The 122,658-nt window shown below is 46.3% G+C and overlaps 2 protein-coding genes across 2 annotated transcripts; one reads left to right on the top strand and one right to left on the bottom strand.

The window, feature by feature from the left end:
- Window positions 1–14,834: 14,834 nt before the first annotated feature.
- LOC141205560 (uncharacterized) lies at window positions 14,835–38,094 on the top strand. The gene is made up of 6 exons (XM_073664130.1): window positions 14,835–14,927; window positions 15,057–15,236; window positions 15,320–15,443; window positions 15,527–15,624; window positions 15,823–15,913; window positions 36,446–38,094. Exons 1-6 carry the CDS (start codon window positions 14,850–14,852, stop codon window positions 37,786–37,788), a joined length of 1,914 nt encoding a protein of 637 aa, XP_073520231.1. The 5' UTR covers window positions 14,835–14,849; the 3' UTR covers window positions 37,789–38,094.
- A 6,522-nt stretch (window positions 38,095–44,616) lies between these two features.
- On the bottom strand, window positions 44,617–106,630 carry LOC141205534 (uncharacterized). Its single transcript, XM_073664102.1, has 13 exons — window positions 106,570–106,630; window positions 96,045–96,194; window positions 95,736–95,915; window positions 95,529–95,652; window positions 95,348–95,445; window positions 95,060–95,150; window positions 88,554–90,044; window positions 72,456–72,484; window positions 71,583–71,946; window positions 71,043–71,146; window positions 46,721–46,804; window positions 46,426–46,504; window positions 44,617–44,741 (listed from the first exon to the last, which is right to left on the bottom strand). The coding sequence occupies exons 2-13, from the start codon at window positions 96,135–96,137 to the stop codon at window positions 44,617–44,619; spliced, it is 2,862 nt and encodes a 953-aa protein (XP_073520203.1). The 5' UTR covers window positions 96,138–96,194; window positions 106,570–106,630.
- Between the last annotated feature and the right edge of the window lie 16,028 nt (window positions 106,631–122,658).

Consider the following 122,658-nt stretch of genomic DNA (forward strand, 5'->3'; position numbering starts at 1 on the left):
ATGCAGGCACGACAGACCATGTCCCTGGCTGGAGTGGGGAGGGGGGAGGAAAACCCGGTGATGTAGGAGCAGAAGGGGATGGTTTCTGAGCATAGGTAGGAGCTCATTGGGTGCTGGTCACCTGAGCTCACACTCAGAGGGGAGGTATAAAAGGTGGGCACCATCTTAGGACAGCAGTCAGGCGGTCAGTTCAGAGTGAGAGGAGAAGACAGGGAGTGGAGGCTCTGTAGGAGCTTTGCTCAAAGGCAGGCCTAGGGTGAAGGCCAGAGCCTGGGAGGAGAAGGAGAAGTAGGCCTGGAGAAGAGGCCGAGGAAAGGAGGAGAAGAAGGAACAGGAAAGGAGAAGAAGTGACAAAGAAACAGAAGGGCTCACAAACAAGAAGGCAGAGGGGACCCTAAGGACCAACGTGAAATCGGTTGACGGGTCAGGCAAGAAAAGGGTACCGGATCCCAAATTGGTGGAGGTAAATTATCCCTCAGCTAAGAACAGGAGGTCGTGATCATCACTTGGTGCGACCCCATGCTAAACCTTGCTAGGAAGGCACCATATAGGATAGCGGGAAACGGGGCCCATGTTTACCCGCATAGATCCGCGGCAGCTGGACAAAAGCTTGGGTCACTGGTGGGGCTCGAGCCAGAGGAAGGATAGAAGGGAGTCCTGTGCCATACTCCTGAATTGCCAGGGGGTTGACCGAGCCCCTCACCTGGTGGACGCAGCACGGCTTGGGCAGTCACTACCTGTACAGAAGTGACTTGGAGTATACGAACTGTGAGTAAAAGACCCTGGACTTCAACAAGTTGTCTTTGTGCTTCTTACTTCGCCAGCACTAACGGTACTGGGACTCCCTGCACCATCACCCCCACCATCTACACCTCGCTACACTGGGGAGTCGTACTATTCCCTGCTGCATGCACAACACCAGCCTCAGCGGTCTGCACTGCAGCGGCGGTTAGCCCTGACCGCAATCCACGGGTGGCGTAGTCGGACATTACAAAGCATATAGTAGGCTACCACTGGTCTGACCACCCTGAGCCACGGGACCGGGTCGCCACTACTGCTCCCAGCATTGCCCTGAAGGCCGGTCCCGAGTGCCCCACGGCCCAGGGGGCGAGTCATACACGCGCAGCTCCGCACGCCTCGTACACGCGCGGCTCCGCACGCCTCGTACACGCGCGGCTCCGCACGCCTCGCACACGCGCGGCTCTGCTCCGTACGCCTCGTACACGGGCGGCTCTGCTCCGTACGCCTCGTACACGGGCGGCTCTGCTCCGTACGCCTCGTACACGCGCGGCTCTGCTCCGTACGCCTCGTACGCGCGCGGCTCCGCTCGGTAGTCCTCGTACGCGCGCGGCTCCGCTCCGTACGCCTCGTACGCGCGCGGCTCCGCTCCGTACGCCTCGTACACGCGCGGCTCCGCTCCGTACGCCTCGTACACGCGCGGCTCCGCTCCGTACGCCTCGTACACGCGCGGCTCCGCTCCGTACGCCTCGTACACACGCGGCTCCACTCCGTACTCCTCATACACACGCAGCTCCGCACACCTCGTACACGCGCGGCTCCGCTCCGTACACCTCGTACACACGCGGCTCCGCTCCGTACGCCTCGTACACACGCGGCTCCGCTCCGTACGCCTCGTACACACGCGGCTCCGCTCCGTACGCCTCGTACACACGCGGCTCCGCTCCGTACGCCTCGTACACACGCGGCTCCGCTCCATACGCCTCGTACACACGCGGCTCCGCTCCGTACGCCTCGTACACACGCGGCTCCGCTCCGTACGCCTCGTACACACGCGGCTCCGCTCCGTACGCCTCGTACACACGCGGCTCCGCTCCGTACGCCTCGTACACACGCGGCTCCGCTCCGTACGCCTCGTACACACGCGGCTCCGCTCCGTACGCCTCGTACACACGCGGCTCCGCTCCGTACGCCTCGTACACACGCGGCTCCTCTCCGTACACCTCGTACACACGCGGCTCCGCTCCGTACCCCTCGTACACACGCGGCTCTGCTACATCCACACTGTAAACCCCTCCTGACCCCACACATAAACTTCAGCTCATCCAGCACCATGACAACCAGCACAGCAGAGTCCTGCATCCACTGAGGCCCCTGATCATGTGACCCCTGACTCCTCCCCTCCTGTGACCTCATCACAGCTCCTGTGCGCACAGAGCAGCCATATATGTGGTGGCGGCTCTGCAGGTGGAGGTATGTGGAGACCCCATTACTGGGCGCAGGGGGCATTAACCCCTTCAGCACGGAGACTCTTTGGGGGTCTTGTGTTGCCCCTTTATAAGAATCATAAGGTTTTTGTTCTGTTTCCTGTAATAGATACATACGACCCAACTATGGAGACAGGAAGGGAGGAAACGTATTGTTCTCATAGTACAGGACTTATACAGTATGTATGATGCCCCCCACAGTGTAATGCCCCCATTATGCCCCTTATGCAGGATGTATGATGCCCCCACACAGTGTAATGCCCCCATTATGCCCCTTATGCAGGATGTATGATGCCCCCCACAGTGTAATGCCCCCATTATGCCCCTTATGCAGGATGTATGATGCCCCACACAGTGTAATGCCCCCATTATGCCCCTTATGCAGTATGTATGATGCCCCCCACACAGTGTAATGCCCCCATTATGCCCCTTATGCAGGATGTATGATGCCCCCACACAGTGTAATGCCCCCATTATGCCCCTTATCCCGGATGTATGATGCCCCCACACAGTGTAATGCCCCCATTATGCCCCTTATGTAGGATGTATGATGCCCCCACAGTGTAATGCCCCCCTTATGCAGTATGTATGATGCCCCCATTATGCCCCTTATGCAGGATGTATGATGCCCCCACACAGTGTAATGCCCCCATTATGCCCCTTATGCAGGATGTATGATGCCCCCACACAGTGTAATGCCCCCATTATGCCCCTTATGCAGGATGTATGATGCCCCCACACAGTGTAATGCCCCCATTATGCCCCTTATGCAGTATGTATGATGCCCCCACACAGTGTAATGCCCCCATTATGCCCCTTATGCAGGATGTATGATGCCCCCCACACAGTGTAATGCCCCCATTATTCCCCTAATGCAGGATGTGTGATGCCCCCCACACAGTGTAATGCCCCCATTATTCCCCTAATGCAGGATGTGTGATGCCCCCCACACAGTGTAATGCCCCCATTATGCCCCTTATGCAGTATGTATGATGCCCCCCACACAGTGTAATGCCCCCATTATGCCCCTTATGCACTATGTATGAAGCCCCCACACAGTATAATGTTCCCCCAGTAGCGCCTGAAGTCCTGTAGTTGCAATAATCCCTCTGGAGTTGGTTTTTCCTTTGCCTGCTCCCCTACATGTAGACCCTCGAGCATGTATACAGGCATGTAGGGGAGCAGGCCTTACTAGATATTGAGGTTTTGTACAGTAATATACCGCATGAGGATGATATCAGAGGAGTAAGACATTTCTTGAAATCGAGATCAATAGAGTGTAGCAGACATAATGACTTCATGGAGGATCTTCTAAAATTCACTCTTACTCATAACTTCTTTCTTTTTGACAGGAAGTACTTCCACCAGTTCAGGGGTACTGCGATGGGGAGCCTCTGTGCCCCTTTGTATGCTAACCTATTCTTGGGCTCATAGGAGGAAACCACAAAATTCAGGGATAATCATAAGCGGTAGCATCCATATATTGGAGTATGGTATAGATATATTGACAACATTTTTATCATCTGGTCAGGGACGACCAGGTGTTATCCGGGCACGCTCAGGTGCTAAGAGTATCTTCTGCGTGCTTGAAAAATATGTTTGCATCGTCACAGTTGCATAAATTGCGGCTGCTAGGCATCTGCAACACATGCAGGGATTGTCTGTTATACTAGAGAGGAAGCTATAGTGTCACCAAACTGGGACACAAGTTCTCCTACACAGAGCTGAATATGCAGTGCCACAACCAGTAGTGTGTGGCCCTCATCGAATGGACTTTGAGAGTTGTACCGACAGCCTTGGACTGGCCAGGCGGGGTGCCGGGAAATTTCCCGTTGGGCCCCCTGCAGAGAAGACAGAGGAGAAATTTTTTTTTTGAAAAAAAAAAAGTGGTCGCGGGCCCTTTAAGGGCGCACGCACGCACTCTCACCGCCGCGATTCCAAGGACAGTAGCGGGAGGAGCCTGGGAGCAGGAGAGCCGAAGAGCAGAGCCGAAGAGCAGAGCAGGGGCTGCACTGCTGCGTCACACTCGGCAGACAGGGCCGCATGTCTGCTAAAAGTGACGTCACAGCGCACCCTGCCCTGCAGTCTCCCGCCTTAGGAGCGCGTCTGTACTGTACAGGTAGTGTAATATTTGTGTGTTTGAATTTTTATGTATATGCCTGTGTGTGTGTGTGTGTGTATATGCCTGCCTACATGTGTGTACAGTGTGTGTGTGTGTGTGTGTGTATATGCCTGTGTATATGCCTGCCTGTGTGTGTGTGTAAATGCCTGCCTGCATGTGTGTACAGTGTGTGTGTATATTCCTGTGTGTGTGTGTGTGTGTGTAAATGCCTTCATGCCTGTGTGTGTACAGTGTGTGTGTGTATATGCCTGCCTGCGTGTGTGTGTGTATATGCCTGCATATGTGTGTGTATATGCCTGCATATGTGGGTGTATATGCCTGCATATGTGTGTGTGTGTGTGTGTGTATAGTGTGTGTGTATATATACCTGCTTATGTGTGTGTGTGTATATATATATTTATATTTATATATATATATATATATATATATATATATAATATTCCTGTGTGTGTGTGTGTGTATATGCCTGCATGTGTTTGTGTGTATGTATTTGAGTGCCAGCATGTCTACTTGTGTATATGTGTTTTCACACGTGTGCGTTCTTCCCTGCGTGTCTGCATTTTTGTGTGTGATTGTCTGAGTGTGTCTGTGCATGACTGCGTGTGCTTGATGTGTGTGTACGTGTCCCCATTTCTGTGAGTGTGTATCTGCGTGTGGATATTGGGGCTCTTTCACATGTCCTGATATTTACGGGACTGGAGATATCATTGTCCACCTGTGTGTCATCCGTGTGACACGTAGCAGCGCTTGGGAATCAGTGTACAGTTGGCCCTGTTCCCAAGAGCCGGGTGCTGAGCGCTGCCCTCATCATAGATCCCTGCTGGTGCTGCGATCAGCAGAAGCCGGGTCAATGATGAGAGTAGTAGTCTACTCATGCCGTGTCCAACTGTAAAAATAGGAATAAAATAAAAAAAATCCTTATACTCACCTCTTCTAAGTGTCACTCGCTGTAATCCGTGCGAGTGCTCACGCCGAGGGGAATGACTCCTGCAGCGAGCGGGCCCTGGAGCTGCGCTCAGTGATTGACAGGGCACCGCTTGTTGAGCACAGCTCCGGGGCCCACTCGCTGCAGGAGTCATTCCCCTCGGCGTGAGCGCTTGCACGGATTACACTGGGTGGCACTTAGGAGAGGTGAGTATAAGGATTTTTTTATTTTATTCCTATTTTTACAGTTGGACACAGCGGGAGTAGACTAAAATTCATCATTGACCCTGCTGCTGCTGATCGCAGGACCGGCAGGGATTTATAATGAGGGCAGCGTTCAGCACCCGGTGCTTGGGAAGAGCGCTAACTGTCATCAGTGTGCTTGACGTTTTGCTGAAGGTGCAGCAGGTAAAAAACAGACATGTCAGCGTGTTTTGCCCACGGACACCACATGGTCTGTGGAAAGTGGAAACACACTGACCTGTGCACATTCATTTGAATGGGTCTACATGTACCAATGTCTCTGGTATGTGTGGAAACTGCCACCGCATGTACTGACGTGTGAAAGAGCCCTTAGTATGTGTCTGTGTGCGCTTGTTTTCGTGTGTGTAAGCCTGCTTCTGCATGTCTGTGTGCTCTTCCGAAGATTTATTATATTTAGGGAGAGATGGGAGAGAAATTTTAGGAGACCGAATGGGGAGATGTGTGAAGAAACGGTATGGTGAACTAGGGGAGGGGTGGGAATGAGTGCAGGAACAGAATACGGAAGGGGGATGTGTGAGGAAACAGTTTGGAGAGTGGGGGAATAGTGTGAGGAGACAGTATGGAGGGAGAAAAGTGTGAGGTGACACAGCACAGAGACTAGGTAGTGTGGGGGACGGTACAGAGATGCGGCAGTATGGGGGGAACAGTGTGAGGGCACAGCAAGGAGGGAACAGTATGCTGAGGATGGGGAGTGTGATGAAGGGGCACAGTATAGAGACTGGGCAGTATAGGAGGGACACAGTGTGAGAGAACAGTGTGAAGAGGGGGCCCAGTATGGTAAGGAGAGGACAGTGTGGAGAGCAGGTACCATAAGAGGGGTAGAGTGTATGTCATGTTTTGTGCAGGGAGCATTGTAAGAGTTAGGTTTATTCAGGGGCTCAGTGTAGATATTTTTATCCAGGAGCATTATAATGACTCTGCTATCTTTAAGGGCATCGTGTGGGGATGATCTGCAGAAGACCGGAGAAGATGGAAGTCTGCAGAGACGAGCTGTGGATGAGAAAAGTCATCATGGAGTCTGGACAAGAGGAAGAAAAGAAAGAGAACGACTCTAATCAGAGAAGACGTCTCGGGTAAGATACCTGGATGTAAATATTCATTTGTGATCCTGCCTGCGTCTCATCAGTACTGTGGTTCCTGTATGGTCCGCAGTCTGATGATGACTGATAACTCCCAGTATCTCTATTGTTAATTACATACTGGGAGTTGTAGGTTTATGCGATACAAAGATATATGGGGCTGACCTGACATTACAAATGATGGTGGTTCAGATGATGTATTCATGTACTGATGTGTTTGTGCGCGTCTGCGTATCTGGAATAATATGTATTTTTGTAAGATGCGTGTATGTAACTGTGCATTGTGGTGTGTAATAACATTCATACGCTTGGGGCACCTTTACTAAATCTTTTAGGTCTCTTTCACATGTGTTAGGGAATTCCATTTGTCTTTCCACATTTAGGAACAGACAAGTGAAATTTGCTAACCTTGTCATAACTGTCACCATTGGGATGTGCTTGTATGGAGCGGGTTCAGGAGCTGAGCCTGCTCCATACCGGGCAGATGTCGGCTGTGTTACATAGCCGGCGTCTGCCTGTAACTACAAAGTGAGGGTGCTGCAATAACGTCCGGCACCTTGATTGTGACACTTCCATGGAGCCCAACCTCAGGCTGAGCTTCATTGAATGACTAACATAGCAGCAGCATCTGGCAACTAGTGCTGAGTGAGTATGGTCGGATAAGGTCCCCAGGGTAGCATGTTTTGCAGTGGTAGACAGACGCAACACATGCAGGAATTGCCTGTTTGTAGGTAATCCCTGCATGTGTTGCTTCTGTCTACCGCCGCAAAACATGCTACCCCGGGGACTCGAGCATATTAACAGAGCACTACAAGATACTCAGATAACACCCAAGCACGCTGGGATCACACCTTATCTGACCATTCTCGCTCAGCACTAGTTACCAGGTGCTGCTGCCATGTTAGTCATTCAATGAAGCTCAGCCTGAGGTTGGGCTCCATGGAAGTGTCACAATCAAGGTGCCGGACGTTATTGCAGCACCCTCACTTTGTAGTTTGTGGTGACTGTAATGTCTCCCTCCTTGCACCGACCCAATAACAGGAAGCGAGTGGCGACAGGGAGAATAAAATGTAATTTTCTCCCTGTAGCCAATGCTTGTCCATTAAGCCGTCTAACCAGGCTTTAAACCCTATTTACCTGCAGATTACCCCTATATCTGTAGATAAATATCATTTTTCAAGGTGACAAGTTACCATTAAAGGGACTCTGGCAGTGCGGAATGACTGTTCGAACAAAGTCCTGCCGCTTGGTGCTCCACATACAGCCAATCATGTAATTATAGTAGATTATAGAAAAGCATAACAAGTAATAAAACAGTTTATGGTGGGCTGTAGTGTGGGCCCCTAGAGTCAGTTCCCCTGGTGGGCCCTAGGCACCCCAGTCCGACCCTGCGTACCGATGCACCTCAGCCAATGAGGTCCTCACAAATGAACTGGGAGCTGAGAGTAGCTGTGAGGGACTGTAGCGACACATCTCAACCCATATGGTCCCCACAGGAGATTATAGGCCTTACCATAATGGTTTGTTGGACTGTTGTAGCTTGTAACAATAGTTATGTACTTCTACATATAACCAGAAAGTACTTGACTCTGCATAATGCAGAAGTACAGTGTCCATTTTTGACAAGTGATTCTGACAAGTGACTTTTACTACTGTAATAATAATAAAAAAATATTCACTGTTCACTTATGGGACTTGAACCCAAAACTCTACGTCTAGAAGAGTACCCCTGTAGTTTGTGTGCTAAATAGGCATAATTACAAAAAAACACAAAACATTCCTATTGGGATTTGAAGCGAGCCATTGTAGTTTCAGAGGCTGATGCCTTCCCATTGAGCTATCCAGCCATGACATACTGCCTGGGAGCTTTTCTTGTCTTATGAGATCAACCATGAAAATACTCAGGATGACTAAAAGTTATTGTGATTCTGATGTTTGAAGAAAGTCACACATCAAAATCAAACATCATTTGAATTTGGCTTGGAGCAGGTATTTCTGAAAGCCCCAATCAGTTTCAGATACTGTAGGTTTGCACTGAAAATCATATAACCAAACCGAACGCTTAGCTTTCATCAGCTGAGTTTATAGCTCAGTGGTTAGTGTACTGACTTCTGGACAGAATTTTGGGTTCAAGTCCCATCAGCGAACAGTGACTTTATTTTATTATTATTACAGTTGTAAAAGTTACTTGCCAGGATCAATTGTCAAAATCACTTGTCAGACCGGGTATTTAGCCTCAGGCTGACATCATTCTGATGTTTGATTTTGATATCTGATTATGTCCTAAAATGGACACTGTACGGAAGAAGCATTCATAAAGTATTGTGCCTGCTATCTGATATATGTACTTATCGTCAAGTTCTTGTTAGGTAAGAAAAGTTATTTTTGGACTCAGTGCGATCATAACACATACAGGCCTCTGATTGCTCCGGTGATGCACTGTACTACTGTAGTGCCATGTATTATCACTGCCTGTCAGTGTAATACTAAGGGCCCCATACACATGAGATAAATGTTGACTGATTGGTCATTAGGCAGATGACTATCTCTCCCGACTCTCCCATACACACAAATATTCCAGATTTCCTGTGGTGTGTATGAGAGTGACACCTCCAGACTTCTCTAGCAGAGGATTATCTACAGGAAGAACAAACTTATTAGCCTCTGAAATTCTCTGCCCTGAGATCATCTGACAGGAGATCCCACAAATACATTATATAGTCAACCAAACCCCCAAAATCAGTGCTTTCATGCAACTTTAGTCTAATATTTATGGAGGCGTTAAAAAGGTAACTTATTGGACGCTGCCTTTGGCCTGTCCTAATAGACTTTCGTTCATTGCAGGCCCAGACACCATTATTAGGCATTTAAGTATCATAGTAACTAGTCAGCCCCATACTATTGAGCACTTGGGGGAGGAGGGGCACTGAGCCGGACTCTGTCAAACCTTCTTAGATGCCATGTTTCCTTTGGACAACAAGTGGTTAAACTGCCAGGGTTTTTGTTGTAGCCGCTCCTGTGCCATCCCTGCGGTGAACATCTATGTTCTGGTGCTCAAAAGTGTGAATTTTTTTTAAAACAAATGTTTAACGTGTTAAAAAATAACAAAACGTGTCTTATGCTTTTTTTTTTTTCAAATATCTTTTTATTCAAGATTTTCAAACATTACAATACAGAAAAGATACAACTGAGTAAAACGTTTGACATTCCATGTCAGCATTACATGGTATACATTATAACTTGTATAAGGAAAGGAAAAGAAGAGAAAAAAAGGAGGGGAGAGAGGAGGTAAATGTATTTAGTGGGGAAGTGGTGGAAAGGGTAGAAAAGAGAATATCTCCCACTGCAAACATTTGTACACACTGTTAATATGCTTAAACCTTCAACTGGAATATGGGACCTGAAGAATCCCCAGCGTAGCCCCCAGATCCTCCAAACAATACCACTCAGTACAGGGCCACCAACAGGGCATTACTGCCCTTACTGGCGTATGGGGCCCGGTGCTCACCGGTCCCCTGGGAACTGAACTTGTGTCCTCACTTGGACACAGGTTCACTTTAAAGCTATTGCCGTGCGGGAGTCTTCCCGCATGTCAATAGTTAAGGGCCACCAGCCAATCATAGGCCGCAGGCTGACGTCACGCGCACGTCGCTGGTGTATGACGTCAGTTCCGGCCTGTGACATGGCAATACTCGTTTTACAATATTACAGCAAGTCCCCCCCCCCCCCCCCCCATGGAGACCTTTCTTTCTTTTTTTTTTATTTTATCCCCCCCTTCTTTCCTTTCCTTTCCTTTTCTTTCCTTCCCCTACTCCCTTTCCTTCTCTTCCCCTTTTCTTCTTTCCTTCTTCCCTCTCCACTCCACCATGCAGTTTTTTTACTCTACAGTAGTATATATAGGTGTTACTCTAATTGATCCTATCCAACCGTGGCTGCCATAATTTATGGAAGTATTCCTGCTTATTCTTCTTGGTGTAAATACTTTTTTCAGGTTGAATTATATAGTTCGTTTGGGCAATGAATTCGCGTCTGGACGGGGGCTCCTCTCTAATCCGATATTTTGCAATCAATTTTCTGGCAATAAACAATAATCTCGCAATTGCTATTTTGGTCATGTTGTCTGTTTTTATTTCTAAACAAAACGCTTTGGTAGATTAGGGACAAACTTTTAATACCCTTTCTTCATTTTAATGGAATAATTAAATAAAAGTGAAATTTTATAGCCTTATAGTGAGGGATATTATATGGGGTTTTCCCCATTTGGTTAATAATCGAGTGTACATCACTCCAAGCTATTGATAGTCCTATTTTGATTTTGGTAATTTTATTAATAGTTATTTTTATTTCTCAGTATAGTAGTGATAGGGAGGACCTAGGGTCAGCCCGCCAGAATGTTACAAGAGGGAAGTAGAGAGGGGGAAGACATCACTAGATGGGGGAAACCCCAAACCCTTAACAATTAACCACTTAACTATTTATGCCCTGCAGTAAGTTGCCCTGCTAATAGTAGTTGCACCACTGACCACGCTATGGACTTCTCTTTTTTTTCTGGTGAGTTGGACCTCAGAATATTAAGCTAAATTAAAAACTAAGAAAGGGAAAAGAAGAGACTCTTCCCGCACCTGGGTCAACCCGTTCACCAACAGGGTGCATGTAACTTCATAGCCTTAATCATTTATGTAGCATTAATAACTCTAAGAACTTTATATACTGTGTCTATAAATGCTACTGTGAATTATTTAGCAGCAATGTTCCTATGATAGAAGAGACAAAGAAAAAATATATAGCATCAACATTGAGACGGTTTTTCAAAGAGAACAATAAGCAATATTGGTCCCTCTCATTAAAGTCAGAAAAAATAATGTAAATCTCTACATGGAGAATTAAGATGATGTAAACAAGCAATTCACTTCCTGACATGTAAACCAGTCGGAGACATAACTTTTTCAACATTTACGAATCTTTTGAATAGGCAGAAAAGAATGGCTGACTTGTGGAAAGTGATTACCATTCAAGTAGGTGATCTGCTCCGGTGTCTATGCTGTCCTTGGCCCTTTGGTGTTGAGTAGGGTCCGACTTCTTCTCATTCACTTCTTTCCTAACCTCCATGTCTCGATGATTTGGAGAGTGAAGTGTCCATGTCCCTTTCCGCCTCTCGAGGCGACTTAAAAGTAATAACTTTTCCTGGAAAATTCTTAGTACAGCAGGGTACTGGAGTGTGAACCTCCACTTTTACTGGAATAAAGTTGAACAGATTTTTTTAAAGGACCTCTTGTGCTTGGTGACATCTGCCGAATATAAAAGGGCTGGATGATTTCCTCACTACGCATAACATTGTGGGTTATAGTTAAATTAGTGACAAAATGTACAATTGAGGGAAGAAGGTTGAACTTGATGGACCTAGGTCTTTATTCAACCTATGTAACTATGTCATCTTCAAATAGTAAGAGCCTCATTACTTTCATTATCAAAGGGCGATAGTCATGTAAGGTGTAAGAAAGACTTAGTGCAACACAAAGGGAAGGGGAAAAGGGAGCACCCAGACTCTATAGAAAGGGGGAAGTGGAGACCTCCTAGGCTGATCTAGTATCACCCTGTCTCCACTAACGTCCCTACATTTGCTCTTCACCAATCGCCGCACGCAAACCTCACCCTGTCTTTCCCTGGCGTTTGGCCCTGGCTAGGGAAGGGAGCTGGATGAGCGCTAGTCAATCCCCACTGACTACTAATGATAACAAGGGGTAACAAACAAGGGAAGATAGCTTAGCTTAGCTTTTAGTCAACTTCAGAGAGATGAACAACCGTCCTCGTAGCTTCAGAGAGGATGAAGTAATGCACTTTGCTCCGAGCCTTCACAAAGGGTAATGTGAGTGTTGCCGGCACCTCCCTCTAGCAGACAGCAGGTATTTATACACCCAGGCCAAGGTGTTCATTAGCCAGAGGAAGATAGCCGCTGGGTCCTAGAGAGACAGTCTGTCACTTCTGACACACCCGTGACAGTGATACCTTTTTCTGTAAGCTCTCATAATGTCTGCTTTGTCGTTGTAATCTAAGAATTTCATTGTTGGTGAGAATGTATATCCAGTCCCACTCTCTGTGCTCTTTCAACTCTGCAGCTATGGCTGAGACCCAGTGATTGAGGCAGATCTCTCTCACAGAGTCGCTGTAATTCTGAGGCAGGAACCGACTCCATTAGCCTTATTAGTCTCAAGTTACTACATCTGTATCTATTCTCTAGATCTTCCACCTTTTGGACTCGCTGTCACTTGTGATTAATTCGGACTAATGCAATCCAGTAAAACATTGGATTGCATTAGGTCCAGTGTTAATTTTTGAGTGTGTGCTCATATGCGTTTTTTTTTTCCCAGCACCGATCGAATTGCGATTGGACTAAAAAAAAAAATGCATGATGGTGCGATTGCATGCTGAATTCGGATCTCACGCACCCATACAAGTCTATGGCTGCATGTGAAACATCGCACTGCACTCTGATATCACCCTAATGCATTGCGATTCCCGCCGACACCAGCAAAAGAGGAGATGGAGAAATTAATTTCTCCATCTTCTCCGCAACTGTGCTGCAATCCTCTCATGTGAGAGGATCAGAGCACTGACACTCGGCTCTCGCTCTCAGCAGAGCAGGAGCCGAGTGTCATTCGCATATCGCATCGGATGCCACACGCTAATGGGACTCCGGCCTTTCACTGAGGCGGCTGGATTCTGCAGACATTTCTTTAACGCAACATAGTACATCGTAACATAGGTTGAATAAAGACCTAGGTCCATCAAGTTCAACCTTCTTTCCCCAATTGTACCCCCTACACTAACACTACACTAACTTACTAACTAACTGGGACTAGGCCTCACAAATGTATTATTACCATTTTTATTATTGCTTCTCTTTTACAATTAAAAATAAACCCGTTTATAATTTTTTTATTAGTTTTATATTTTATGTTACTCTAGTGATTTAATAAAAGTATTAATAAAATCCCTATGTAAGTTTTCATTTAACTATTTGCATCTTTCAAATGCAGGACCCGTTGTTCAAGCTCTGCGATTCTATCTTTGTGGCCACGTAGTTCTCACTGTAAGTGGTTGAGGGAGGTTTGGATGGTTGCTCCAGAATCTTTTGAATATCAGAAGCAATTCTGCTTTCAACAGCCAGTTATTTATAATCCAGCAAATCGGAGGGTACCTTTTGTTAATGATGCATCCTCAGTATATTCACTGTTAGACGGAGGTAAAGCTGTTTGCGTTGCTGAGACGCATTCTGTGGTCAGCGCCATATTGTCCCGCCATCCGTTCGGCAAGCAGATACTGGTTCATGCAAGAGTAGGGCAGGTTTGTCAAGAGTCTAGGCCATTTATTGGTGCTTATCTCTGGTTTTATTTAAGTCGGGTGCAGGAGCTTTTCACTTGCATCCTACTTGACTAGCGCCGTAACCTGAAATCCAACTTATGCTTTTTGCATGTTTTTTTTCTATTTACAAAAATTGTTGGTGCCAATTTTCTTTTGAAACATTTTAATATCTGCTTTTTTTCTGGTGTTTTTCTTGTAATATGGGAAAGCCTAAGGCCAGAAACAAACCCCATAAAACTCTGTACATGGAGATTTTGGTATCTAATAATTTCTGTGCACTGTGTTTGTACAAACAAAAAAGCTTTTAGAAAAGCCTCAAACTACTGTGTGTGAATCAGACATGAGATCTAATTAGATAGAAGATAAGAGTCTGGGGAAGACGGGAAACATTTATATAGACGGCCGGTGATGATATAGTCAGTGAAAGACTGTGGCCAAATATGTTTCTAGAGCCTTAGTAGAAGATGAAGATGTCGTCCTCATCATGAAGTAGTTATTTCTCATGTCACGTGTAATGAATATCTCCTGAAGTATTGCTAATGCCGATTCCAGTGTCGGTAAATGAGACGAGAATTAGAGTTATGGAAGATGAGTCTATGAGAAACGTATTCAGCTGCAGACTCCAAAGAAACTGCTTGTTGTCTGTGGCCTAAAATATATAGGTTTTATTAGTAGATGTAAAGAAGAAAACTACTGTAAAATAATAAATCTCCTCATATGTTTCCACTTATTGTCTCCAGTACTTGTATTATTACACAGGATTTTTATGATGTTACATCTGCTCATCTTCTTCCCATTCAGGTCTCTACAATATCGGAACCTCTCAGTGAAGATCTTCTATAGAAGAGAATTTTCCTCATTTACCGATCAAAGATGGATATGGACAGAGACAAGATGGCAGAGAAAATATTACACCTCACCCTAGAGATCCTCTTCCGTGTTAGTGGAGAGGTGAGAGATTCGGATGATGTCACATTACATCATTCTTATCTATGGGAATAACAGATGGACAGAACTGGAGAGGTGAGGACTCTGGAAATGTCTGTAGTGAGATTTATTATTGTGTCTCTCCATAACCAGGATTATACAGTAGTGAAGAAGACCTCTAGTGAGTGCTGTCAGGACCCTGTGTCTGAGGGATGGGGAAGACCCCTGAGCCCAATCACAAGGCCTCCGTCTCACCCCCTAATACATGAGGACATCAGTGACCAGAAGATTCTAGAACTCACCTACAAGATGATTGAGCTGTTGACTGGAGAGGTGACACTTCTGGGAATGCTGGGACATTATACAATTATGCTATGAAGGGATCAGGGGGATGACTGTATCATTGTATGTGTCAGGTTCCTATAAGGTGTCAGGATCTCGCTGTCTATTTCTCCATGGAGGAGTGGGAGTATTTAAAAGAACACAAAGATCTGTACAAAGACGTCATGATGGAGGTTCCCCAGCCCCTCACATCACCAGGTAATAGACAGGACTAAATACACACGGCCTATAATTATCTGTATGTAAAGAATGAATTTAGTCCCTGTATGTGTTTTCTCCAGATCTATCCAGTAAGAGGACAACACCAGAGAGATGTCCCCGTCCTCTTCTTCCACAGGACTGTAAACAAGAAGGTCCCAATGTTCCTCAGGATCATCAGGTAGATGGATAGAAGGTGTCATGAGATCTCCCCTATGATGTGTAGACGGCTGTGAAGGTCTTGTGCTCAGTCTTGTTTTATCCACCAGTATTATATGTTATATACTTGTGTAATAAGAACAGTGGAGATGGCAGGATTAGAGCTGATCATAGATGTGACTTCTCCATCTGTCTGTAACTTTTACAATATTTGTTTCAGGGTGAAGATCTGACCCATATTAATACTACAGAGACGTATGTGAGGGGTGATGAGCGGTGTAAAGAGGAGATTCCTACATATGACTACCCAGGTGAGTACTGAACACTAAATGTAGAGAAGTCACAGATTCTTCTCAATCACCAACTATGGCTGTTTTATCGGTGGTGTAGTCCAGCCGTATCACAATCGTGTGATCACCATTTTGCTTCTAGATCACAACATTCTCCTACTGACCGTTACCTGTCCAGATCTGTAAACTATAAAGCCAAATGACAGTGTACATAGAATGTGCTGACAAGTTAGAAAATCACTTGAAGAAAAATATTATGATGGGCCTGTAAGAGAAACGGAGGGTAATGATGCAGTTGGCTTCCTAGATCCCTGATATCTTATTGGATGAATCTTCCTTCTCTCCCTTCTGTGCTGCTGAATGTGCTCATATGGTCCCTACTAGTGTTGAGCAAGCACAAAAATGCTCGGGTGCTCGAAGCTCGGGCCGAGCTCACCGTGATACTCGGGTGCTCGACTCGATCAGCGAGCCCAATGTTAGTCTATGGGAGACCCGAGCATTTTTGCGGCTTCACCCCCGGGAGTCTGTAGAAAGCCTAAAAAGTGCCCAAAACGATAGTGACAGTGCTCAAAAGACATGGGGACAGCATGGGCATCGCACCAGGAAGCATTTCTGACCCCCAGGTCACTGCCTAAAAGTGTGCCCATCAGAAGTGATCCTTGCCGCATCAGAAGATGCAGACTTGCAACTATCCCTGTGCAAGTCCTTGTCCCAGGGCAGTGTTCAATTGTACCTCCCCATTCCTTGCAATGCAAGCGCAAGTATGCAGCCTGCCACCCACCCACCCCCAAGCTGCAATACCATACTGCTAGCTTGCTTGCACTTGAAATTGGGCCTTTTAGGCATGTGGAGGCAGACGCCGGCCACCATGTCATGGCTGCGTCGGTGGCCTGGTATCCATACTCAGTCCCCAGCCGCCCGGTGGCCGGTGTCCACGCTCGGTCCCCAGCCGCCAGGGGGCGGCCGGGTGTCCATACTCGGTCCCCAGCCGTCCCGCGGCCGGGTGCCCACACACGGTCCCCAGCTGCCCCTATTTCTCCTGGGAACTTCCCCCACACTTTTCTTAGCCTGGCCTGCTTTAGGGCAGCATTGGACGAGCCCACCAGAGAACCAGACTTCTCCGGTGGGCCCTGGCTTCTCCATCAGGGGAGTTGAGAGTGCCAAGGTGAGGAGCATGATGATGATGATAGAAGTTAGCATCTGCTTTGTTTTCTTGGAATGCAAGCGTAAGTGTGCAACCTGCCTCCCACCCACCCCCAGGCTGCAATACCATACTGCTAGCTTGCTTGCACTTGAAATTGATCCTTTTAGGCATGTGGAGGCAGACGCCGGCCACCATGTCATGGCTGGGTCGGTGGCCGGGTGTCCACGCTCAGTCCCCAGCCGTCCGGCGGCCGGGTGTCCACGCTCAGTCCCCAGCCGCCAGGGGGCGGCCTGGTGTCCATACTCGGTCCCCAGCGGCCCGGTGTCCACGCTCGGTCTCCAGCCGCAATGGGGCGGCCGGGTGTCCATACTCGGTCCCCAGCTGCCCTTATTTGAAGGACAGCCTAACCACAAACACGTGGACAAGTGAATGTGGCCAGGGATGGTCCATCTGACTGACGCCTTCACACTGGGTTAATATTGTGGAAGCCGGGACACAGTTGGACACTGGGATGCAACACGTCCTCCAGACATAGAGGATTGCGGGTCCTGGGTCAATCAGGCTTCAACACAAAGTTCAGAAGGTAGACAGCAGCAGTGGTCGGCCTCCTACACAACGAGTAAATTATTCATGATCATGAGGCCATCCATCTCCTTAGCTTTCTGTTACTTGGAATGCAAGCGCATGTATGTAGTAGCGGCTAGGCCTGAGGTGGTCAGCGTTTTGGCGCATATCCTACATCCTCCGAGGATTGCTGGATGTTTTCCTGCTACTATCCCAGTTCTATGACTCCCGTTAAAACAAAGCTTCAGGTGATGAATGATGGATGAGGTGGTGGCAAAGGAAAAAGAGCAGGAGGAACAGGGACCATTCACATCAATCTCAGGCCAGTCAACCACACATGTCTTGTAGGATATGTTTCTGTACCAAAAGGAGCGTTTCGGCTACACAGTTATAGGGCATACAGTGAGTGCAATGCCTACCAAAAATTTCGAGGCACTCCAATGCCCCTTGGAAGTGACATGGAGGTCAGAGGGCCTTAACTAAACCGTTTTTTCCATTTATAGCAACTGGGTCTCCTGTACACTGTTGGCCTAAGCAGTGAATGGAAGGCTTTCCAAAAATTATGAGGAACTGCAATGCTCCTTGAAACAGACGTGGATTACAGCATACTAAAAACCTTCTACCCATTATTGGGGAGGGGGTCTCCCTTACTGTTCGCCTATGCATTGAAAAACAAAAGCTGACTAAAATTAGTAGGAAATGCAATGCCCGTTGGAAGAGTCGTGGAGGTCACAGTAGCTTAGCAAGACGGTTTTAATGCCCCTTGAAAGAATGGTGAAGGTCGCAGTGGAATAAAAAGACAATATCAATGCCCCTTGGAAGAGTGGTGGAGGTCACAGTAGCTTAACAAGACGGTTTTAATGCCCCTTGGAAGAGCCTTGCAGTACAGCATATTAAAAACATTATTCCCATTATTGGGGAGTGGGTCTCCTATAGTCTTTGCCTATACCTTCCAAGCAAAAGCTGCCAAAAATTAGGACGGAGGAACTTGCAATGCTGGCAACACGGACCACGGTCACCATGGTGGTACAGTGGTGGTGGAGGCTGAGGATAAGGAGAAGAGCAAAAAACAGCCGAAATGAGGAAGCGTATACCCATGTGTGGGTGTGAAGCGGTGCATGGGAATACACCTCCCGAAATAACACAGTGGATTTGACTTTGATACTCTGCTGTCATTTGATGGTGATGAGAAGTCTGGCCCAATCCAGCCCTTGTTCATTTTGATAAGGGTCAGCTTGTCAGCATTGTCAGTTGATAGGCGAGTGCGCTTATCAGTTATAATTCCCCCAGTGGCACTAAAAACACACTCCGATAACACGCTAGCGGCAGGGCAGGCCAGGACCTCCAAGGTGTACAGAGCGAGTTCATTCCAAGTGTCCAGCTTGGATACCCAATAATTAAAAGGCACAGAGGAATCATGGGGGACGCTGGTACGGTCGGCAAGGTACTCCCTCACCATCTTTTGAAACTTTCCACTCCTTGCGAGAGTACCCCGCGCCTCAGGGCCTGTAAGCTGGGTGGGTCTCAGAAAACTGTCCCAGAACGTTGACAGTGTTCCCCTACCTCTGCTGCATTGGAGTTGCGTCTCTCTCACCTGTACGCCTTGGTTGGTCAACGAACTGTGACCTCTGCCGCTAGCGTGTTCAGATGGGAATTTTTTTAACAGTTCTGCAGCAAGGGCCTTCTGGTATTTCCACATTTTTGTAGACCTCTCCACCTCAGGAATAAGAGAGTGAAAGTTCTCCTTGTAGCGGGGGTCTAAAAGTGTCACCAACCAGTAATCGCTGTTACCCAACATTTTCACAACACGAGGGTCACGGTTAAGGCAGCGTAACATAAAGTCAGCCATGCGTGCCAGACTGGTAACGGGCAAGACTTCCGTGTCCTCACCAAGATGACGACTGACCATGCTCTCCTCTTCCTCCTCCCCCCTGTCCTCGGGCCACCCACGCTGAACCGACTGTATGACAGTTGTACAGGTACTACCGTCTACAGCGCATGATACCAGCTCCTGTTCCTCCTCCTCCTATCCCTCATTGTTCCCCAATGCACGTTGGGATGAGATGAGGCTGGGCTGTGTGTAATCGCCCGCTACGGCTTCTTGATCCATCTCATCATACTCTGGCTGCAATGCCTCCTCTTTAATTCTCTGCAGAGAGCGTTGCAAAAGACAGACAAGTGGGATGCTGACGCTAATGATGGCGTCATCGCCACTCACCATCTTGGTGGCCTCCTCAAAGCTTGTCAGGATGGTACATATGTCAGACATCCAGGTCCACTCCTGAGGTCTTATGTGTGGAGTCTGACCTGAATATCGACGGCCTTGTTGCAGCTGGTACTCCACAACTGCTCTCTTCTGCTCACAAATCCTTTGCAACATGTGGAGGGTAGAGTTCCAACGTGTGGGGACATCACACACCAATCGGTGTGCCGGAAGCTGCAAACGCTGCTGCAACACAGCAAGGGCGGACGAAGCTGTAGCCGACTTCCAAAAATGAGCTGACAGGCGGCGTACTTTGACGAGCAGATCTGGCAACTCGGGGTACGTTTTAAGAAACCGCTGAACCACGAGGTTAAGCACATGAGCCAGGCATGGTACGTGTGTGATCTCGCCTCGCCTCAGAGCCGCCACTAGGTTACGGCCATTGTCACACACGACCATGCCTGGATGTAGGTTCAGCGGTCTCAGCCACAGATCTGCCTGCTCTTTCACAGCTGTCCACAACTCACAAGCAGTGTGAGGTTTATCACCTAAGCTTATGAGTTTCAGCACAGCCTGTTGCCGCTTGGCTGAGGCAGTACTGCAGTGCTTCCAGCTTGTAACTGATGTGGTGATATCTGAGATGGAGGCTGAACATGAGGAGGAGGATGATACGCAGGAGCTGTACACTGGGGGGCAACTCTGACTGACATAGGGCCCGCAATCCTTGGTGTGGGGAGGATGGGTTCCGTCCCAAGGTCCGACTGGGTCCCAGCTTCCACTATGTTTACCCAGTGTACCGTCAGGGAGATGTACCGTCCCTGGCCACAAGCACTTGTCCACGTGTCCGTTGTCAGGTGGACTCTCCCAGTAACTGCGTTGTTGAGGGCACGGCAGATGTTTTGGGACACGTCCTTGTGTAGTGCGGGGATGGCACACCGGGCAAAATAGTGCCGGCTAGGGACCGAGTACCGAGGGACAGCCACCGCCATAAGGTTGTGGAAGGATTCCATCTCCACCAGCCTAAAAGGCAGCATTTCCAACGCAAGCAGTCGTGAAATGTGCGTATTTAGGACTGTGGCCTGTGGGGCGTTGGCTGCAAATTTGCACTTTCGTTCAAAGCTCTGGGATATGGACAATTGAACGCTGCGGTGGGACGTGGACGTTGATGCTGTTTCTTGAGAAACTGCCATAACAAGTGAAGACTGAGAGGAGGGGGCATCTTTACATGCAGTATGGACAGGGGATTGCCTTGCACGCACAACAGGGGGTTCTATTACGCGCACAACAACGGAAGAAGCAGTGGTGACACCTGCTAACGCTGGTTGTGGACCCTAGGGTTCGCCCCACAAAGTCGGGTGCTTTGCTGCCATGTGGCTGATCATGCTGGTGGTGGTCAAGCTGATAGTTTTGTCACCCCTGCTGATGCTGGCATGGCAGGTGGTACAAATGGCCTTTTTGGGGTTATCAGCAGAGTCTTTAAAAAAATTCCAGACTCTGGAAGACCTACCGCTTGTACTGGCAACGTCCCTCGTGTTGGTGTTACGGAGAACTGTTGTTCGCCTTCTTTGTGCGGCCACCACACTGCTTCTTCCTGCCTGTTGGGGTACTCTGCCTCCCCCCCCCCCCCCCCCCGTGTGCTGCTGGCCTCGCTCTGCGTGTCCTCCTGCCACGTTGGGTCAGTTACTAGATCATCCACCACCTCCTCCTCTTCCACTTGCGCACCACGACCCTCCTCCTCACTTCATGGCAATTATGTCTCGTCATCGTCCACCTCTTGTGACAAATTGCCAGCGTCGACTTTCTCTGGCCGTGCCTGTTTAAATATTTGGGCATTGCTACATGGGATCTCCTCTTCCACCACTTCTTCAAGCGGAGCAGGCAAGGGGCACAAATATGGAAATGGACCAGTGAACAGCTCTTCAGAGTGTCCAAGTGTGGGATCAGTTGCTGTCTGACGACACTCTGCATGGTGGGAGGAAGGAGCATCAGGGTGAGGAGGAGTATGTGGTCGAGACTACTAAAACTTGACCGTGTGGAAGACAGACCGGAGGTGGTGGTACCCAGGTAACTGGAAGTATTATCTGCTATCCAATTAATAACCTGTTCACACTGATCAGTTCGCAACACTGGTGTTGTAGTCTGCTTCCCTAGTAATTCGGTCAAGAAGTGGGAGCGAGAAGATGTGGCTGTTGGTTGTGGCACATTTTCACCTTGGCCACAGCCCCGTCCTCTACACGCACCATCACCAGAACGTCCAGTTCCACGTCCCTTTCCACGCGCCTTGCCCATTGTAAAGAAAGTAAAATAGCTTACACTCGCACTATCAATGGAAAAAGGGTAACAAAAAGGAGATTAGAACCGTGGAAAAGGAAAACCACAGTCCTATTTCTCTTGCCTACACTAGAATCTTTTAAACAGATATATTTGTGTCTGAACACAGAGCGAGACACTCAATTTTTTTATTTTTTTATGTAAAAAAGGCAAAAAGGTGGATAATACAGAAATTTGAACCGTGGAACTGCGAAACCACAGTTCTAGTTATCTGTCCTACACCAGACTCTTTTAAACAGATACAGTTCTCTGAAAAAGTTTGGGCACCCCTATTAATCTTAAGCTTAATGTTTTATAAAAAATTGGTGTTTTTGTAACAGCTATTTCAGTTTGATATATGTAATAACTGTTGGACACAGTAATGTTTCTGCCTTGAAATGAGGTTTATTGTACTAACAGAAAATGTGCAATCTGCATTCAAACAAAATTTGACAGGTGCATAAGTATGGGCACCTCACCAGAAAAGTGACATTAATATTTAGTAGATCCTCCTTTTGCAAAAATAACAGCCTCTAGTCGCTTCCTGTAGCTTTTTATGAGTTCCTGGATCCTGGATTAAGGTATTTTTGACCATTCCTCTTTACAAAACAATTCCAGTTCAGTTAAGTTTGATGGTCGCCGAGCATGGACAGCCCTCTTCAAATGATCCCACAGATGTTCAATGATATTCAGGTCTGGGGACTGGGATGGCCATTCCAGAACATTGTAATTGTTCCTCTGCATGAATGCCTGAGTAGATTTGGAGCGGTATTTTGGATCATTGTCTTGCTGAAAGATCCATCCCCTGCGTAACTTCAACTTTGTCACTGATTCTTGAACATTATTGTCAAGAATCTGCTGATACTGAGTGGAATCCATGCGTCCCTCAACTTTAACAAGATTCCCGGTGCCGGCATTGGCCACACAGCCCCAAAGTATGATGGAACCTCCACCAAATTTTACTGTGGGTAGCAAGTGTTTTTCTTGGAATGCTGTGTTTTTTTGCCGCCATGCATAACGCCTTTTTGTATGACCAAACAACACAATCTTGGTTTCATCAGTCCACAGGACCTTCTTCCAAAAAGAAATTGGCTTCTCCAAATGTGCTTTTGCATACCTCAGCCGACTCTGTTTGTGGCGTGCTTGCAGCATCGGCTTCTTTCGCATCACTCTCCCATACAGCTTCTCCTTGTGCAAAGTGCGTTGTATAGTTGACCGATGCACAGTGACACCATCTGCAGCAAGTTGATGCTGCAGCTCTCTGGAAGTGGTCTGAGGATTGTCCTTGACTGATCTCACCATTCTTCTTCTCTGCCTTTCTGATGTTTTTCTTGGCCTGCCACTTCTGGCCTTAACAAGAACTGTCCCTGTGTTCTTCCATTTCCTTACTATGTTCCTCACAGTGGAAACTGACAGGTTAAATCTCTGAGACAGCTTTTTGTATCCTTCCCCTGAACAACTATGTTGAATAATCTTTGTTTTCAGATCATTTGACAGTTGTTTTGAGGAGCCCATGATGCCACTCTTCAGAGGAGATTCAAACAGGAGAACAACTTGCAAGTGGCCACTTTAAGTAGCTTTTCTCATGATTGCATACACCTGGCTATGAAGTTCAAAGCTCAATGAGGTTACAAAACCAAAAATAGTGCTTTAATACGTCAGTAAAAAGTAGGTAGTAGTATTTAAAACAAGAAAATGATAAGGGTGCACATACTTATGCACCTGTCAAAGTTTGTTTGAATGCAGATTGCACATTTTCTGTTAGTACAATAAACCTCATTTCAAGGCAGAAACATTACTGTGTCCAACATTTATTACATATATCAAACTGAAATAGCTGTTGCAAAAACACCAATTTTTATAAAGCATTAAGATTAATAGGGGTGCCCAAACTTTTTCATATAACTGTATATTGGTGTCTGAACACTCACAGACACACTCAATTTTTTTTTTTTGGGTGGGGGGGGGGGAGGGAATACCAAAAGGTTAATTTGTACAGTCTGACTGAGGGAAAAAAAAAATACAGGATTTAGATGAAAAAAGAAAAAAGGATTTTTCCTGGCCCCTGAGACCGGGGGATAAGTCTCGCAATTTGACCACAGGAGCACACAGGACTGTAATGCAGCGTTTGCTGGTATAACCACTGCGTCTCCTATACAGCCTGCCTGCCTGATATCTGGGATGGATATTAGTCCTGAGAAGGACCGTTTGTTTGATTTGGCAGGCTTTAGAGACACTACATTAACTATTTCGCAGTATAAATCTCTCCCTAGCTCAGCAGCACTCTCCCTACACTGTCTGATCCGGAGCGACTGTGTCCAAGATGGCAGCGCCCAGTTTTAAATACTCGAGGTGATGCTGTGTGGCCAGCCAATCACTGTAATGCCCACAAAGAACATGGCGGCGGCATTACAGTGACTGGCTGGCAATCCCTGCATGTTCATTGGCTCTGTGAAGAGTTCCAAACGTGCAGGGCGGAGACCCGAGCTCCCGCCCGAGTAACCCGGAAATACTCGGTGCTCGCCGAACATCCCGAGTAGTGAGATGCTCGGGCGAGTACCGAGCAGTGTCGAGCATGCTCGCTCAACGCTAGTCCCTACAAGACCAGGTCCAGTCTTTCTGGCCAAACTTCACTTTTATGATCGACATTAAATGTGCAGTAAGGGCCAAGTGTGAATTTCTCTACAATAACAACAGAGTCTCCCTTTATCCTGACTTTTCAATTTCTTTTAAAATGAACTAACTTCAAACAAGATTGCGATAAACTACATAAAAAAATTACACCTGTGCCATGATATATCTCTAAGCTGTGCGTGGCTGATGGCTGTAATATACATTTATTCACGCCTGCAGGAGATGTGTTGGCTCGAGCCCTGGTTTCATGGATTCACTCCATGTCATAAATTCCATTATGTTTTCAATCCTAAGGAATTCAGATTACTGCACAATCTCTCCTGAAATGGGGGCGCTAATACTTTCTCTACTCTCCTGGTCAGGACTCATAGTAGCTCCAATGGTCCACCATAAATGAGTGCAACTCCATTTAGAAGTGGAAAATGAACTTCGGGACTCCAATAAATGAAATTTTCAAATGCTTTATTGAATAAGAAATATACCCCTCTTGTAAACAGAGCATAAGCCCAGAGCATGGGCCAACGTTTCCACCTTTTTACCGGTCTTTTTCAAGGCAAATCCATCACTAAACAAAACACACCAAAATTAATACAGGTATAACAGATATGGCAGGTTCTGCCTATTATAGGCTACAGAATATTATAGTGACAATTCCTAGAACCCCACCAAAAAGATAAATATAGAGGTAGAGGAGTGGTATCGGAAGGATAAGCCAGGTGGACAATAGATCCTAGATAAGGTCCAACAGGGCCGCGTGATATAGACAGAAACTATTAGTTATATATTGAGTTAATATTACCTATTATGGCCACAAGAAATCCTGAATAAAGCAGGGTTGAAATCAGTGTTCGTGAAGGGAGCTCTGTTGCGTCCTAATTTAGCAAGCATGTATAAATAAGTACAGTGAGAGACTCAAAGCAACATCATCATAATATAATAAAATTCTATAATCGCCAATGGCAAAACTGGAACAATAAACCCCATGTATAATGGAGATCTCATACCTGTGCAGGGTGATAGTGGAAAGACCATTCTGGTAAGTGGTATAAGGGGGTTGGAGGAGTCCCCTCCTTAAATACCGCGCTGTGCGCTACCTCATTGGTGATTTTAGTGTGGGCGCGCTCCCCAGCATGAGAGTGTAGCCGATTACTGTGGGAAGGACCTGCGGGTCACATGTGCGGGAACTTCCTGTCACATGGTACGGAGCTTCCGATTCGGTGGAACGCATTGTGGTTCACAGCTCTCCAGAAAGGAAGTGTTGTATTAGTATCAAGCTATGAGATGGAGAATGTGTGTTCAGTCACCATTAGGTCCAACAAGGATTATAGGAGAGCGTACTATATTCCCCCAGATGGTAGATATTTCAAATGGAGATAAATAACTATATCATAATCCAATTGTGATAGGGTAGTGATGTTCCATAGGTGAACTACGTTCCTAGAGCACGGTAAAAGAGGATGGTGCTAATGGGTGACCTAAAATAAAAAGGAGAAATAATAAGTGGCACTTCAGAACATGAGAATCAACAAGTAATCTGGACAATGTACCAATAAATAGCTTAATAGACATGGAATATCATATGATCATATGGAATACCTTTGTGGAAGGCTTATAGAAAACAAAACACCAAGGGAGAATTGCTCTAAAACTGTATTTCATACTCCCTGTTAATAAGACCTTTGGGATGTAGGGTCTGAAGCGTGTGTATCCAGAAGGATTCACATTCCTTCAACCTTTTAATGCGATTACCCCCTCTACTGTTTAACGGTACATGGTCTGTGACCTCATACCTCAATTCTGCGACTGTATGGGACATGGCACTGAAATGGGCTTGTATGGGCAACATGGTACTTCCACACCTAATGGTCAATTTATGTTGTGAAATGCGGTCTCTGATATGTTGGGTAGTCTCACCAACATATCAGAGACCGCAAGGACACTTAATCAGGTACACTACATATGTAGAATCGCAAGTGAAATATTCCCGAATGGGGTATCTCTTCCCTGATAGGGGATGTGTAAATGAGTCGCCCTTCATTACATTAGAGCGCTGAAGACATCCTTGACATGGGAAGGTACCCCGACGTGGTGTCATCAAAGTGTGTTGTACCAGTCCTCTTTTAGTAGAGCCCACATCGGCTCTAACAAGATGGTCACGAATATTATGTGGGCGTTTGTTGCACAGTAAGGGTTTGTTGGCAAATTCCGGTATAGAGGGATACGATTGCATTAATAGTGACCAGTGTCGTTGAATACATTGGTAGATCGCCCCTCCAAAGGGGTGATGGGTGTTTACGAATGCTATTCTTTTAGTCTGTTCGTGAGATGGGGAACGTGGGGTATTAGATTTCAGAATATGATCAGGATAACCACGCTGAAGAAACTTCTGGTCCATTTCCCTATGTCTGATACTCCTAATCTCGCTATTTGAAACGATACGTTCGACCCTACAGTGTTGTGATTTGGGGAGAGCTCTTTTTATATGACGTGGGTGACAACTGGAATACAACAGCAAGCTGTTTTTGTCAGTGGGCTTGACATAGAGGTCACTCTCGAGTGAGCCAGTCTCTGTCAGGGTGATCAGGGTATTTAGGAAATGGATTGAACATGGATTATGAAGTATTGTGAATGTTAGATTGGGGACACAAGTGTTGAGGTATCCTAAAAAAGTGAAAAGCTCACTGTCAGTGTCTGTCCAAATGAAGAAAATATCGTAGATAAAACGTTTCCAATATTTCTGAAAAAAATCATGTGTGTAGACATAGACATCCTCAAAGTCTGCCATGAAGATGTTAGCATAAAGGGGGCGCTGCGTTTGAGCCCATTGCTGTCCCCCTCTTTTGAAAATAAAATTGATCCTCAAAGAGGAAATCATTTTTTGCCAGGATCAGCATAAGAATGTCAACTTAGAAGTGAATTTCTGCCAATGTTAGTTGAGTACGAGTATTAAGAAAATTGGAAGTGGCTGTGATGCCGTCGTGATGGTCAATACTCTTATACAAACCATTTACATCCATGGTTACTAGAAAAATATTTCTGGGGATGTGGTCCAATTCCCTAGAGATGTAAGAAAATTACTTGTATCTTTAATATACGAAGGAATTTTTGGGATGTGTGGTGTCAGAATTTTCTTGAGCGTAATGACAAGTGGTGATAAAATAGTCAGTAGAGGCAACGATAGGCCTACCAGGTGGTGTGAGTAAATTCTTATGTATCTTAGGCAACGTATAAAAAAACTGGTGTAGTTGGATGATTGTTGACCAAAAATTCAGAGTTTAGGGGCAATAGTGCCTTTCTTTGCATGGTAGGAAAACAGTCTAGTAATTAGATCTGCTATCTGTGATGTGGGATTGAAAGGAATTGCAGAGTAGGTCTCATTGTCCGTCAACTGGGATTTGATCTCCGAAATATAATAGGCTCGGTCCATAACGACCACTGCGCCCCCTTTGTTGCCCATACCAGCCCATTTCAGTGCCATGTCCCATACAGTCGCACAATTGAGATATCCAATCATAGACCATGTACCGTTAAACCGTAGAGGGGGTAATCGCATTAAAAGGTTGAAGGAGTGTGAATCTCCGATTTAGTTTGTAGTTCTCCCCTCATACATACATTGTTGTTGGGGATGTAGCATAGAATAAAAAAATAAGTTGTTTTTTTTTATAGGTTCATTCTGTATGATGGTTTCATTGTGGTGGGATCGGCCTGTAACTGGCTGGTAGTGTTTTTTTTTAAAAAAAAAAAAGGTCTCCATTGACTCTCCCAGAAGCCTGGGATATAAATTTAAGATACCTCAGCTCTGCAGTATTATAAATAGTTCTCTTTAAAAATTTATTTTTTCTTGAAACTCCATGTGATAGAAAATATTGGCCCTTACGACAATTTAGATGGCCAAGAGCCACCGAGCCGCATATTCTAATTACTCCAGAGAGGTTTCACCACTAGTTACTCATTTTTTTACTGATGAAGACCGTTGACTTTCATTATTTCTGTAGATGTGTTATTGTCTTTAGTCACAGTTTTGCTCATCACCATTTATCCCTTCTACATGGATCTGGACTTACACAGAGACCCCTAGGCTTGGGCCACGGTGTTACCTGGTGTTCTGTGGAGTGAGATGAGAAGAAGAATAGTCAGGTATCCGGGTCAGAACCAAGAGGATAGAGAAAATACAAAATCAGAAGACACAAGAGTAGTCAGTAAACGGGCCGGGATCACAACAGAAACAAATACACAAGCCGGGAGCTGAGCACAGAGGACTGAACCAGAGGAGAACAAGGCTGTATATGGCAGCTTCCAGCAATATGCTTCCAGCTTTAGTAGGGTGCAGATTACTCCAGCTGGACAGCACACACCCATACTGCTAGACTGGATAGTACTACTGGTCCCAGCAACCCTAATCTTAGTGGCTGGACAGAGCCTGCGCCACCCAGAGCTTCTGGTTCCGACGTCTTCTCCATCACCAGCGCCGCTTGCAGAATGAATAATTAACAGATAAAGTAGCACTCTGTAACGCCAAGCATGCAAACATGAAATATATGAAATATGAATAGCATTACTGCTGTAGAAAATAAAAATAAATGAGAAATCTTAGGGCATAAATAGGCCAATTCATGTGTACCTGGTAGCTGCAATAAGGCGTTTCTCAAAAATAAGTGGTGGTGCCGTCCGGACCGGAAGATTCCAAATAATCAAATAAGAGATAATCAGCCGCACTCATGGAGATATCCCTGCAAATAGATTTATTGTGACAGTCATTCATCACAGTGTTGGGAAATATAATACTTGATGATGAAAAAAGGGATAGGGTTGGTAACGTAACCCAGCATATCAGGGTCTTTCTCAAACATCGCTAGAAGAAGAGAGAGATACAAAATTAGCCGTGCTGTACAAATATACCTGTGGTCCTAAAAATTGGCTATACAGGAATAATATGTACAGAAATCATGGGGAACAAAAACAAAAACCATATTGCCCAAACATATATTCTATGCAACTACATGACACGAAGACAACAAAACAACCAAAAAGAAAACAAAAAAATGAAGTAATAATAGATTCATATAGGGGTAAGAACAATAGGAAGACTAAAAGCAAGAATTTGAGGGCTAAGGACTAGAGCCAAACATATGTGCACATATATATGTACCCAGGGAGGGTTTAGTTAATAGGTGAGACGGATATGTTCTGGAAGGGGGAGGGGGAAAGAAGACATTGAAATGGTACAAACCTAGGTATGGTAATGTCCGAAGTATAAGGAAGTTGTATGCTTGTTAGCAAAAATGTACTGTCCAACCGTGGTACGGTGGAGGCTGTTGGAAAAGACATAAAAGTAGCTGAGATGTAATCAGTAGTATAAAGGAAAAGTGGACACCGGGAGTAATACTGACCATATGGAGCATTGTCCAGGGGAGTTGGTGTGGAGCGCTGTGTGCACTTGCGGTGGTGCTCTGGCGCCATTGGTGTCAGTGGGAACGTGTATATACGCGCTTAGCTCGGTACTTCCGGTGTCAAAGCACCGGAAGTGACCCAGGACTGAGAGCCAGAGCGAGGCTTCAGACGCAGTGTGTACCGAGCTAAGCGCATATATACACTCCCCCACTGACACCAATGGCACCACAGCAAACGCACACAGCGCTCCACACTAACTCCCCTGGACAACGCTCCATATGGTCAGTATTATTATACAATATGGTTTTTGTTTTGTTTTTGTTCCCCATGATTTCCGTATATATCATTCATGTATAGTCAGTTTTTAGGACCTCGTGTATATTTGTACAGCACAGCTAATTTTGTATATATCTCTTATTCTAGCGATGTTTCAGAAAGACCCTGATAGGGCTGAAACGTAACCCAGCATATGGCTTTCTTCTGTCACAATAAATCTATTACCAAGGCTATCTCCATGAGTGCGCCTGATTATCTCTTATTTGGTGACTGAAGCAGACATCGCAGGTGCAGATCCCAGAGGAGATGGGACACAATATTTGTAGAAGCCCTAATATAATAAAACTAGATGGTGGCCCGATTCTAACGCATCGGGTATTCTAGAATATGTATGCGGCCGACCGGGCGCAATTAGCAGAGCGTTGTTTAAATTTGGCGCCAAAATCGCTGATTGGTCGCGTTCGGCAACCGCGACCAATCAGCAAAGCGGTGTTTAAATTTGGCGGCAATATCAGTGATTGGTCGCGGGCAGGGGCCACGACCAATCAGCGAACCGTGTTAGTGAGGAGTGGAGAGCGTGTTTAAATTTGGCAACAAAATCGCTGATTAGTCGCGACCAATCAGCAGAACGGTGTTTAAATTGCGATTTAAACACCGTTTAAATTGCGATTTAAACGGTGTTTAAATCGCTCTGCTGATTGGTCGCGGCCGCGACCAATCAGCAGAGCGATGCAGAGCGGGGTTTAAATTTGGCGCAAAATTTAAACAACGCTCTGCTGATTGGTCGCGGCCGTCAGCCGCGACTAATCAGCGATTTTGGGGCCAAATTTAAACATCGCTCTGCTGATTGGTCGCGGCCTCGACCAATCAGCAGAGCGGTGTTTAAATTTGGCGCCAATCTCGGTGATTGGTCGCGGGCGGCGGCCGCGACCAATCAGCAAACCGTGTTAGTGAGGACTGGAGAGCGTGTTTAAATTTGGCACCAAAATCGTTGATTAGTCTCGACCGCGACCAATCAGCAAAGAGGTGTTTAAATTTGGCGACAATACTGCTGATTGGTCGCGGCCGGCGACCGCGACCAATCAGCAGAGCGATGCAGAGCGATGCAGAGCGGGGTTTAAATTTGGTGCCAAAATCGCTGATTGGTCGCGGCCGGCGGCCTCAACCAATCAGCAGAGCGGTGTTTAAATTTGTCGCCAATCTCGCTGATTGTTCGCAGCTGGCGGCTGCGACCAATCAGCAGAGCGGGGTTTAAATTTGGCGCCAATAATGCTGATGGGTCGCGACCGCGACCAATCAGCAGAGCGGGGTTTAAATTTGGCGCCAATAATGCTGATGGGTCGAGGCCGCGACCAATCAGCAAAGCGGTGTTTGAATTTTGCGCCAAAATCGCTGATTGGTCGCGGGCGGCGGCCGCGACCAATCAGCAAACCGTGTTAGTGAGGAATGGAGAGCGTGTTTAAATTTGGCACAAAAAATGCAGATTGGTTGCGGCCGGTGGTTGCGACCAATCAGCAGAGTGAGGTTTAAATTTTGCGCCAATACTGCTGATTGATCTCGGCCTGCGACCGCGATCAATCAGCAGAGCGGTGTTTAAATTTGGCGCCAAAATCGCTGATTGGTCGCAGCTGGAGTCCGCGACCAATCAGCAGAGCGTTGTTTAAATTTGGCGCCAATCTCGCTGATTGGACGCATCTGGCGTCCGCAACCAATTAGCGGAGCGTTGTTTAAATTTGGCGCCAAGCTCGCTGATTGGTCGCGGCTGGCATCCGCGACCAATTAGCACAGCAGTGTTTAAATGTGGCGGTAAGATCGGTGATTGGTATTGGCCGCTATTTAAATGTGGCGCCCAAATCGGTGTTTAACTTTAGCACCAAGATCACTGATTGGTCGAGTGCGGAGAGCGCGACCAATCAGCGAATCGTATTGGTGAGGAGCGGGGAGCGGAATCGTATTAGTGAGGACCGGGGTGCGCCGCTGCCTGTGCAGGTACTTCCGCTGCGAGAACCCGGGACATGAGCGGGCGCTCGCAGCAGAAGTATCCCCTCCCGCAGCGCCGCTCCCCGGTCCTCCCTTCACACCCTAGACACTGATGTCCCCACAGTATCCGCATGGTGTTACAAAGGTCCGGACATTTGTGTTAAAAATCGCTGATTGTTCGCTGACGCTGCCAGCGACCAATCACCGATTTGGGCGCCAAATTTAAATATCGGCCACGACCAATCACCGATCTTGGCTCCACATTTAAACACCGCTGTGCTGATTGGTCGCCGACGCTATGCGCGACCAATCACCGATTTTGGCGGCACATTTAAATAGCGTCCGCGACCAATCAGTACAAGCCCCGGAGCATTTTTCGTTTTTGCATTTTCGTTTTTGCTCCCCTTGTTCCCAGAGCCATAGCGTTTTTATTTTTTGGTCAATATGGCCATGTGAGGGCTTATTTTTTGCGGGACGAGTTGTACTTTTCAACGCCATTACTAGTTTTATCATATCCTGTACGGGAAAACAGGAAAAAAATTCCAAGTGCGGTAAAATTGTAAAAAAAAGTGCAATACCACAGTTGTTTTTTATTTATTTTTTTTACCATGTTCACTGAATGCTAAAACTGACCTGCCCTTCTTATTCTACAGGTCATTACGAGTTCATAGACACCAAACATGTATAGGTTCTTTTATATTTAAGTGGTGAAAAAAAATTCCAAAATTTGGTAAAAAAAAAAAATAAAAAAATAGCGCCATTTTCTAAGACGCGTAGCGTCTCCATTTTTCGTGATCTGGGGCTGATTGATGGCTTATTTTTTGCGTGCCAGGCTGACGTTTTTATTGATAACATTTGGGGTAGATCCGATGTTTTGATCGCCCGTTATTGCATTTTATTGCAATTTTGCGGCGACCAAAAAACGTAATTCTGGCGTTTAGAATTTTTTTCTCGCTACGCCGTTTACCGATCGGAATAATTCTTTTTTCGTATTGATAGATCGGGCGATTCTGAACGCGGCAATACCAAATATGTGTATGTGGGTTTTTTTTTTATATATTTTATTTTGAATGGGGCGAAAGGGGGGTGATTTAAACTTTTATATTTTTTTATTTTTTTTTATATTTTTAAAAACTTTTTTTTTTTACTTTTTGCATGCTTCTATAGTCTCCATAGGAGACTAGAAGCAGCAACTATCCGATCGCCTCTGCTACATACAGGGGACGAGCAGGTTCCCTGCATGCAGCAGAAATGGTCCTGTGCTATGAGCGCCGACCACTAGGTGGCGCTCATAGCGACAAGATCATGACAACCACAGGCGTCTGCTGCAGACCCTGGGTTGTCATGCACGCCCATCGGCGACCCGCGATCACGTGACGAGGTCGCCGGTGGGCGGGGCTTATGACGCGCTACCCGGAAGCGCGCGTTAAATGCTGCTGTCGGAGATTGACAGCAGCATTTAACTGGTTAACAGCCGCGGGTGGATCGCGATTCCACCCGCGGCTGTTGCGGGCACATGTCAGCTGTAAGAATCAGCTGACATGTGCTCGGTTCAGTGAGGGCTCAGCGCCGGAGCCCTCACTGAACTGGCGGTACGCAAATATGCGTACTAATACGTCCCCAGTAAGTAAGGGGTTAAATGTGGAGCCAAGATCGGTGATTGGTCGCGGCCGATATTTAAATTTGGCGCCCAAATCGGTGATTGGTCGCGGGCAGCGCCTGCGACCAATCAGCGATTTTTAACACAAATGTCCGGACCTTTGTAACACCATGCGGATACTGTGGGGACATCAGCGTCTAGGGTATGAAGGGAGGACCGGGGAGCGGCGCTGCGGGTCGGGATACTTCTGCTGCGAGCGCCCGCTCATGTCCCGGGTTCTCAGAGCGGAAGTATCCGCACAGGCAGTTCCGCTGACATCCATGTGGCTAGGATGTGAAGGGAGGACCGGGGAGCGGCGCTGACATCCAATTGGTCACGGCAGCTATTTAAATCTGCCGCACAAATCGGTGATTGGTCGCGGTCTTGGCCCGCGACCAATCACTGATCTTGCGGCCAAAGTTAAACACTACTGTGCTGATTGGTCACGGGCGCTGCCTGCGACCAGTCACCGATTTGGGCGCCAAATTTAAATATCGGCCGCGACCAATCACCAATCTTGGCTCCACATTTAAACACCGCTGTGCTAATTGGTCGCGGACGATATTTAAATTTGGCACCCAAATCGGTGATTGGTCGCGGGCAGCGCCAGCGACCAATCAGCGATTTTTAACACAAATGTCCGGACCTTTGTAACACCAGGCGGATACTGTGGGGACATCAGCGGCTAGGGAGTCAAGGGAGGACCGGGGAGCGGCGCTGCGGGTCGGGATACTTCTGCTGCGAGCGCCCGCTCATGTCCCTGGTTCTCGCAGTAGAAGTATCCGCACAGGCAGCGCCGCTGACATCCATGAGGCTAGGGTGTAAAGGGGGGACCGGGGAGCGGCGCTGACATCCATGTGGCTAGGATGTGAAGGGAGGACCGGGGAGCGGCGCTGACATCCAATTGGTCACGGCAGCTATTTAAATCTGCCGCACAAATCGGTGATTGGTCGCTGTCTTGGCCCGCGACCAATCACTGATCTTGTCGCCAAAGTTAAACACTACTGTGCTGATTGCTCGCGGTCAGCGTCCGCGACCAATCACCGATTTGGGCGCCAAATTTAAATATTGGCCGCGACCAATCACCGATCTTGGCTCCACATTTAAACACCGCTGTGCTGATTGGTCGCGGCCGATATTTAAATGTGGCGCCCAAATCGGTGATTGGTCACGGGCAGCGTCCGCGACCAATCAGCACAGCGGTGTTTAACTTTTGCGGTAAGATGAGTGATTGGTCGGGTCCGAAGACCGCAACCAATCATCGAATCGTCTTGGTGAGGACCGAGGAGCGGCGCTGCCTGTGCGGGTACTTCCGCTGCGAGAACCCGGGACATGAGCGGGCGCTCGCAGCAGAAATATCCCCACCCGCAGCGCCGCTCCCCGGTCCTCCCTTCCGCATGGAGGTCAGCGGCGCCGGCGGTCCTTCCGCTGCTACCGGCCGGGAGATGAGCACCTCGCGCCGCTCATCTTCCGGCTGCATCTCCGTCCCGCAGATGGGTCCGGCGGCCGAGGTCCTTCTGCTGCTAGCGGCCGGGAGATGAGCGCCTCGCGCCGGTCATCTCCCGGCTGCATCGCCGCTGAGCTCCGTCCCGCAGATGAGCCGCTAACGGCCGCCATCTTTTTTCAGAAATCCTGCGGCTCTGATTGGCCGCTGCCGGACCAATGAGCGACGCGGGATTTCCTGGACAGACAGACAGACAGATAGACAGACAGACAGACGGGATAAGTCAATTATATATATAGATGTCAGAAAATCAGCAGTAGAAATCCCCATATAATGACTACATTTTGGAAATGATAACCCTCATTGAATCAATCTTTAGAAGTTGTTACTATTTTGACTCCACAGGCGCTTTCCAGAAATTAACACTCAGTGGATGTTGGAGAGTGAAAATTGCAAATATACCATTTTATTACCCAACACATAGTGCCCAGATTGTACTCCAGGAGACACACACCGTAAATTAAGTGGGTTCTTCTCACTATAGTAATGCCAAATACATGGATGGTACATGTGGTTTGGACACACACAAGGCTCAGAAGCAAGGGGGAGATTTGACTTTGGGAGAGTGGATATTGCTGGATTAGTTTATGGAAGCCATGTTGCTTTTCAAGAGCCTTTGAGCCACTAGTGATGTGGAAACCCCTGTTTTTTTCCATTAACAGATGATGGATTTGAGTGGTATTATTTTCGCCTACATAACATTGGTGGCTTTTTATTGCATATTTGGGAAGCAGACTGAACAAAAAGTTGCACACCGTGCTCTACTGGGTCATCCTATGAGGTTTTCTTGGTGAATAATTCAATATGTTTTCATAACTTACCATTTTAAAGTTTAAGTAGAAATGTTAAAAAATATAAAATTCAAAGATATTTTATTCTAAAATAATAATTGGTTTTATTCTTAGCAGATAACTGTACGAGGAGATCAGAGGGACAGCTGTCATCTTCAATTTTTAAATCTGATAATCGTGTTATCCCACAACAGACAACTGAAGTGAATGCCATTACTCCAGATATACCATCATCCCGTCACAGCAAAGATCTGTCATCTGATCCTTTGAAACAGGTCCTGTCTTCTGATTCATTACCGACCACTAAGGAAAATCAAAGTCGCAAAATAAGCATTAAAAAACGAACTGCTCCTAATTCAAAGAAGCCATTTTCACGTTCAGAATATGGAAATGGTTTTCTCCTCGAAAAGTCTTCTCTTAAACATCAAAAAATTCATGCAGAGAACAGATTTTCTTGTCACAAGTATGGGAAATGTTTTAACCAGAAATCAGATCTTGTTAGACACCAGAGAACTCACACAGGGGAGAAGCCTTTTTCATGTTCAGAATGTGGGAAATGTTTTACACAGAAATCAGATTTGGTTAAGCACCAGAGAATTCACACAGGGGAGAAACCTTTTTCATGTTCAGAATGTGGGAAAAGTTTTAACCGGAAAGCTCATCTTGAAAGACACCAGAGAACCCACACAGGAGAGAAGCCTTTTTCCTGTTCAGAATGTGGGAAATGTTTTACACTGAAAGGGAATCTTGTTATACACCAAAGAACTCACACAGGAGAGAAGCCTTTTTCATGTTCAGAATGTGGGAAATGTTTTAACCTGAAATCAGATTTGGTTAGGCACCAAAAAATTCACACAGGGGAGAAGCCTTTTTCCTGTTCAGAATGTGGGAAATGTTTTAACCGGAAAGCGCATCTTGAAATACACCAGAGAATCCACACAGGAGAGAAGCCTTTTTCATGTTCAGAATGTGAGAAATGTTGTAACCTGAAATCACATTTGGTTAAGCACCAGAGAATTCACACAGGGGAGAAACCTTTTTCCTGTTCAGAATGTGGGAAATGTTTTAACCGTAAATGCAGTCTTTTTATACACCAGGGAACTCACACAGGAGAGAAGCCCTTTTCATGTTCAGAATGTGGGAAAAGTTTTAACCGGAAAGCGCATCTTGAAATACACCAGAGAACGCACACAGGAGAGAAGCCTTTTTCATGTTCAGAATGTGGGAAATGTTGTAACCTGAAATCAGATTTGGTTAAGCACCAGAGAATTCACACAGGGGAGAAACCTTTTTCCTGTTCAGAATGTGGGAAATGTTTTAACCGTAAATGCAGTCTTTTTATACACCAGGGAACTCACACAGGAGAGAAGCCTTTTTCATGTTCAGAATGTGGGAAATGTTTTAGCCATCAATCAGCTTTTGTTAAGCACCAGAGAACCCACACAGGGGTTGTCCACTAGTAAGGCAACCCCTTCTCATTCCTCATGTTTGGTCCTGTTAAAATAAAAACACTTAAACAAACCTCCCATGACGGCACCATTCCAGCGGTGTCAGGATTCGCATTCCCGAGGCTCATGTGAGGTTGTTACATCACATGGGCCCTGTGCCCAATCAGCCCTGGCTTCACTGTCCCCGCCTTCAGACGTATTGAACATCAACAGGAAGCCAGGGCTGCAGCTTCTCTCTGACTTCGGCTCATTGTTCGCCTAAACATTGGAGCTCCCCCACTTCTGACCCCATTTTGGAAACTAGACCCTCAAAGGCACCTATCTAGATGCATAGTGAGCACTTGGAACCCCCAGATGCTTCACAAATTGATTCGTAAAAATGAAAAAGTGGAAAAGGAAATACTTTTTCATTTTTACGGATTAGTTTGTGAAGCACCTGGGGGTTCAAAATGCTCACCACCCATCTAGATAAGTTCCCAGGGGGGTCTAGTTTCCAAAATGGGGTCACTTGTGTGGGGTTTCCACTGTTTAGGCACATCAGGAGCTCTCCAAACGCAACATTTCGTCCGCTAATTATTCAAGCAAATTTTACAATCGAAAATTCAAATGGCGCTCCTTCCCTTCCGAGTCCTGCCGTGCGCCCAAACAGTGGTTTTTCCCCACATATGGGGTATCTGCGTGCCCAGGGTGAAATTGCACAACAAATTTTGGGGTCCATTTCTTCCTGTTACCCCTGCGAAAATAAAAAAAATTGGGTCTAAAGTAACATTTTTGTGAAAAAAAGTTAAATGTTCATTTTTTTTCTTCCACATTCCAAAAATTCCTGTGAAGCACCTGAAGGGTTAATTAAGTTCTTGAATGTGGGTTTGAGCACCTTGAGGGCTGCAGTTTTTAGAATGGTGTCACTTTTGGGTATTTTCTGTCATAAAGACCTCTCAAAGTGACTTCAAATGGGATGTGGTCCCTAGAAAAATGGTTTTGTAAATTTTGTTGGAAAAATGAGAAATCACTGGTCAACTTTTAACCCTTATAGCTCCATAAAACAAAAAAATTTTGGTTCCAAAATTGTGCTGATGTAAAGTAGACATGTGGGAAATGTTATTTATTAACTCTTTTGTGTGACATATCTCTCTGATTTAAGGGCATAAAAATGAAAATTTTGAAAATTGCAAAATTTTCAAAATTTTTGCCAAATTTCCGTTTTTTTCACAAATAAACGCAAGTGATATAGAAGAAATTGTACCACAAACATGAAGTACAATATGTCATGGAAAAACAGTCTCAGAATCAGGGGGATCCGTTGAAGCGTTCCAGAGTAATTACCTCATAAAGTGACAGTGGTCAGAATTGTAAAAATTGGCCTGGTCATTAACGTGCAAACCACCTTGGGTTGTAAAGGGGTTAAAGTACACTCTGCCCCCCATCTTGACTGAAAAAAACAGAAATGTAGAAATTTTTGAAAATTTATTAAAAAAGAAAAACTGAAATATCACATGGTCATACAGTACAGACCAAAAGTTTGGACACACTTTCTCATTTAAAGATTTTTCTGTATTTTCATGACTATGAAAATTGTACATTCACACTGAAGGCATCAAAACTATGAATTAACATATGTGGAATTATATACTTAACAAAAAAGTGTGAAACAACTGAAAATATGTCTTATATTCTAGGTTCTTCAAAGTAGCCACCTTTAGCTTTGATGACTGCTTTGCACACTCTTGGCATTCTCTTGATGAGCTTCAAGAGGTAGTCACCGGAAATGGTTTTCACTTCACAGGTGTGCCCTGTCAGGTTTAATAAGTGGGATATCTTGCCTTATAAATGGGGTTGGGACCATCAGTTGTGTTGTGCAGAAGTCAGGTGGATACACAGCTGATAGTCCTACTAAATAGACTGTTAGAATTTGTATTATGGCAAGAAAAAAGCAGCTAAGTAAAGAAAAACGAGTGGCCGTCATTACCTTAAGAAAAAATTGGGCAAACTTTGAATGTTTCCCCAAGTGCAGTTGCAAAAACCATCAAGCGCTACAAAGAAACTGGCCCTTTGCTCAGTATTGAGTAGAAGCCCCCTTTTGAGCTAGTACAGCCATGAGTTTTCTTGGGAATGATGCAACAAGTTTTTCACACCTGGATTTGGGGATCCTCTGCCATTCTCCCTTGCAGAACCTCTCCAGTTCCGTCAGGTTGGATGGTGAACGTTGGTGGACAGCCATTTTCAGGTCTCTCCAGAGATGCTCAATTGGGTCTAGGTCAGGGCTCTGGCTGGGCCAGTCAAAAATGGTCGCAGATTTGTTCTGAAGCCACTCCTTTGTTATTTTAACTGTGTGCTTAGGGTCATTGTCTTGTTGGAAGGTGAACCTTCGGCCAAGTCTGAGGTCCAGAGCACTCTGGAAGAAGTTTTCATCCAGGATATCTCTGTACTTGGCCGCATTCGTGTTTCCTTCAATTGCAACCAGTCGTCCTGTCCCTGCAGTTGAAAAACAACCCCATAGCATGATGCTGTCACCACCATGTTTCCCTGTTGGGATTGTATTGGGCAGGTGATGAGCAGTGCCTGGTTTTATCCACACATACCGCTTAGGATGATCATAAAAAAGTTCTATCTTCTATCTTCTATCTTATTTCTCTTAGTCTGGGAGTCCTTCATGTGTTTTTGAGCAAACTCTATGTGGGCTTTCATATGTCTTGCACTGAGGAGAAGCTTCCGTCGGGCCACTCTGCCATAAAGGCCCGACTGGTGGAGGGCTGCAGTGATAGTTGACTTTGTGGAACTTTCTCCCATCTCCCTACTGCATCTCTGGAGCTCAGCCACAGTGATCCTGTGGTTCTTCTTTACCTCTCTCAATAAGGCTCTTTTCCCACAATTGCACAGTTTGGCTGGATGGCCAGGTCTAGGAAAGCTTCTGGTGGTCCCAAACTTTTTCCATTTAAGGATTATGGAGGCCACTGTGCTCTTAGGAACCTTGAGTAATGCAGAAATTCTTTTGTAACCTTGGTCAGGTCTGTGCCTTGCCACAATTCTGTCTCTGAGCTCCTTGGGCAGTTCCTTTGAGCTCATGATTCTCATCTGGTCTGACATGCACTGTGAGCTGTGAGGTCTTATATAGACAGGTGTGTGCCTTTCCAAATCAAGTCCTATCAGTTTAATTAAACACAGCTGGACCCAATGAAGGAGTAGAACCATCTCAAGGAGGATCACAAGGAAATGGACAGCATGTGACTTAAATATGAGTGTCTGAGCAAAGGGTCTGAATACTTATGACCATGTGATATTTCAGTTTTCCTTTTTAATACATTTTCAAAAATGTCTACATTTCTGTTTTTTTTTTCAGTCAAGATGGGGGTGCAGATTGTACTTTAACCCCTTAACAACATCTGACGTACTAATACGCGTCTGTGCCCTGGGACTTAAGACCCAGACCCGTATTAGTACGTCATCGCGATCGCGCCCGCACACAGGCTGTGCGGGCGCGATCGCCGCCGGGTGTCAGCTGATTGTCACAGCTGACACCCGGTACTATGTGGAGGGAGCGGTCCTGCACTGCTCCCAGCACATTAACCCCCGCTATGCTGCGATCGAAGTCGATCGAAATCGATCGCGGCATTGCGGGGGCAAGGGGAGGTGATCGGCGATACTCACCTCCTCTTCCGGCTTCCAGCGCAGTCTGCAGCGGCTTCCCGGGTGTTGCCATGACGACCCGATGTCGTCATGACAACATCCGGGTCACCAGAGAGCAGGAAGATTGCTTGGACATGCGCAGTGCATCTCCAAGCAATCTTCACACTGTGCACTTCTGACAGCCTTCATGGCATAGGGATGGTGCTCCATTCCTGTGCCATGCAGGCGATCAGAAAAAAAAAAGTGAAAGTCCCAGAGTGGGACAAAGTAATAAAGTGTACAAACTGTCTGAAAGTGGAAAGAAAAAAAAAAATGTGCAAAAATATTATAAAAAAATTAAAAAAATAATACACCAAAAATAAAAATATAATGTACCCATCAATAAATATTATTATAAAAAAAATTAAAAAAAAACAATAAAAGTACACATATTTGGTATCGCCGCATCCGGAACAACCTGACCTATAAAACTGTCCCACTAGTTAACCCCTTCAGTGAACACGGTAAAAAAAAAAAAAAAAAAACGAAGCAAAAATCAATGCTTTATCACCATACCGCCAAACAAAAAGTGGAATAACACGCGATCAAAAAGACGCATATAAATAAAAATGATACCACTGAAAACGTCATCTCGTCCCACAAAAAACAAGCCGCCATACAGCTCCATCAGCTGAAAAATAAAAAAGTTATAGCTCTCAGAATAAAGCAATGGTAAAAAATATTTTTTTCTATAAAATAGCTTTTATTGTGTATAAGCGCCAAAACATAGAAAAATTATACAAATGTGGTACCGCTGTAAACGTACTGACCCGAAGAATAAAGCTACCTCATCAATTTTACCACACGCGGAACAGAATAATAATAAAAAAAAAAACAATTCCTGAATTGTTGGTTTTTGTTTATTCTGCCTCCCAAAAATCGGAATAGAAAGCGATCAAAAAATGTCACGTGCCTGAAAATGGCACCAATAACAACGTCAAGTCATCCCGCAAAAAACGAGCCATCACATGACTGTCTGCCAAAATCTGGAAAAATTATAGCTCTCAAAATATGGCGATGCAAAAACTAGATTTTACAAAAAATGCGTCTTTTAGTGTGTGACAGCTGTCAGTCATAAAAACCCCATATGATTCTGGCATTGCTGTAATCACACCGACCCGAAGAATAAAGTCGTCTAATCACTTATACCGCACAAGGAACGGCGTCAAAAATAAACTCTTGGGTTAGGATTGGGCTAGGGTTAGGGCTGGGTTTGGGGCTAGGGTTGTGCTGGGGCTAGGGTTGTGCTGGGGCTAGGGTTGTGCTGGGGCTAGGGTTGTGCTGGGGCTAGGGTTGTGCTAGGGCTAGGGTTGTGCTAGGGTTAGGGCTGGGGTTGGGATTTTTTTCAAAAGTAAGAAAAAAAGATGACGATATGGCGACTAGTGTTGAGAGCAAGTGCTCGCTACTTGAGTTTGCATCGGGTGCTCTGGTATGCATTGAGTATCGTGGGTATTTGAGTGACATGCTCGAGTCTCTGCCCCATATGCTTCGCGGCCAAAAAACTTTACGGGGATTGCCTGCCATGCACGAGCGATCCCCGCATGTTTTTTTTTGGGTGTCTAATAACCGTGAAACATGCGGAGCAGGGACTCGAGCATGTCACTCGAGCACATGCTGTACATGGTGCATACCTGAGTACCCGATGCAAACTCAAGTAGCGAGCACTTGCGCTCAAGAATAATGACAACTTATTCAATATGATGACCTAATGTAAACAAATAATGTGCCGTACCTCTGGGTTCAAAATGTTCACTATACACCTTAATAAAATCCTTGAGGGGTATAGTTTCCAAAATGGGGACACTTGTGGGGGAGCTCCACTGTTTAGGCACATCACGGGCTCTCCAAACGCGACATGGTGTCCGCTAACAAATTGAATGGAAAATCGGCTCAAATTGTTAGCGGACGCCATGTTGCGTTTGGAGAGCCCCTGTGTGCCCAAACATTGGAGCTCCCCCACAAGTGACCCCATTTTGGAAACTAGACCCCCCAAGGCACCTATCTAGATGCATAGTGAGCACTTGGAACCCCCAGGTGCTTCACAAATTGATTCGTAAAAATGAAAAAGTGAAAAAAAAAACACTTTTTCATTTTTATGAATCAATTTGTGAAGCACCTGGGGTTCCAAGTGCTCACTATGAATCTAGATAGGTGCCTTGGGGGGTCTATTTTCAAAAATGGGGTCACTTGTGGGGGAGCTCCAAAGTTTGGGCACAGAGGGGCTCTCCAAACGCAATGTGGTGTCCGCTAACAATTTGAGCCGATTTTCCATTCAATTTGTTAGCGGATACCATGTTGCATTTAGAGAGTCCCTGTGTGCCCAAACATTGGAGCTCCCCCACAAGTGACCCCATTTTGGAAACGAGACCCCCCAAGGCACCTATCTAGATGCATAGTGAGCACTTGGAACCCCTAGGTGCTTCACAAATTGATTCGTAAAAATGAAAAAGTGGTTTTTTTTTCACTTTTTTTTCTTCCACATTCAAAAAATTCCTGTGAAGCACCTGAAGGGTTAATAAAGTTCTTGAATGTGGTTTTGAGCACCTTGAGGGGTGCAGTTTTTAGAATGGTGTCACTTTTGGGTATTTTCTGTCATAAAGACCTCTCCAAGTGACTTCAAATGTGATGTGGTCCCTAAAAAAAATGGTTTTATAAATTTTGTTGGAAAAATGAGAAATCGCTGGTCAACTTTTAACCCTTATAGCTCCCTAACAAAAAAAAATTTTGGTTCCAAAATTGTGCTGATGTAAAGTAGACATGTGGGAAATGTTATTTATTAACTCTTTTGTGTGACATATCTCTCTGATTTCAGGGCTTAAAAATTCAAATTTTGAAAATTGCAAAATTTTCAAAATTTTCGCCAAATTTCCGTTTTTTTCACAAATAAACGCAAGTGCTATCGAAGAAATTTTTCCACAATCATGAAGTACAATATGCCACGAAAAAACAATCTCAGAATCAGGGGGATCCGTTGAAGCGTTTCAGAGTAATTACCTCATAAAGTGACAGTGGTCAGAATTGTAAAAATTGGCCCAGTTATTAACGTGCAAACCACCCGCGGGGCTTAAGGGGTTAATGAGAAAAAAAATGAACTTTTTAGAATTTGCCAAATGGCTGCAATGAAACAGAGTGAAAAATGTAAAGGGGTCTGAATACTTTCCGTACCCACTGTATATATCAAATTCTTCTCTCAGACTTTTGACAAAGTCTAACAAAGACTGAAGTAAAACTACAGCAGTATTTCCATGCCTCTTGAAGGGACAGATTGGTTTTATGAAACCGATCCAAAATCTCATGCCACACTAGAAGAATGAAGGGAGAATCAGGTTCAGTGAATTTCTCACCCAAAGCCTCAGACTTTACATGAACTGAAGTCCGGGTCTGTAGCCATGCTGTCTATAAGATTACATATTGTCTGTATCCTTTGTACAAAGCTAAACCTGCTTCATATCTTGCTGACCACCTTGTGGTAGAAAGCGATTTCACAACTGGTAACCAGAGGGGGTTTCGTTTTTCTACCAGCAGATGTTGAAAAAACTACGGATTTTTTAACACTTTGGAACAACTTTATGTCTCTTGAATAGTTTCATCACTATTTTTTCCTGCCAGGTTAAGGGAATGGACCGCACAGGGAATGAATTCCTAACATGTGCTTGGACCCCATTGTACTTCCCACTCATATTGGCAGCATTATCATAAGACTGACCCCTACAATCTTTAATATTAATACCATTTTTACAAGGCATACCACCAATCACCTCGGCTGTTGGTTTGCCAGCGTGACCAATAACAGGAATGAATTGTAGAAATCTTTCAAGGAGTCCAGTGGGCAAAACATATCGGACAATAAATGTTAGCTGGTCACAGCTGGAAACATCTGATGTAGAGGGATCTTTTTAAGACTTCTCGCCAATATAATTTTTCACTTTCCATTTGCACAGCCCAATATCTGATGGAAACTCTGAAGCAGCTTCCACCCCTTCCCGAGCACCCGCCATTTCGTCAGTGACATTTTCTGGCTCTGCGTCAGATGTTTGGGGCACTACAATGAAATAATCCGCGTGCTCAGAGCAGTGAGATGGAGATGGACATTTTCTGGCTCTGCGTCAGATGTTTGGGGCACTACAATGAAATAATCCGCGTGCTCAGAGCAGTGAGATGGAGATGGACATTTTCTGGCTCTGCGTCAGATGTTTGGGGGACTACAATGAAATAATCCGCATGCTCAGAGCAGTGAGATGGAGATGGACATTTTCTGGCTCTGCGTCAGATGTTTGGGGGACTACAATGAAATAATCCGCGTGCTCAGAGCAGTGAGATGGAGATGGACATTTTCTGGCTCTGCGTCAGATGTTTGGGGGACTACAATGAAATAATCCGCGTGCTCAGAGCAGTGAGATGGAGATGGACATTTTCTGGCTCTGCGTCAGATGTTTGGGGCACTACAATGAAATAATCCGCGTGCTCAGAGCAGTGAGATGGAGATGGACATTTTCTGGCTCTGCGTCAGATGTTTGGGGCACTACAATGAAATAATCCGCGTGCTCAGAGCAGTGAGATGGAGATGGACATTTTCTGGCTCTGCGTCAGATGTTTGGGGGACTACAATGAAATAATCCGCGTGCTCAGAGCAGTGAGATGGAGATGGACATTTTCTGGCTCTGCGTCAGATGTTTGGGGCACTACAATGAAATAATCCGCGTGCTCAGAGCAGTGAGATGGAGATGGACATTTTCTGGCTCTGCGTCAGATGTTTGGGGCACTACAATGAAATAATCCGCGTGCTCAGAGCAGTGAGATGGAGATGGACATTTTCTGGCTCTGCGTCAGATGTTTGGGGCTCTACAATGAAATAATCCGCATGCTCAGAGCAGTGAGATGGAGATGGACATTTTCACCGCTGTTGTTATTGACATCACATTCAGTCGGCCGATCAGATTCTGTAGATTTTCTTTTAAAGAAAGTCTGTAACTTGAGGAATTTTACAAATCTCTTCATTTATTTGTGGAGCTTTCTGTCGCTGCTCTTTTCTTTTCTGAGCACCCGATTTTAGTGAAGAATGCATCTACGAGCATAGGACGATAAAGTATAAGAATAGTTATAACAACTAAAAATGGCTGCCGTCAGTCCGTGTGTTTTGTGAGTAACTTCCAGTTTGTCTGGTACTTTGAGGATGAAGAGGATAAAAGAAATGATGCAAAAACTAAGTTTTCTATAACAACATCTGCTTAAACCTGGTGAATCTGATGGTGTGTCGTGTGTGTACTTGTGAAACACTTACTAGAAAGTCACTGGGTCTCTGTTCCTCTCTAGTTTTGTCTTTCTCCTGACACCTGTTCCATTGGTCAAAGCATGAGAGAAGTTCCTGTAGACAAACCCCGAAAAAGGTAATGTGAATCAGTTCACCAGATTGTCATCTACTTCTCTCAGTAAAGAGAATCGAATGAGAATCTATTAGGCAGGTAATCACAACTATGGAAATCAAACACTTGCAGTTACGTGGCCACCATCAGAACCAGCAAGCACAGCCAAATTCTCACATATACTATTACACATTTAGTTATATGGTAAGATGCATTGCTTGCCGAAAGTTTTCTCTGAGATGGAAAAGGGATTGTACCACAAACAAAAGCACATTTTAATCAAATTGTCTCTTCAGAGAGGAAGAGGACTAGAACTCTAGTGCCACCTACAGGAAGTAGCAATCCTAAAAGTCAATATTGACCCTTTAACGAGCCTTATCGCGTGACTGAGGATAGAAGCCGGAACCAGAAACTCTATATGCAGACACTGTGTTTCGAGCTACTGCCCCTCGTCAGTGCAAAGTGTGAGTTCTGGTTTGGCTGGGTGAGAGGCGTCAGACCGGTATCTAAGGGGTAACATTTCTCCTTGTGGAGAGTGACTTGTTAAGCACATCACGGTGAGGAGGCTTTTAAAGCCACAATGCTCCTCTGGGAAATATGCAAATTGTCTCTTCAGCGAGGAAGAGGACTAGAAGTCTAGTGCCACCTACAGGAAGTAGCAATTCTAAAAGTCAACAGTGACCCTTTAACGAGCCTTATCACATGACTTAGGATATAGGCCAGAACCAGAAACTCAATTTACGGACACTGTGTTTCGGGGTACGGCCCCTCGTCAGTTTCATCAACAGATCCTGGAATAATATCTTCCACAATTGGATGTGTTAAAAATATGTTCCTGTGCTGAGATAATCTTATAAATGTGCCCCTGCTGTGTACTGTGTAATGGCTGTGTCTTACCGTGTACAAAACATGGTCTGATCATACCACATCTCCTGGGTGGGGGGCAGAAAAAAGTATACAGACGTTATAACAGGGGATCACAAATGATTCTTTGAGGAAAATATTGTTTAAAAAGAGGCAGGGAAATGTTTTACCTCACAAGAAAGAATAATTTGCATTCTGTCCTCTCTGTATACTCTTTTGCGTCCTCCACTGCCCAGGAGCTGTGGTATGATCAGACCATGTTCCTGCACGGTCAGACACAGCCATTACACAGTACACAGCAGGGGCACATTTATAAGATTATCTCAGCACAGGAATATTTTTTTTTAACACATCCAATTGTGGAACTTATTTTTATTCCAAGATCTGTTGATTAAAATGTACTTTTGTTTGAGGCACAACCCCTTTAACCCCTTAACAACATTTGATGTACTAATACGCGTCTGTGCCCTGGGACTTAAGAGCCAGACCCGTATTAGTACGTCATGGCGATCGCGCGCACACACAGGCTGTGCGGGCGCGATCGCCGCCGGGTGTCAGCTGATTGTCACAGCTGACACCCGATACTATGTGCAGGGAGCGGTCCTGCACTGCTCCCAGCACATTAACCCCCGCGATGCTGCGATCTCAGTCGATCGCAGCATTGCGGGGGCAAGGGGAGGTGATCGCAGATACTCACCTCCTCTTCCAGCTTCCAGCGCTGTCTGCAAAGGCTTCCCGGGTGTTGCCATGACGACCCAATGTCGTCATGACAACATCCGGGTCACCAGACAGCAGGAAGATTGTTTGGACATGCGCAGTGCATCTCCAAACAGTCTTCTCCCTGTCCAGCGCTGACAGCCTGCATAGCACAGGGATGGTGCTGCATTCCTGTGCCATGCAGGCGATCAGAGAAAAAAAAGTGAAAGTCCCAGAGTGGGACAAAGTAATAAAGTGTATAAACTATCAGAAAGTGAAAAAAGAAAATTAAAAAAAAATAATCCACCAAAAATAAAAATATAATGTACCCATCAATAAATATTATTATAAAAAAATAAATAAATAAAAGTACACATATTTGGTATCGCCGCGTCCGGAACAACCTGACCTATAAAATTGTCCCACTAGTTAACCCCTTCAGTGAACACGGTCAAAAAAAAAAAAAAACGAAGCAAAAACAATGCTTGATCACCATACCGCCAAACAAAAAATGGAATAAGACGCGATCAAAAAGACAAATATAAATTAAAATGGTACCGCTGAAAACGTCATCTCATCCCGCAAAAAACAAGCTGCCATACAGCTCCATCAGCCGAAAAATAAAAAAGTTATAGCTCTCGGAATAAAGCTATGCTAAAAAATAATTTTTTCTATAAAATTGCTTTTATTATGTAAAAGTGCAAAACATAGAAAAATAATATAAATGTGGTGCCGCTGTAAACGTACTGACCCGAAGAATAAAGCTACCTTATCAATTTTACCACACGCGGAACAGAATAAAAAAAAACAAAAAAAAAACAATTCCTGAATTGTTGGTTTTTGTTTATTCTGCCTCCCAAAAATCGGAATAGAAAGCGATCAAAAATGTCACGTGCCTGAAAATGGCACCAATAACAACGTCAACTCATCCCGCAAAAAACGAGCCGTCACATGACTGTCTGCCAAAATCTGGAAAAATTATAGCTCTCAAAATATGGCGATGCAAAAACTAGATTTTACAAAAAATGTGTCTTTTAGTGTGTGACAGCTGTCAGTCATAAAAACCCCATATGATTCTGGTATTGCTGTAATCACACCGACCCGAAGAATAAAGTCGTCTAATCACTTATGCCGCACGAGGAACGGCGTCAAAAATAAACTCTTGGGTTAGGATTGGGCTAGGGTTAGGGCTGGGTTTGGGGTTAGGGTTGTGCTAGGGTTAGGGTTGTGCTACGGTTAGGGTTGTGCTACGGTTAGGGTTGTGCTAGGGTTAGGGCTGGGGTTAGGGTTAGGGTTGGGGTTAGGGTTGTGATGGGGTTGGGATTTTTTTTCAATAGTAAGAAAAAAAGATGACGATATGGCGACTAGTGTTGAGCGCAAGTGCTCGCTACTTGAGTTTGCATCGGGTGCTCTGGTATGCATTGAGTATCGTGGGTATTTGAGTGACATGCTCGAGTCTCTGCCCCATATGCTTCACGGCCAAAAAAACTTTACGGGGATTGCCTGCCATGCACGAGCGATCCCCGCATGTTTTTTTTGGGTGTCTAATTACCGTGAAACATGCGGAGCAGGGACTCGAGCATGTCACTCGAGCACACGCTGTACATGGTGCATACCTGAGTACCCGATGCAAACTCAAGTAGCGAGCACTTGCGCTCAAGACTAATGACAACTTATTCAATATGATGACCTAATGTAAACAAATTCTGTGTCGTACCTCTGGGTTCAAAATGTTCACTATACACCTTAATAAAATCCTTGAGGGGTATAGTTTCCAAAATGGGGTCACTTGTGGGGGAGCTCCACTGTTTAGGCACATCACGGGCTCTCCAAACGCGACATGGTGTCCGCTAACAAATTGAATGGAAAATCGGCTCAAATTGTTAGCGGACGCCATGTTGCGTTTGGAGAGCCCCTGCGTGCCCAAACATTGGAGCTCCCCCACAAGTGACCCCATTTTGGAAACTAGACCCCCCAAGGCACCTATCTAGATGCATAGTGAGCACTTGGAACCCCCAGGTGCTTCACAAATTGATTCATAAAAATGAAAAAGTGTTTTTTTTTTCACTTTTTCATTTTTACGAATCAATTTGTGAAGCACCTGGGGGTTCCAAGTGCTCACTATGCATCTAGATAGGTGCCTTGGGGGGTCTAGTTTCCAAAATGGGGTCACTTGTGGGGGAGCTCCAATGTTTGGGCACACAGGGGCTCTCCAAACGCAACATGGCGTCCGCTAATTATTCAAGCAAATTTTACAATCAAAAAGTCAAATGGCGCTCCTTCCCTTCCGAGCCCTGCCGTGCGCCCAAACAGTGTTTTTTCCCCACATATTGGGTATCTGCGTGCCCAGGGGAAATTGCACAACAAATTTTGGGGTCCATTTTTTCTTGTTACCCCTGTGAAAATAAAAAAAAATTGGGTCTAAAGTAACATTTTTGTGAAAAAAGTTAAATGTTCATTTTTTTTCTTCCACATTCCAAAAATTCCTGTGAAGCACCTGAAGGGTTAATAAAGTTCTTGAATGTGGTTTTGAGCACCTTGAGGGGTGCAGTTTTTAGAATGGTGTCACTTTTGGGTATTTTCTGTCATAAAGACCTCTCAAAGTGACTTCAAATGTGGTCCCTAAAAAAATGGTTTTGTAAATTTTGTTGGAAAAATGAGAAATCGCTGGTCAACTTTTAACCCTTATAGCTCCCTAACAAAAAAATTTTGGTTCCAAAATTGTGCTGATGTAAAGTAGACATGTGGGAAATGTTATTTATTAACTATTTTGTGTGACATATCTCTCTGATTTAAGGGTATAAAAATTCAAATTTTGAAAATTGCAAAATTTTCAACATTTTCGCCAAATTTCCGTTTTTTTCACAAATAAACGCAAGTGATATCGAAGAAATTTTACCACAATCATGAAGTACAATATGTCCCGAAAAAACATTCTCAGAATCAGGGGGATCCGTTGAAGCGTTCCAGAGTTATTACCTCATAAAGTGACAGTGGTCAGAATTGTAAAAATTGGCCTGGTCATTAATGTGCAAACCAGCCTCGGGGCTTAAGGGGTTAGCGGCCAGTTGGCCAATATAAATGTACTTTAAAGGGGTTGTCTAGACTTAGGCTACAAGAGGCCACATAGAGTGACTACAGACTTGTGAATACTTGTATGGAAAGCAATATGCTCTGAGGATTCTCCGCTGCCGGTATAGGCTGGTGCATGACAGCAAGTATGTAATTTGCATACTCCTCCTGGCCACATTATGGTTACATGTGCATGGGCTTGCTCAATGCAAGGCCAGAAACAGTCTAGTCAGATTGTGGATGGAAGTATGCATGTCGCATACATGACCGCTGTTGCCGGCAAATCCTCGCGAGTAGGGCGTGCCATATGAGGATTCACAAGTCTGCAGACTTATAGTTTAAGACTGGACAACCCTATTAATATCTTGATTTTTAATGTGAGAAAACAGGTGTTGATTTTTTTTTAACATTTATTTATTTTTCTTTGTTAGTCCCCTTAGGCGACTTGAGGCTGTGATCGTTTGATCACTTGCACTATATACAGCAGTACTTTTGCATTGCTGCATGTAGGAAAAATCACTATTGTCTGAAGCCTAACCACAAAGAATGTAAAGAGAACCTATCATGTCCCCAAACACTATTAACCTGCAGATTAACCCTACATCTGCAGGTTAGCTGCCAGCTGATCACGGGACACTGCACTGAAGGGCCTGCGGTCACATGACTGTGACATCACCGCAGGTCCTACAGTCCTGCCCGCAAGCAAAGGGAAGGAGACCGGGGGCCGTCGGAAGGTGAATATAAACTTTATTTTTTATTTTATTCTTTTTTTTTACAGGTACAATGGTACCCAGGTCTGGATGAGAGTCTCCTCTCCTCCAGACTTGGGTACCATCCGCACATTGAAACGCATATAATCCGTGCATGGGATCCGCAAGTCAATGGCGGCGATTACGCCGCGCTTCCGCAAAATTAATGGACATGCTGCGGATTTTTGAGCGGAGCATAAACGCTGCGGAAAAATCCGCAGCATGGGCATAGAACTTGCGGAATCCCCTTGGGGACCATGGGGGGCGGATTACCTAGCGTTTAACAAGCGTTTATGCTGCGGAAATTCCTTAGCATATACGCTTGAAAAACGCTACGTGGGCACTTAGCCTTATAGAAAATTCTTTTAGTTTTTTTTTCTCAGATTACTGACCTCACACGTAAGGGGGCAGATCTCAAGGTTTGGCCACTGGAAGCTATGAGGGCTTTTGAAAAATTGAGGAGTGTTTTATGTCTGCTCCTGTTCTAATCAAACCTCATCTCCAAGAACCATTCATTGTGGAGGTGGATGTTTCGGAGGTCGGGGTAGGGGCCGTTTTATGTCCAAGATTCTGACCAATTTGTGGCCATGTGGTTTTTTATCAAGAAAATTTTCATCTGCTGAAAGAAATTATGCTGTTGGGAATTGTGAGTTACTCACTGTTAAATTAGCCATTAGACATTTTCTGGAGGGAGAAGTTCATCAAATCTCTGTGATCACTGACCAGAAGAATTTAGCGTATATTCAATCAGCTAAATGGCTAACTCCTAGACAGGCCAGAGGGTCCTTATTTTTCTCTAGATTCAATTTCTCTATCACTTTCAGGCCGGGGTCCAAGCAGTTTTAGTTCTGCTTCTCCTCCAAAACCTCCATTCTCCCTGAGGGCATTCTGGTTTCTGTGATATCCTTGGAGGTTGAAGCTGAGATCCGTAAAGTCCAATCGTTTGCTCCTTTCGCCACGCCTAGGTCCAAATTATTTGTAGTTGTATACCTAAGATTGTGTCCGTTGCAGGAGTTTCATGATTTAATCATGAGTGGTCATCCGCGGTTCACAGCTATGCAGAAAGCTATTACTAGGCTTTTTTGGTGGTCATCTATGAATAATTATATTAAAGATTTTGTATCTGCTTGTGAAGTTTGCGCACAAGCTAAAGCCTGTCATAACAGTGCGGTTGGAGTATTGGCTCCATTGCAATTCCAGAAAGACAGTGAGCTCATCTGTCCATGGATTTCATCACGAATTTGCCTCTGTCTGGTGGGAAGACTGTCTTTGGGTGGTCGTTCACTGATTCATTAAACGGGCTCATTTTGTTCCTTTGTCAGAGGATTACCTAATACAGAGACATTCTCCAGGTTTATTATTTCTCATAAAGTAAGGCTACATGGGATTCCTCTTAACATTGTGTTTGATAGGGGAGTGTAATTTGTCTCCAAATTCTGCAGAGCTTTTTGTAATAAACTGGGAATTCATTTATTTTCCTGTGCCTGCCACCCTGAAAACAATGGTCAGACAGAAAGGACAAATCAATCTCAAATTTTAAGGTGTTTTGTTGCAGCTCAGTGTTTTGTTGCGACTTCATTCTTACTTCTTGCTGGGTTTGCCGTTAAGGCCACCGCCCCACTATTAGTATTTGGTCAGTATTTTTTCTCAGGAGTCACTGCCAAAACCAGGAGTAGGTGATAAATGCAGAATTGGTGACTTGTTTCTATTATACATTTTCTCTGATTGTTCTTCACCTGGTTTTGGCTCCCACTCCCGTGGGAAAATACTGACCGTGGAGCCGTGGCCTAACAGTCGGATCAGCCAGTCTGCTGGAACCTCGCCGTTTTATTGTAATTATGGTGATGATCCCCATTTTTTTGAATTTTCCTTTCTTTTTCCTGTTTGCCCGAATGGCCATTTCTCCACCCGTAATAAGTGCTCCCTAGTCCTTAGTATCGTCTTTGGAAGGACTAAGTCAGCTAGAGATAATCGCCATCATGCTCTCCAGAGACGCCCGAGCATCCCCAAGGAATAATCGTAAATCATCGGCAAACAATGCCACCTTCTCTTCCTTGGTCCCATATTTAAATCAATTTATCTCAGACATTTTACTAATTACTGCCATAAGAGGTTCAGTTGCTATTGAAAACAATAAGAGAGACAGGGGGAACCCTTGTCTTGTAACACTGTGCAACAAAAATCGATTAGCCTTAGAGCCATTCGCTCTTATTTTGGCCTTTGAGTCAGAATAAAGCAATTGCACCCATTATATAAATTTGTCACCAAAGCCCATCTGCCGCAATGTAGCTCACAAATGTGGCCATTCTACACTATCAAAGGCCTTAGCTGTGTCCAAAGACAGGATCCCCCTTTGACCAATATTATCAGCCCTTGCTTGTATATTAATAAAGCCTTCTGAGATTGATCGCTGTGGACTTATTTGGCATAAACCCAGACTGATCAGGGTGTATTATTGAGATTACTTTTGAGAGTCTGTTAGCAAGAAGTTTGACGTCTACTGTTAAAAGAGAGATGAGTCTATAGGATGCCAGCAAGCGGGGGCCTTGCCTTATTTAGGTAACACTGTAATTATGGCTTCGTGCATGGATGTGGCAATGATTCCCCTTTGAATTGTATACCTCCAATAATACTGGTAGTAATACTTCCTTATATCTCTTATATACAGTACAGACCAAAAGTTTGGACACACCTTCTCATTTAAAGATTTTTCTGTATTTTCATGACTATGAAAATTGTACATTCACACTGAAGGCATCAAAACTATGAATTACCACATGTGGAATTATATAGTTAACAAAAAAGTGTGAAACAACTGAAAATATGTCTTATATTCTAGGTTCTTCAAAGTAGCCACCTTTTGCTTTGATGACTGCTTTGCACACTCTTGGCATTCTCTTGATGAGCTTCTAGAGGTAGTCACCGGAAATGGTCTTCCAACAATCTTGAAGGAGTTACCAGAGATACTTAGCACTTGTTGGACCTTTTGCCTACACTCTGCGGTCCAGCTCACCCCAAACCATCTTGATTGGGTTCAGGTCTGGTGACTGTGGAGGCCAGGTCATCTGGCGTAGCACCCCATCACTCATTCTTGGTCAAATAGCCCTTACACAGCCTGGAGGTGTGTTTGGGGTCATTGTCCTGTTGAAAAATAAATGATGGTCCAACTAAACGCAAACCGGATGGAATAGCATGCCGCTGCAAGATGCTGTGGTAGCCAAGCTGGTTCAGTATGCCTTCAGTTTTGAATAAATCCCCAACAGTGTCACCAGCAAAGCACCCCTACACCATCACACCTCCTCCTCCATGCTTAACTGTGGGAACCAGGCATGTAGAGTCCATCCGTTCACCTTTTCTGCGTCGCACAAAGACACAGTGGTTGGAACCAAAGATCTCAAATTTGGACTCATCAGACCAAAGCACAGATTTCCACTGGTCTAACGTCCATTCCTTGTGTTCTTTAGCCTGTCCTTAGCAGTGGTTTCCTAGCAGCTATTTTACCATGAAGGCCTGCTGCACAAAGTCTCCTCTTAACAGTTGTTGACGAGATGTGTCTGCTGCTAGAACTCTGTGTGGCATTGACCTGGTTTCTAATCTCAGCTGCTGTTAACCTGCGATTTCTGAGGCTTGTGACTCGGATAAACTTATCCTCAGAAGCAGAGGTGACTCTTGATCTTCCTTTCCTGGAGCGGTCCTCATGTGAGCCAGTTTTTTGTAGCGCTTGATGGTTTTTTCAACTGCACTTGGGGACACTTTCAAAGTTTTCCAAATTTTTCGGACTGACTGACCTTCATTTCTTAAAGTAATGATGGCCACTCATTTTTCTTTACTTAGTTGCTTTTTTCTTGCCATAATACAAATTCTAAGTCTATTCAGTAGGGCTATCAGCTGTGTATCCACCAGACTTCTGCACAACACAACTGATGGTCCCAACCCCATTTATAAGGCAAGAAATCCCACTTATTAAACCTGACAGGGCACACCTGTGAAGTGAAAAACATTTCCGGTGACTACCTCTTAAAGCTCATCAAGAGAATGCCAAGAGTGTGCAAAGCAGTCATCAAAGCAGAAGGTGGCTACTTTGAAGAACCTAGAATATAAGACATATTTTCAGTTGTTTCACACTTTTTTGTTAACTATATAATTCCACATGTGGTAATTCATAGTTTTGATGCCTTCAGTGTGAATGTACAATTTTCATAGTCATGAAAATACAGAAAAATCTTTAAATGAGAAAGTGTGTCCAAACTTTTGGTCTGTACTGTACTTCCACTGGAATACCATCCATTCCCGGTGCTTTATTGTTGGCCATTGAGCTCAGTGCCCATTCTAGCTCTTCTATATCAAGTAGTTCATCTAATAAATTCTGAGAGTCTAAGGAAAGGACCGGGAGCTGAGCTTTATCTAGGAAGGTCTGGGTCTGTTCTTCTGAGGGTTGAACCCGAGAAGTATACAGCGTTGCATAGTATTCCTCCAACACTTTCAGTATGTCCACTGTGGACTGTACCACATTACCTTTCCTAGTCTGCAGACTGGATATAAAGGCGGAGTCCCTCTGGGCGTCAGCTTTCACAGATATAAGTGACCTGGTCTATCCCCCTCTTCACAATATTGCATCTTGTGAAACATCTTCTTCCTTCCTGCAGCAGCAATGTTCCCTGATCCAGCAGGTCCTGAGCTGCTTTCAGCCTGTTTTGCGCAGCCGGCGTTGGATCTGTAATCATCGCACTCTCTGCATCTCCCAATTCCTGAAACACCAATTGATCCTGCTGCTTAGTTCGGGATTCAGCTGCTGAGATGTCTATTATAAATATTCCTCTAAGGTCGTCCTTCATGGCTTCCCATACATATAAAAAATAAGGTGTATTTTTATTAATCACAAGATTCTCCTTTAGTTCCCCTTCAGTTTTCCCCTCAAGATCCATAACTTGCAACTAAAAGGGGTTAATTTCCCTGTGGGTCTGTACTGCATTGGGAGATTAAGTTTAGGGAGACACAGAGGAGAATGATGGGATAACGCTCTGGGCAGGAGCTGATGTCAGATATAAGACCCTGCATCAGTTCATTTCCAAGAGACAAATCCATTCTCCACAAAGAGGAGAATGTGGACGAGAAGCAGGGGTATTGGTATACATTAGGATGACCGGCTCTCCAAAGAGCAATTAACCCCTTAATCCCCGAGGGTGGTTTGTGACTCGCCCCCTGGGCCGTGGGGCACTCGGATCCGGGCAATTAGGGAAACGGTGGGAGTAGTAGTGGCAACCCGGTTCCGTGGCTCAGGGTGGTCAGGCCAGTGGTAGTCCGTTATGTGCTATTGATTATGTCCGACTACGCCACCCGTGGATTTGCGGTCATTAGGTACCGCCGCTGCAAGGCAGACCGCTGGGGCTGATGAGGTGTGCAGCTGGGATGGAGCGACTCCCCACGGGAAGAGTGCGGCCCCAGGGCAGTGTAGTGGATGGTGGGAGTGATGGTGGTGAGAGTCCCAGTACCGGTAGTGCTGGAGGCGCGAAGGAGCACACAGACAATAGGTTGCGGTCCAGGGTCTTTACTGAAACAGGTAAACTGACCCATAAACAATCCCAGCTAGGAGGGGACCTGGATGTCTGAGAGCAACGGGGAAATTGGCCCTGGTCAGGGTGAGGGTGTAGGCCTACCGTGCTTCCTGCGCTCCTTCTGGCTATCTCCTCGTTATAGGGTAACAGCCCACGTTTCCGAGCTTTCCGTGTATTCTCGCCTGTATGGCCTGCGACGTGGGTTCCTTTCTGCTCCCAGCCTTGTACGGCTTTACTGGTCCCTTCGGTTGTGGCAGGGCCTCCAGGCTTCTTAGGCCAAGGAATATACAGTCCCTTGTGGACTGGTTCTCTGCTGGGGGATGTGGAATCCTTCCAGCCTCAGACACCAAAGTCTGGTAAATTAAGTCCGTGATCTGCCAAGACAGGCTCTCTTCGCCTCTTGTCTCTGGCTTGTGGCTCTCCTCCTGCCACACTTCCTCTTAGGTGCAATACAACTTTCTGTCCCTGCTCTGCTCTGGGACACGTCTCAGTCCTGAGACAGGCCTTCAAGTTCTCTCTAACCCTGCCCCCAGCACCAGCTTTTATAGGGGCAGCCTGCTCCCCCTACTGGCCCGAGACAGGAGGTACTGCATGCTAATGTTCCCCTGACTAGAGAACCTCCCCCTTGCTCTCAGACACAGCTTTATTACATTTTGTGGCATCCAGGCCAGGGTGACACATTCCCCCCTAGTAAACTTTAGTACTCCGGGACTAAACAATAAACAGAGACAATATGCATGACCATAAAACATTATCAGGAAAGTGACGCACAAATTGAGTTCTTAAGGTCACAGTGTGGTCTGTGACCGGGTGTCCATATCACCAATATAACGGGGAGCCTTAACCAGGTGGGGGTCTGTCCTACCCCAAGTCCTTCACAGTCTTAGTTCATTCCTTGGTCAGGCTCCGAACGCAGTCCATACAAGGTCCCGGTTATAAAAAGTCCATAACCTGTGAGTCCTTACGGTAGCTGCAAGAAACTGAAACACAGAATTACCAAACAGGCATGTAACTTGGCAAACAATTCAACATTTGGCAACTGGGTTATTTACAATTTTAGCGCGCTCTTATATTTTCCAGCGAGCGGGTATCTGCCCCTTTGTGCTCCTGGTTGACCTACGTAGCCCACTGTCTGGTGGTGGACCAACCTGGCTATCCCCAGTAGCGTTAGGGGTACAGCTACCAGCTGGGTGTACAGGTAGGGCAGGCAGCTGTCTGCGGGTCCTTTGGCTTACCGCAGGCATGGCAGGCTCACGGTCAGCAGAGGGTTGACTCTCCTGGGCTGCTGGTACAGGCTCTTCTGCCTCTGGAACTGCTTGCTCCTCTTCACCTTCCGGCTCTGGTGTTGGTTGTTGCTGTGCCGGTTGCAGGAAATGCAGGACGGGTACCACTATGGCATCATTTATGCGAGTCCAGGACTGAGGGAACTCTCCGAGAACGGTGCTGATCATTTCTTCCTTGTCCTCTGCGGGTTCAAGGTCACTCTTATCCTCTTCTGCACTACGGAGTTGCTCGGGGCATCTTTTGAGGTGGTCTCTGGAGACTGTGCTAGTGGTTTCTCCTCCGTCCTTGGTGATCACGCACACCTTCGGGTTGTCGTGATCAGACTGCAGTACGGTGTAGGGTTCCCTTTCCCACTGGTCGTCCAACTTATGTAGCCTTCTTTTTCGCTTTAGGACTTGCTCACCAGGTTCTAGGGGACCAGCAGGGGCGTGTTGGTTGAAGAGTTTTTCTTGCCTCTCTCTCACCTGGGCCAGGCTCTTCTCCACACTCTCCTGTACCTTCTTGTACTGCAGTTGCCTTTCCGTATCCCAGTCTGCATCCGGAGAGGTGTCCTCAGGTGTTAGGACTCCCATTTCCAGGTCTACGGGCAGCTTACCTGGTCTGGCTCGCATCAGGTAAGCCGGGGTGCAGTTGGTAGCGTTCACCGGGATATGATTGTATAAGTCTATCAGGTCCGGCAGTTTTTCTGGCCACAGGCTGCGTTCCTCCAGGGGCAACGTCTTCAGGAGATCAATGACTATATTGTTCATCTTCTCGCACATCCCGTTGGTTTGTGGATGGTAAGGCGTTGTCCGAATCTTCTTACAGCCATAGAGGTTGCAGAACTCTTGGAAGATTTCAGCCTCGAACGCTGGACCCTGGTCTGTCAGGACCTGTTCCGGATACCCGTGTGGACGGCAGAAGTATTGCTGGAAGGCTCTGGCCGCTGTTTGGGCTGTCAAGTCCTTTACCGGGACCACCACTAGATAACGGGAATAGGGGTCCACGATTGTCAGGGCATAGATGTATCCTGACCGGCTGGGAGCCAATTTGACATGGTCCAGAGCTACCAGCTCAAGAGGCTGCGTGGTGACGATGGGCCTCAAGGGTGTCTTCTGGCTGGCACGGTCCTTCCTCCTTAGGTGACAAGGGCCACAGTCTCTGCACCATTTTTCTACAGCTCCTCTCATGCCGACCCAAAAGAACCTTCCTCTTAGCAGGAACTCCAGTTTCTTCCAACCGAAGTGTCCCGCTCTGTCATGGTAAGCCCCCAGGACCATAGCTGCATCCTGCCTTGGGACCACGACTTGCCAGGTCAGCTCGTGTGTCCAGTGGTTGACAATCCTTCTGCACAACTTGCCTTCGTAGAGGAACAGCTTGCTCTTCTCCTTCCATAGCTGTCTAGCTTCCTCTGGAGCATCCGGATCCATGCGGGCGTCTTCCTGGGTCAGCAGGTCTTTCACCAGGCGGATGGCCGGGTCACTATCTTGGGTCTCGGCCCAGCTGTGATGAGGTAGGGGATTGATCATCACGGTTGTTAGATCCTCCTCCTTCACGCGGTGGGAGTATTGAGCGGCTCCATACCGGTGAAACGCGGGGAGTTCTACCTCCTCCAGCTCTTCTGGGTCTTCGTCACCTTCAGGTAAGTGAGGCATCCTCGATAGGGCGTCAGCGTTGGCATTGGTTTTGCCGGCCCGGTACTTGATCACGAAGTCATAGTTGGAGAGACGGGCCATCCACCGCTGTTCTAGGGCACCCAGTCTTGCATTGTCCAGGTGTGTCAACGGGTTGTTGTCCGTGTACACGGTGAACTTTGCGGAGGCCAGGTAATGCTTGAAGCGTTCCGTCACGGCCCACACCACCGCCAAGAATTCTAGCTTGAAGGAGCTGTAATTCTCCGGGTTCCTCTCTGTGGGCCTCAGCTTCCGGCTGGAGTATGCGATCACCTTTTCTCTGCCCTGTTGGTTTTGGGACAGTACGGCTCCCAGTCCCACATTACTTGCGTCTGTGTGGAGGATAAAAGGCAGGCCATAGTCAGGGTAGGCCAGGATCTCATCCCCCGTGAGGGCCATCTTTAACTGGCGGAAGGACTCCTCTTCCGGTTTATCCCACTTGAAGGGCGGCTTTTGGCTCCTGGACTTAGACTGTCCGATTAGGAGGTCCTGCATAGGAGCTGCCATCTTAGTGAACCCGGGGATGAACCTTCGGTAGTAGCCTACCAACCTGAGGAACTGTCTCACCTCTTTGATGTTCGAGGGGCTTGGCCAGCTCTTGATTGCCGTGACCTTGTCAGGGTCGGGGGCCACTCCTTCCGCGCTTACCACGTGCCCTAGGTACTGGACCTTTGGTTTCAACAGGTGACACTTCGATGGTTTCACCTTCAGGCCATAAGCCTGCCAGGGCTTCGAACACCTCGGCCAGGTGCTTTAGATGGTCCTCGTAGGTCTTCGAATAGACGATCACGTCGTCCAGGTAAAGGAGGACTGTCTCGAAGTTTCGGTGCCCTAGACAGCATTCCATCAGCCTCTGGAAGGTCCCTGATGCGTTGCAGAGCCCGAAGGGCATAAAGTTGAACTCACTCAGTCCCATCGGGGTGGTGAAGGCGGTCTTCTCCTTGTCAGCCTCTGCCACAGGAACCTGCCAGTACCCGCTAGTAAGGTCCAAAGTAGAAAAGAAGTTAGTTGATTTTAGTGCGGCTAAAGACTCCTCTATTCTAGGCAGCGGGTCTGCGTCTTTGTGGGTGATACGGTTGATTTGTCTATAGTCTACGCACATTCTCATGGTGCCGTCTTTCTTTTTGACCAAAACCAAGGGGGCTGCCCAGGGGCTACAGCTGTCTCTAATGACCCCAGCTTCTTTCATCTCTCTTAGCATGCCCTTTGCATTCTGATAATGTGCGGGGGGTACAGGTCTGTGTCTCTCTTTTATTGGTGGGTGGCTCCCTGTGGGGATGTGGTGTTCTATCCCTTTTACTCTGCCGAAGTCTAGCGGGTGCTTACTAAAGACTCTCTCGTACTCCTGTACCACCCGGTAGACTCCTTGTTTTTGGTGCAGGGGAGTGGAGTCAGCACCCACATGGAGTTTCTGGCACCAGTCCTCCTTTTGTTTCTGGGAGCCATTACCCTCCGCCTGTGGAGATGGAGGCAAGGGTTCCACGGCCCTGATAGCTTTGTGTTCGACAACAAACAGTTTGGCGAGTGTAGCGTACCTGGGTAAGTGTACTTCCCTCTCCCCAATGTTGAGGATGCGGACGGGCACCCTCCCATGACGGACATCAACCACCCCCCGGGCTGTCAAAATGGTGGGCCTGCTGTCTCAGTACACGGGTTCTACCATGGCTTGGTAGTCTCTACCTCTCAACCCGATTGCAGTCCGACACCAGATCATCATTTCACTTTTGGGAGGCATGGAAATGGAGAATGGGTCACTCAGTCTTACGCTACCGATCTCACCACCAGACAGTTCTACCTGCTGCCGTCTCATCAGGGCTTTTATCTCCTTGTTGAGGACTCTCTGTTGGCTGGAACTAGCATTCACCGCCACCTGTTGTAGAATCACAATTACCTCTGAAAGACAATTTTCGATCACGTTAGTACCCACAGTTATCTTAGGGTGACTTTCACGTCGGTCAATGTCCACATTAATCACTCCCTGTGCCGGTAGTTCAACTTTACCAATTTTAATGGTCATCTCCTTGAACCCCATCTGCGGCACGGGTAAGCCATTACTGGCGATGATGCTCAAGTTACTGTCTGGATACCGTGTGATATCAGCATCAGTCCAATACTGCTTAAAAAGTACATAAGGGATAGTGGTTACTTGCGACCCAGTATCCAGCAAGGCGCTCATGGGGATACCGTCCAGCACCACGGGTAAAACCGGGCGCCCCCCAACGTACTTATCATGCCAATTATAAGGGCCTGGTGATCTTATGCCTGGGGGTTGGCCCTCTGCCCCAGGTTGGACCCGTTTAAATTACAGTACCTGGAAATGTGTCCGGGCTGGTTGCATCGACAGCAAATGGGCTGTCCATCCTCTGCGTAGCGGTCTGTGGCCCTCCCTCGAAACGACTGGATCCTCCTCTGTCGACGCCACGGGACATCCTCCGGACTTGAAGTCAGCTCGATGGGTCTTGACGGGTCCACTTGCAACGCCTGGACGGTCCTGGTCAACGCCGCGACGCTCCTGGTCAGCTCCTGGACTTGGTGGTGCAGGTCTTTCGACGGGGCTTGGTTCAGGGCCTGTGCATCAGCCCCCACGGGGTCCATAGAGGAGGGCGCCGCCTCCTGGTGGTAGGTGAGAGCAGGGCGCCGGGGGTTTATAGCGCCACTGGTTGCAGATTCACGGAGCACCCTTATGGCCCTGTCCTTAAATTGGGCAAAGGTCAGGTCGGGGTTCTGAAAGAACATGAGGCGCAGTTGGGCCCTGTGGGCACTAGACAGCAGACCTTCTATGAATTGTTCTGTTAGTAGTCTATCCGTTTCCTGCACACTGCCAGGGTCAGTTTGTTGAATAGCCTTCAAGGCTTCCTGCAGATTTAGGGCATAGTCTCTGATGCTGTCCTGTGCCCGCTGCTTACATCCATAGAACCTCATTTTAATCTCAGCGGAGGTACGTGTGTCAAAGGTACCCCGCAGCCGGGCCAGAATACCCTTCACAGTCCTTTTCTCCTCAGTGGGCCATGATTTTACCTCCCTTTGGGCTGCGCCAGTTAACTGCCCTGCTAGTATGCTGACCTTCTGTTCCTCTGTCAGGGGATAAACCTGTACAGCCTTTCTTTAAAGTCAGTTAGGGCATGGGGCTCCCCTGAGTACTTGGGCAGCCAGGCCGCTCCAGGGATGTAGGGCAGGGAAAAGGGCATCACCGCTGTTGCAGCTGCGTTGGTGGTAGTGGGCGCCTCTGTGTCCGACATCTTCCTCCCCCCTAGTTAAACGTGGCCTACCTTCCGACGATCCTCTTCTGTAGGCCGCGGCTCCGCTGCTGCTGCACTGGACGAGGACCTTGTGTCGCGTCCTGATGACGTCAACGTCGCTCTCTCTCCCTTCCAGGACCTTGCGCAGCGTCGGTGCGTGGGGCGGAGCTTCGGGTCTCGCGCGCTTTCGGCGTCCACGCCCCTCTTCTTCCCGCGCGGCGTCCTGAAGATGGCGTCCGACGGCGGGAATACGACTTCGGATGGCGGGAAAACAGCTGAAGATGGCGGGAACCGACTGAAGATGGCGGGAAACGGCTCCGGATGGTGGGAACCTTCACCACGGCAGGTATGACAGTCTTTTGAAGGCACGCAGTACCCGGTGGTTGCGGGCACGAAATCCTGCCGACTACGCCAAAGCTGACTCGCCCCCTGGGCCGTGGGGCACTCGGATCCGGGCAATTAGGGAAACGGTGGGAGTAGTAGTGGCAACCCGGTTCCGTGGTTCAGGGTGGTCAGGCCAGTGGTAGTCCGTTATGTGCTATTGATTATGTCCGACTACGCCACCCGTGGATTTGCGGTCATTAGGTACCGCCGCTGCAAGGCAGACCGCTGGGGCTGATGAGGTGTGCAGCTGGGATGGTGTGACTCCCCACGGGAAGAGTGCGGCCCCAGGGCAGTGTAGTGGATGGTGGGAGTGATGGTGGTGAGAGTCCCAGTACCGGTAGTGCTGGAGGCGCGAAGGAGCACACAGACAATAGGTTGCGGTCCAGGGTCTTTACTGAAACAGGTAAACTGACCCATAAACAATCCCAGCTAGGAGGGGACCTGGATGTCTGAGAGCAACGGGGAAATTGGCCCTGGTCAGGGTGAGTGTGTAGGCCTACCGTGCTTCCTGCGCTCCTTCTGGCTATCTCCTCGTTATAGGGTAACAGCCCACGTTTCCGAGCTTTCCGTGTATTCTCGCCTGTATGGCCTGCGACGTGGGTTCCTTTCTGCTCCCAGCCTTGTACGGCTTTACTGGTCCCTTCGGTTGTGGCAGGGCCTCCAGGCTTCTTAGGCCAAGGAATATACAGTCCCTTGTGGACTGGTTCTCTGCTGGGGGATGTGGAATCCTTCCAGCCTCAGACACCAAAGTCTGGTAAATTAAGTCCGTGATCTGCCAAGACAGGCTCTCTTCGCCTCTTGTCTCTGGCTTGTGGCTCTCCTCCTGCCACACTTCCTCTTAGGTGCAATACAACTTTCTGTCCCTGCTCTGCTCTGGGACACGTCTCAGTCCTGAGACAGGCCTTCAAGTTCTCTCTAACCCTGCCCCCAGCACCAGCTTTTATAGGGGCAGCCTGCTCCCCCTACTGGCCCGAGACAGGAGGTACTGCATGCTAATGTTCCCCTGACTAGAGAACCTCCCCCTTGCTCTCAGACACAGCTTTATTACATTTTGTGGCATCCAGGCCAGGGTGACACATTTGCACATTAATGACCAGGCCAATTTTTACAATTCTGACCACTGTCACTTTATGAGGTAATTACTCTGGAACGCTTCAACGGATCCCCCTGATTCTGAGAATGTTTTTTCGTGACATATTGTACTTCATGATTGTGGTAAAATTTCTTCGATATCACTTGCGTTTATTTGTGAAAAAAATGGAAATTTGGCGAAAATTTTGAAAATTTTGCAATTTTCAAAATTTGAATTTTTATGCCCTTAAATCAGAGCACCTGGGGGTTCCAAGTACTCACTATGCATCTATATAGGTGCCTTGGGGGGTCTAGTTTCCAAAATGGGGTCACTTGTGGGGGAGCTCCAATGTTTGGGCACACAGGGACTCTCCAAATGCAACATGGTATCCGCTAACAAATTGTCGGCTCAAATTGTTAGCGGACACCATGTTGCGTTTGGAGAGCACCTGTGTGCCCAAACATTGGAGCTCCCCCACAAGTGACCCTATTGTGGAAACTAGACTCCCCAAGGCACCTATCTAGATGCATAGTGAGCACTTGGAACCTCCAGGTGCTTCACAAATTGATTCATAAAAATTAAAAAGTGAAAAAAAAACACTCCAAACGCAACATGGCGTCCGCTAACAATTTGAGCCGATTTTCCATTCAATTTGTTAGCGGACACCATGTCGCGTTTGGAGAGCCCGTGATGTGCCTAAACAGTGGAGCTCCCCCACAAGTGACCCCATTTTGGAAACTATACCCCTCAAGGATTTTGTTAAGGTGTATAGTGAACATTTTGAACCCAGAGGTACGACACAGAATTTGTTTACACTAGGTCATCATATTGAATAAGTTGTCATTAGTCTTGAGAGCAAGTGCTCGCTACTTGAGTTTGCATTGGGTACTCAGGTATGCACCATGTACAGCGTGTGCTCGAGTGACATGCTCGAGTCCCTGCTCCGCATGTTTCACGGTTATTAGACACCCAAAAAAAAACATGCGGGAATCGCTCGTGCATGGCAGGCAATCCCCGTAAAGTTTTTTTGGCCGCGAAGCATATGGGGCAGAGACTCGAGCATGTCACTCAAATACCCACGATACTCAATGCATACCAGAGCACCCGATGCAAACTCAAGTAGCGAGCACTTGCGCTCAACACTAGTCGCCATATCGTCATCTTTTTTTCTTACTTTTGAAAAAAATCCCAACCCCATCACAACCCTAACCCCAACCCTAACCCCAACCCTAACCCCAACCCCAGCCCTAACGGTAGCACAACCCTAACGGTAGCACAACCCTAACCCTAGCACAACCCTAACCCTAGCACAACCCCAACCCCAAACCCAGCCCTAACCCTAGCCCAATCCTAACCCAAGAGTTTATTTTTGACGCCGTTCCTCGTGCGGTATAAGTGATTAGACGACTTTATTCTTCGGGTCGGTGTGATTACAGCAATACTAGAATCATATGGGGTTTTTATGACTGACAGCTGTCACACACTAAAAGACACATTTTTTGTAAAATCTAGTTTTTGCATCGCCATATTTTGAGAACTATAATTTTTCCAGATTTTGGCAGACAGTCATGTGACGGCTCGTTTTTTGCGGGATGAGTTGACGTTGTTATTGGTGCCATTTTCAGGCACGTGACATTTTTTGATCGCTTTTTATTCCGATTTTTGGGAGGCAGAATAAACAAAAACCAACAATTCAGGAATTGTTTTTTTTTTTTTTTTTTTTATTCTACTCCGCGTGTGGTAAAATTGATAAGGTAGCTTTACTCTTCGGGTCAGTACGTTTACAGCGGTACCACATTTATATCGTTTTTCTATGTTTTGCACTTTTACATAATAAAAGCAATTTTATAGAAAAAAATATTTTTTAGCATAGCTTTATTCTGAGAGCTATAACTTTTTTATTTTTCGGCTGATGGAGCTGTATGGCGGCTTGTTTTTTGCGGGACGAGATGACGTTTTCAGCGGTACCATTTTTATTTATATTTGTCTTTTTGATCGCGTGTTATTCCATTTTTTGTTTGGCGGTATGGTGATAAAGCATTGTTTTTTGCTTCGTTTTTTTTTTACCGTGTTCACTGAAGGGGTTAACTAGTGGGACAGTTTTATAGGTCAGGTTGTTCCGGACGAGGCGATACCAAATATGTGTACTTCTATTGTTTGTTTGTTTTTTTTTTTTTAATAATATTTATTGATGGGTACATTATATTTTTATTTTTGGTGGATTATTTTTTTTTAAATATTTTTGCAATTTTTTTTTTTTTTCCACTTTCTGAAAGTTTATATACTTTTTTACTTTGTCCCACTGTGGGACTTTCACTTTTTTTATTCTGATCGCCTGCATGGCACAGGAATGCAGCACCATCCCTGTGCCATGCAGGCTGTCAGCGCTGGAAAGGGAGAAGATTGTTTGGAGATGCACTGCGCATGTCCAAACAATCTTCCTGCTGTCTGGTGACCCGGATGTTGTCATGACGACATCGGGTCGTCATGGCAACACCCGGGAAGCCTTTGCAGACAGCGCTGGAAGCCGGAAGAGGAGGTGAGTATCTGCGATCACCTCCCCTTGCCCCCGCAATGCTGCGATCGACTTAGATCAACTTCGATCGCAGCATCGCGGGGGTTAATGTGCTGGGAGCGGTGCAGGACCGCTCCCTGCACATTGTCACAGCTGACACCCGATACTATCAGCTGACATCCGGCGGTGATCGCGCCCGCACAGCCTGTGTGCTCGCGCGATCGCCATGATGTACTAATACGGGTCTGGCTCTTAAGTCCCAGGGCACAGACGCGTATTAGTACGTCAGATGTTGTTAAGGGGTTAAAGATGTCTCCTTAAAGGGGTGGTGCCACCTTAGAACTTATAGATAATCCTGTAGACATCATGTAAAGAAATGCTTTTGTAAATTAAACCTAATACAAATGATGCCCCATTTAATACATATGTACCTCTGATGGTCAGTATGGCGCCCCCTAGTGATAGCATTACTGGTATCTGTCCGTCCTTTTAGCCCTCTCTAGAGCCCGGGCATGCGCGGTTCCCTCTCCAATGCAGGTTGGATCCCTCCGCCCGTCAGCCTGCCGGATCTCATCCAGTTGACTAACAGCCGCTGTAAAATGTGAAGTCCCTGCGCCTCTGCTGTCATCACTCCCATCAGGTGTTTTCTATCGATGGCGGTGGCTGGAAAACAGCTGAGTGTCTGCTCTCATTCTGATAATATATGGAGGAATGCACAGACCTCAGACATTGTCCTCCCACAGATATACAGCCCAGATCTCCAGCAATTCTGGCTCCAGCATAAGGATGTCTCAGCACTTCCCTGCAGTCAATGAGTGACGGGAATATTCATAAGCCACATGTAAAGCCAGGGCCGGGCAAAGTGCAGAATGTGAACACAGGCAGAGGACAGCACCTCTCTCGGGGACACAGATAACAATAGGAAACAACTTTACATCCTCATAGGTCCCCTAACCTGGCTCATCCAGTAATAGTGACTGCGGACACTGGATTACAATATCTTTGAGTGCATTACAAAGGACCAGTATACGAGGAGTCCTATACACCATTTATGATGAAGGAATCCATATCACCTGATAATCATATAGTGAGTTTTACTCCAATAACATTTACTGTCATTTGCCTGTGGATAAAGAAAGCGATAATTCTGAAGACACTTCCTCAGATTCTGATAAGAAAATAAAGGATGAAATCCTTGGATTTGTATAAAAAAAGTCCCGGTGAATACACCGATGTCTCATCTTATGCAAAAGACGTACGAGATAACCAGACAGAAAAAATAACTGGACTACTGGCAGGAAATATATGTCAATACAATGTAAGGAAGATTAATGTCAGTCACACATTAATTAAATTGCCCAGACCATCAATGGCTGACCATTCGGAAAGATGCAAAATACCAAAAGAGAAAAAGCCGAATAAATTGGTCGTAAAAAAGGGGGGACAGAGACAATAAATCTCAAAAATAGAAAACCTTTATTTATACGCAAAAAGTGGTTCTAAATGGCTCGGCACTGAAGGGTGCACACACACAATTCAACCAAAATTGATATCTCATATAGCATTATTTAAACACAACCGGACCAGGCCCATCACACATATAAAGAAGGATCCATGATTATAATGTAGAATAAGGGTATGTGCACACGATGCAGAAATGCTCAGGATTTTTTCCCGAGCGTTTCTGCATCTCTCTGGCAGGAAAAAACGCATGCGGATTGTACATGCGGTTTCCTGCCAGGGACATGCGGATATGAAGCGGTCTTCACTTTCATTTCCGCATGCGGGTTGACAAGCGCTTCCCAAGCGATTTTAGCATCACTTGGAAAGTGCTTGTCAACTTCACACTATATAAATCCATGCAGCCGGCATGGATTTATATAGTGTGTGAATGTCAAAAAATAAAAAATAAATATATACTTTCCCCTCTGATGGCCCCCGGTGTGCTGCTTCGCTCGGTCCCGGCTGCCGGCAGTGAAGACTTTAGGACCTTCCGACGTCAGCGTCACGTGACCCGTCACATGACTCTGACGTCAGCGAAGGTCCTTCTTCATTCAAACCCGAAGTGCCGGGAACCAAGCAGGAGCGCTGCGCGGGCCGTCAGAAGGTGAGAATATATATATTTTTTATTTTATTCTTTTTTTTTTTAATGGTACCTGGGTCTGGATGAGAGTCCTCTCATCCACACCCGGGTACCATCCGCACATTGGACCGCGTGAAAAGCGCATTAACATATACAGTGATGCGGATTCCATACGGTCTAATGCAAGTCAATGGCGGCAAAAGAGCAGCGTTTCCGCAAAATTAATTGACATGCTGCGGATTTTTGACCGCAGCGTTTACGCTGCGGAAAAATCCGCATCATGGGCACAGCACATGCGGATTTCAATTGGGGAACATTGCTGCCCTTCTACCATGCGTTTTTACTGCGTTTCCGCGGCGTTTACGCAACTGCAAAAACGCAGCGGAAACGCATTAAAAACGCATCGTGTGAACTCAGCCTAAAGTTGTCTGAATATACAATGATGTAAACAGAGTGTAACTAATTCTACATGACCAAAATAATACACATTGTTCTTTTATAAATATGATATTTTGCCTCAGAAATAAAGCTGTTAATTAGTAAATAGCACCCATAAGGGTTGTTAAATAGGAAACAATAGGATCATATCACCATAAATATAAAATATAGATAATTAATTAGGTATGTTTATAGGTAGAAAAGGGTTTCCTATCGTGCACTAATACATCAATAAGATAAATCATTAGACATGTTTATGGGTCTCCTATATTGCACTAATATATAATAAGCTAAAGATCACATGGAGATAAGCAGGTGAACAAGAATACAATTTATGTCCCCTATTCATGTACCATAGGGAATTCTGTGGTCAGTTGTAAAGGGAGGATATATTACCTGGCCATCTGGAAGCCTGTGCGTTGCACGCCAAAACCCCGATTCCTTTTGGATGCTGCTCCTTCGTCAGGTGTTTATTTTATTTGGGCAGGGGACCAAGATTCATTGAAATTATTTTTAATAATTTAAATAAAAATATGATTTTAATCTACATTTTACATCGACTATTAGTAAAGAGTCAATTATTTTTTTGGATATCACAATATTTACAGAGAATAATCAATTAATAACAAAAACGTACAACAAACCCACAGATAGCAAAGGATATATTCAGGTAGATAGCTGTCACCTGCCCATATGGCTTAAAAACATCCCAAAAGGACAATTTACACGTATCAGAAGAAACTGTACAAAAAAAGGACTACCAAACAGAAACTGAGAATGGTGGAGATATTTGAGAAAAAAGGATATAATAAAAATAAATTGAAGGAGATAAAAAAAGAAAATAGCGAATATACGTAGAGAATCTCTATTAATTACCAATATAAAAAAATCTGTAAAATGCGCCATTTGATGTACCAATTATTACACAATACAGCCATGACCATAGGATAATAAAACGGATTGTGGAAAAACACTGGCCACTTTTACATGGTGACAAAATAATAGGTGATTTGATTCCATCCAAACCGAGCTTTATATACAGAAAAGCTCCTAATTTAGAAAGTAAAATAGCTCCTACAATTGTAAGAAATCAACACAGGACCAATGGTACAAACAGAGAAAAAGGTTTTTTTCCATGGAAAAATTGTGTCATGTGCAGAATGATAAAAAAACGAACCAATACAAAAAGGCTTCTCCCCTGTGTGACTTCTCTGATGTTTATTAAGAGTTGCTTTCCGTGTAAAATATTTCCCACATTCTGAACATGAAAAAGGCTTCTCCCCTGTGTGAGTTCTCTGGTGAATAACTAAATCTGATTTCTGGTAAAAACATTTCTCACATTCTGAACATGAAAAAGGCTTCTCCCCTGTGTGAGTTCCCTGGTGTCTAACAAGATCTGATTTCTTGTTAAAATATTTCCCACACTTGGAACAAGAAAATCTATTCTCGGCTGTGTGAATTTTTTGATGTTTAGGAAGAGATTTTTCGAGAGGAAAACTATTTCCATATTCTAAAAATGTCTTCTTTGCTTTAGGAGCAATTTGTTTTTTAATGCTTAATTTGTGACTATTTTCCTTAGTAGTTGTTAATGAATCAGAAGACAGGACCTGTTTCAAAGGATCAGGTGACAGATCTTTGCTGTGAAGGGATGATGGTATATCTGGAGTAATGGCATTCACTTCAATTGTATCCTGTGGGATCTCAAGATCATCTGATTTAAAAATTGAAGAGGTCAGCTGTCCCTCTGATCTCCAGGTACAGTCATCTGCAAAGATAAAAATCTATTATTTTTCAATAAAATATCCTTGGATTTTATATTTTTTTAAATTTCTACTTAAACTGTCTATAATAATGGCAAGTTATGTAAATATATTGAATTAATTATTCACCAAGACGCTGACATTTCACAATCTAATAGAAAACCTCATAGAATGAACCAGTAGAGCGTGGTGTCCAACTGTTTGTTCATTCTGCCTCCCAAATATGGAATAAAAAGCCACCAAGTTATGAAGGCAACAATAATACCAATAAAAACTTCTACTCATGTCACAAACAACAAGCGCCACTCAGGTCCATCGTCTGTAAATGGAAAAAATCATAGTTACCGGTAACAGGATTTTACAGAGCCCATGACAGCACCACCTGAGAGATGGTATCCGCCCACCCAGGACAGGAAACCTGCTGAATAAAAAAGGCGGTACCTCTCCTCCGCATCAGTTTTGTTTTAGAGCACGAGAGGACCTCCAGACAGTATGTTAGTACACAACTACCACAAATAAAACATTTCTCACTATGCACCTATATATAGAGAACATATAGAGTTACTGGTAGGTAACTATGATTTTTTTCCCCTTCTCCTACAATAGCACCACCTGAGAGATTTATATAGAACAGACACCTTAGGGATGGATCACCGCTTGCAACACCTTTCTCCCAAAGGATAGATCAGCAGATGAAGAAAGATCAAGCCGGTAATGGTTATAGAAGGTAGAAGGAGATTACCATGTTGCTACCTTACATATGTTATCAATGGACACTTCCGCCTTCTCAGCCCAGGAGGCTGCACCAGCTCTGTGGAATGGCCCTTCAGGTTCTCTGAAACTGGCACATTACTAGGGGAATATGCTAAGCTAACGGCGTCCCTGAGCCATCTAGCTATAGTTCCCCTTGTAACTTTAAGTCCCTTACTAGCTCCCTGGAAGGAGACAAATAAGGCATTACTTCCCCTCCAAGGCCTTGTTACCTCCAAATACTGAACCAAAACCAGTCTAATCTAGAGTATGAAGCCTCTGTTCCTCTAAATCTTTTGGGTTAGTATACAATGAGGGGAGAATGATCTCCTGTGTTCTGTGGAATTTGGAGGCCCCCTTTGGAAAATAGGCCGGGTCTGGTCTTAACTAGTGATGAGCGAACGCGCTCGCCACTACTCGGTACTCGCCCGAGCATCATGGTGCTCGACAAGCTCGGCGAGTAACTCGGGTCCCCTCCCTGCATGTTTGGCGCTCTTTAGAGAGCCAATGAACAAGCAGGGATTGCCTGCCATGCAGTGTACTGCCGTAGCCATGTTGGTTGTGGGCATTACAGTGATTGGCTGGCCGCACAGCGTCATCAGGTGTATATCAGACCTGGCGCCGCTGTGCTCATCACAGTCACTCCGGATCAGACAGTATAGGGAGAGCTGCTGCTGTGTGAGGGAGAGATTTGCTTGTGTATTAGGTGGTGTAGGGAGAAAAACGGTACATTACACATATCCATCTTAACAAACAGTTCTTTTGAGGACTAACTAATCCATCTGCAGAGATATCAGGCAGGCACTGTATATAGGCAGGCAGTGTAAATAGCAGACTGCAGTGCATATAGCACAAGAGGCTCCATTACAGCTCTGTCTCCTGCTGCTGCTGTTAGATATTTCTGGAAATAGGCCCAGGTCTCTGGGGCCAGGAATAATTTTTTTGCATCTTAATCCTCATTATTTGCTTAAAAAGCAACCCAGAGAACACCGTTTTTCTGCGCCATTTGCTTGTTGGCTCTGCAGAATACAGCGAGGTCCTTTCCATACTACAGCGCTAAAAATCCATCTATTTAAAACTGTGTTTTCTCCGTCACACGGATCACATATACGTTGTCAGAAAATACTGCCATTTCTGGCCTCCATTAAAATTTTTTTTTCAGTGTGTCAGCAAAGTTTTTGACACTGGTTTGCTGTTCAAAACAGTTACCTACAGGCCAGGTATTTAAAACTGTGTTTTCTCCGTCACACGTATCACATATACATTGTCAGAAAATACTGCCATTTCTGGCCTCCATTAAAAATTTCTTTCAGTGTGTCAGTGAAGCAATTCACAGCAGTTTGCTGGTCAAACTACTTACCTACAAGCAAGGTATTGAAAACTCTGTTTTCTCCTTCACACGGATCACATATAAATTCGCTCCAAATTCAGTCATTTGTAGTGAGCGTTGAAGATACTGTCCTCCATTTAAAATGGGCAAGGCACGTGGCAAGGGACAGGGAACTGGACGTGATGTTAATGGTGCATGCAGAGGCCAAGGACAAGGCCGTGGGCAAGCTGAAATTGTGCCACAACAAACACCCACATCTTCTCGCCTGACCTTCCTGTCCCAATTTCTAGGGGACCGCAGCACACCACTATTGAACCCAGAGCAGTGTCAAAAGGTTGTTGGTTGGATAGCGGATAATGCTTCCAGTCACTTAGCCACCACCATCGCCACCCTGTCTTCCACACGGTCAAGTCTCAGTAGCCGTGAGTCTGGACCGCATATTCCTCACCCTGATCCTCCTTCCTCCCACCATGCCGAGTACCCAGAGACAACTGATCCCACACTTGGACACTCTGAAGAGCTGTTCACTTTTCCATTTATAGATTCGGGCCTCTCGCCCGGTCCACTTGAAGCGGGGCAAGAGGAGATCACGTCTAGCGATGCCCAAATATTTGAGCAGCCACGGTCACACGAAGGTGACGGTGGGAAAGTGTCACAAGAGGTGGACGATGATGAGACACAATTGCCAGAAAGTCAGGAGGAGGACCAGGGTGCGGAAGTGGAAGACGAGGTGGTGGATGACATAGTAACTGACCCAACCTGGCAGGAGGACATGCAGAGCAAGGACAGCAGCACACAGGGGGAGAGAGGCAGAGCACCCCAACAGGCAGGAAGAAGCAGTGTGGTGGCCGCAGACAGAAGGCAGGGAACCGTTCCCCGTAACACCAACACGGAGGAAGTTGCCAGTACAACTGTTAGGTCTTCCCGAGTCTGGTTGTTTTTTAATGACTCTGCCGATAACCCCAAAAAGGCCATTTGCAACACCTGCCAGGCTAGCATCAGCAGGGGTGGCAAAACGACCAGCCTGACCACCACCAGCATGATCAGGCACATGGCAGCAAAGCACCCGACTTTGTGGGCCGAACCCCAGGGTCCAGGAACAGTGTCTGCGGGTGGCACCATTGCTTCTTCCGCTGTTGTGCATGCAAGCCAATCCCCTGTCCATGGTGCATGCGAAGATGCCTCCTGCCCTGCACCTGTCGTTGCACACTCTCAAGTAGCAGCATCAGTAAGCACGTCCAAGTCCTTGTCCCAGTGCAGCGTTCAGTTGCCCATACCCTAGTCCTTGGAATGCAAGCACAAATATGCAGCCACAGGCCACACTACTAAATTCCCACATTACACGACTGCTTGCGCTCGAAATGTTGCCTTTTATGCTCGTGGAGACGGAAGAATTCCACAACCTGATGGTGGCGGCCGTCCCTCGGTACTCGGTGCCCAGCCGCCACTATTTCTCCCGGTGTGCTGTCCCCGCATTACACAAGCACGTGTCCCAAAACATTAGCCGTGCTCTCAACAATGCCGTTACCGGTAAAGTCCACCTAACCACGGACACGTGGACAAGTGCTTGTGGGCAGGGACGGTACATCTTGCTGACGGCACACCGGGTTAATATAGTGGAAGCCGGAACTCAGTCGGACCTTGGGACGGAACACGTCCTCCCGACGCCAAGGATTGCGGGCCCTTGGTCAATCAGGGTAGCCCACACAGTCTACAGCTCCTGCACCTCATCCTCCTCCTCCTCTTCAGCCTCCATCTCCGAAATGACCACATCAGTCACAAGCTGGAAGCACTGCAGCACTGCCTCGGCCAAGCGGCAACAGGCTGTGCTGAAGCTAATATGCTTAGGTGAAAAAACACACAATGCTGAAGAGTTGTGGACAGCTCTGAAAGAGCACACAGATCTGTGGCTCACACCGCTGAACCTACAGCCAGGCATGGTCGTGTGTGACAATGGCCGGAACCTGGTGGCGGCTCTGAGGCAAGGCGAGCTCACACACGTACCATGCCTGGCCCATGTGCTTAACCTCGTGGTTCAGCGGTTTCTTAAATCCTACCCGGAGCTGCCGAATCGGCTTGTTAAAGTACGTCGCCTGTGTGTCCATTTTAGAAAGTCAGCTACAGCTTCCGCCGCCCTTGCAGTGTTTCAGCAGCGTTTGCAGCTTCCGGCTCACAGACTGGTGTGTGATGTCCCCATGCGTTGGAACTCTACACTGCAGATGTTGGGAAGGATTTCTGAGCAGAAGAGGGCAGTTTTTGAGTACCAGCATCAACAAGGCCATCGGTATTCAGTTCAGACTTCACACATAAGACCTCAGGAGTGGACATGGATGTCAGACATATGTACCATCCTCCAAAACGTTGAGGACTCCACCAAGATGGTGAGCGGCGATGACGCCATAATTAGCATCACCATCCCGCTTCTCTGTCTTCTGAAACGCTCTCTGCTCACAATCAAAGAGGATGCATTGCAGGCGGAGCACAATGAGATGGAGCCAGACCTGCCGCCAGCGTTTTATCAAAGCGGGTTTTTAGTGCTGCTGGTGGAATTATAACTGATAAGCGCATCCGCCTGTCAACTGAAAATGCTGACAGGCTGACTCTTATAAAAATTAACAAGGGCTGGATTGGGCCAGACTTCTCAACACCACCGAATGATAGCAGCGTAACATAAACTCCAATCCAGTGTCTTTTTTTGGGAGGTGTATTCCCATGCACCTTCTCACACCCACACATGGGTATACGCTTCCTGATTTTGGCTATTTGCTCTTGTCCTCCTCCTTCTCCTCATCCTCCACCACCATATCACCAGGGTGACCATGGTCCGTGATGCAACATACACATAATTTTTTTAAAGGGTGTTTATGATGCCCGTAAAAAAATTTTTTTATACAGTATGTTCATGTATACCCCCCAGGGGTAAATGTTTGTCAGCCCATACACTTAGTGCATGGGCATTACAAGTATAGGAGGCCCGCTCCTTTCTAATGGGAACATTTTTTTATGAGGCCCTCCTCCATGTCTCTTTCAAGGGGCATTGAATTGCCTCCAAATTTTTGGCAGCCCTTGCATTCACTGCATAGGCCAACACTATGGGAGACTCTTTCCTTTCTAATGGGAATTTGTCGTTACTGTGGCCCTGCTCCATGTGTCTTTAAATTCTTAGTGGTATTTTTACTAAAATTGGTCAGCCGTTGAACTCACTGCATACCCGATAACTGTATAGCAGACCCTCTCTTTTCTAATGGGAACATGTCGTACCTTGTTATTGTGGCCCTGCTGTATGTGTCTTTAAATTCTTAGTGGGGTTTTTCCCAAATTTTGGCAGCCCTTGCAGTCACAGCATGGGCATTACCTCTATAGGAGACCCACTCCTTTATAATGGGAACATTTTTTTTACTGAGACCCTCCTCTATGTCTCTTCAAAGGAGTATTGGGTTGCGTCCAAATTTTTGGCCACCCCTGCAGTCACTGGATACGCAATAACAGTATAGGAGACCCAATTGTTAATAATGGGAACAACACAGCATAGCCGGCTGATGGCTCTCTAACAATAGCTAGGGTCGACTGCTGGCCTTTTAAGAATAGTAAGGGCCATCTGATGTCACTATAAAAATAGGCTTTATGACTTTCAGAGTCCCTCCATCATAAAGAAAACAGGATGTGTCTGATGATGTGTCAGACACCACATTGCCAGATAAGGTTGTAAAATGTTAAAATGACATTTCCCGGTGAATGCATTTGTCTTAAAAAAAAAAAAGGAAAAAAAAAAGAACAATAGGATCTTTCTTTAGTAAAAAACCGGGGTCACTAATTTAACAACAATGTAATCACATTGTTCAGCTCATGCACCTCCTCCTCCATCTCCGAAATGACCACGTCAGTCACAAGCTGACAGCATTGCAGCACTGCCTTGGCCAAGCGGCAACAGGCTGTGCTGAAGATAACATGCTTAATTGACAAACCGCCCAGCACTGCAGAGTTGTTGAAAGCTGTAACACAGCAGCCTGATCTGTGGCTCTCACCGCTGAACATACAGCCAGGCATGGTCGTGTGTGACAATGGGCGGAACCTGGTGACGGGGAAATGACAGCCGGGGTAGATACGGTTTCCCTCTATGCCAGTCCTTTCACCGAGCTAAAGAATATGGCTGTGGTGAAATACAACTCCCACTGAGAAGCTGTTTCAGATTGCAAAAACATTGTGCCCACCACAGGATTTGATTCTGAGGGCTAACCTTTCTCACCCGCTCAAGAGCCCCATAGCGGCTGCAAAGTTAGCGCTATCATGAACTCTCCTGAGGTAGAAGCCAAGGCACACCAGAGGATTCTCTGGTGGGACTGTCTAACCCTGCCAAGAAGCAGTCCTGGCTAAGAAAAGTGTGTGGGGAGGTTCCCGGACACTCTATGGCTGATTTTTTTCTGAGGAGGAAACACACGCAAACACGGGGAGAACATACAAAGTCCTTGCTGATGTTGTCCTTGCTGGGATTTGAACCCAGAATCCCAGCGCTGCAAGTCTTCAGTGCTAACCACTGATCCAATGTGCTGCCGTTCACCCTCTAATATCTAACAGGCTGGAAAAACTTGCACCTACTGCCACTCTATCTTCAGCTCCTTTGTGAGAAAATGTATTTGGGCAGCCACTCAATCTACCAAATAAAATTCCTGAGAAGGAAATTGGGGATGGATTCGCTACTGGTACTGGGGGCAGTGCTAATACCATGGCGTTGTACAATAGTTTGCTGGAAATATTCCAGGCTGGTAGGAGGCAAGCAAATTCCCACAGAAAAGTACCAGCAGTAATGTTCAGGGACCCGCGCTTGTAGAAGAAGGAGACAACACCGGGAGAAATAGTGACGGCTGGGGACCGAGTATGGACACGAGGCATGAGGCATGTGGTTGTGAAAAGCTTCTGCCTCCACGAGCCTAATAGGCCACATTTCAAGTGCAAAAAGCTGACCAGAAATCTGGCAGTTTAGTGTTGCGGCCTGTGGGTGGGTGGGTGGCTGGCTGCATACTTGCACTTGCATTCCAAGTAACAGAAAACTAAGCAGATAGTGGCCTCTATCATCATCATGGCCTCACCTCGGCACTATGAACTCTCCTGAAGGAGAAGCCAGGGCCGGCCGGAGGAGTCTCCGGTTCTCTGGTGAGCCCGTCCAACCCTGCCGAAAAGCAGCCCTGACTAAGAAAAGTGTGGGGGAAGGTTCCCGGACACTCTATGGCTGCTTTTTTAATGTGGATCGGCCATGCTTATGCATGTTATTTCTCAAACCGCATTACAGATCAGGCCATTGTCCAACTCTGTATTCAAGAAATTAAATGCGCAAAGAAAGATGTGTGTGTGTCAAAGCACCACCGACAAGTGCGAGATGAAGTTGGATGGGCTGCCATTGCTTCTGCAATAAGTTGCATTACAGAACTTCCTGGGAGAAATGACACGCAGGGTAGATATGGTTTCCCTCTATGTCAGTCCTTTCACCGAGCTAAATAAAACTCTCAGCAAAAAAAGTTGTGAACTGGCTCCGTACCGTCCCTGGCCACATTCACCTGTCCACGTGTTTGTGGTTAGGCGGTCCTTCCCAGTAAGTGCACTGGGGAGGGCACGGGTAATGTTGTGGGACCCGTGCTTGTGGAAGGCAGAGGCGATACCGGGAAATATAGTGGTGGCTGGGGACCGAGTATGGACACCCGGCCGCCGCCGGCATGAGGTTATGAAAAGCTTCCGCCTCCATGAGCCTAAAAGGCCACATTTCAAGTGCAAGCAGCTGTCAAAAATTTGGCAGTATAGTATTGCAGCCCGTGGGTGGGTGGCTGCCTGCATACTTGCGCTTCCATTCCAAGGAATGGGGTAGGGACAACTGAACGCTGCAGTGGGACAAAGACGTGGACGGTGATTGCTGCAAGTCTGCAACGACAGGAGCATGGCGGGAGGCATCTTCGCATGCTCCAAGGATCACTTATGATGGGCACACTTTTAGGCAGTGACCTGAAAGTCAAAGATGCTTCCAGAGGTCTTCCCATGTCTTTTCAGAACTGTATGCGTCTGATGATGTGTCACACACCACATGGCCAGATAAGGTTGTAAAACGTTAAAATGACATTTCCTGGTGAATGCATTTGTCTTGGTTGAAAGTAATGCAAAAGTGCAAAAACGCATCAAAAACGCTACGTGTGAACATAGCCCAAGGTGTGGAGGAGTATTTTTGGTTTTGGTTATTTATTTTGCCTTCTATACAAGTCATTACCCTGGAAAGGATGTTCCTTAACATATTTCCCAAGAAAATCCATTTTGTTTTTGTTTTTGTATGTTTTATTGTGAGTCCGTAAAAGTGCCGTAATACTCTGACAACGTTGTTGACAACAGTGACCTGGGAGTCAGAAATGCTTCCAGGGGTCTTCCCCATGCTGTTCCCATGTCATTTGAGCACTGTTCCCATCGATTTGGGCAACTTTTAGGCCCTCTGCAGACCACCAGGGGAGCCGCCTGAAAAATGCTCGAGTTTCCCATAGACTTACATTGGGCTCGTTGCTCGGGTCGAGCACCCGAGTATTCCAATTTGCTCGACCCGAGCAACGAGTACCCGAGCATTTTAGTGCTCGCTCATCACTAGCCTTAAGTGATTGGGGGGCAAAAGGGGAGTCTTCTGAGATATTATTGAACACTTTGGCTAAAAATGGTACTAACAGAGGTGCAAACATATTATAAAATCTATTATTGGATCCATCTCCCCCAGGCCTCTTTCCGATAGGGAATGATTTATTGGCCTCTCCTATCTCTTGTTCAGTGAAAGCTTTGTCTAGTATCTCCTGCTCAGGGGTCTGTAAGGAAGGAAAGTCAGTGTCCATAATATATTTGTCAATTTTTGTTTCAAGAATATTAGGTGGCATGTCGTGGTATTGTCCATGAATATTATATAGCGAACTATAAAAGAAACTAAATGCTTCCGATATGTCAATGGGGTTATGAATTTCTGGCACGGGTGCCCCTTTTATTTTGGATACGTATGTCCTTTGCATCCGTGGATGTAACCTCCTTGCCAATAAGCGACCACATTTATCTGCGAATTCGTACGAGTACCTTCATTTGTGATCTTCGAATTTTGTATACGTTTGATCTAGTAAAGACCTTCCCTCCTTTCGTTTTTCAATCAGATCGATTTTATGAAAAAAAAAAACAAAAGAATTACCAACATTTTGTTTTTTTGTTATACAAACATTGCGAGAAAAACAATAAAAAGAAAGAAAAACCAGTAAACAATACAACAACTGGTTTACAATGATATAAATCCCAATATCGCTCTATAGTACAATGTTTTGGAAAAGTAATTTTACATTTGTACATAAATATCTGAATACTTCCTGACGGCTTTTTTTCCCTATTGGGACATCAAAAGAAAAAGAATATATCTGTGTGGACTGAGACAATTATTATTTGCTGACACCTTAGGTATAAGAATATAAATTACTGGTTTACTGTAAGGAAATGAACAAATGATCCAGTATAGTATTTCTGAGGTTTTCTGAAGCAATACCTGGGGTAATTAACCATTGCTCCCATATGTGTATGAATTTCTTGAGAGCGTTCCTTTTTATATAAGATCCCCTTTCCAAGCATAGAGTGTTATTTATCCTGGATTTTAGTTCTGTTATCGTTGGGGGAGAATTGTCTATCCAATGTAGTGCCAACAACTATCTGGCTTGGAATAATTTTCTCGAGGTAGCTACTGCCATATGGGAGTCTGGGTCTACGACCTCTCCCAGGAGTCCTAGGATACAGATTTTAGGTTCCAACTGAAGTTGTATCCCAAATACAGATAGTACAAGAGCGATCACCCCCTTCCAGTAGTCACCATTATTTACACATTCCCACGTCATATGCATCAGGTGGGCGTCATTTTGACCACATCTAGGACATGTGTCATCTGTTTGTATTTCAATTTTAAGTAAAATACTTGGGGATCTATATACCCTATGAATGAGAAGAATTCGGGACAATCTTTGTGACTCTGACAATGAACGTTTCGGTGTCAAATCCAGTATTTCCCCTATTGCTCCTCAGATAATTGACCCACACCCTCCTCCCATTTTGTCTTAACTATCAATATTATCCAAATGTAGGGCAAGTAACTGCCTATAAATAAGGGATATTAGACCTTTTGTATTCAACGATGTAGTAATGGTATCTATTGGGTGATGTCTATCAATCAGTATGGCGTTTATTCTAGTTGTGTACTATATGCAAGATGTATTTGCAGATATTGATAAAACACCCTATGCAGAAGGTTAAAACCTGCCTTTATTTGTTCAAAGCTCTTGAATAATCCATCCCTCAAGAGTTGAAATACCAAACTTATACCCCTATCCTGCCACTCACTAACACTTTTTAGTTTCTGTAGCTCTGGTAAGTTATAGTTGTGCCATAAAGGAGTATAGTTTGTGTACTTTCCAATCCCCAGAATATTTTACCCCTATCCCGCGCCTTATATATTAACTTTAGTGTACAACATTTTAAGTCATTTTCTCGAGGAGGCCCCATATCTAGTACCGAGAATGGAAGCTTCCACTTGGTTCCTTTCCATAAGTAGGTGCCCTGAAATTACACAATATTTTCAAGTACCCCATCCATGAAACTACTTTAGCTCTCTTCTAGCATTAAGCAGGTCTACATATACCTGGAGGGAAGCAGATCGTTTATGTTGTTTGTCAAGGAGATCAATCCGCTCAAGCAAATGGGAGACTTTAGCTGTTCTCTCCTTTTTTTAGCATTTATCTATGTTTTATTATTATCCCTCTGAGGACACATGTGAGTGCTTCCCATTGAAATGGTAAGCTAGTTTCATCATGCTCATATATGTGAAGGAGTCTATAGTCTCAACAAGGTCTGAGACACAGATTGAGTCTTTCAGCAGATTATCATTTAGGTTCCAACATCTGAAGCCTTGGTGGAGTCTGGTAGAATCAGATTACAATATACAGGAGCATGATCTGACCATACAGCAGTTCCTATCTGAGATGTAGGTTGCTATGTAGGCAACTGACGACTAATTGAGAAAAGGACTATATGGCTATGCATATTGTGTAAAGGAGAATAATAGGTATAATCCTTTACGTCTGGATGTAGTATCCTCCATACATCGACCGGTTGAGACCAAAGCACAATTAGCAAAGCTTTTATTTGTGTTTTAGATTGGTGACTCTGGTCCAGGGACGCGTCTAAAGAAGGATCCAAGACAAAATTAAAGTCACCTCCAATGATGATAAGATCCTCCACAAAATATTTTAGTTTAAGTAATGACGGCATGTCTTAATTTGGTCACAATTAGGGAGATAGAAATTTGCCAAAGTCAAAATTTTGGAGTAGATGGAGATCTTAACAAACACATACCTCCTCTCCGTGTCAGACAGTGTTTCTACAATAGTATGCAGCAGTGATCTGTGGCGGCCTATACTCAGCACCTTAGACTTCAAAACAGCATTTTTCTGGGACGCCAAGATGAATAATATCTATTAGTAATCTGAGGAATATGATCGCCTCTAAAGTGTGACTCCTGAAGAAAGAGAAAATGTACATGCTGTTAATGCCTACGATAAAACACTTGAGCTCCTTTCTCTGGAACATTAAGTCCTCTGACATTTAATGAACAAGTTTTGAGTTGTGCCATATTATATGAAAAAAATGGGGAATGGAAGAGAGAAAGATTAAAAGAGGAAGTATAGACGGTAGATAGTAACGTCTACCTCTCAGTGTCTAAGAAGTATAGATTATGAATATATCAAAACAGTAGGAAAATGCGAAACAAGCAGATCCCAATGCAAGTCCCTAACTGGGGGTTGTCTTTACAGGCGTAAGGTCAAACTTTCAGTTCTAGGATTCCTATTAGGTGGAACCATGGAATATAAAGCAAGTAATGTAATACAGCCTGATATTACAGTAGTATCATGTGAACTCAACTTATATGCCGGTCTAAGATCTTATGTGAACTTAGACATTCTATATAGTGGAAGAGTGGCACCTAATGCTCTATTTAGATATATCTAATTATATGCTTAAAGAAATAAGTAAGCATCTGCAAACTGTCTCTCATCAGGGAAGACAAGATTCATTTCAGGAGCTCATATGATTGGCAGGTTCCTTTCCCATCTGTCGGCATCACCATCAAGTTCCTGATCCATTGAACGCCTTCTGTGACGTGCTGGTACTCTCTGGGGCAATGGTAGAACAGGTGGCCAGTCAGATATATGGAATGTCCAGGGCATCACAAATAGGTCTCATGTTGCTTGGATCTTTGAAAATATACAGCTGGAATGGATACCCCCAGGAGTACATCAGGCCATTTTCCCGGATGGCATCAAGTAGTGGTTTCAATACCCTTCTTTTAGCAAGAGTCATTCAGGATAGATATGTGATCAATTATATGCATTTTCCATTGAAATCACCAGGACCCAACTCCTCTGCTTTCCTCACAATGGCCTCTTTTACATTGAAAAAATGTACAGTACAGACCAAACGTTTGGACACACCTTCTCATTTAAAGATTTTTCTGTATTTTCATGACTATGAAAATTGTACATTCACACTGAAAGCATCAAAACCATGAATTAACACATGTGGAATTATATACTTAACAAAAAAGTGTGAAACAACTGAAATATGTCTTATATTCTAGGTTCTTCAAAGTAGCCACCTTTTGCTTTGATGACTGCATTGCACAATCTTGGCATTCTCTTGATGAGCTTCAAGAGGTAGTCACCGGAAATGGTCTTCCAACAATCTTGAAGGAGTTCCCAGAGATGTTTACCACTTGTTGGTCCTTTTGCCTACACTCTGCGGTCCAGCTCACCCCAAACCATCTCGATTGGGTTCAGGTCTGGGGACTGTGGAGGCCAGGTCATCTGGCGTAGCACCCCATCACTCCCCTTCTTGGTCAAATAGCCCTTACACAGCCTGGAGGTGTGTTTGGGATCAATGTCCTGTTGAAAAATAAATGATGGTCCAACTAAACGCAAACCGGATGGAATAGCATGCCGCTGCAAGATGCTGTGGTAGCCATGCTGGTTCAGTATGCCTTCAATTTTGAATACATCCAACCCAACAGTGTCACCAGCAAAGCATCCCCCACCATCACACCTCCTTCTCCATGCTTCACGGTGGGAACCAGGCATGTAGAGTCCATCCGTTCACCTTTTCTGCGTCGCACAAAGACACGGTGGTTGGAACCAAAGATCTCAAATTTGGACTCATCAGACCAAAGCACAGATTTCCACTGGTGTAATGTCCATTCCTTGTGTTCTTTAGCCCAAACAAGTCTCTTCTGCTTGTTGCCTGTCCTTAGCAGTGGTTTCCTAGCAGCTATTTTACCATGAAGGCCTGCTGCACAAAGTCTCCTCTTAACAGTTGTTGTAGAGATGTGTCTGCTGCTAGAACTCTGTGTGGCATTGACCTGGTCTCTAATCTGAGCTGCTGTTAACCTGCGATTTCTGAGGCTGGTGCCTCTGATAAACTTATCCTCAGAAGCAGAGGTGACTCTTTGTCTTCCTTTCCTGGGGCGGTCCTCATGTGAGCCAGTTTCTTTGTAGAGCTTGATGGTTTTTGCAACTGCACTTGGGGACACTTTCAAAGTTTGCCCAATTTTTTGGACTGACTGACCTTCATTTCTTAAAGTAATGATGGCCATAATTTGTATTATGGCAAGAAAAAAGCAGCTAACAGTCTATTCAGTAGGACTATCAGTGCACAACACAACTGATGTCCCAACCCCATTTATAAGGCAAGAAATCCCACTTATTAAACCTGACAGGACACACCTATGAAGTGAAAACCATTTCCAGTGACTACCTCTTGAGGCTCATCAAGAGAATGCCAAGAGTGTGCAAAGCAGTCATCAAAGCAAAAAGTGGCTACTTTGAAGAACCTAGAATATAAGACATATTTTCAGTTGTTTCACACTTTTTTGTTAAGTATATAATTCCACATGTGTTAATTCATAGTTTTGATGCCTTCAGTGTGAATGTACAATTTTCATAGTCATGAAAATACAGAAAAATCTTTAAATGAGGTGTGTCCAAACTTTTGGTCTGTACTGTATGTGACAGATAATGTACCTTGGACGCTCAGGATCTGGGCCATGATTGCCTATTGTCCGGTGCGCCTTATAAATCTCCAGCTCCTTATCAATAGAATCACCAAGGATATTATGAATAATGATCGCAGTGTGGGCAGAATCACTTGTGCATTGATGCTTTCAGGTATACCCCTTATCCAGATATTATTGTGATTTTCTTGATCATCAACCATATTAAACAGGTGGTTTATTTACTGGCTGTGAAGATTCAGTGTTAGTTTCTGAGCATTATGATGGCCTCTAACTTGGACGACATTATCCTCTAATCTCTGTACCTTGTCAGTAAGCTGTGACAGGATAGAAGTGAGGGGACGTATTTCAGTATTGGATGTGGTCTCCAGCCTCTGAATATATTGCTCCATATCTTCTTTAGTAGGGATAGATGCAATCTGATATACAAATAAGTTATGTTGTTCCCCATATCAGAATAACCTGTGGTTGGGGGGTAAATGTCCCTGTGAAGCAAGCACTGCTCAGTATGGGGGCTTTGGTGAGAGTACAGGGAGATTTGTGGAGCTATTTTCTTGTGAGGCCTACATTAAGAGAGAAGCTGGTGCAGGACATACAGCCTGGAGCTGTCTGGCATCATGAGGGTTAAGACTGCTTCTTTTTCCATGCTGAGGTGAGGCAGTAATAGCTCCGGAGCAGGAAGATAAGACCTTCCATAAGAAACACTGCATACCAGACATGCTGACAGAGGTGGAGGACCTCAGACTAACCTCTGATCTCTTCTTTCTTTCCCATATCGAAAGTCATGTTTGAGGCTGTAAATTGCTTATAATTCCCCCAAGAACACGGTCTGAAGAGAGGGCTCTCAGTGTGTGCATTCTCTTGGTGCTATGTCCAGGCCATGTCCTTCCTGTTGATGTACAATACGTCTGAAGGTGGCGATGATTGGGAGCAGGATTGTGTGATGTAACAATCTTGTGGGATGTAACAGCCTTACGGAAAAGCAAGTTGTGACACCAATGGAACGGCGCCAGAACAGGAAGTGCGTATGAGTGTTTTTATTTTAACAAGGCCAAACATGAGGAATGAGAAGGAGTTGTCCTAGTAGTGGACAACCCCTTTATGAAGATGCAATTTTCGGTTAAAAATGAAAAAGGCTTCTCCCCTGTGTGACTTCTCTGAAGTTTATTAAAGGGAAGGTGCCATCAATTTTTTTTTTCTTTTTGTGAAAATAACATTATAATATTAATTTAAGCTTTGTAATGCAGTGTTTGCATAGATTGCAAACACTGCAACATGCAAAATATCTATATATAAAAAAAAAAGATTACCTATACTTGCAGCTAGGGGGAGCATCTTCCTGTATAGACCTCAAGCAGCTACAGTAATGCTTACTTGCATTACGTTAGCTGCAAAATTGGGGCAGTGTCCTTGAGACATCAATGTTTCCCTCCCCTTTTAGGTGTTATACTACACCCAAAAGTGGGGGAGGCAGAATAAAGACTAGAGACAATGCACCGCCAGTTTCTTGGTGACGGCACTGTGATCTAATCTCAACCAGCTGCTAAACAGGCAGTGGATCTCAGTATATTTACAGAAGAGCAAGCAGAAGGAAGACAACGGACTGTGGAGCAACGTGGACCTGAGGAGAAGAGCTGCACGCAGTGGAGAAGAGAGCAGCTGAGAGGCCAGGACCGAGGAGACTAAACAGTGCAGCGGTGAGGGTCCATAGCTTTACAGCACAGGCAGTGGAGGATGGGAGAATATGAGAGCAGAGCTTGGGGAGCTTGTGTGTGTGTGTGTGTGTGTGTGTAAAAAGCTTCCAGTTACATGTCCTCAGTGTGGAAGCTCTGGGCCACAATGAAATGGCACCTAGACACACCTACAGCTGTGAATTGAGCAGCCCACAGAGGCGTGCCCAGTTCACAGCTAATGTGGCTACAATGTTACAGATAGGGTCGGCATCCGACCGCTGAAGCCTATGTTCAGGGCTGCCGTATTTTAAGGAGTGTGAGTGTAGTGTAGTAACTCTTACACTCCTGAAAAGCAAGATGGCAGCCCCCAGTAGCTGCAAAACAAATTAATAAAAAATAAACTATAAATACTGGGCACTTGAAAATATGTTATAACATTAAGGAATTTAACATTTCAATTTATTTTACATAATGTAAAAATGCAGCACCTTCCCTTTAAGAGTTGATTTCCGTGTAAACCATTTCCCACATTAAGAACATGAAAATGGCTTCTTGTCTGTGTGAATACTTTGGTGACTAAGAAGTGATGATTTCTTCACAAAACATTTCCCACATTCTGAACAGGAAAAAGGCTTCTCCCCTGTGTGAGTTCTCTTGTGCTTAACCAAATCTGATTTCTGGATGAAACATTTCCCACATTCTGAACAGGAAAAAGACTTCTCCCCTGTGTGAATTCTCTTGTGCTTAAGCAAACCTGAGTTCCGGCTAAAATATTTCCCACATTCTGAACAGGAAAAAGGCTTCTCCCCTGTGTGAGTTCTCTTGTGCTTAACCAAATCTGATTTCTGCATGAAACATTTCCCACATTCTGAACAGGAAAAAGGCTTCTCCCCTGTGTGAGTTCTCTGGTGATTAACCAAATATGATTTCTGGTTAAAATATTTCCCACATTCTGAACAGGAAAAAGGCTTCTCCCCTGTGTGAGTTCTCTGGTGATTAACCAAATCTGATTTCTGCATGAAACATTTCCCACATTCTGAACAGGAAAAAGGCTTCTCCTCTGTGTGAGTTCTCTTGTGCTTAACCAAATCTGATTTCTGCATGAAACATTTCCCACATTCTGAACAGGAAAAAGGCTTCTCCTCTGTGTGAGTTCTCTTGTGCTTAACCAAATCTGATTTCTGCATGAAACATTTCCCACATTCTAAACAGTAAAAAGGCTTTTCCCCTGTGTGAGTTCTCTGGTGATTAACCAAATATGATTTCTGGTTAAAATATTTCCCACATTCTGAACAGGAAAAAGGCTTCTCCCCTGTGTGAATTCTCTTGTGCTTAAGCAAACCTGAGTTCCGGCTAAAATATTTCCCACATTCTGAACAGGAAAAAGGCTTCTCTCCTGTGTGAATCCTCTTGTGCTTAACCAAAACTGATTTTCGGCTAAAACATTTTCCACATTCTGAACAGGAAAAAGGCTTCTCCCCTGTGTGAGTTCTCTGGTGATTAACCAAAGTTGATTTGCGGCTAAAACATTTTCCACATTCTGAACAGGAAAAAGGCTTCTCTGCTGTGTGAGTTCTCTGATGTCTGATTAAAATTGATTTCTCTGTAAAACATTTTACACATTCTGAACAAGAAAATGGCTTCTCCTCTGTGTGACTTCTCTGGTGATTAACAAGATTTGACTTCTGGTTAAAAAATTTCCCACACTTGAAACAAAAAAATCTATTCTCTGCTGTGTGAATGCTTTGATGTTTAAGAAAAGACTTTTCGAGGGAAAAACTATTTCCATATTCTGAACATGAAAATGGCTTCTTTGAATTAGGAGCAGTTTGTTTTTTAATGATTATTTTGTGACTTTGACTTTCCTTAGTAGTCAGTAATGATTCAGATGACAGATCTTTGCTGTGAAGGGATGATGGTATATCTGGAATAATGGCATTCAATTCAATTGTATCTTGCGGATTCTCAAGATCATCTGATTTAAAAATTGAAGATGTCAGCTGTTCCTCTGATCTCCTGGTACAGTCATCTGCCAAGAATAAAACCAATTATTATTTATGAATAACATATCCTTAAAATTTATATTGATGAACATTTCTATTTAAACTCTCCGTAAAAATGTACTTTATGTAAAAGTATCATTATTTACCAAGAAAACGTCACAGATAAATCAGCCTTACCAACACCAAATCAGATAACAAATGCACTAGCATTTTAGTGTTGGTTGGGTGTACTGGGGTGTCTGTCCATGTGGGGTGCACTTATATAGTGCTGGGCAGCCCTCCTGATCTAATAGTATAGACATCATCACTATCCTAAGCCAGACACTGTGCATCACACCTACCTGTGTGACTGGCGTCCTATGCAAGCTTCATCTGTGTGCATCTTTAATACTAGGCAACCACCCCCTCCATGAATTGGTAGGTTTGTGAGTGGTTGCGCCATCAGTATTTTGCACCTGCGCTGCCCCCACCTTTATCATGGGCATCTTCTGCATCCTGCTAGTGCATTTGTTATATGATTTGGGGTTAGTAAGGCTGTATCTTTTTCTGTGATTTTTTTTTAAAGTTTGCCTTATGTTATCCGACTTTATTCACCAGGACAATAATGTAACATACCTGGCGGCGTCCTTGCATAGTGGTCCATCTCCCACTGTGCAAGAGCGCGCACTTGATCTCCAGTCCAGTCTGCTAGCCTGGCTTCCCTCCATGCTGTTTGCTTGCCTCTGTTTCTGCTGCTTAAGGGCGGCGCCCGATCACTTCCTGTTTCTTGTACCTGCTGCGGGCACACCTCTTGTGCGTCCTCAGCCTATTGCTGTCTGTCACCTGGTATTTAACCCAGCTCCTCCCAGGAAACCCTGCCTGAGCATTGTGTTTCATTCAGTGTGCTCTTGCACTCTGAATGTGCCAGGTCCCTTTCTGTGTTTGCTTGCCTGCCTTTCCTGGAGGCTGTATTTCCAGGCCTGTCTGAACACGCTCCTAGCCTGTTCCTTCCGCCTTCTAGGGGCTGCATACCTCGACCCGCTCCTGTATCTCGTCTGTCCTGTCTGAACACGCTCCTAGCCTGTTCCTTCCGCCTTCTAGGGGCTGCATACCTAGACGCGCTCCTGTATCTTGCTACTGTGTCTGTTCTTGTCTGAATACTCTTCTAGCCTGTTTCCTGTTTTTCTCTATGTCCGTACCTTTCCTTTTTCTGCAGAGTCCGAACTCGTACCTAACTCCTGTTCGCAGTCACTGTACTCCCGTTTGTGAGTTTGTGGTCCACTCGCTACTTCACTGCAAGTACCCTGTGGGTATCTGGTTCTGCCTTTCCCTTCCTGTCTGTTCCGTGTGAACAGAGCCCTGTCCCTCTGCCCAGCCTCGCTCTCCGCTCCTGCGGTTCTCGTCCCGCTCTGACCCTTTGCTCGCTGCTCCGGCAGTCTCGCTCTGCTCTGACCCTTTGCTCGCTGCTCCGGCAGTCTCGCTCTGCTCTGACCCTTTGCTCGCCGCTCTGGCAGTCTCGCTCTGCTCTGACCCTTTGCTCGCCGCTCCGGCAGTCTAGCTCTGCTCTGACCCTTTGCTCGCTGCTCCGGCAGTCTAGCTCTGCTCTGACCCTTTGCTCGCTGCTCCGGCAGTCTCGCTCTGCTCTGACCCTTTGCTCACCGCTCCAGGCGGTCTCGTCCTGCTCTACTCTTGCTCACCGCTCCAGGCGGCCTCGTCCTGCTCTACTCTTGCTCAACGACCCTTTGCTCGCCTCGTCCTGCTCTACTCTCGCTCACCGCTCCAGGCGGCCTCGTCCTGCTCTACTCTCGCTCACCGCTCCAGGCGGCCTCGTCCTGCTCTACTCTCGCTCACCGCTCCAGGCGGCCTCGTCCTGCTCTACTCTCGCTCACCGCTCCAGGCGGCCTCGTCCTGCTCTACTCTCGCTCACCGCTCCAGGCGGCCTCGTCCTGCTCTACTCTCGCTCACCGCTCCAGGCGGCCTCGTCCTGCTCTACTCTCGCTCACCGCTCCAGGCGGCCTCGTCCTGCTCTACTCTCGCTCACCGCTCCAGGTGGCCTCGTCCTGCTCTACTCTCGCTCACCGCTCCAGGCGGCCTCGTCCTGCTCTACTCTCGCTCACCGCTCCAGGCGGCCTCGTCCTGCTCTACTCTCGCTCACCGCTCCAGGCGGCCTCGTCCTGCTCTTCTCTCGCTCACCGCTCTAGGCGGTCTCGTCCTGCTCTTCTCTCGCTCACCACTCTAGGCGGTCTCGTCTTGCCCTGCTCTCGCTCACCACTCTGGGCGGCCTCACTCTGCTGTGTTTGTCCGCCACGTCTGTGGTTCTGTTCCTGAGTCCCAGTGTGTACTGGGTCCTATCTCGCCTGTGTTCCTACCTTCTAGTGCCTCCCTGTCTGCACTCTAGCCGTGCTTGCCTGTACCCCCCTGCCTGCATACCCGCCTGCCGGCATACCAGTCGTGCCTGCCTATACCCACCAGTCTGTGTGCCAGCCTAGCCTGTCTGTTCCTGTGTTCCCCGGTGTGGGTCAACAGCAGTGTCTGGGGTCTGTCCTGGAGTAGCACCTGGTCCCTCTGCTCGGTTCCCCCTTGGTGCACTGGCGTCGTATGCCGTCGTGCGACCCTGGTCGGATCGGGTGAATATTTAGTAACGCCCCTCCAGGCATTCACTCTCCGGCACGGTCCAGTGGAATCACTACATATACACGCACAAGCCGCTCAGCCCGGGCGTGTGCATTACAAATAACATTTCACAGACTAATAGAAGTCCCCTCTCAGGTCTATCATCTCTCAATGGAAAACCAGGTTTCCACATTATTAGTGGCTCAAAGACTCTTGAAAATCAACATGGCTTCCATAAACCAATCCAGCAAAATCCACTCTCCCAAAGTCAGATCTCCCCCTCGCTTCTGAGCCTTGCAGTGTGCCCAAACGACATTTAGCATCCATGTATTTGACATTACTATAGTGAGAAGAACCCACTTAATTGATGGTGTGTGTCTCCTGGAGAACAATCTGGGCACAATGTGTTGGGTAATGAAATTATATATTTGTAATTTTCAATCTCCAACATTTCCAGAAAGTGCCTGTGGAGTCAAAATAGTCACTACTCCTATAGATTATTTCACTGAGGGTTATAATTTCCAAAATGGAGTCACTTTATGGTGATTTCTACTGCTCTGGTTTTCTGCAATTTGGTCACATTAGGGCTTGTGCAAATGGTGGGTCCCATCTCCCCTGGGATCTGCTCCTTCAATGTCTGCTTCTGTCACCAGGAGCTGCCTTAATCATTCTGCAGGCGGCGCTGGTGATGGAAGAGACGTCAGAACCAGAAGCTCTGGGCGCACAGGCTCTGTCCAGCCACTAAGATTAGGGTTGCTGGGACCAGTAGTACCATCCAGTCAGGCAGTATGGGTGTGTGTGCTGTCCAGCCGGAGTAATCTGCTTCCTGCTTCAGCCAACTGGAAAGCACCGCACCCTACTAAAGCTGGAAGCATATTGCCGGAAGCTGCCAGATACAGCCTTGTTCTCCTCTGGTTCAGTCCTCTGTGCTCAGCTCCCGACTTGTGTATTTGTTTCCTGTTATGACCCTGGTAAGTTTACTGACTACTCTTGTGTGATTTTGTATTTTCTCTGACCTCCATGTTCTGATCTGACTACTTGACTATTCTTCTTGCCATCTCACACCACAGACCATTAGGTAACACTGCGGCCCAAGCTCAGGGGGTCTCTGTCTATGTCCAAATCCATGTAGAGGGGTTAAAGTGTGATGAGCAAGGCAAACCCTGAGATCTGGAAAATGGAGTAGATAGCGCCAAGCCTATTCGTGGTAGCCATCTTTTGAGCTGCCAGGTGACCACGAACAGTGTCCACAATACATTGTGTCTGCAATCTATTAGCTAAGTGTCGCTCCTCCCCTTCTCAACCTGCCATGTGCCCAGACAGTAGTGTGCAACTGTATATAGGGTATTGTTGGATTCAAGAGAAGTTGGAATATAATTTGTAAGGTCCATTTGTTACTATTATCCTTTGTGAAGAATTCCAAAGTTATCAGCAAAGTGGCACACGTCAGATTTGAAAAATGGGCCCTGATAGGAACAAAAAACTGACTGCAGGAAGGGGTTAAATCAGAGTATTTTGGGAACCAACTACTGTAGTCAAAACTGTGAGTATAGACAAAAACACATCTACTGAAATGATCAAACTCATCAGTCTCCATCAGTAAGTAGTGAGTAACTAATGGTGAAATCTCTCTGGGGTTATTGGAGTATGGGGCTCGGTGGCTCTTGGGAATCTAAACTATAGTAAGGAACAATATTTTCTGTCGGATGAGTTTCAAGAAGAAATATTAGACGTTCAAAGAGAACTTTTTATAATACTGCAGAGCTGAGGTGTCTTAAATTTAGCTTAGAGATATATCATGGCACAGGTGTAATGTTTTCTGTATAGTTTATCACAGTCCTGTTTGAAGTTAGTCGGTTTTAAAAGAAATTGAAAACTCAGGATAAAGGGAAACTCTGTTGTTATTGTACAGAAATTCACACTTGGCCCTCACTCCACATTTAATGTTATAGATCATAAAAGTAAAGTTTGCCAAGAAAGACTGGACCTGGTCTTGTAGGGACCATATGAGAACATTAAATAGCACAGAAGGGAGAGAAGGTAGATTCATCCAATAAGATATCAGGGTTCTAGGAAGCCAACAGCATCATTACCCTCCGCTTTCTCTTACAGGCCCATCATAATATTTTTCTTCAAGCGATTTTCTAACTTGTCAGCACTTTCTATGTACGCTGTCATTTGGCTTTGTGGTTTACAAATCGGGGCAGGTAACGGTCAGCGTCTCCTAATCCCAGGGGGTAGGTGGATCCTCCAGGTTGTAAGTTCTATGGAAAAGGGCTTTCAAGGCCCAAAATCATTTGAACAGTTTTGGGTGGAGAATGTTTTGGTCTAGTGGCAAAATGGTGATCACACGATTGTGATACAGCCGGACTACACCACTGATAAAGCAGCCACAGCCGGTGACTGAGAAGAATCTGTGACTTCTCTGCATTTAGTGGTTACTACTCACCTGGGTAGTCATATGTAGGAATCTCCTCTTTACACCGCTCATCATCCCTCACATATGTCTCTGTAGTATCAATATGGGTCAGATCTTCACCCTGAAACAAATATTATAAAAGTCACAAATAGATGAGAAGTTATATCTATGATCAGCTCTAATCCTGCCATCTCCACCGTTCTCATTACACAAGTATAAAACATATAATACTGGTGGATAAATCACCACCGAACACAAGACCTTCACAGCCGTCTACACATCATAGGGGAGATCTCATGACACCTTCTCTCCATCTACCTGATGATCCTGAGGAACATTGGGATCTTCTTCTTTACAGTCATGTGGAAGAAGAGGATGGGGACATCTGTCTCGTGTTGTCCTCTTACTGGATATATCTGGAGGAAACACGTATAGGGACTGAATTCATTCTTTACATACAGATAATTATAGGCTGTGTGTATTTAGTCCTCTCTATTACCTGATGATATGAGGGTTTGGGGAACCTCCATCATGATGTCTTTGTACAAATCTTTGTGTTCTTCTAAATACTCCCACTCCTCCATGGAGAAATAGACAGCAACATCCTGACATCTTATAGGAACCTGACACATACAATGATACAGTCATCCCCCCGATCCTTTCATAGTGTTACTGTATAATGTCCCAGTATTCCTAGCAGTGTCACCTCTCCAGTCAGCAGCTCGATCATCTTGTAGGCGAGTTCTAGGATCTTCTGGTCATTGATGTCCTCATGTATCAAGGGGTGAGATGGAGGCCCTGTGATTGGGCTCAGGGGTCTTTCCCATCCCTCAGACACAGGGGCCTGACAGCGTACACTAGAGGTCTTCTTCACTAATGTGTAATCCTGGTTATGGAGAGACACATTAATAAATCTCACTACAGACATTTCCAGAGTCCTCACCTCTCCAGTTCTGTCCATCTGTTATTCCCATAGATAAGAATGATGTAATGTGACGTCATCAGAATCTCTCACCTCTCCAGTAAGCCGGAAGAGGATCTCTAGGTTGAGGTGTAATATCCTCTCCACCATCTTGTCTCTGTCCATATCCATCTTTGATGAGTCCATAAGGAAAATTCTCTTAAATAGAAGATCTTCACTGAGAGGATCTGATATTGTAGGGACCTGAATGAGAAGATGATGAGCCTATGTAACATCATAAAAATCCTGTGTAATAATACAATTACTGGAGATAATAAAAGGAAACATATGAGGAGATATATTATTTTACAGTATTTAGTTTTCTTCTTTACATCTAGTAATAAAACCTATATATTTTAGGCCACAGACAGCAAGCAGTTTCTTTCTTGGAGTCTGTAGCTGAACACGTTTCTCAAAGACTCATCTGCCATAAAGCTAATTCTCGCCTCATTTACCAACACTGCAATCGGCATTAGCAATACTGCAGGAGACATTCAATACACATAATATGAGAAATAACTACTTCATGATGAGGACGACATTCATCTTCTACTACGGCTCTAGAAACATATTTAGCCAGAGTCCATCACTGACTACATCTTCACCGGTCGTCTATATGAATGTTTCCCGTCTTCCCCGGACTATAATCTTCTATCACGTTAGATCTCATGTCTGATTCACACACAGAAGTTTGAGGCCGACACATGGTAAGGTTTTTGTTATACATAGCAGGCCTATCCCAAATGGGTTCACCTTGCCATGGTGGGATAGCTTTCATGCTATTTTTGATCAAAAACAGTGTTGCTAAGAACCCTATTTTATTTAAATGCACTTTTGCTTTTAATTTATTTATTTACAGCATGCTTTATGACTATTTTTCTTCTTATAGGTTTTATTTCTGATTAATGGCCCTAGTAAACATACATTTATGTGCTGCATGGATACCAACTAAAACCAAGCTCAAATTCTGTGTTTTTTCATGGACACCATAGTGGCCGTGTGGGCTGCTACTATGGATGGTACGCCTCTAACTATCCAACTATCATGTGTTAAAAATCTCATAGGTCCTGGATTCATTAGTATCTGCACGAAGAATGGGGCTTAGTGAGTATTTATTAAAGGGAATCCACTCTACCGACTACCCCATGGCTGATTAAAGGGAATCTGTCACCCACTGGGACTTATCTGACCTCTAATATGGACATACAGGTGATAGAAATGTGAATCTATACATCTATGTCTCATATTGGAGGTCTCGTGCAGAGGTTCTATTGTCCCGGATGTCCCCATGAAATATTTAAGTATTGCAGGTCTTGCCCTACGTGCCAGTTAACCACTCCTACATCTCACTTTCGAAGTCACCTCGTGCCATTTGCCCATTATTGAAGTGCCGTTCGAGAGAATTGATATAGACTTGGTCGGTCCCCTGGTTGAATCTGCTCGTGGGCATAAATATATATTGGTTATCCTGGACTATGCCACACGCTATCCTGAAAAGATTCCACTGAGAAACTCCTCTGCAAAGAGTATAGCCTGCAAGTTGGTCCACGTGTTTTCCCAAACAGGCTTACCAAAGGGAGATACTCACCGACCAGGTAACTCCCTTTATGAGTAAGGTGATGAGGGAGTTATGCAAAGTCCTGCAAATCTCCCAACTGAGGATTTCAGTATACCATCCTCAGACAGATGGCCTTGTCGAACGGTTTAACAAGACTCTGAAGAGTATGCTGAGGAAGGTCATAGAAAGGGACGGTAGAAACTGGGACTGTCTCCTACCATATCTGTTCTCCATCCGAGAGGTTCCACAGGCCTCTACAGGGTTCTCGCCATTCGAACTCCTGCATGGCCGACATCCGCGGGGTCTCCTGGATGTCGCAAAGGAAACCTGGGAAGCAGAGGTCACGCCCCACAGGAGCGTTATCGAGCACGTCGCTCTGATGTAGGAGATGATTGCAAAAGGTGATGCCCATCGTAAAAGAACATCTCCTCCAGACACAAGAAGTTCATGCCAGAGTCAACAACTGGTCAGCCAGAGTGAGGCAACTCAATCCGGGAGACCAAGTCCTCGTGCTAATTCCTACGGTGGAAAGTAAGTTCTTGGCTAAGTGGCAAGGGACATATGAGGTGTTGGAAAAAGTGGGTGAAGTGAACTACAAGGTTCATCAACCGGGACGACGCAAGCCATACCAGATATACCACATCAACCTCATCAAGCCGTGGCAAGACAGAGAAGCTGTGGAAGCTCCATGCTTGCTGGGCAACCCAGAAGGTGACGTTGGCGCAATAGCGGAAACGCTAATGAAGGCTGAGAAACAGCAGTGTCGGGAGTTGCTGCAGAAGAACCAGGATCTATTCTCGGAATTGTCGGGCTGCACAAGGTTCATAGAACACGAGATTCTGACGGAGCCACATGTGCGGGTGAACTTGAAGCCCTATCGGATACCGGAGGAGCAACGAGAGTTGATCTCCAAAAGAGGTGGCTCGTATGCTGAAGCTCGGTATCATTGAAGAATCCAAGAACTGTTGTCGAGCCCGATCGTCTAGGTCCCAAAGCCCGATGGTGAGTGGAGATTCTGCAACGACTATCGGAAGTTGAAAGAGGGCTCCAAATTTGACGCATATCCCATGCCATGCGTCAATGAGCTGATCGAGAGGCTTGGGCCAGCAAGGTAAATAACCACCTTGGATCTGACGAAGGGATATTGGCAGATCCCCATGGCACAGGGAGCCAAAGAGAAGACTGCGTTTTCTACGCCGGACGGATGCTTCCAGTATATCTAGATGCCGTTTGGACTGCAGGGGGCCACTGCAACCTTCCAGAGAGCCATGGATCGCATGCTTGCATCCCATAAGAAATATGCCGCAGCATACCTGGACGATATTATTATCTTTAGACCAGACTGGGAGAGTCATCTGGAAGAAGTCCAGGCTGTGTTTGATGCTCTGAGAAAGGCAGGGTTTTCAATAAACCCGAAGAAATGTGCCATGGGGAAATAAGAAGCCAAGTACCTCGGATATGTAGTGGGTAGAGGCAAGATAAAACCCCAAATTACTAAAGTGGACCGCTGTAGAAAAAGCAAGTCAGAGCCTTCCTGGGAATCGTGGGATACTACAGAATTCATCCCAAACTTCGCCATGATGGCCGCAACCCTGACTGACCTCCTTTAAAGGGACAAAATCAGCCATGGACAAGTGGACTGCAGAGGCGGAGATGGCCTTTCAAGAGATGAAACTGGCTCTGTGTAGGCAACCGATCCTGGTTGCCCCGGACTTCAAGAAGGAGTTTATACTCCAGACAGATGCCTCAGATGTCGGTTTAGGAGCAGTCCTTTCCCAGGAGATACACAGGGAGGAGCACCCTGTCCTCTACCTGAGTAGAAAGCTGTCCTCCTGCAAGAAAAATTATTCAGTCATAGAGTAGGAGTGCTTGGCCATAAAATGGGCAGTGGACACCTTACGGTACTATCTGTTAGGTCGAAAATTTAAATTAGTATCCAACTATGCCCTACTCAGATGGATAACGGAAACAAACGGAAAAATGCCAGGGTCACCCGCTGGTTTATAGCCCTACAGGACTTCCACTTCCATGTAGAACATAGAGCAGGGAAGCTACATGGTAAAGCCGATGCCCTCTCCAGAATCCCTTGTCTGGTAGAAGAAGGTCCCAAGCCCCATGGCTTAAGGCAGAGGGGGGATGCATGTAAGGTGGCTAATGGTCGCGTAGTCGATGGGAGTTATCACAGAGATGGATAGTCTCTGTGATGTAACCCGGAGTGTTTCTCTAGGGCACATAAGCACTAAGAGGATCGTTTGGTGCACCTGGGAGCCGGGTTAAGGGTAGCTAAAAGAGAATGGGCGGGTCCAGCTACCCACATACCTCACCTCTGGGTGTGGTTAGCAGCCTATAAAATGGAGGCTGCTGTTTGGCACATGGTCTGTGTGTTTGGAGGGAGAAGACCTCCTGTGTATGTTTGTCTTCAGACCAAGCCAGGACACTGGACGCTACCCCAGCTTGTGTGCCACACAAGCCTGGCTGAGCAGAGACCTGCTAAGAACATTTACTTTGTTTGCCTGATCTAAAGGCTATTTGCTTTTCTGTTTGGCTTCTGGGTTTATGAAGCAATAAACCCACATGAACTTTTAAAGGAACATGCCTCATGTTTTCCTCCCGTCGCACCCAAGTGAGAAAAACCCCTACGATATGTATAAAGGAAAGGGTATGGTACTCAGAGAATGTTTCAATAATCCGCCTCAATGCGTTTCCCCAATAGGTTCATCAGGAGGCTTGATACAGTGATGATAATTCATGATGTTCAGCATAGTGTGCCTAATACTGTATCAAGAAAACTTCGGCACACCAGTAATTATGCTTGAAAAAGTTTTAAGTTTTTATTCACATGTGCCCCTTGTTTCACAAAACAGGGCGTAAGAGGTGGCAATCGGATTAGAAGGTTGAAGGAGCGTGAATCCTTCTGGATTCACACCCTTCAGACCTTATATCCCAAAGGTCTCAATAGGGAATATGAAACACTGTTTTGATCATCAGTATTAAAATGCATGTACTTTACAATAAGTAGGTTCTATTATTGTTTTCCTATATCGTCTATTTGTCCACACTGTATATAATTTGTCTTATTCAAGGTTCATAAACTATATTTCTCATCTGTTTTCTCCTCTCTTTCATATTTAGGTCACCCATTAATATTACCAGTGTCCCATCTCACTGCATTCCAGGGTGCCTGGCTAATAACGGATTTTCACTCCCTCATTCATAAAGGACCGCACTTTCTCCGTTTATTAATGGATAACTACTATTTTCTGTGCACCTTGATGGTGGGTTTCCTTCCCCTTTAATCACTGTGCACGCACCTGCACACTACATTGGTGACTCAGTTCCTCCCCCTTGCAGTATAACGCTACGATGTAGCGGAGGCTATGGAACACATATGTGTTCCCCCGCTCCCGGAAGTCACGAGTCATGTGACAGGAAGTCGCGATACACGTGACTTGAAGGACCTGTAGGTCCTCAAGGCATTAGTACATAGCGCGCTCTGTTCATGCAGAACGCGCCTCCACCAGAACCACCAATGAGACTGCGGGACTGAATATAAAAGGAATTAGTATTCCACACTTCCCCACAGCACGTGCAGCCTTATCCACCCTCACCCCAGGCACAGGTATGATACCACTAATGAATAAATGGGACCGTGAGTGTTTTTTTTATATATATACTAGCCACTGCTGACCTTGTATGCTATCTTGAGAATATAATCCATATTTTTGTGTTACATAGGACACTTCCAGCTCTCTAACTCTGAGTGAGACAGCATTCTCAAACTGGTAATATGAACCTCATTTTGTGTACAACTAGTTCCAGTTAATGTATTGGTAGACCCTTTGGCCTCCCATGAGGTATAGATCCACTAGCATATAATTTGACCCATATAGAGTTTTTCCTATAAAACTTAGCTTCTTCTGTTTTTTTCTATTCTATGGAATAATAGACCCGAATTTTGGTGCATACTATATATAGACTTTACCATATCCATGTATTTTTGCTTTCCTGTTGTTCACACATTATATAATGGAATTCAATGTATATGGATTTCCGCATTAATTATTCGTTTGTTTATGTCTAGTGATGACCCTGAGAAAGACCGTCCTAAAGGTCGAAACGTTGGTCTGCTTTACTATTATTTTGGGCTGACGCCCTGTTTTGTGAAACAAGGGGCACATGTAAATAAAAATTTAAAACTTTTTCAAGCATAATTACTGGTGTGCCAAAGTTTTCTTGATACAGTATATACATTTTTTCTTCTGAGCACCCACCACAAACAGTGAGCGACCCCTCATTCTTCTGCTACTTAGTGTGCCTAATAGCCAGGTGTCCATGTTTAAATAGCCCACTTCATCCAAAACCCCTCCCAGACTAGGAGGCCCATTCCCATTCCTAGAGGAGAATTGTCACAGGATATACAGAATGGAGTCTGTCTACAATAATGTACTGCACCTAAGCTACTTCTCATGAGCTAGAGGTCTGATAATGTCCATCCCCTAGTGTGCATGTCGGGAAGTGACGTGCTTTACACTGAAACGCCAGATAAACCGATTGCCGCCGCGCCACTCATACATGTGACTGTGCATGCCCATAGTTATCATTCCACGCAGGAGCGCCTCTAGGATCATTGTCCACAAATGCGCATGCCCAGATGTCTGCATTCCACGCCGGAGCACACATGGTATAGGATTGCATTCCACCAACAGAAAAGTCCTCTCTCTGAGATCAGTGTCATGGGAGACTAAAAACAAGTATTGCACATCCTCCCATCATGCAACAGGCATGTAGATCTACTTTATCGCTACAAAAAATATGGGACGGTGGCCCACAGTATATTCCTAAATGGTCATATTTGACCCCTATTGCATAATTAGAGATTAACAAGTGTGGTGATCCTTGTGTATTACTAAACAGTGTTATGCACACGCCATGGCTGACTGGCGTGTGCGTGATTTAGTGATTCCACTGTGCCATGAACCGGAAAGTGCCTGGAGGGCCGTAACTAAGCGTCAACCCGATCCGACCAAGGTGGCACGAAGGGCTAACGACGCCGTGCACCAGGGTGGAACCGAGCAGAGGGACCAGGTGCTACTCCAGGCCAGACCCCGGACACGGCTGTTGACCCACACCGGGGAATACAGGAACAGGCAGGTTAGGCTGGCACACAGACAGGTGGGAATTGGCAGGCACGGCTGGCATGCAGACAGGTGGGCACTGGCAGGCACGGCTGGAGTGCAGACAGGAGGATACTGGCAGGCACGGCTGGTATGCAGACAGGAGGGTACTGACAAGTACGGTTGGCGTGCAGACGGGGAGGTACTAGCAGGTTGGAGCACAGGCTGGATAGGGTCCAGTACAAACTGGGATTCAGGAACAGAACCGCAGATGAGGTAGACAAGCAGAGCAGAGAGGAACCGCTGGAGCGGTGGGCAAGGTGGAGCAGAGAGGTACCGCGGGAGCGGTGAGCAAGCAGGGCAGGGAGAAACCGCCGGAGCGGTGAGCAAGGCAGAGCAGGCAGGAACCGCCGGGGCGGTGAGCAAGGCAGAGCAGGCAGGAACCGCCGTAGCGGTGAGCAAGGCAGAGCAGGCAGGAACCGCCGTAGCGGTGAGCAAGGCAGAGCAGGCAGGAACCGCCGGAGCGGTGAGCAAAGCAGAGCACGAAGGAACCGCCGGAGCGGTGAGCAAGGCAGAGCAGGAAGGAACCGCCGGAGCGGTGAGCAAGAAGGAACCGCCTGAGCGGTGAGCAAGGCAGAGCAGAGAGGACAGGGCTCTGTTCACACTGAACAGACTGGAAGGGAAAAGCAGAACCAGATACACACAAGGTACTTGCAATGAAGTAGCGAGTGGACTCCAAACTCACAACAGAAGTACAGAGACAACGAGTAGGAGTTAGGTGCAGGTTCAGAGACTGCAGGAAAAGGGAAGATACGGACACAGAGACAAACAGGCTAGGAGAGTGTTCAGACAGGAACTGACACTGCAACAAGATACAGGAGCGAGTCTGGGTATATAGCCCCCAGAGAGGCGGACAAACAGGCTAGGAGTGTTCAGACAGGCCTGGGAATACAGCCCCCAGGTTGGTGGACAGGCAAGAGCAGAACGGGACGGGACGGGACCTGGCACATCAGAGGCAAGGAGCCCTCTGAAGGTAAGAGTTTCTCAGGCACCAGCTTCAGGGTGGAGCTGGTTTAAATATCCAGTGACAGACAGCAATAGGCGTGTGCCGACAGCAGCTACAAGAAACAGGAAGTAACCGGGCCGCCGCCCTAAGCAGTCAGGACAGGGACAAGCAGACAGCAAGAACAGAAACCAGGCTGGCAGACTGAACTGAAGATTAAGTTTGCGATCTTGCATAGTGGGAGATGGTGCACTATGCAAGTACGCCGCCAGGTATGTTACAAATAGTATGTGGGATATAACTGATAAGAAATAATTCTGATATAGAAGCTCAGATATCTTGATGAAGTAAAACAATATGTGAACCTCATTCACAGGGAACTGAGTAGCAATGGGTAGAGTATAAAACCCAAAAATGTAATCCAGAATGGGGCTGTATTCATACAAAACAGGCATAGGAAATTTGCTCATTCAGTCCCTTAGGGGTGCCTGAATCCAGTTTGGAAATCCACTCAATTTCTTTTTTGAGGATACATCTATTGTGATCACCTCCTCTCACATTGGGTTTAACCACCTGAATGATACAAAAGGAGAGGTCTCCGGTTTCACCTCAGTGTACACTGTTCACGTGTCTCACTAATGGGGTGACCTGACCATGGCGTATTTCGCCCAAATGCTCCTCCACCCGCCATATAGACTCCCTCTTAGTCGTGCATACATAATCTAGGTGGCAGGTGCATGTGGCCATATATACAAGTCCTGAAGTTTTACAGTTGGAATAATCCCTCTGGAAAAAGGTTTCACCTATAGAGGAACTCGAGAAAGATTTACATGGTCTCATCCAATTACATGTACAACTTTCTCCACATCTAAAGAAACCACAGATTCTTCTATCTAGCCAAGTCCACTTGGGTGCAGGTTTTTATAGAAACTATGCACTAAACGGTCCATAATAGACCAACCCTTTCTGAAAGTTATTGTGAGAGTAGATCCCACAGCACCCTCAGGTCCAGGTCGGTCAGGGCTTTCTGAGGATATTAAAGCTAAGGTCACTTTGATTGTCACAAGTTCCTATTACTGGTGTTATCCCATATTTTTCTTGGTGTCTTGGTTAGGTATGGAGGAGTGTCTGTCTCTCCTTTGTTTCTGCAAACGATCGTGTGGAATCCAAAATGTACTGTGGGTACCTTTTTCCATGAATTTGGTGTTCATGTCTATTGCCTGTATATTAATATCTGTGACATTAGAGCAGTTTCATCTCAACTGTAAAAATTGGCCCGTGGATATTGCTTTTTTTTTTTTTTTAAAGGATGATGGGGTGGTGACTCTCCCACTTCAATAGTTTATTAGTGCTTGTAGGTTTATGGTAGTGGAGTGTCCTTAGGGTCCCATCCCGTTCTTTCTTGATTAGTACATCCAGGAAAGAGAACTGGTAATAATTAAACTCTGATGTAAATCTAAGATCGACTCTATGGATATTGAGTTCTCTAACAAATTCAAGAAATTCTTCACTCGTCTCTGACTAGATGATAAAAATAGTGCCAATATATCTATACCATACCCCAATATATGGATGCCATCACATAGGATCATCCCAGAATATTGTGATTTCCTCCCACCAGCCCAGGAATAAGTTAGCATACGAGGGGGCACAGAGGCTCCCCATCGCAGTACCCCTGAGCTGGAGGAAGTACTTCCTGTCAAAAAGAAAGAAATTATGAGTAAGAGTGAATTTTAGAAGATCCTCCATGAAGTCATTATGTCTGCTACACTCTATTGACCTCGATTTCAAGATATATCTTACTCCTCTGATACCATCCTCATGCGGTATATTACTGTACAAAGCCTCCATATCTAGTAAGGCCTGATCCCCTACATGCATGTATACATGCTCGAGGGTATACATGTAGGGGAGCAGGCAAAGGTAAAACCAACTCCAGAGGGATTATTCCATCTGCAGGACTTCAGGCGATACTGGGGGAACATTATACTGCATAAGGAGCATAATGGGGGCATTACACTGTGTGGGGGCATAATACATACTGCATAAGGGGCATAATGGGGGCATTACACTGTGTGGGGGCATCATACATACTACATAAGGGGCATAAGGGGGCATTACACTGTGTGGGGGGCATCATACATCTTGCATAAGGGGCATAATGGGGGCATTACACTGTGGGGGGCATCATACACACTGCATAAGGGGCATAATGGGGGCATTACACTGTGTGGGGGCATCATACATCCTGCATAAGGGGCATAATGGGGGCATTACACTGTGTGGGGGCATCATATATCTTGCATAAGGGGCATAATGGGGGCATTACACTGTGTGGGGGGCATCATACATCTTGCATAAGGGGCATAATGGGGGCATTACACTGTGGGGACATCATACATACTGCATAAGGGGCATAACGGGGACATTACACTGTGGGGGGGCATCATACATCCTGCATAAGGGGCATAATGGGGGCATTACACTGTGTAGGGGCATCATACATCCTGCATAAGGGGAATAATGGAGGCATTACACTGTGGGGGGCATCATACATCCTGAATAAGGGGCATAATGGGGGCATTACACTGTGGGGCATCATACATACTGCATAAGGGGCATAATGGGGGGCATTACACTGTGTGGGGGCATCATACATCCTGCATAAGGGGCATAATGGAGGCATTACACTGTGGGGGGCATCATACATACTGTATAAGTCCTGTACTATGAGAACAATACGTTTCCTCCCTTCCTGTCTCCATAGTTGGGTCGTATGTATCTATTACAGGAAACAGAACAAAAGCCTTATGATTCTTATAAAGGGGCAACACAAGACCCCAAAAGAGTCTCGGTGCTGAAGGGGTTAATGCCCCCGCGCCCAGTAATGGGGTCTCCACATACCTCCACCTGCAGAGCCGCCACCACATATATGGCTGCTCTGTGCGCACAGGAGCTGTGATGAGGTCACAGGAGGGGAGGAGTCAGGGGTCACATGATCAGGGGCCTCAGTGGATGCAGGACTCTGCTGTGCTGGTTGTCATGGTGCTGGATGAGCTGAAGTTTATGTGTGGGGTCAGGAGGGGTTTACAGTGTGGATGTAGCAGAGCCGCGTGTGTACGAGGTGTACGGAGCAGAGCCGCGCGTGTACGAGGTGTACGGAGCAGAGCCGCGTGTGTACGAGGTGTACGGAGCGGAGCCGCGTGTGCACGAGGTGTACGGAGCGGAGCCGCGTGTGCACGAGGTGTACGGAGCGGAGCCGCGTGTGCACGAGGTGTACGGAGCGGAGCCGCGTGTGCACGAGGTGTACGGAGCGGAGCCGCGTGTGCACGAGGTGTACGGAGCGGAGCCGCGTGTGTACGAGGTGTACGGAGCGGAGCCGCGTGTGTACGAGGTGTACGGAGCGGAGCCGCGTGTTAACGAGGTGTACGGAGCGGAGCCGCGTGTGTACGAGGTGTACGGAGCGGAGCCGCGTGTGTACGAGGTGTACGGAGCGGAGCCGCGTGTGTACGAGGTGTACGGAGCGGAGCCGCGTGTGTACGAGGTGTACGGAGCGGAGCCGCGTGTGTACGAGGTGTACGGAGCGGAGCCGCGTGTGTACGAGGTGTACGGAGCGGAGCCGCGTGTGTACGAGGTGTACGGAGCGGAGCCGCGTGTGTACGAGGTGTACGGAGCGGAGCCGCGTGTGTACGAGGTGTACGGAGCAGAGCCGCGTGTGTACGAGGTGTACGGAGCAGAGCCGTGTGTGTACGGAGCGGAGCCGCACGTGTACGAGGTGTACGGAGCAGAGCCGCGCGTGTACGAGGTGTACGGAGCAGAGCCGCGTGTGTACGAGGTGTACGGAGCGTAGCCGTGTGTGTACGAGGTGTACGGAGCGTAGCCGTGTGTGTACGAGGTGTACGGAGCGGAGCCTCGGGTGTACGAGGTGTACAGAGCAGAGCCGTGTGTGTACGAGGTGTACGGAGAGGAGCCGCGCGTGTACGAAGTGTACGGAGCGGAGCCGCGCGTGTACGAGGTGTACGGAGCGGAGCCGCGCGTATACGAGGTGTACGGAGCGGAGCCGCGCGTGTACGAGGAGTACGGAGCGGAGCCGCGCGTGTACGAGGTGTACGGAGCGGAGCCGCGCGTGTACGAGGTGTACGGAGCGGAGCCGCGCGTGTACGGAGCGGAGCCACGCGTGTACGAGGTGTACGGAGCGGAGCCGTGTGTACGAGGTGTACGGAGCAGAGCCGCGTGTGTACGAGGTGTACGGAGCGGAGCCGCGTGTGTACGAGGTGTACGGAGCGGAGCCGCGCGTGTACGAGGTGTACGGAGCGGAGCCGCGCGTGTACGAGGTGTACGGAGCGGAACCGCGCATGTACGAGGTGTACGGAGCGGAGCCGCGCGTGTACGAGGTGTACGGAGCGGAGCCGTGTGTACGAGGTGTACGGAGCAGAGCCGCGCGTGTACGAGGTGTACGGAGCGGAGCCGCGCGTGTACGAGGTGTACGGAGCGGAGCCGCGCGTGTACGAGGTGTACGGAGCGGAGCCACGCGTGTACGAGGTGTACGGAGCGGAGACGTGTGTACGAGGTGTACGGAGCAGAGCCGCGTGTGTACGAGGTGTACGGAGCGGAGCCGCGCGTGTACGAGGTGTACGGAGCGGAGCCGTGTGTACGAGGTGTACGGAGGGGAGCCGCGTGTGTACGAGGTGTACGGAGCGGAGCCGCGTGTGTACGAGGTGTACGGAGCGGAGCCGCGCGTGTACGAGGTGTACGGAGCGGAGCCGTGTGTACGAGGTGTGCGGAACAGAGCCGCGTGTCTACAAGGTGTACGGAGCGGAGCTGTGTGTGTACGAGGTGTACGGAGCGGAGCCGCCTGTGTACGAGGTGTGCGGAGCCGTGCGTGTACGAGGTGTACGGAGCGGAGCCGCGCGTGTACGAGGTGTACGGAGCGGAGCCGCGCGTGTACGAGGCGTACGGAGCGGATCCGCGCGTGTACGGAGCGGAGCCGCGCATGTACGAGGCGTACGGAGCGGAGCTGCGCGTGTATTTGGTGTATGGAGCGGAGCCGCGTGTGTACCAAGTCATGTGTGTACGGAGCCGTGTGTATGCTGTATACAGCTGTATTCCCCCCAGGTTCGGTCGCAGACACCGCGGCTCTTTATCAGACTGTAGAAGAACTGACACTGGACACTCGGTAAAACTGCGCTCGGACGTTTCCTGTTTCTCGCACAGATATTGATAACATAAGATGGAGTCAGACGAACCCTCCTACAAAACCTGATAACAAAGTCATTACTACAGGACTGGATGAGAAAGGGATTTATTCTACAAGAAACGCTGGGGCCACAAATGAGAGAATCCGGGCCCCGTGGCTGGATACTCCGGGCCCCCAGCGTGTTAGGAGCAGACGGGGTCTTTGTCCCTGGAGCTTCTCTGCTCGGTATAATGAGACTCTGATCTTGTTCTTATAAAGAGGGTTGGAGTAAAATAGAAGCTGCCTGAATATGAGGACCTTGTCTGATCTCTATGTCCTTGTGTACAGAGCTATGGAGATAGCGCTATGCTCTGTATAATAGATGTGATGTCGCTGGGGCCCTAATATTCCTGTACAGGGGTCTCTGTAGAGATAATCTTACCCCAGCATTATGGATCGGGGGAAGGGAAAAGGGATTGGGGGCATTTTATTGTAATTTCCCTGTAATAAAAACTGTAATAAAATATAACGGATTAATAAAAAGTGTTTTGTTTTCCCACCATTTTGTCTGTAGGAGGTAAAGAGCCGAGGCTGAAGATGCTTTATCTACAAAAGGCCGCGGCCCCACTATCAGTATTCGGTCAGTATTTTTTCTCAGGAGTGGGAGCCAAAACCAGGAGTGGGGGATAAATGCAGAATTGGTGCACTTGTTTCTGTTATACCTTTTCTGTGATTGTTCCTCACATGGTTTTGTCTCCCACTCCTGAGAAAAAATACTGACCGAATACTGACCAAATACTGATAGTGGGGCGGTGGCCAAAGAGGGAGGATTGGAAACTCCGAATGTCCTTGTCTATTTGGGGATTGGGAGTTAGGAAAAGGGGCAGGAGAATATTTTGGGTTTTGTTTTGGGGGTAAGAGATGCAATATTTGTCCATATAGTGTAAATATATGAATACAGTTCGGTCCAGAAATATTTGGACAGTGAATCTTCGTGATTTCAGCTCTGCAGGCCACTAATCTGGATTTAAAATGAAACAACTGAGATGTAATTGAAGTGGAGACTTTCAGGTTTAATTAAAAGGATTAAACAAAAATCTCCTATGAAACGTTTAGAAATTACAACCATTTTTCTATGAAGTCTCCTCATTCCAGGGGCTGAAAAGTAATTGGACAAATTAACTTTCCCATAAATAAAATGCTCATTAATACTTTGCAGAGAATCCTTTGCAGCAATGACGGCCTGAAGTCTGGAAGCCATGGACGTCACCAAACGCTGGGTCTCCTCCTTTGTGAGGCTTTGCCGCCTTTACTGCAGTGACTTCAGTTGTTGCTTGTTTGTGGGTCTTTCTCCCTTATGTTTTGTCTTCAGTCTGTGAAATGTAGTTCGATGGGGATGAGATCTGGTGACTGACGCCGCCATTGAAGAATATTTCACTTCTTTACAGTAAAAAACTCCTGGGTTCCTTTCGCACTATGTTTTGGGTCATTGTCCATCTGTATTGTGAAGAACTGATTATGTGACTGCTGTCCATGTGATCTTCTCTGCCCAGCCACATGACCGTGACTATAATGATGTGATCGTACATCACTTCCCATTCTGCCACCACATTATTCATTATCATGTGATTTTTTTATGTGCCGATTACGTCAGCACTTTCGGTATTGGCGCGTCACCGGTGAGATGACTGCTTCCTCTCACGTGTTGGTCGCATCACATGAAAACAGCACCATCAATCATGCGCACAGGCACCTTGTTTTCAGAGGGCGGGCCATCTGAAGATAGTGTCTGAAGTCACTACTGCTTCTTGGATGATGTTCCATTCATTTTGTATGTGCAGGAATCCACATGCACTACAACTTTTTTGATTGGGTCCTATATGTAAATAGCCTGGTTGTTCAGTCCACCATCTCCCCATGACGAAGCCAGGTGCAAAACATGCGTTGGGTGTGTTTTTCCCTTTTGACTGGTGAGGCTACTTTATGCCACTGTGCATTTCTTACACTTTAATATTAATATAATAGAATGATGGTCTGTTTCACTTCCATGAGAGCTGTTTTCCGCATTATGGGTTCACAGCAACAGTTTCCAAATACAAATGCCACACCTGGAATCAGCTCCAGACCTTTTACCTGCTTAATTGATGATGGATTAATGAGGGAAGAGCCCATGCAGTCAATGAAAGAGCTTTTGAGATAATTGTCCAATTACTTTGGTCCCATGAAAAAGATACTGCTCCATATTAAAGAGCTGTAATTCCTAAACCCTTCAATTAGGATGTGAATACCCTCAAATTAAGGCTATGGCCCCACTATCAGTTTTTGGTCAGTATTTTTTCTCAGGAATGGGAGCCAAAACCAGGTCACATGACCGTGAATCGCCAATGGGTTGGCATGACAACCTGGGGTCTGCAGGAGACCCCTGCGGTTGTCATTGCCAGGATGCTATGAACGCCGCCTAGCGGTCGGCGCTTATAGCCAGTGAGCATTTCTGCTACACACAGGTGATCTGATGATCGCAGCTTCTACTCTCCCATAGAGACTATTGAAGGAAGTAAAAAAAAAATGTTTTTAAAAATATTAAAAAAATATAAAAGTTTAAATTGCCCCCTTTCACCACATTCAAAATAAAACAATAACAAAAAAATAAAATATACAGATATTTGGTGTCGCTGCATTTAGAATCATCCAATCTATCAATATATGGGCAGCTGACCAGCGCTCAACGGCCAGTGGCGGCTGCCCCATAGTTAGCCCAGCTCCTGAAGTAACAAAGAGGGGTGGAAAGGTAGAGTAGCACGGTGGCTCAGTGGTTAGCACTGCAGCCTTGCAGCGCTGGGGTCCTGGGTTCAAATCCCACCAAGGATAACATCTGCAAAGAGTTTGTATGTTCTCCCTGTGTTTGTGTGGGTTTCCTCCAGGTTCTCCAGTTTCCTCCCACACTCCAAAAACATACTATAAAATAAGTAGAGGGGAGAGAGTGCAGATTGTAAGTGCAGTATCAAGACTCAAATATATATTAAATAAGTGCTGGTTGCACTCACCTTTTTGATGTCATAATAAACTTGTCAATAATTCCAAAATAACCATAAGAAAGAAAAATGAGCTGCACTCACCAGTCCTTAAAAGCAGTATCTTTATTCCATGAGGATAAAAAGTCCGGCGAGCGGGGAAGAAAAAAGCAGACAACAGCTGATTCACGTGAAGACGCTTCTACAGGTCTGTGTTACAAACCTTTTAGTAGCCTTTTGTGCATGATGGGAGGATGACTTAGGCTATGTGCCCACGTTGCATTTATGAAGCAGAAAATTTCTGCTTCATTTCTGCAAGTCCTCTCCCGGAAAAACGCATGCGGAATTCCGCACGCGTTTATCGCGCATTTTTCGCGCGTTTATCACGCGTTTTCCACATGCGGAATTGCCTTGCGTTTTTTATGCATTGGACAAAGGCAATTCTGCTTGCGGAAACGCAAAATTAAATGACATGCTGCGGATTTTTGAACGCAGCATAAACGCTGCGGAAAAATCCGCAGCATGTGCATAGAACTTGCGGAATCACATTGGGGACCATGGGGTGCGGATATACAGTACAGACCAAAAGTTTGGACACACCTTCTCATTTAAAGATTTTTCTGTATTTTCATGACTATGAAAATTGTACATTCACACTGAAGGCATCAAAACTATGAATTAACACATGTGGAATTATCTACTTAACAAAAAAGTGTGAAACAACTGAAAATATGTCTTATATTCTAGGTTCTTCAAAGTAGCCACCTTTTGCTTTGATGACTGCTTTGCACACTCTTGGCATTCTCTTGATGAGCTTCAAGACGTAGTCACCGGAAATGGTTTTCCAACAATCTTGAAGGAGTTCCCAGAGATGCTTAGCACTTGTTGGCCCCTTTGCCTTCACTCTGCGGTCCAGCTCACCCCAAACCATCTCGATTGGGTTCAGGTCTGGTGACTGTGGAGGCTAGGTCATCTGGCGTAGCACCCCATCACTCTCCTCCTTGGTCAAATAGCCCTTACACAGCCTGGAGGTGTGTTTGGGGTCATTGTCCTGTTGAAAAATAAATGATGGTCCAAATAAATGCAAACCGGATGGAATAGCATGCCGCTGCAAGATGCTGTGGTAGCCATGCTGGTTCAGTATGCCTTCAATTTTGAATAAATCCCCAACAGTGTCACCAGCAAAGCACCCCCACATCATCACCCCTCCTCCTCCATGCTTCACGGTGGGAACCAGGCATGTAGAGTCCATCCGTTCACCTTTTCTGCGTCGCACAAAGACACGGTGGTTGGAACCAAAGATCTCAAATTTGGACTCATAAGACCAAAGCACAGATTTCCACTGGTCTAATGTCCATTCCTTGTGTTCTTTAGCCCAAACAAGTCTCTTCTGCTTGTTGCCTGTCCTTAGCAGTGGTTTCCTAGCAGCTATTTTACCATGAAGGCCTGCTGCACAAAGTCTCCTCTTAACAGTTGTTGTAGAGATGTGTCTGCTGCTAGAACTCTGTGTGGCATTGACCTGGTCTCTAATCTGAGCTGCTGTTAACTTGCGATTTCTGAGGCTGGTGACTCGGATAAACTTATCCTCAGAAGCAGAGATGACTCTTGGTCTTCCTTTCCTGGGGCGGTCCTCATGTGAGCCAGTTTCTTTGTAGCGCTTGATGGTATTTGCAACTGCACTTGGGGACACTTTCAAAGTTTTCCCAATTTTTCGCACTGACTGACCTTCATTTCTTAAATTAATGATGGCCACTCGTTTTTCTTTACTTAGCTGCTTTTTCTTTCCATAATAAAATTCTTTAAGTCTATTCAGTAGGACTATCAGCTGTGTGTCCACCTGACTTCTGCACAACACAACTGATGGTCCCAACCCCATTTATAACTCAAGAAATCCCACTTATTAAACCTGACAGGGCACACCTGTGAAGTGAATACCATTTCCGGTGACTACCTCTTGAAGCTCATCAAGAGAATGCCAAGAGTGTGCAAAGCAGTCATCAAAGCAAAAGGTGGCTACTTTGAAGAACCTAGAATATAAGACATATTTTCAGTTGTTTCACACTTTTTTGTTAAGTATATAATTCCACATGTGTTAATTCATAGGTTTGATGCCTTCAGTGTGAATGTACAATTTTCATAGTCGTGAAAATACAGAAAAATTTTTATATGAGGTGTGTCCAAACTTTTGGTCTGTACTGTACATGCGTTTTTCAAGCGTTTACGCTGCGGAAATTCCGCAGCATATACGCTTGAAAAACGCTACGTGGGCACACAGCCTTATAGCGTTTTGATAAAAGACTATCTCGTGTAAATTTTTGTGCTTTCTCAAGTGCGGTATTTAGTTCATGTCTAGGATAACCACGAGCAAGAAAGTTGTTTTTCAACTCTGAAGCCTGATCAAGAAAGGTTTGGTCAGAAGTATTCAATTTACGCAGACGGAGAAATTGGCTGTATGGGACCCCAGATTTAGTATGCACTGGATGAGCACTATTATAATGTAACAAAGTGTTACCAGATGAAGGTTTTTTAAATAATTTTGTGTGAATAGTATTATTTTCAATTGAAATGGAAACGTCCAGAAAATCAAGAAAAAGTCCTCCAAAATTCGCAGTAAAATTCATATTAGCTGTATTTGTGGTGTTCAAAAACTGAACAAAAGCCGTAAAATCTTCTGCGGTACCCGACCAAGCAATGAAAATATCATCAATATATCTTAAAAAAGGTCTAATACACTTAACAAACGGATTTTTGCAGGAAATGATAAATTGCGTTTCACAAAAAGATTAAAAAAATATTAGCATAGACACATGCTGCGGGTGTGCCCATCGCAGTCCCGATATTCTGGCGGTACCATTGGTTCTGGAACTGAATACAGTTATTTGAGAGCACAAAATCAAGGCTTTCTAAAATAAAGGAGGAAAATTCCTCACTTTTATTAGACTGCATCAGGAATTTTTTTACTGCCTCCAACCCTAGTGCTTTGGGGATGCAAGTGTATAAACTGGTAACATCTATAGAACATAGAGAAAAATCAGGTTGCCAGTTAACCTCCTTTAGAGCAACCAGAAAACTATCAGTGTCTTTTATGAATGAAGGTATTTTTTGTAGAAACGGTTTTAAAAGCCAATCTATATATCTCGAGAAAGGCTCCAAAAGGGAGCCCACCCCCGAGACAATAGGGCGGCCTGTGGGCATTTTGGTACACTTATGGATTTTTGGTATAGTATACCAATAAGGTCTCAATGGTAATTCTGGCAGAAGCTTTTCAGCATTAGATTTAGATAGAACGCCTTTCTCTACGTATTTTCTTAATAAAGATCTCAATAAATTTTTATTTTTAAATGTGGGGTCACTAGGTAAAGGTGTATAAGTATTGGAATCTGCCAGTTGCGACAATGACTCTGCCACATAAAAATCTCTATTAAGTAATACTATTTTACCACCTTTATATGCTTTAAGTACAACAACATCCTTCCAAGATTTAATTTCATTCAAAGCCGATCTCTCATTTTGTGACAAATTAGAAAGCGGGGGTACATAAATCAATGATTCAACCTCCCGGATAACACGATCCTGAAAGGTGTCAATAATATTACCAGGACTAATGGGAGGTAGAAAAGAAGACGAGATGCCACCAGTGAAGGCTGCATTCTCATTACCGGCAGGTAAGTCAGACAAAACCTCATAATCAGCATCAAAATAAGCATCAAAATCAGCAGGTGGAATAGTATTCAAATTAGCCAAAACATTAGCCGATTATATAGTAGATTACAGGTTTTTTTTAACGGAAGTTACAATAAAATGTCCCCAATCCCTTTTTTCCTTTCTCCCAATCCATAATGCTGGGGTAAGATTATCTCTACAGAGACCCCTGTACAGGAATATTAGGGCTCCAGCGACATCACATCTATTATACAGAGAATAGCGCTATCTCCATAGCTCTGTAGACAAGGACATAGAGATCAGACAAGGTCCTCATATTCAGGCAGCTTCTATTTTACTCCAACCCTCTTTATAAGAACAAGATCAGAGTCTCATTATACCGAGCAGAGAAGCTCCAGGGACAAAGACCCCGTCTGGTCCTAACACGCTGGGGGCCCGGAGTATCCAGCCACGGGGCCCGGATTCTCTCATTTGTGGCCCCAGCGTTTCTTGTAGAATAAATCCCTTTCTCATCCAGTCCTGTAGTAATGACTTTGTTATCAGGTTTTGTAGGAGGGTTCGTCTGACTCCATCTTATGTTATCAATATCTGTGCGAGAAACGAGAGACGTCCGAGCGCAGTTTTAACGAGTGTCCAGTGTCAGATAAAGAGCCGCGGTGTCTACGACCGAACCTGGGGGGTATACAGCTGTATACAGCATACACACATGGCTCCATATATACACCGCTCAGTACACACACGGCTCCTTACACCTCGTATACATATGGCTCCGCTCCGTACACACACGGCTCCTCTCCGTACACACATGGCTCCGTACTTACAGGGCTCCATAAACACACACGGCTCCGCTCCGTACACCTCGTACACGCGAGGCTCCGCTCCGTACACCTCGTACACACGCGGCTCTGCTCCGTACACCTCGTACATACACGGCTCCGCTCCGTACACCTCGTACACACACGGTTCTGCTCCGTACACCTCGTACACACGCGGCTCTGCTCCGTACACCTCGTACACACGCGGCTCTGCTACATCCACACTGTAAACCCCTCCTGACCCCACACATAAACTTCAGCTCATCCAGCACCATGACAACCAGCACAGCAGAGTCCTGCATCCACTGAGGCCCCTGATCATGTGACCCCTGACTCCTCCCCTCCTGTGACCTCATCACAGCTCCTGTGCGCACAGAGCAGCCATATATCTGGTGGCGGCTCTGCAGGTGGAGGTATGTGGAGACCCCATTACTGGGCGCAGGGGGCATTAACCCCTTCAGCACGGGGACTCTTTTGGGGTCTTGTTTTGCCCCTTTATAAGAATCATAAGGTTTTTGTTCTGTTTCCTGTAATAGATACATACGACCCAACTATGGAGACAGGAAGGGAGGAAACGTATTGGTCTCATAGTACAGGACCCCTTTACTGGCCCCACAGTGTAATGCCCCCATTATGCCCCTTATGCAGGATGTATGATGCCCCCACACAGTGTAATGCCCCCATTATGTCCCTTATGCAGGATGTATGATGCCCCCACAGTGTAATGCCCCATTATACTCCTTATGCAGGATGTATGATGCCCCCACACAGTGTAATGCCCCCATTATGCCCCTTATGCATTATGTATGATGCCCCCACACAGTGTAATGCCCCCATTATGTCCCTTATGCAGTATGTATGATGCCCCACACAGTGTAATGCCCCCATTATGCCCCTTATACAGTATGTATGATGCCCCCACACAGTGTAATGCCCCCATTATGCCCCTTATGCAGGATGTATGATGCCCCCACACAGTGTAATGCCCCTTATACAATATGTATGATGCCCCCCACAGTGTAATGCCCCCATTTTGCCCCTTATGCAGGATGTATGATGCCCCCACACAGTGTAATGCTCCCATTATGCCCCTTATGCAGGATGTATGATGCCCCCCACAGTGTAATGCCCCTTATGCAGGATGTATGATGCCCCTACACAGTGTAATGCCCCCATTATGTCCCTTATGCAGAATGTATGATGCCCCCATTATGTCCCTTATGCAGAATGTATGATGCCCCCATTATGCCCCTTATGCAGGATGTATGATGCCCCCCACAGTTTAATGCCCCTTATGCAGTATGTATGATGCACCACACACAGTATAATGTTCCCACAGTACCGCCTGAGGTTGGAATAATTCCTCTGGAGTTGGTTTTACCTTTCCTTGCTCTCCTACATGTACACCCTTGAGCATATATACATGCATGTAGGGGAGCAGGCCTTACTAGATATCGAGGCTTTGTACAGTAATATACCGCATGAGGATGGTATCAGAGGAGTAAGACATTTCTTGAAATTGAGATCAATAGAGTGTAGCAGACATAATGACTTCATAGAGGATCTTCTAAAATTCACTCTTACTCATAACTTCTTCCTTTTTGACAGGAAGTACTTCTCCCAAGCTCAGCTATACTGTGATGGGGAGCCCCTGTACCCCCTCGTATGCTAACCTATTCCTGGGATGGTGGGAGGAAACCACAATATTCAGGGATGATCATAAGCGGTGGCATCTGTGTCACCCCAGGCCTGGATGCCACAAATATTAAAGGCTGTGTCTGAGAGCAGGATGGAGGTTCCATGTTCAGGGACCATTAGCATGCAGCACCTCCTGTCCCAGGCAAGTAGGGGAAGCAGGCTGCCCCTATAAAAGCTGGAACTGGGGCAGGGTTAGGGAGACCAGACTCCACTTCTGAAGTGTCCAGAAGGGTTCTCAGAGAAGAGGGACAGGTCAGCAGCAGCTGAGGAGTCCGTGAGGCAGAGGAGAGAATGCGAGCTAGGGACAGAGGCGACGAGAGCCGGTCCTGGCTGAGAGAAGTACACAACCGGACATTGGGGTCCGAGGCTGTCAGGGTTGCAAGCCCAGCAGCAGAGAACCAAACACGCGAGAGATTTCAGGTCCCTTGGCCTAAGAAGCCTGGAGGCTCCGCCACACAGAGGGACCAGTACAGCAGGAGAAAGCAAAAGATACCTAAGGCCCAATTCGCAAGCCATACAGGCAAAGTACACGGCCAGCTCAGGGACGTGGGCTATTACACCACGAAGAGGGGGTAGTCAGAAAGAGCATAGAGAGAACGGTAGGCCTACACCCTGACCAGTGGGGCTCGCCCGAATGCTCTCAGATACCCAGGCCCACTCCTAACCGGTACTCCTGTTGGGTCAGTAATAACGTCTGCAATAAAGACCCTGGACTGTTTGAAGCGGACTCTGAACTCTTACTATTGGGGCCTGCACTATCACCCCCAGCATTCACCTACACTGCCCTGAGGCTACACTCTTCCCGTGGGGAGTTGTCCTACCCCTGTGCTGCACACCAACACCAGCCTCAGTGGTCTGCCTCGCAGCGGCGGTTAGCTCTGACCGCAATCCACGGGTGGCGTAGTCGGACTTTCAAAACACTGATAAATAGATTGCCACAATTTGGTCTGACCACCCTGAGCCACGGGATCGGGTTGCCACTACTACCCCCAGCATCGCATAGAAGCCCGGTTCCGGGTGCCCCACGGCCCAGGGGGCGAGTCAGCTTTGGTGTAGTCGGCAGGATTGTGACCAACCCGCCACAAACGGGTATTGCGTGCCTGAAAAAGACTTTATACTTACCTGAGTGAAGTTTCCCGCCATTCGGGGCCATTTCCCGCCAATCGGAGCCGTTTCCCGCCATCGGGCGCCATCTTCGGAACGCTGAAGCCCCGCCCTACGCTGAGACGCTGCGCAAGGTCCTGGAAGGAGATCCAGCGGACGCAGACGTCATCACCGAGCGACGCAAGGTCCTCGCCCAGAGCATCGCGAACAGAGCCGCGGCCTACAGAAGAGGATCGCCGGAAGGTAGGCCATGGTTAACTAGGGGGGAGGAAGATGTTGGACGCGGAGGGACCCTCTACCACCAGCATAGCCGCTGCAGCTGTGATGCCGTTTTCCATGCCCTATATCCCCGGAGCGGCCTGGCTGCCACAGTATGCCGGCGAGTCGCATACCTTGGGCGACTTTAAAGAAAGGCTGTATAGCCTGTTCAAAGTTTACCCCCTGACAGAAGAACAGAAAGTAAGCATACTGATAGGGCAGTTAACTGGTGCGGCCCAGCGGGAGGTAAAGTCTTGGACAGCTGAGGGGAAAAGGACTGTAAGGGGGGTTCTGACCCGTCTACGGGACACCTTTTGATACCCGTACCTCAGCAGAAATCAAGATGCGGTTCTATGGATGTAAGCAGCGAGCTCAAGATAGCATCAGAGACTATGCCCTAAATTTACAGGAAGCCTTGGGGGCAATTAAGCAAGCTGACCCTGGCAGCGTGCAGGATACAGATAAACTATTTACTGACCAGTTCATAGAAGGTCTGCTGTCCAGCGCCCACAGAACTCACCTGCGCCTCATGGCCCTACAGAACCCCGATTTGACTTTTGCACAGTTCAAAGATAGGGCCATCCGGGTGCTCCGAGAACCCGCACCCGGTGGCGCTGTATTTTCTCGGCGCCCTGCCATCACTTACCACCAGGAGGCTGCGCCCTACCCTGCAGACCTTGTGGGGGCTGATGCGCAGGCCATAAACCCATCCCCGCCTGCAAACTAACAAAGAGTGTTGCTGCATTGACCAGGACCGTACAGTCGTTACAGATGGACCCGTCAGGACCAATCAAGCTGGCTTCCAGCCCGGAGGATGTCCCGTGGCATCGACGGAGGAGAATCCTGTCGTTCAGAGGGAGGCCCGCCGATCGTTACACTGAGGATGGACAGCCGATTTGCCGCCGTTGTAGCCAGCCGGGACACGTAGCCAGGTACTGTGCTTTAAATGGGTCCGACCTGGGGCAGAGGGCCAACCCCCAGGCATAAGGTCACCAGGCTCGTCTAATTGGCGTGATAAGTATGTAGGGGGACGCCCTTTTTTACCCGTAGTGCTGGACTGTATCCCCATGAGTGCACTGCTGGACACCGGGTCCCAAGTGACTACCATCCCCTATGTACTTTTCAAGCAGTACTGGAGTGACACTGACATAACCTGCTCTCCAGACAGTGACTTGAGCATCATCACTAGCAATGGCCAGCCCGTGCTGCAGGTGGGGTTCAGAGAGATGACCATTAAGATTGAAAAAGTTGAACTGCCGGCACAGGGAGTGATCATTGTGGACATTGACAGTCGAGAAAGTCACCCTAAAATAACCTTGGGTACTAATGTGATTGAAAATTGTCTTTCAGAAGTGATTGTAATTTTGCAGCAGGTGGCGATGAATGCGAGCTCCAGCCAACAGAGGGTCCTCCAGAAGGAGATAAGAGCCCTGATGAGACGGCATCAGGTAGAACTGTCTGGTGGTGAGATCGGTAGCGTGAGGATGAGCGACCCGTTCCCCATTGCCATGCCTCCCAAAAGTGAAATGATGATCTGGTGTCGGACTGCAATCGGGTTAAGAGGGAGAGACTACCAAGCCATGGTAGAACCCGTGTACTCAGACAGCAGGCCCACCATTTTGACAGCCCGGGGGGTGGTTGATGTCCGCCTTGGAAGGGTGCCCGTCCGGATCTTTAAACATCGGGGAAAGGGAAGTACACTTGCCCCGGTACGCTACATTAGCCAAATTGTTTGCTGTCGAACACAATGCTCTCAGGGTCTTGGAACCCTTGCCTCCATCTCCACCGGTGGAGGATAATGGCTCCCAGAAACACAAGGAGGACTGGTGCCAGAAACTCCACGTGGGTGCTGACTCCACTCCCTTGCACCAAAAGCAAGGAGTCTACCGGGTGGTTCAGGAGTACGAGAGAATCTTTAGTAAGCACCCGCTAGACTTCGGCAGGGTGAAAGGGGTAGAACACCACATCCCCACGGGGAGCCACCCACCAATAAAAGAGAGATACAGACCTGTACCCCCTGCACATTATCAGAACGCAAAGGGCATGCTTAGAGAAATGAAAGAAGCCGGGGTCATTAGAGACAGCTGTAGCCCCTGGGCAGCCCCCTTGGTTCTGGTAAAAAAGAAAGACGGTACCATGAGAATGTGCGTGGACTATAGACAAATCAATCGTATCACCCATAAAGACGCGTACCCGTTACCTAGGATCGAGGAGTCTTTAGCCGCACTAAAATCAGCTAACTTCTTCTCTACTTTGGATCTTACTAGCGGGTACTGGCAGGTTCCTGTGCAGAGGCTGACAAGGAGAAGACCGCCTTCACCACCCCGAAGGGATTGAGTGAATTCAACTGTATGCCATTCGGGCTCTGCAATGCACCCGGGACCTTCCAGAGGCTGATGGAATGCTGTCTAGGGCACCGAAACTTCGAGACGGTCTTACTTTACCTGGACAACGTGATTGTCTATTCGAAGACTTACGAGGACCATCTGAAACACCTGGCCGAGGTGTTCGAAGCCCTGGCAGGCTATGGCCTGAAAGTAAAGCCCTCAAAGTGTCACCTGTTAAAACCGAAGGTACAGTACCTAGGGCACGTGGTGAGTGCTGAAGGAGTAGCCCCCGACCCGACAAGGTTACAGCCATCAAGAGCTGGCCAAGCCCCTCTAACATCAAAGAAGTGAGGCAATTCCTCGGGTTGGTAGGCTACTACCGAAGGTTCATCCCCGGGTTCACTAAGATGGCAGCTCCAATGCAGGACCTCCTGATAGGTCAGTCTAAATCCAGAAGTCACAAGCCACCCTTCAAGTGGGACAAGCCGGAAGAGGAGTCCTTCCGCCAGTTGAAGATGGCCCTCATGGGGGATGAGATCCTGGCCTACCCCGATTATGGCCAGCCTTTTATCCTCCACACAGACACCAGTAATGTGGGGCTAGGAGCCGTACTGTCCCAAAACCAACAGGGCAGAGAAAGGGTGATCGCGTACGCCAGCCGGAAGCTGAGGCCCACTGAAAGGAACCCGGAGAATTACAGCTCCTTCAAGCTAGAATTCTTGGCAGTGGTGTGGGCCGTCACAGAACGGTTTAAATATTACCTGGTCTCCGCAAAGTTCACCGTGCACACGGACAACAACCCGTTGACACACCTGCACAATGCAAGACTTGGTGCCCATCATCTCATATTTTATGTAGTGATGAAGTAGATCTACATGCCTATTGCATGATGGGAGAATGTGCAATACTTGTGTGACGATACAGCATAAAATCTTAATTAG

This window comes from Phyllobates terribilis, unplaced genomic scaffold, assembly GCF_046119375.1.
Source record: "Phyllobates terribilis strain yellow unplaced genomic scaffold, ASM4611937v1 Scaffold_140__1_contigs__length_4765195, whole genome shotgun sequence".
NCBI lineage: Eukaryota > Metazoa > Chordata > Amphibia > Anura > Dendrobatidae > Phyllobates > Phyllobates terribilis.

Excerpts from the sequence above, each read along its gene's own strand:
- LOC141205534 (XM_073664102.1), bottom strand. The coding sequence starts at position 96,137 with ATGGACTCATCAAAGATGGATATGGACAGAGACAAGATGGTGGAGAGG. Across the intron at positions 95,653-95,735 it reads TCGAGCTGCTGACTGGAGAG|GTTCCTATAAGATGTCAGGA; the intron begins GTGACACTGCTA and ends TGTATGTGTCAG. Across the intron at positions 46,505-46,720 it reads AGAGACCCAGTGACTTTCTA|ATGCATTCTTCACTAAAATC; the intron begins GTAAGTGTTTCA and ends CTATGCTCGTAG.
- LOC141205560 (XM_073664130.1), top strand. The coding sequence starts at position 14,850 with ATGGATATGGACAGAGACAAGATGGCAGAGAAAATATTACACCTCACC. Across the intron at positions 15,444-15,526 it reads CCAGCCCCTCACATCACCAG|ATCTATCCAGTAAGAGGACA; the intron begins GTAATAGACAGG and ends TGTTTTCTCCAG. Across the intron at positions 15,625-15,822 it reads ATGTTCCTCAGGATCATCAG|GGTGAAGATCTGACCCATAT; the intron begins GTAGATGGATAG and ends TATTTGTTTCAG.